The sequence below is a fragment of the Mesoplodon densirostris genome, chromosome 4 (assembly GCF_025265405.1).
Source record: "Mesoplodon densirostris isolate mMesDen1 chromosome 4, mMesDen1 primary haplotype, whole genome shotgun sequence".
NCBI lineage: Eukaryota > Metazoa > Chordata > Mammalia > Artiodactyla > Ziphiidae > Mesoplodon > Mesoplodon densirostris.
Window position 1 is genome coordinate 73014435 of NC_082664.1, and position 144179 is coordinate 73158613.

Genomic DNA, 144179 nt, shown 5'->3' on the forward strand with positions numbered 1-144179 from the left:
TGATATATTAATGGCTCTGGAAAGTCCCACAGAAAAAAAAACTAAGTGAAATTGTTTAAACCAGCAATTTCCATACTTATTGACCCGAGAAAACTTTTTTTTTTTCCCCTTAGTACCTATGAACAAAGCCCAGGACTCCTATGTTATACAGAATGTAGTTCTGAAAACAGTATCTAGCAGTTGACAAATACCTCTACTATACCATTTCCTATACTTTGTTGTAGTTACTAGACAATAGCCTGTGTATATATAGAACCTTGTTTTATTCTTACTTTTCTACAGTCTTTGATAGGTTCTGATATACAGTGTGTTTACTAGTGTTAAGTTATATATGGTTAAGAAAGATATAATTTTATTATTAATTAATAAACCCATTACTTTATGACTCCTATTTAAAATCATGCTTTGATCAAATCTGAATATATTCCCCATATGGGCTCACGGTGCTCTTTGCTGACTGGTGTGATTTTTCATGCTATATTGGCTTGTTAAAATCATATCCATCCTTCAAGGCCTAGATCCAGTTTCATTTCCTCTGTGAAGTTTTCCTTAATCCTCCATTGATAATTCTGTCTCTTCTCTCCCTCTTGATTTCTCATGGCACTCCCCATTTCTTTTGGTTCTCAGTAGACATTCTACTTTGTGCAAGATCTTATATTCCATATGCTTGCACCTTGCTCTGTGCCTTGTACAAAGAAGTACCACAAAAATTACTCACCAAGAATATGAAGAAAAGACTATCCTAATAAGACAAGATACAACTGCATAAGATTTACCATTTGATTCTGTGAGCAGGACTTCAAAAAATATTTAATCACATAACAGAGTACAGAGGGAAAATGTTTAAAAGGATTTAGTCCACTTGTTTTCAAACCTGGCTAATTATCAGAATCTTTCTGAGCCCTTTTAAGACCCCTTTACAGACCTGAATTCTAATCTCCAAGGATGGATTTAGAACCCAGGTTATATAGTTTGTTTGTAACCTCTCTGTCTTCTTCCCACCAAAGAAGCTACATTCTATAACCCCTTCTCTTTCATCACATCATCACCTGAGAAGCTGACCCTGATAACCCAGAGCCTGAAAGCAAAGAGAAGTAATAGCCCCTGTTGGTTGCCATCTTTCCTGCAAACACAGTGACTTGCCTACAAGTGTCACTTGCAGATTCTTTGCCAGGGGTGAGAACTAAGAGGCAGTTGGCAATAGCATGGTATCACTTACAGTACCTACTGACAAACAGCACCAGAGCCACAGGAAGAGTTGATACAGTGCAGGTAATTTGGGCCCAGTAAACGAGAATCTCTGGAGCAAGGTCAGAAATCTACACTTCTGACATATTTTAATGCCCACTAAAGTATGAAACTAAATGGAATAGTGCTAAGGATATATGACCTTGGGATCAAGAAGACCTGTTTTCAAATCCCAGATCTGCCACTTTAATTGGTTGCACAATTTTTGGTGACCGTAAAATGGGAATTTTTTAACAATTAAATGCGGCGTGTCACACAAAATCTAACAAATAGTCAGGACTTAGTAAATTAAAGCTACTCTTGCGTTGCTGTTGCTGTTGGTAGTGGTGGTGGTGGGGTGGTGGATACACAAGCAGAGAATCTGTCCCAGCCCTGAGTGTACTGTGCCCCATTGCATGCTATGTAACACTCATATTTACCCTACTTTCTACTCAGTGACCCATTCCCTGTGGATCTGTAATAATCTCTGTGTATGTATGTAGCAGTTCACGTAGCATAACTCTTTTGGACTCCTTATCCACAAAGCAAAATCTAGTAATTTCTGTTACTGTGAATATTTATGCTTTGAAACAAAATTTTTTTAAAGTTTACAAAAATTTGATATGCCAAAATTTTATTAATATTTTTGATTTATAAGAAGTGTTTTAAACTATTATTCCAGTTTTGCAGGTGAGAAAAATATAGGTTTAGAGATGTTAAATGACTTTCTGAAGAGCACACAGGAGGTACCTATGTGGCAGAGCTGAGACTCCAAATCCTTATTTCTGCCACGGTACCAAGGCAGGCTGCTTGAAATATCTTCTGAAAAGTTAAAGAAATACTTACTAAACTTATTTTATTTTATTTTAACCCATTAAATATTGGTAACACCTATAAAGTAACTCTGTACATCAGAATATTTTATTAACCATGCTATGAGAAATACATGAATAAAGAAAAATCACCTGGCCCACAGGAATGATGAAGAAACTCCTTGTTTTATACAGAATATATTGGATATATTTAATTTGCATATAAGTAAAACATCCATGGAGTTCAAATGTTAAAACATACTAGAACATATATAGTGCAAATTCCCTCACACACACACACCTCTAGGCATGATACACACAGCTGCTCTCCCCCAAGAGGGCCATATATTTCTCAGTTGCATGCATATCTCACTCACTGCCATATGTAGAAGCTCTGACCCACCTCCTCGCAAAAGCTAACCACTATTATAAATTTTAAGGTTTTATATGCTTATGCACTTAAATATAATATTTACTCAATTTCCTTCAATTTTATACAAAATACAATATATGGTACATATTGATAAAATAGCTTTTTTTTTCCCCACTGCATAACAACATATATTGGCAATCTTTCCCTAGTTGTATGAGATTAGCTCAATTATTTTCATGCTATTACTTTAACTTAATGCAACATAATTTATTGAACCATTTCCTATCAATGAATATTTTTTTCAGTCATTTGCTATTAAAGGCATACTGCCAACATTCAAATTTTGAGTCACATAAAATGTCGATTTCATATAGTTCAAACTGATATAAACAATCCTGGAACAAATTCCCTTGTATGTTTGCAATTTTGTACAGAGGTAAGTAGAACTCTAGCATAGATTCCCAGAAGTAGAAGTACTCAAAGAATATATAATTTTAATACATTTTCTGTAATTTTCATATATTTTGTCAACTTACCTTAGAACTATACAAATTTAAACTGTCAATGCTGTATGCAAGTGCCTATTCTCCCACAGTTTAACCATCAGAGTATCGTTAAATTTTGGGAAATTTCTCAGTGCTATGATTTCAATTTTCTTTTCTCTTATTCTATCTCGCTCTCTGTCTCTGTCTCTGTTTCTCTGTCTCTGCCTGTCTCTCTGTCTCTTCTGTTTAACAATCATTTCCTTTATGCCCTTCAGATTTTTAATGAAGTCCAAAAGTTCTTTCCACACCCGACTTATAAATGAATCACCTCATGTTTTCTCCTAGCACTTTTATAGTTTATTTCTTATATTTAAATATTTTATCTATTTGAAATATATCCTAATAAACATTGTGATATTGGTCCAAATTTATTGTTTTCAGATGTCTTCCTAGTTGTTCTAATGCCACTTACTAAATAGTCTATCTTTTCCACAGCTGATTTTAGATACTAACTTTAACATATACATAATCCTCATTATGTATTTGTGTCTATCCTGGAATATCTAATCTTTTTCTTTGATATGTCTTTCTATTGTTGTACTACTATCACACTATTTTAATTTTCAATACTTTGTATTTTAATATCTGTGAGATTAATTCTTTCTCATATTTCTACTTTTCAGAATTTTCCTAGTTATTGTTTTAATTTTCTACATATTTTTCATTCTCTGCATACTTTTAATTTTCTTTTTTAAATTTAATATACAGTTTAAGACTAATACATGCTTCAAATATAAAAATCAAAATACATTCATTGCTGTCTCCCCTCTGCCCAGTTACTCCCCCTACCTTCACAGTAATTATTGCTGGCAGGGTTTTTTGTATCATTTCAGAATTTATTTATACAGCAAAGTGAATGTAATTTATTTCCTCCATTTTATATACAGTAATATACTATACACCTTGCTCTGCATTTTTGTAAACAATCTTTATCCAAAGAGAATATCAAAGAAGTCAAAATATGTATTATTTTAATCCTCATAACAATCCTCTTAATTAGGTAATAATGAAGAAACTAAAGTAAGAAAAGGTTAAGTAAATGACCCAAAGTCACACAATTTTAAGTGATGAAATGGATTCGAATCAAGTCAGTTGGATAATTTTCATAATTGATCATCTTAACTGTTTCTGATCATTATTGTTTCTTTTGTGTCTTCTCCATTTCCTCATGGAATTTTTCTCCCATGTAAATCTTGTACTTAGAATAGTATAATTCTCATTTGGACTGAAATTCTATTCAGTAACCTCTTGTTTCTGAGCATTGATTTAACTTTTTTTTTTTTTTTTTTTTTTGGCCACACCACGTGGCATACAGGATCTTAGTTCCCGGACCAGGGAATGAACCCTCACCCCCTGCAGTGGAAGCACAGTCTTAAGCACTGGACCACCACAGAAGTCCCCTGAATTAACTCTTTAAAGAAAACAAGTTCTACATGCATCTGTCAAGTGTTTGCAACCTGAAAAACGTTTGAGTCATGTTGATGGTGGTGGTTGGAGAGTGGGGTGAAGAAGGGAAGTAGGGAATGATGAGTAGCTGGATAATCGCTGTGCAATGTGGAGAAGTGCAAATGAACTGGTAGAGAAAGACTCAATTTATTCAGCGTTAGCTACAGAAACAGGGACTGGGGCTGATGCATGACAACAACTTGTATACATAAACCTTCTAAATCCATCTCCAGGAGATACTTGAAGTAGACTTTTTTTTCTTTTTTTTCTCCTTTTTGGCTGCTCTTATTCTCAATCTTCTTTCTATGTTTGGGTACTTGGGTACTCTCCCATTTTAGGATCCTGGGTGGGAGGCACAGCTCTCCTCTCACCCAAAAATCTCAAAGTGGTAGATTTTTATATTCACAGACTCTCTTCTGCCTAGGGAGTGTGCCTTTGGCTCCCAATCACATGAATCTGCTCCAAACTTGAGATGTGAGCTAAGGAATCTGCTCTGCCCCCATGCTCTTTGCACATATCTCTGGGCAACAGGAACAGATGGTGGTAAAAGTGGCATCCAGTTTCTTTTATCAAACGTGTGGAAGGGTAAGCTGTAATGAATAATGCTCAACACTGGTGGCATATTGTTCTCATAGGGACAGTCCTACTTTGTTATTTTTGTTTTTGTTCCTGATCCTGTCGTCTCAGAATCATAATCACTGTCCTATGCTCAAGGAACTCACATCACATCTGGCACAATGTATAACATCCCATAAACCCCACTCATCAGATTTCCCTGATACCTGAAATTTTCACCACTCTAACAAATGATTCTGGGTTAAAATGTTTTATATGTAAGTGATTGTAGTCACTAGTATTGCTCTGAAAATTATCATAATTATCCATTGCATTTAATCCCCGCTGATGGCAGTTAGTTTGGTGGATCAATCATTGTTACCTTGGAAACTAAAACTGAGGAAAACTGAGTATATTTCAATTGGAGAGAGATTATTCAGAACACCTACCCTCCAAAACTACTCAAATTTCTTCCCCATGTTTGTCTTGTCTACATCCAACCCAGGCAGAGGATCCTGTTGCAATATTTCCATAAATTCCATGGAATGGCCTCCGGACTAGTCTGTTTGTTTTTTGCGGTACGCGGGCCTCTCACTGCTGCGGCCTCTCCCGTTGTGGAGCACAGGCTCCGGATGCACAGGCTCAGCGGCCATGGCTCACGGGCCCAGCCGCTCCGCGGCATGTGGGATCTTCCCAGACCGGGGCACGAACCCGTGTCCCCTGCATCGGCAGGCAGACTCTCAACCACTGCGCCACCAGGGAAGCCCAGACTAATCTGTTTTTTACCACCATTCCTTCCCTCATTCTTGTAAATTTATCTGTCACTCTTATAAACTGTACTTTGGTTGAGTAGTTACACCTTTATTGAACAAGTTGGATTCACAATGATTTTACTGAGATCCTATTCCTACCTCTTTTAAAACTACTGACTGAATGCTTTCGCATAACCACTTTGCCCCCTGTTCTTTTTGAAAAATGTTATAGGTTGGAAGTTATAGTACCTTGGTGAAAGTATTTTCAAATGACAAAAAATGTAGAAAGTTTTCAAGAAGAGACATCACATTATCATAAAACACGTTTGGGTGTTTTTTGTTGTTGTTTGTTTTTGTCCTTTCAGGCAGCCCAATCAACAACTGCTAAAGAATCCTTTTTGTGTTATATCTGTGTTACACAGAAGTCTTTCATTTGGGAGTAATAGAAAACATATTGAGCTATGGTGTGTGTATTATAAGAATATTTAGGGCCTTATAAAACTCAAGGGCACGGATGCTGCTGAACCTTAAAAATGGACTGAAATCATGTATGAGAGTGCTCTAGAGAACACAGAAAGGACCTTCTCTCCATTGCTGATCTCTGATTCTCTCCACGGATGTTCTGTATTCTTCTACTGGCTTCTGAGATGGTTTTTTCTATTCCCAAGCTACATGGAATAAAATGTTCAGTGACAACAGGTCCCAAGTCCCTACTTCTCTGAATTATTCTGTATCATGCATTCTCAAGGAAGAAGTCTATTTTAGCTCAATATGAGCATACAGACTTTACTGCTGGAAAAACAGTGCAGGTTCATGCTGACCACTATCACCTCCATGACTCTTTTCTACCTGGTGTTCTACATTGATCATTTCTTCTGAGAAGCTTTCCCAAGCCTGCCACCCACTGGGCTCAGTGAAGTGCAACTGTTTCCCTTAGTACCCTGCGCATCTTTGTTTTATTATATCATATTGATGAAGAAAATCAGAGGAAGTTCTTAGAACAGGGATGTGGAAGCAGCACAGAACGAGTGGCCAGACAGGCAAATAAATCTGGTGAGTACCATATTGTATGATGGCATATTTGGACAATGTTTTTTTGTGTGTATTTGTTTGTTTTGTCTTATTTTTTCTCTTCAAAGGGAACTAAGTACAAGAATGTAAATGAATCAAAATGCTCCCATCACTTGAATAAGAAAAAAATATTTTAATGTATTTATATTAAAACATATGAAGTTAAATTTTATATGTATATACACACACATAAACATATAGGTTCTCACCGTAAAAATTCAGCAATTGTCTTTAGAATGTAACCTTAGAAAATTAGGGATTTCATTAGGTTGTATGTAAGGTACATGCTGTAAATATAAATTCTATTGCTGAAATAAAAATACCTCTCTTGGGCTTCCCTGGTGGCGTAGTGGTTGAGAGTCCGCCTGCCGATGCAGGGGACACAGGTTCGTGCCCTGGTCTGGGTAAGATCCCATATGCCGCGGAGCGGCTGGGCCCATGAGCCATGGCTGCTGAGCCTGCGCGTCTGGAGCCTGTGCTCCGCAATGGGAGAGGCCACAACAGTGAGAGGCCCAGGTACCACAAAAAAAAACAAAAACAAACAAACAAAAACCTCTCTTAATGGTTACACTTTTTACTAGCTGCTAAAAGATACTTATCTGTCACAACAATTTTAGGATTTTGAGACTAAAACAAAATTATATGTTTTGTTATATTCTTATATTCTCTCCTACTCATCCACCTTCACATTGGCAAATACAGATGTAGAGAGACTATTCAATTAGCAAATTTCATTATGTTTTACCATTCAAATCTCTCAGTTCTTTGTACCCCAGAAAAATGTTGGTAATATTTTTATTACTAACATTTTATTTTATTTTTGGTAATACCAAAAGCGTTGGTAATTATACTTATGAAATTATAGAGAGTAAACATATAAGAAACAGAAAATCATGTTAGAGCAAAGTATCACATATTTTGGTGATTAATATTCTCTCCCTGACTTAAGCTCATACTCAATAATTTACCATATCTACCTAAATACCTTTCTACTTATGTCATAAATCATATCATCTTAATATTTCTACAAAATGCTCCCTCCCCACTTTCACTTGTTCTCATCTAGATTTCCATAAACTTTTAAAGCTTCTCCAACTCCCTGACCATTGCCCAACAATCTGTTCTCCACACAAATACCAAGAGATCTCAGGTATGACTAAACCATTTCCTCATTAAATCTAGAGATGACTCCCCACTACACTTCCAATAAAACATGAATTTCTCAACATAATGTAGAGATCCTACATGATATGCCTCCTACCTGCCTCTCCAATTTCATTCTTACCATGTTCCAACACTGAACTGTATGTTGAACTAGGTGTTTTTTTGTTTGTTTGTTTTCTGAACAGTCTCTGTTCTTAGATGCCTTTGAATATCAAATCTTTTCTGGTCCAAAATGCTAAAAACACCCTTCTCCCATAGACCATCATGATCATTTCAACTCTTCATTACCTGGTGATCTCCTACCTTGACAATTAAGGGATTATAGTTCCTCTTCTGGGAACCCTCCCCAAGCTTTCCATGCCCCTAAGCTGAGTGAGGGCCTTTCCACAATTTCTCATAGTATCCTGTGTTTCCTTTCTTCATTGCATTTATTGTATTTAATATGCTCCACTGTCATGGGTTCCTAAAAAGCCTGTCTTTTTCACTAGGTTAATATTATCATATGACATAATGCTTTGCTTTATCATTTTTAGGTCTTTTCAGAATTTACAAATGTATAAATATATAAAAGGAACTGTCCTATTATTTTCCCATGTTCTTACCTCAGACTGTAAAAATAGGAGTTCCTAAGAAATATTGGGAGACAGCTGCTGTTTTCTCTTCCACTCTCCAACCTCCCAAACCCATCACTTACTCAATCCTCCCCTACCACCTCAAAGAGAGGAGCAATGAGCTGATCTAATGTGAGGCTATAGGAAAAGGGTCTCTGAGCATACATAGCTCAGCTTCTCTTGGAATTTACTTACCTGAAAGTAGTGTGCCATCTCCTCTTCCCCCCAGTTTATGCCATGCGGACAGACCCCACCCTTCCAAGAGATGGGATTGAGTTGCTGAGTTCCTATGCAATGACTAGGTGAGTAAAATCAATTCAGAGCTGAACCATATTTAGCTTTAAATCTAAGCCATATGTCACATTCTGATTTTACTGGTAATAATGATAGTAGTTTGGTCTCTGTTTGACTCTTATGTTCATTTTTCAATTGGTTTTAATTTGGAGGGAACAGAGATATGAATAATTAGTCCCTTCAGAGACACTCAAAGTAATGTGAAGGTAATATGAAGTAATATGAGGGGGTCAAAAGTACAAACTTCAAGTTATAAAATAAATAAGTCATGAGGATATAATGTACAGCATGGTGACTATAGTTTTTTAAAAAATTATATGAAATTTAACACTTAAACCTGCACTTAAACTAAACCTTAAGGGAGCCTTTCCAGTAGGAAAATGTGACTAGAATAACATTGATAATAATAAAATCATTTAAAAATTTGTCTTCAATAGCTAGTTATAGATTTATAATTTATGTTTAGAAATAGCTGAACTCCCCATAAACAGAAGCAGAGGTCTGAAAATTTACAACTCTTTAGATGCTGCTAGGAGAAACTAAAGAGGCTTTATTATTCACTACAGTCAATACTCAACTTCTACAGCTTTGACTTAAAGAGTTAATTTATCTTTGCTGAGGAAAATTATCAATACAAAATCTAAAATTAATTGTATGTTGAGTTAGAGGAGACTTGAGTAAAGTATTTTAAAATAACCATTTCCTTGAACAGTGAATTCTGTGTGACCTTTACTAGAGTCACATGATGTTAAAAAATTAAGTGAGTAGAAAATTAAAAGGAAAATGTTGTACCATTTTTCTTCAGTCTCACTGACACCATTGCCCTCTATTTATCTGCAACCAAGAGGCACTTAGTACTTCCAATAAATATGAAGTAAAATCATTTTAGGGTTAATTTAGAGAAGCAGAATCAAAGGGATGCTAACTGCAAGAAAAATTTGAGGCAGCTCTCTGAAGTGGAAAGAGAAATAAATTGAGAGAGAAGGGACCTGAATTCTAGATAACTTTACTATGCTAAGTTACTTATGTCTCTAAGCCTCAGTTTATTCCTTTATATAATGGGGATGATGGTGATAATATAAAAATTTCATACGGTAATGTAACAATGTGAATGAGAATTATAAAAAGTTCATATATAAAATGCTTACAACATCATCTAGCATGTAATTAGTAAATAGTAATAATAGCAAACACTTACAAAGTACTTGACACATCCAGGCACTATCCAAGTGTTCTACATATACTAGCTCATTTAATTCTCACAATTCTATGCTATAGGTATTAAATATTAGTTAATATTATTGCTTACATTACTAGAATCTCTAAACTGTTTGTACATCTCTTGTGTCCCATACACACATTACCCTTTTGCACTCCCACCCCTATTTATTTTGACTGCAGCTCAAGGACAGGAATCATGTTTTTCATTATATTCCACAGCTCCCAGGATCTCACAGTTTAATTACAGAGCAGTAAAAATAGCCAACGAAGGAAAGAATGTGGTAGGGCAAAGGCATACCTTAGAAATCTAAAGACAAACCATGGGGAAACTGTTAGTTCTGCATAAACAATGACAGTTCTTTGTGGCCCCAATGTGTATCATTGTGCCTGGTACCTGGTAGTTATGACAGAGATGGGGACTACATGAATGAATCAGGGACACTATCAAGTGTCACATATGGATTCTTTCACTTACAGACTCGAGGCATAAACAAAACAAACAAACAAACAAAACTAAGGACTCCCTATATAACACAGAGCATGCTTATTACCCAAGGCTAGATTATAGCCAACAACAGGAAAGTCATTGGGTTCTGGCATACATATGCTCTCCAATATGTAGAGAAAGAATATATTTGCACATGCACAATATATTCTTGGAAGGAATCAAAGGGAGCCCAAAAAGGGCCATATGTAGGGCCACCTACATACATAACAGCACATCTGAACATATTGTTTTTAAAGGCACAAGCAAACTAATTTCCTTCCTTCATTTCTGTCCTCAAGGAGTTCACAGCTGAAGGAACAATTGGAACATTAAAGCACAGCAATGCAGCTCACAGAAAAAGGGAACCTCATTCAGATACGGCAGAGGTCAAGGATGGCTTCTTAGGGAGAACAAGTATGAGCTAAGCCCTGACAGTAGAGAAGACAACTAGCCAAGTAAAATCAGAAGGAAAGATATTCTAAGCAGAAAGAACAGCCTGTTTACTTCAGCTGGTTCAACATGAATAGAGAAGTTGTGGGTAAGAGAATGCTGGAATAAGAAGCTGGAAAGCAAGGCAGGAGCAGATAATGGAAGAACTGTTGTGCCACACTTAAAATTTTAGCTTTAGTTCCAGAAGTAACAGAGCTAGATGAGGCATTTTAAATAGGCCATAACCTAACAAGATGTTCTACGTATAAGAAAATCTGTGTTAACTATTTGAGAGTTTAGGACATAGTATATAAAATAAGATGATAGGAGCTTTTAAATTTTTATCTTCACCATGCGTGAATATGAGCCTCATTAGTCTTTAAATAATACACCTAAAAAAAATGCAACTCTGTGTTTGTGAATGTGGAAAAATATGCTCCAGCAGTGGTCATTCCATTCTCGGCATAGGTGTTATTCCAAAAATCAAGATATAAATGGAGACTAATTACACAAATGAATGAGGGACACTCATTATAGTAGCCTCCAATCTTTTGAGAGGACAGGATGACTGGAAAGGAGCAACTGGTGAACAGAGGAATAGCCATTTTCAATTCTTTTCTGGAAAATGATATGAATTCGTTTAAATGCTTTGTTCAAAAAGATACATGTTCATGTGGTGATCCTCTCTAAAGGTATACATGAGAGAGAGCATCCAAGAGAGCTGCTTTCAAAAAGGTGATAATTAGATAATCAAGATGTTATAGAATATTTAGAAGACATGAAAAAGTAGTTAATATATATATTTTTAGTGGAAAAAATCTACATGATATTTTAAACAAATTAAGTATGATAATGAAAAACAAATCTAGACGGACTATTAACAGTGCTTTAGATGATAGGATTATAGGTATTTTTTGTTGTTTTTGCTTACTTATATTTTTTATAGTATTCTACAATAGACATATAATTCCTGGATAAATAAAACATTAAACATTTATTCAAACTAAGGAATTTGCAACAAAGAGCCAGCCAATGAAATCAAGAGTTATAAAAAAGAAGGTATGTTTCTAACAACATAAAAGTAAAAGCACAGTGTCTGTATGATTCAATAAATTTTGTAAATTTTAAAATATTTCTTTTTTTAAAAATGTACCAGTGTTGTATATTCACAGATAATTTATGCTTAGGTCAATATTGGTTTTTTAAAATTATTTTTACTGCTTACTGTTTTACTGTTTTGGAGTAAATGCTCTCATAATCCCTGTTTATAGAAACTTGCAGTGATCCCCAACTCACAATGTTGAATAACTTTAAAAACAAATATAATAACTGCAAAGAAAAACCAAGAAGATAGCCAGAGAAATGTGAATTAAAGAATGTACAATAGGGCCTCCCTGGTGGCGCAGTGGTTGAGAGTCCGCCTGCCGATGCAGGGGATACGGGTTCGTGCCCCGGTCTGGGAGGATCCCATATGCCGCGGAGCGGCTGGGCCCGTGAGCCATGGCCGCTGGGCCTGCGCATCCGGAGCCTGTGCTCCGCAACGGGAGAGGCCACAACAGTGAGAGGCCCGCATACCGCAAAAAAAAAAAAAAAAAAAAAAAAAAAAAGAATGTACAATAAGAAAATCTAGAAGTATTTTTAATTTAAATTTTAAAAAGCTCATTTTACGGATAATATGGATTAATTTGAATTCTTTAAATGTACAGAAGTAAAGCTGCAAAATGTTATCTCATTCTAAACTACATCTTTTGATATGAGAACTATGTGAGCATGAGCTAAGTGTATTTTGCATATATTCAGGTAATGTTTCTGAGCATATTATACCTACATATGCTATGCAAAATGTTGCAGAAGATTAAATTATCCTAGCCACATTTGGGAAGTGGCAGTATGTCTGTCATTGCATGTAAACATATGCAGATTTATGCAAAAGATTCTTAAATATGTGTACCTAAAGTCCCAAACTCCCCACAGACATGCAAAGCCAGAAGGTTTTGTTTATTTTCAATTTATTGGAAAACCTATAAATGGGACTAAAGAAATAGATATGCTTATGCTCTATGTTAAATTTGGGACATCTGTGTGTGTGTGTGTGTGTTTTCCTTTATTTCTTTGTTACTTGGCCAAGATTTTAAATTCATCTGCAGTGATGTGTACTGTAGACTTAACGCAAGCAAAATTTCCATTTGCTTCCAAAAGTCCTCCCAAAGTTAAGAAAAGAGAGTTCATGCACCATTTTACATAATGAATTCGATTCTTTCAGCACTTAAGTCCCTTTCTGTTGGTACTTTTTGTTAGCCTTTCAGGGGGAGCACTAACTCTTTCAGGTTATTGCAACAGAACATGAAATATTGTTAAAGTGGTTTGCCAGGGTGAAGTCACTTTCCAGATTGGGCGATTTATCATAGTATAATGAATTAACCTTTGTTTTGGTAGATAAGGTAGAAATCACAAGAATGGATGTTTTTAAGGAATAATGCAGTATCAGTAATGAGAAATAAACAATAATACAAATATTTCCTAAAGGCGTGATACTAAATTTTAAACAGTAGATAGTTTCTGAAAAACTGCTGTACATCGATTCCTCTTGTATATCAAGTAGTAGATTTTACCAAGGGAGTTTTTAAAAGAATTCTGTAATATTTTAATGGGCATTCCCTGGTGGTCTATTGGTTAGGAATCAGTGCTTTCACTGCTGTGGCTGGGGTTCAGTTCCTGGTTGGGGAACTGAGAATGCACAAGTTGCATGGCATGGCCAAAATTAAAAAAAAACAAAAAAGAAAAGGGAGTTCCCTAGCCTACCAGTGGTTAGGACTTGGCACCTTCACTGCCATGGCCCTGGCTTCAGTCCCTGGTTGGGGAACTAAGATCCTGTAAGCCCTGCAGCATGGCCAAAAGAAAACAAAAAAAGAAACAAAAAACTATGTAACATTTAAAATATTGACCCCAAATTCTTAACCCCATTCCCATCAGGCGGTAGAGTTTATGTTTCTTCTTTTCGAATCTGTCGCCGCTTGACCAATTACTTCAAAACATGAAGTAATGCTATCAGATTCTGAATTTGGGCTTCAGTAAGCCAGCAGCATTTAATTCCTGTCTCATGGAATGCTCACTTTTGGGACCCAGCCACCATGCCAAGAGTAAGCCAGGGAGCCCATAGAGAGAATCAGGTGAAGATGAACTGAGGACCTTGATCCTTAGGCCCAGCTGAGCTCCCAGCGAAAAGCGCCACTTTGACAACCATAAGTGAGCTCTATTGAAAGTGGATTGCCTAACCATATGGAACACAGAGAAGCATTCCCCCACTAAGCCCTGACCAAATTGCAGAATCAAGAGCTAAAAACATGATCACAGATATAAGTCGCAGGTTTTGAGATTCTTTGTCATGCAGCCATAGTTAACCAGAACAGGACACTTTTGTACAGTGACCTTCCCTTTGTGTGTGTATGTGTGTGTGTGTGTATGTGTGCACCTGCATGTTTGTATGTTTTAAATACATTTATATTTGCTCAAATTGTGACTTTGGGGAATAATGTATACTTCCAGAGAGTTGGTTCCAAATTAAGGAATCTGAGACTTAATTGTTGTCATGGTCTAGTGATGGTTCTCAACTACACAGAAGCATATAAACAGGTTCTGGTATAAAAGATACAAGGGCCAAGAAAGGAAGAACGTGTGTTCAAGAGCCTATGTTTTAGAGTTACTGTAATGTTTATCTGAGTTGAAGGCACTTCTCTTGATTAATCAAACCATATTTACTTTAGCAAGTTGTTCCTATTTCCCTCCTTTCTAATTATGTAATAAAATAAGAAACTGTGGTTCTGTTCACAATATTTAACCAACTTCTGTTTCATTATATAGATTTAGTCAATGTATTTATTACTGGCCCACTTTGGAGGAGTAGTACCTCAAGACTGTCTTTCATTCTGTGTCGAACTTTCTTTTCCTTTAAGGACACATAATCAAATCCAAATTTGAGTTCTTCTCCTCTAAAGTACCTCCCAACCAGTCTCAATAGGATGTTGCTCTGGCAAGTGATTCAAGTTTGCAACCACCTGACAAGATTTTGGGTGGATACTTGTGCAGAGTGGTTCAGGGCTACCTTCAAAAATATTTTCACAGGAGCCTATCACTGATGTCTGAAATTTCCCTTTAGGAAAGAAGGGGCAAATTAGACAGTTTGTCATTAAATCCTTAATGTGAATTTTTTATCAGCTCCCATTATATGTAACAGCTAGCTCCAAGTTTGTTTGGATAGCAAGGAAGGAAGCTATTGTCCTCAGAGAATCAGGTGTTGAGCTGGGGATGGGACAAAGTTATTGAAGTCAAATTTCACAATTTTGTCTGTCTGACCTTGTTACTGTAAAGCTGAGTCAAAGAAAACATATACATGTGTTCAATGGGATTTTTATCTTCCCAGTGCTACAGTCTTTGTTGGTAGCATCTTACACTCAGGGAAGCACATTTAGGTTTTCATCCCACTGAGGGACACTTAGCACAATACTACTTCAGTGTCCTCCTAGCCTCCAAGAGTGAATGAGTCTCTCAGTGCTGACTTACTACCAGAGAGTAACTTAGGTAAGGGGAAGAATCAGGTTAGGACTCTTAAGGTTTCTTAAAACTTTCATTACCATTTAAAAGTGAAGTGTGCATGGTTATATGATCAAATTCTTAAGACAAAGACTGTTTCTGTTCCAACAGTAGCTTTATCAGCCATTGGCCAGTGCTGTCTTGAAAATGCACACCATTGGTGGCTATTGTCCTGCTCCAATTTGAGTTGGTGTCAGGTTAATTCTGCAATCCCTTGTGATCAATGTTCTACAGTTTTTATAGGCATCCCTCTGCTGCATAAATATTTCCTGACCTACCTCCCTGTTCTGCCCTGGAGATCTATAACCATTTTCTAAAATGGTTTTAAAAAAGAAAAGTATTTCTTTCACTTCTATTAAGATGTCTCTGCAGCAGTAGATAGGACATAGGAGCTGTTCCTGTCATCATTATCTCCTTCAATCTGTTTTGCATATATATGTGTCCCTGACCCAAAGAGCCTGTCCTGTACATTAACAGCCTCTTGATAATCCAGAGTGAAACAGACTTATATTTGCCAAAGTAAGGAGGTATAAAAACAGTGCTTTCCAATTAGATGACTATGTACCAAGTACTTGCCTTTTATTGTGTCCTTTCATTTGGGACTTTGTTCTCTACTTTTCAGTGTATGTACATATATACATATGTTTTCATTTATTTATACCTTGACATAATAATAATCTCCTAGTACTCACTTTCCTTACAAATGCTTTATTTTACTAGTTGATGCTATTCCTGGGTAAAAAACCTTGTCAATTCAAGGCTTCTGAGGGAACTTTCAAAAAGATGACCAAAAATGAGCAGATCAATTGAAATTATGAGTCTACCATTATAAGTAAACTCATTTCACAGAATTTGAAAAGTTTTAGATTATTTCAAATATTGAGAACAACAACAAAAGTTCAGGCTGCACAGTCATATTCAATTGCATGTATGTTGCAGTAGCTGCTGAAAAACTGAAATCCAGTTTTAGTTGAGAAAAGGAAAGCAGTGTTGAAAGGAGAGGGGAATTGCATTTTTAGCCTTAATATTACCAGTCCTATCCTTAGTCCTTTATACACATTCTTTCACTTGCTACCCACAACAATATTATGAGATATTTACTGAATTTTCCATTTTACAGGTGGAAGAAACTGAAATTCAGCAAGGTTAAGAAAACTGTCCAAGTTCAAACAGCTGTTAAATTTCAGATCCAAAATTTTAACCCTGATCTCTCATTAAAATCTGTGGGTTTTCAATAATTCCATACAAACTAACCTGAAATAATAAAGAATGAATAAATATTGCAGAATTTTAAGTTAGGAATTTCAAGTTTAAAAGAATGGGGAAAAAATTCTAAGGTTTAGTAGAATGGCAAATAATTGAGTTAAGATCCTAGAACTGGGGGCTTCCCCAGTGACTCAGTGGTTGAGAGTCCGCCTGCCGATGCAGGGGACACGGGTTCGTGCCCCGGTCCGGGAAGATCCCACATGCCACGGAGCGGCTGGGCCCGTGAGCCATGGCCGCTGAGCCTGCGCGTCCAGAGCCTGTGCTCCACAATGGGAGAGGCCACAGCGGTGAGGGGCCCGTGTACCGCAAAAAAAAAAAAAGATCCTAGAACTGGGAAAAAAGTGACTTCTACTGAAAGTTATCAGCTGGGAGAAGGAACAAAGAAGGCAACAAACAAGTAGTATCAACAGCTAAAAGATCAGGTTGTAGACCATCCAGTGATAATGCTAAGCTTGTTGCAGAGTAAACCATAATCTTCGAATGGCTTCTTTCAAATGTTTTCAAACCCAGGAATTCCAGCATCTTTCTCTCATAGAGTATCATATCCTTTTTAAAAAATACTATAATTGAAGGGGAAAAATAGTTTTTTCTTGTAATTGGAAACAAAGTTCACCAAACAGATTACTGTAGGTTTCAAAAAGAAGAATTTTTAATATGTATAATTATTTGTGTCTTGAATCTTTCATAGTTTAGACTTGGAATAGATGAATAAAGGTAATTTAAAAATCAATTAAATTCCTAGGCTGATAATTTATTTTCTTAGTTTTTTTTTGAGGTATGGGGTAAAAGGCAAATAAAGAGATCATATTAAAAACAAACCAAAACAAAGTAAAACACTCTCTACTTAGAAAGAGAAGAGTATCATGCCAAGTAAATATTCACCAGGTTTTTAAAGGAGTATTATAATTGATATTGGTCCCCAATTTGAAATAGGCTTTGAAAAAGCTTGGACAGTTTTTAAGAGTTTTGGAAACTAGATGGACCAAAAAGGCTAGAAGAAATAACTTTATTAAGTCATTTTCTTTAAGAATGAGTTGATAATTGCTGTTAAGAAGAAAAGAACGATCTAAAGACACATGTTTTACAGTTGTTTCCTTATTCTGATGAAGAATAATAAAACAAAGGATGAGTTTGCAGAGGAGCAAAAAGATTTCCCTGATATAAATACAAACTTCCAGACCATTAGTGTATAAAATATTGTGGTTCCTTTAGAAACCTAGCAGTCTTTGGTCTACTGCATAATAAACATGAATAAGCATTAAACATTTAAACAATTCCCCCAAAAGATATATGGTTAATAAAATGAATAAAAATAACGTAATGCTCTGTCAGAATAAATGCTTTTACCAGACATGTTTGCCAGTGGCCCTCTAAAAAGATGGAACTTATCACTTCCTAAATAAATAGCTCTGTTTGAAACAACCTTAACCTCAAAAGGTCCCCAGAGGTGATGATTCTTCTTTTTCAATATTTCTAAGTAATCACTTATTTGCTACTTTAATTGTGATTAATGAGTTATATCTATCCCTTGATTGATTTTCTACTTATAAATTCCTTATAGTTTTTCATGCCTGTCAGAAGTTTGTCTTTTGAACTTTATCTCTCTCCTTCATATAATTATTCAGTCCTACATACCACTCTGAACTCTCTCTATAATAAAATTCCCCAGACTGGAAGATCCCTGAACCCAGGCTACTCCTACATTAAAGTGGCATCAATATTCCTATAGATTTAAGGCTGAAATTTTATTACATCAAAATGATTCTTGATCCTCCTAACCTCCAAAGAAGAAAGTGGGGCTGGAGACTGAGTTCCATCATGAATTGACAATGATTTTATTAGCCATGCCTATTTAATGAAGCCTCCCTAAAAATACAAAAGAATGGGGTTCGGAAAGCTTCCAGATTCCACTCTAAGAGAGCAGTTCCACAGACTAATGAAAACTGTGCTCAGCTTTTCACCTTTTCATTCAGTGCTTTTTGTGGAATCCACACTCACCAGCAGCAGGGGGGCTGACAGAGTCTTGGTGCTCCAGCTAGGTATCTAGCCTGAGCCTCTGAAGTGGGAAAGCCAAGTTCAGTCCACCAGAGACCTCCTAGCCCCACGTAATATCAAATGGCGAAAGCTATCTCAGAGATCTCCATCTCAACACTAAGACCTAGCTCCACGCAAGGACCAGCAAGCTACAGTGCTGGACACCCTATACCAAACAATTAGCAAGATAGGAACACAACCCCACCCATTAGCAGAGAGGCTGCCTAAAAACATAATAAGGTAACAGACACCCAAAAACATACCACTGGATGCAGTCCTGCCCACCAGAAAGACAAGATCCAGCCTCATCCACCAGAAAACAGGCACCAGTCCCCTCCACCAGGAAACCTACACAACCCACTAAACCAACCTAACCCACTGGGGGCAGACACCAAAAACAATGGGAACTACGAACCTGCAGCCTGCAGAAAGGAGACCCCAAACACAGTAAGTTAAGCAAAATGAGAAGACAGAGAAATACACAGCAGATGAAGGAGCAAGGTAAAACCCACCAGACCAAACAAATGAAGAGGAAATAGGCAGTCTACCTGAAAAAGAATTCAGAGTAATGATAGGAAAGATGATCCAAAATCTTGGAAATAAAATGGAGAAAATACAAGAAACGTTGAACAGGGACGTAGAAGAACTAAAGAGCATACAAACAATGATGAACAACACAATAAACGCAATTAAAAATTCTCTAGAAGGAATCAATAGCAGAATAACTGAGGCAGAAGAACGGATAAGTGACATGGAAGATAAAATACTGGAAATAACTACCACAGAGCAGAATAAAGAAAAAAGAATGAAAAGAATTGCGGACACTCTCAGAGACCTCTGGGACAATATTAAACGCAGCAACATTCGAATTACAGGGGTCCCAAAAGAAGAAGAGAAAAAGAAAGGGACTGAGAAAATATTTGAAAAAATTATAGTCAAAAACTTCCCTACCATGGGAAAGGAAATAGTCACCTAAGTCCAGAAAGTACAAGAGAGTCCCACACAGAATAAATCCAAGGAGAAACATGCCAAAACACATATTAATCAAAAATTAAATTCAAAGAAAAAATATTGAAAGCAGCAAGGGAAAAGCAACAAATAACATACAGGGGAATCCCCATAATGTTAACAGCTGATCTTTCAGCAGAAACTCTGAAAGCCATAAGGGAGTGGAAGGACATAATTAAAGTGATGAAAGAGAAGAACCTACAACCAAGATTACTCTACCCAGCAAGGATCTCATTCAGATTTGGCAGAGAAATTAAAAACTTTACAAACAAGCAAAAGCTGAGACTTCAGCACCATCAAACCAGCTTTACAACAAATCCTAAAGGAACTTCTCTAGACAGGAAACATAAGAGAAGGAAAAGACATACGATAACAAACCCAAAACAATTAAGAAAATGGTAATAGGAACACAAATATTGATAACTACCTTAAATGTAAATGGATTAAATGCTCCAACCAAAAGACATAGACTGGCTGAATGGATACAAAATCATGACCCATATATATGTTGTCTACAAGAGACCCACTTCAGACCTAGGAACACATACAGAGTGAAAGTGAGGGGATGGAAAAAGATATTCCATGCAAATGGAAATCTAAAGAAACATGGAGTAGCAATTCTCATATCACACAAAATAGACTTTAAAATAAAGACTACTACAAGAGACAAAGAAGGACACTACAAAATGATCAAGGGATAAATCCAAAAGATATAACAATTGTAAATATTTATGTACCCAACGTAGGAGCACCTCAATACTTAAGGTAAATGTTAACAGCCATAAAAGGGGAAATCGACAGTAACACAGTCATAGTAGGGAGCTTTAACACCCCACTTTCACCAATGGACAGATCATCCGAAATGAAAATAAATAAGGAAACACAAGCTTTAAATGATACATTAAACAAGATGGACTTCATTGATATTTATAGAACATTTCATCCAAAAACAACAGAATACACTTTCATCTCAAGTGCACATGGAATATTCTCCAGGATAGATCATATCTTGGGTCACAAATCAAGGCTTGGTAAATTTAAGAAAATTGAAGTCGTATCAAGTATCTTTTCCAACCACAATGCTACGAGACTAGGTATCAGTTACAGGAAATAATCTGTAAAAAATACAAACACATGAAGGCTAAACAATACACTACTAAATAACCAAGAGATGACTGAAGAAATAAAAGAGGAAATAAAAAAATACCTAGAAACAAATGTCAATGAAAACACGACGACCCAAAACCTATGGGATGCAGCAAAAGCAGTTCTAATAGGGAAGTTTATAGCAATACAATCATAACTCAAGAAACAAAAAACATCAAAAATAAACAACCTAACCTTACACCTAAAGCAATCAGAGGAAGAAGAACAAAAAAAACCCCACAGTTAGCAGAAGGAAAGAAATCATAAAGATCAGATCAGAAATAAATGAAAAAGAAGGAAACAATAGCTAAGATCAATAAAGCTATAAGCTGGTTCTTAGAGAAGATAAACAAAATTGATAAGCCACTAGGCAGACTCATCAAGAAAAAAAAGGAGAAGACTCAAATCAATAGAATTAGAAATGAAAAAGGAGAAGTAACAGCTGACACTGCAGAAATACAAAGGATCATGATAGATTACTACAAGCAACTGTATGCCAATAAAATGGACAACCTGGAAGAAATGGACAAATTCTGAGAAAAGCACAACCTCCCAACACTGAACCACGAAGAAATAGAAAATATAAACAAACCAATCACAAGCACTGAAATTGAAACTGTGATTTAAAATCTTCCAACAAACAAAAGCTCAGGACAAGACAGCTTCACAGGCGAATTCTATCAAACATTTAGAGAAGAGCTACCACCTATCCTTCTCAAACTCTTCCAAAATATAGCAGAGGGAGGAAAACTCCCAAACTCATTCTATGAGACCACCATCACCCTGATACCAAAACCAAACAAAGTTGTCACGAAAAAAGAAAACTACAGACCAATATCACTGATGAACATAGCTGCAAAAATCCTCAACAAAATACTATCCAACAGAATCCAACAGCACATTAAATTGATCATACACCATACTCAAGGGGGGTTTGTCCCAGGAATGCAAGGATTTTTCAATATACACAAATCAATCAATGTGATAAACCATATTAACAAATTGAAGGAGAAAAACCATATGATGGTCTCAATAGATGCAGAAAAAGCTTTTGATAAAATTCAACACTGATTTATGATAAAAACCCTTACCTCATTCTAACAAAGGTTATATATGACAAACCCACAGCCAACATTGTTCTCAATGGTGAACAACTGAAACCATTTCCACTAAGATCAGGAACAAGACAAGGTTGCCCACTCTCACCACTATTATATAACATAGTTTTGGAAGTTCTAGCCACAGCAATCAGAGAGGGAAAAAAATTAAAGGCATCCAAATTGGAAAAGGAAAAGTAAAGGCGTCACTGTTTGCAGAATACATGATACTAGACTTAGAGAATCGTAAAGATGCTGCCAGAAAACTGATAGAGCTAATCAATGGATTTGGTAAAGTAGCAGGATATAAAATTAATGCACAGATATCTCTTCCATACCTATACACTAATGATGAAAAATCTGAAAGAGAAATTAAGGAAACACTCCCATTTACCATTGCAACAAAAAGAATAAAATACCTAGGAATAAACCTACCTAAGGAAACAAAAGACCTGTATGCAGAAAACTATAAGACACTGATGAAAGAAATTAAAGATGATACAAACAGATGGAGAGATTTACCATGTTCTTGGATTGGAAGAATCAACATTGTGAAAATGACTATACTACCCAAAGCAATCTACAGATTCAATGCAATCCTTATCAAACTACCAATGTCATTTTTCACAGAACTAGAATAAAAAATTTCACAACTTGTATGGAAACACAAAAGACCCCAAATAGCCAAAGCAACCTTGAGAAAGAAAAACAGAGCTGGAGGAATCAGGCTCCCTGACTTCAGACTACACTACTAAGCTACAGTAATCAAGAGAGCATGGTACTGGAACAAAATCAGAAATATAGATCAATGGAATAGGATAGAAAGCCCAAAGATAAACCCACACACATATGGTCACCTTACCTTTGATAAAGGATGCAAGAATATACAATGGAGAAAAGACAACCTCTTCGATACGTGGTGCTGGGAAAACTGGACAGCTGCATATAAAAGAATGAAATTAGAACACTCCCTAACACCATAAACAAAAATAAACTCAAAATGGATTACAGACCTAAATGTAAGGCCAGATACTATAAAACTCTTAGAGGAAAACACAGGCAGACACTCTGTGACATACATCACAGCAAGATCCTTTTTGACCCACCTCCTAGAGTAATGGAAATAAAAACAAAAATAAACAAATGGGACCTAATGAAACTTCAAAGCTTTTGCAGAGCAAAGGAAAATATAAACAAGATGAAAAGACAGCCTTCAGAATGAGAGAAAATATTTGCCAAAGAAGCAACTGACAAAGGATTAATCTCCAAAATATACAGGCAGCTCATGCAGCTCAATATCAAAAAAGCAAACGACCCAATCAAATAATGGGCAGAAAATCTAAATAGACATTTCTCCAAAGATATACAGATTGCCAACAAACACATGAAAGGATGCTCAACATCACTAATCATTAGAGAAATGCAAATGAAAACTATAATGAGGTACCTCCTCACACCAGCCAGAATGGCCATCATCAAAAATTCTACAAACAATAAATGCTGGAGAGGGTGTGGAGAAAAGGGAACCCTCTTGCACTGTTGGTGCGAATGTAAATTGATACAGCCACTATGGAGAATAGTATGGAGGTCCCTTAAAAAACTAAAAATAGAACTACCATACGACCCAGCAATCCCACTACTGGGCATATACCATGAGAAGACCATAATTCAAATAGAGTCATGTACCGCAATGTTCATTGCAGCTCTATTTACAATAGCCAGGACATGGAAGCAACCTAAGTGTCCACTGACAGATGAATGGATAAAGAAGACGTGGCACATATATACAATGGAATATTACTTAGCCATAAAAAGAAATGAAACTGAGTTATTTATAGTGAGGTGGATGGACCTAGAGACTGTCATACAGAGTGAAGTAAGTCAGAAAGAGAAAAGCAAATACTGTATGCTAACACATATATATGGAATCTAAAAAAAAAAAAAAAGGTTCTGAAGAACCTAGGGACAGGACAGGAATAAAGACACAGACATATACAATGGACTTGAGGACATGGGGAGGGGGAAAGGTAAGCTGGGACAAAGTGAGAGAGTGGCATGGACATATATACACTATCAAATGTAAAATAGATAGCTAGTGGGAAGCAGCCACATAGCACAGGGAGATCAGCTCGGTGCTTTGTGACCACCTAGAGGGGTGGGATAGGGAGGGTGGGAGGGAGACCCAAGAGGGAGGAGATATGGGGATATATGTTTATGTATACCTGATTCACTTTGTTATACAGCAGAAAGTAATACACCATTGTAAAGCAATTATACTCCAATAAAGATGTTAAAAAAAAGAGATTCTTGAGCCTCTGTGTTTTGGGTCCTGGTGATAACCAAAATATAATAATGCCACAACCTCCTTCTGCCACCCATTTAGTTCAATCTCAGGACTCCTTTTTATATTCTGTCTTGGTAATGATCCATTCTACTCTATTGTCCCTCATGACACTTTTTCTGCAGAAGCCCTATATACATCACATTGCAAATGTTACAGTTTTCAAAGAGCTAATGCACTCAGAGCTGAAATGACCTTCACGAGCTCATGCAGCTTCCTGCTGGACAAATACATAATATGATACCTTTCTGAATCAACTCAACATCTTTTTGATAGTTGCTCACGTCTACCTGTTTCAACTCCTTATGCAGGGTTAATGTCCATGGTGGCAGCAGGAAGCTAAGAAAATAGCTGCTACAATTGCTTTTAGCCCAAACTATTTTACAAAAGCATCAGAAATGTGAGAAAAAAAAATATTAATGTCCTCCAGTCAAGGGGTTTCCTTCCATGAAAAAAAAAACAATGGAACCAAGGAAAAGTGATTAAGTTATATGCTTTCTTTACACTGATTACAAGAGCATCCACAGGAGTTACAGTGAGTCTAAGGGACCAAGAACCTCTCTGGATTTCAAGATCTGCACAATATCTTATTTATAATCAAGATCATTTTCTTATGCTCTGCAAAAACTGCTCATAATTTCTTCCTCAAAGGTTATTCCAAAGTGAAGCTAGCATGACCTCTTGGTACTGCATACTTTAATACAATTTACTTCATTTGAAGGAAGCATTTTCCTCCTAATACTATTATTATGAGGATGGGGTCTCCTAGCCAGGCCAACTCTTGAGTTGGACCTACACAGTTCAACAATTTACCTACACAGTAAACAACAATTGAATTCTTGCTTCACATCTTTATTGAGGGGTTAAGAATCTAAGCACTCTGGCTTTCTGCTTTTTTTACATTTTCTGATTCTTTATAATCTATAAAACCTATGACCAGTATAGGTTTTCCTATACCCACTGATTTAGTATATTCAATTTCTACTAATATAACATTCATTTTATATGATTATTATGTCCTCTAACACATTCTTTCCTACTCTGTAACATTTTAATTTCCTTCTCATCACCACTAACCAATAATTGATTATGTACCAAGCATTATACATGGCCAAGAATATATAGTAATTAATAAAAGATAGTTTTACCATCAAAAACAGCCTAGCAGGGCTTCCCTGGTGGTGCAGTGGTTGAGAGTCTGCCTGCCGATGCAGGGGACACGCGTTCGTGCCCCGGTCCGGGAAGATTCCACATGCTGCAGAGCGGCTGGGCTGGTGAGCCATGGCTGCTGGGCCTGCGCATCCAGAGCCTGTGCTCCGAAATGGGAGAGGCTGCAACAGTGAGAGGCCCGCGTATGGCAAAAAAAAAAAAAAAAAAAGCCTAGCAGAGATAAAGAGATAATAAACAAGTAAAAAATGAACAAGAAATTACAAATTCTAATATAAATTGTTATAAAGGGAACTGAGGAGGTGTCTTTTAAAATATGGTTTGAAGTATGAAAAGAATGAGTTGTAAAAAAACCTGATGCCAGCTTATGCAGAGCCTTGTCAGGCCATGGTAAGAGAAGAGAAAAAGTTAAATGTTAAATTAATAAAATAATAATACTAAAATAAAGTACAATTAGATAACATGAGATATATGCTGAAAATTAAAAATATAACACTGAAATTTTTTAAAATGTGGGGATGGAAAGTAAAGTCAAGGATAAGTCCCAGATTTTAGAACAGAAAGATGGATATTAAAAATCAAAGAGAATACATCTTTAAAAATTTTAAAAGACTATTCAAGATTTTCATTATATTAGTAATAGAAATTAAATAAAATGAGACTAATAAAAACAGATGAAAGAAAATTATCAAAGAAATAATGCAACAATATTTCCTATAAATGATAGACATGTGTCTATAAATATAAAGAGCTGACGGAGTGTCTTGCACAATGAAATAAAGAAATTCTATAATAAAGCATACCATCTTGAATTTTGCACATGTAAAGGATAAAGAAAAGTTTCTAAAACCATCACAGAGTGAAACAAGTTTCCACACAAAGGAACAGGAATCACATATCACAGAAATTCTCTACAATAGAAGCCAGAAAACCATTGACTAATACCATCAAAATTCTGAAAAAAAAATGACTTTCAATTTAGGATATTGCATTCAGCTCATTTATGAACTATTTGGAAGGGTAAAATAAATTCATGTTTAGACATGATAAGTTCAAGAAATGTTCAAGAAATAGTCTATTTTTCCTTTCTATGAAACTACTGGAAGATGTGTTCCAGATAAACAAGGGAATAAACTGAGAAAGAGAAAATAAGATTTAAAAGAAGAAAGAAGGGCCTCCCTGGTGGCGCAAGTGGTTGAGAGTCCGCCTGCCGATGCAGGGGATACGGGTTCGTGCCCCGGTCTGGGAGGATCCCATATGCCGCGGAGCGGCTGGGCCCGTGAGCCATGGCCGCTGAGCCTGCGCGTCCGGAGCCTGCGCGTCCGGAGCCTGTGCTCCGCAACGGGGGAGGCCACAACAGTGAGAGGCCCGCATACCGCAAAAAAAAAAAAAAAAAAAAGAAGAAAGAAAGTAAAAAAAGTCTCCAAAGGACAGAAGGCTCCGAAGGCAGAGCACTCTTAGAAAGCAAATGGCTTAGGCTGGCACAATAGGATAAAATATGGTCTTTAAGGGAAAATGGAAATGATATAGCCTCTAGTGTAATACGGCTTTTGGAAAATAATGTTGTTAATAGATTGATAATGCATAAAATAGGTACACAGAAAAATAAGGAAATAAAAAATGAGGCAAATATTAATTTCAAGAAAAACAAAGACTGGTGATAAAACATACATTTTATACAAATTTGCTTAGCAGTGAATAATATTTGCATTGTCAAATAATATAAAGACTCACAATTAATTTGACCAGAAATTTTTATTGAAATCAATTTTTTAAAGGATGTGGTGGGATGCTGAGATGCTCTATGAAAGAAAGTGAAACCTGATCTTCCTAAGAGGAAATCAATAAACTGTGATTAAAACGAATACATCAAGAAATATCAATATATGCATATTATTTAGTACAACAGAGATAAATAACCAAAAAAAGCCTAAAAGAATAAGTCAGGAGGGGGATCTAGATAGGAGAGTAGGAGGATGTGGAGCTCAACTCCCACACAAAACCATCAAATATGCATCTACATGTGGAACAATTCTTATAGAAGAATAACTGGAAACTGATCTCCTATACAACCAAAGCTACAAGAAAGATCTCCATGCAACTGGGTAGGAAGGAAAAAAAGAAAAAAGGTTTCAAGTTGGGACCAGCACCCCTGGGAGGGATCTGTAAAGAGAAAATCTACACCATGAACCTAGCCTTGAGAAGCCCCTTACCTGCTGGGAAACATGCTGGGACAGATAAAAAGGTGGGAGAAGTCTAAACTCTACTTGTGAGGAGTGCACACATGCTGGCTTGCTAATAATTGGGGTGGAGAGAGACTTGTGATGGTGGGTGCCACCTTGCTCACTTCCCAATCTAAAGGGATGAATGTCCTGGTATCACTAGCGCTACACCACAGACTGGCATGAGATCAGGGCAGAGATTCAGTTTAGCTGCACAGAGACAGACTGAGGGGCCTGGGGTGTGATCCAAGCAGAACTACAAAGACCATTGTCAGTGCAAACATGGGGGTGGCAGAATGAACTAGGAAGATATCATCAGTGTGCGCACAGGGTGGCACAAGAATCTGCAGCATCTAAGTGCTGAATCTAAGGCAGAAGAGCCCTGAGAGAGGACTTGATCTAGCTGCTCAAAGGCACCCTGGAGTGCCTGGGGTGGGGTTGAGGAGCGGGGAGAGCCACAGAGCCCATTGTCAGCACACACACACAGCAGCTCTGGCCATGGAGCCCACCATCAGTATGCACAAGGTGAGGGCGGGTTCGGCCATGGCAGACATTGTTGTGCAGGCACTGAGCAGCACCACAGGAACATACAGGGGCTTGGGTGGACAGGCCCTGGGCAGGAGTACACAGTTGTTCATTTCTGGCTCCACCCACACCACTCCCCAGCAGCTTGGCAACAGATCTAGGGTGGACAGGTTATGGGAGAGCTCTACTACAAAGGCAGCTCAGATTCCAAGTGGCAGCACACCCACCTTGATTCCTGAAGCCACGGTGCCCTGGCCATGAGCCCCATCCTACTCCACATCAGAGCCTTGCATTAAACCTGGGATGAACACAAGGGGGAAAGGGACATCACGTTCGGCTGCTTCTGGGTGGAACCACAGACACTTCCATGGGTGGTGCATAGGTTCACTGTAACTGCATGGCCCTCACTTGCTTCAGTAGTCACCTTCTTTGGGGCAGGGCACGCACTCAAGGGCAACAGAGCCTGATCAAATACAACCCTGTCTACTCCAACAACTGGGGAGCAAACCCTGCTCTCAACTGGCTGGTGACAGCCACAGAGCAAAAAGGAGGCCTCACATCCAGTGCAGGGTCTGGACACCACAATAATCACACCACATATCAAGGAGGTAAAGGCCAGCATGCTCTGAGGAAAGATGTGGCTGGCATCCATACCAAAACCAGCCCTCACACCAAAAATACTGGACACACACAGTCTACACAGAGGTGTTCCCACGTAAAAACACTCCTTCAAGACCACAATATATAACAGTTTCTCCTAAATTCATAGAGACAGAGAAAGTGAAATAAAATGAAAAAGCAGAGAAACTACCCCAAATTAAAATAACAAGAGAAAAATCCTCTAAAGAACAAATAATGAAACAAACTTCACCAGTCTACTACACCCTGGGTTCAAAAAAGGCGGTAATAAAAATGCTAAAGGAATTAAGAAAGATTATCGATACAAGTGCAGATAACTGTAACAAGGAACTGGAAACCATAAAGATGAACCAATCAAAATTAGACAATTCAACTGATGAGATAAAAACAAATCTAGAGGCAATGACTAGCAGAATAAATGACACAGAAGAATCAGTAAGTGATCTGGAAGATGGAATAAGAGAAATCACCCAATCGGAACAGCAAAACAGAAAAACAAATGTACAGAAAAGCAAAAGCAACACACGAGATCTGTGGCATAACATAAAGCATGTCGACAAACACATAATAGGGGTTCCAGAAGGAGAAGAGAGAGAAAAGGGAATCAAAAATGTTTTTGAAGAAATTATGGCTGAAAATTTCCCAAAACTAAAGAAGGAAACAGATATCAAGGTACAAAAAGCACAGAGTGTCCCAAACAAGATGAACCCAAACAGACCTACACCAAGACACATCATGATTAAAATGGAAAAAATGAAAGATTAAAAAAAAGATTCTAAAGCCAGGAAGAGAAAAACAAGAAGTTAGTTATAAGTGAGTAACTTAAGGCTATCAGCTGATTTCTCTCTAGACACTCTGCAGCCAGCAGGGAGTGACATGATATATTCAAAGTCCCAAAAGGGAAAAACCTGCAACCTAAGATACTCTACCCAGTAAGATAATCATTTAGAATAGAAGGAGAAAGAATTTCTCAGAGAAGCAAAACTAAAAGAATTCAGCAATACTAAACCTACCCTAAAAGAAATATGAAAGGGTCTTCGATAAATAGAAAAGTAACATGAATCTATAGGAAAGGGAATATCACAGTATGAAAAGCAAATATATAAGAGGATTAAAAATCACTTAAAATAAGCCAGTACACAGATTTTTTAAACATCAAAAAAATTGGTAAAAGTATTTATAACTAAAATTAACAGCGAAGGATAAACATGCAGATGTAAAACAAGACATCAAAATCACAAAATATGGGGGAGTGGAGTACAAAAATGTAAATATTTTAGAATGTGTTGGAACTTGTATGACTATCAGTTTAAAGTAAGTAGATATAGTTATACGTCAATATACTTAAACTCCATGGTAACCACAAATCAAAAACTTACAATAGAGTCACAAAAATTCAAAGAAAGGAACCCAAGCACACTACAAAAGAAAATCGTCAAACCACAAAAGGAAAACAGAAAGAAAAAGAAATGAGCAAATGAACTACAAAAATGACTGGAAAACAAGGTCTAAAATGGCAATAAGTACATACTCATCAATTAGTAGTTGAAATGTTAATGGACTAAATGCTCTAATCAAAAGACATAGAGTGGCAGATTGCATTAGAAAACAAGAACCTATAACCTACAATATGTTGCCTACAAGAGACTCGCTTCAGGGCAAAAGACACAGCCTGAAAGTGAGGGATGAAAAAAGATACTGTGTGCAAATGGAAACAACAAAAAAGCAGGGGTAGCAATATTCATATCAGAAAAAATAGACTTTATTTTTATTTATTTATTTATTTATTTTTTCGGTATGCGGGCCTCTCACTGTTGTGGCCTCCCCCGTTGCGGAGAACAGGCTCCAGACGCGCAGGCTCCGGACGCGCAGGCTCAGCGGCCATGGCTCACGGGCCCAGCCGCTCCGCAGCATATGGGATCCTCCCAGACCGGGGCACGAACCCGTATCCCCTGCATCGGCAGGCGGACTCTCAACCACTTGCGCCACCAGGGAGGCCCCTAGACTTTAAAACAAAGTCAATAAAGAAAGACAAAGAAGGACATTACACAATGATTAACAGGATCAATACAATAAGAGGATATTATACTTATTAACGTAAATCCACTCAATATTGGAGCACCTATATATATAAAACAAACACTAACAGACACAAGGGGAGAAATTGACAGGAGTGCAATAATAGTAGGAGACTTTAACACCCCACTGACATCAATGGATAGATCATCCAAATAGAAAATCAATAAGGCAAGGGAGGTCCTAAATGACACAATAGACCAGTCGGACTTAATTGCTATCTACACAACACTACATCCAAAAACAAAACAGAATACACATTTATTTTAAATGCACACAGTCACCCTGTAGGGTACTAGGTCACAAAGCAAGCCAGATAGAAATCATTTTAACCATCTTTTCTGACCACAACAGTATGAAATTAAAAATCAATGAAACAATGAAATTAAAGAAGAAATCAGAAAATACTTCGCAACAAACAACAATGAAAATACAACCTTACAAAATCTATGGGATGCAGCAAAAGCAATTCTAAAAGGGAAGTTTATAGTGATACAGGCCTTCTTCAAGAAACAAGAAAAATCTCCGATAAGCTACCTAACATACCACCCAAAAGAATTAGAAAAAAAAAAAAAAAGCCAAAGTCAGTAGAAGGAAGGAAATAATAAAGCTCAGAGAGAAAATAAATAAAATAGAGATTAAAAAATAGAAAAAATGCTTTTATTATGTCGAGATATGTTCCCTTTATACTCAATTTGGTGAGATTTCTAATGAAAAAAATAAACAAAATTGACAAACCTCCAACAAGACTCACCAAGAAGAAAAAAGGACCCCAAAAAAACAAAATTAGAAGTGAAAGAAGAAAAACAACAACTGCTACCATAGAAATACAGAAAATCATAAGAGAATAGTATGAACAATAACATGCCAAGAAATCGGACAACCTAGAAGAAATGGATGAGTTTCTGGAAAACTACAGCCTGCCAAAATTGAGTCAACAAGAAATAGATAATTTAAATAGACTGATCACTGGAAGTGAAATAGAATATGCAATAAAAAAAGACTACCTGCCAACAAAAGTTCAGGACCAGATGGCTTCACTGGGGAATTCTACCAAACATACAAAGAAGAAACTATCCTTCTCAAACTATTCCAGAAAATTGAAGAGGAGGGAATATTCCCAAATTCATTCTATGAATCCACTATCACAGTGGTACCAAAACCAGACAAAGACACTACCAAAAAGAAAATCACAGGCCAACATCTTTAATTAATATAGATGCAAAAATCCTCAACAAAATATTAGCAAACCAAATCCAACAATACATAAAAAGGATCATACAACATGATCAAGTTGGATTGATTCCAGGGTCTCAAGGATGGTTCAACATACACAAATCAATCAATGTGATACAGCATATTAACAAAAAGAGTGACAAAAACCACATGATCATCTCAATAGGCACAGAAAAAGCATTTGACAAAATTCAACATCAATTCATGATTAAAAGCCTCACCAAATTGAGTATAAAGGGAACATATCTCAACATAATAAAAGCCATTTACAACAAACCCACAGCCAACATAATACTCAATGGTGAAAAGCTGAAAGTCTTCTTGCTAAATTCAGGAAGAAGACAAGGATACCCACTCTCACCACTCCTATTCAACATATTATTGGAAGTCCTAGCCATAGTAATCAGACAAGAAAAAGAAATAAAAGGTATCCAACTTGGAAGGGAAGAAGTAAAACTGTCACTACTTGCCAATGACATGACATTCTATATAGAGCACCCTAAAGTCTCCAAACAAAAGCTATTAGAATACATTAATTCAGGAAGGGAGCAGAATACAAAATTAATATACAAAAATCTGTTGCACTGCTTTACATTAACAATGAAATATTAGAAAGAGAAATTTTTTAAAATCCCATTTAAAATAAAATGCTTAGGAATAAAGTTAACCAAGGATGTGGCAGACCTAAACACTGAAAACTGTAGAACTCTTATAAATGAAGTTGAAGATGATTCAAAGCAATGAAAAGATATCCCATGCTCTTGGATTAGAAGAATAAATATTGTTAAATGGCAATACTACACAAAGCAGTGTACAGATTTAATGCAATCCCTATCAAAATCCCAGACATTTTTAACAGAACTAGAACAAATAATACTAAAATTTATATAGAACCACAAAAGACCCAGAAATGCCAAAGTAATGCTGAGGAAAAAGAACAAAGCTGGAAGCATAGCCCTTCCAACTTCAGACCATAATACAAAGCAACAGTAATCAAAACAGCATGGTATTGGCAGAAAAACAGATATATATAGAACACTGGAATGGAATAGAGGGCCCAGAAGTATACCCACACATTTATGATTAATCTATGACAAAGGATGCAAGACACATAATAGAGAAAAAGCCTCTTTAACAGTTGGTGTTGGGAAAGCTGAACAGCTACATGTAAATAAATGAAATTAGAACACTCCTTCATACCATATACAAAAATAAATTTTAAACGGTTTTAAGACCTAAATGTAAGACCTGAAACCATAAAACTCCTAGAAGAGAACATAGGTAGGACATTCTCTGACATAAATCATAGCAATATTTTCTTAAATCAGTCTCCCAAGGCAAAAGAAATAAAGGGAAAAATAAACAAATGGAACCTAAGCAAACTTAAAACCCTCTGCACAGCAAAGGAAACCATTAACAAGACAAAAAGACAACCTATGGAATGGGAGAAAATATTCGCAAATGATGCTACCATTAAGGGGTTAACATCAAAAATATAAAAACTGTTCATACAACTCAATATTAAAAGTACAAACATTCCAATCAAAAAGTGGGCAGAAGACCTAAATAGACACTTCTCCAAAGAAGATATACAAATGGCCAACAGATATGTGAAAAGATGTTCAACATCACTAATTATTACAGAAATGAAAATCAAAATGACAATGAGGTATCACCTCACACCAGTCAGAATGCCTATCATCAAAATGTCTAACAATAATAAACGCTCAAGAGGTTGTGGAGAAAAGGAACTCTCCTTCACTGTTGGTGGGAATGCATATTGGTGCAACCACTTTGGAAAACAGTATGGAAGTTCCTTAAAAAAACAAAAATGGAGCTACTATATGATCCAGCAATCCCAGTCCTGGGTATATATCCAGAAAAGACAAAAACTCTAATTCAAAAAATAAATGCACCCCACTGTTCATAACAGCACTATTTACAATAGCCAAGACACAGAAACAACCCAAGTGCCCATCAAGAGATGACTGGCTTAAGAAGATGTGAGATAGATATATAGATAGATAGGTAGACAGATACACAGACACACACACAATAGAATATTACTCAGCCATAAATAAATGAAATATTGCCATTTGCAGCATCACAGATGGACCTAGAGAATATTACAGTAAGTCACCTACATACAAATGAGTTCTGTTCTGAGAGTACATTCATAAGTCCAATTTGTTCATAAGTCCAACAAAGTTAGCCTAGGTACCCAACTAACACAATCGGCTATATAGTACTGTACTGTAATAGGTTTATAATACTTTTCACACATATAATACATAAAAAACAAACAGAAAAAATAAAGAAAATATTTTTAGTCTTACAGTACAGAACCTTGAAAAGTACAGTAGTTCACGCCAGACACATGAACTTACGTGATCAGACATGCGAACACAGGTTTGCATCTTTAAAAGTTCACAACTTGAAGGTTCATATGTAGGGGACTTACTGTATAGTTAGTGAAGTAAGTCAGACAGAGGAAGACAAATATTTTATGATATCACTTAAACACAGAATCTAAAAATTAATGCAAATGAATCTGTATACAAAACAGAAACAAACTCACAGACATGGAAAACAAATTTGTGGCTACCAAAGGGGAAAGGGGTGTGGGGAAGGGATAAACTAGGAATATGGGATAACAAATACAAACTTCCATACATAAAATAGATAAGTGATGAGGATTTACTATATAGCACAGGGAACTATATTCAATATAATGAAAAGTAATCTGAAAAAATATATATATATATATATTTAAAACTGAATCACTTGTCTTCACCTGAAACTAACAAAATATTGTAAATCAACCATAGTTTAATAAATGAAAAAAGTAAGTCAGGACTCCTAGGGAGCAACCTTAAGTTAGGGGTAGAGTAGAACAGGGGATTGCTATTTATTTTTATATAAACTTTTAGTACAATTTGACTTTTAAAATGTGACAATTTTATTGATTAAAGTAAAAACTAATAAATTGTTAGTGACAAAAGTAAACAAAATATATGTGTTTATTATAACATAAACCTTTAAAACTCAGAAAGATGTAGAGGAAAAGTCACTCTAAACACCACAACCCAGAAATAAAAACTAAAATATTTCTTCCTATGAAATATTTTTATTTATGTTTGAACATAATATCATACTTAATATGGAAAAATTATATATACTAATTATCTCCCACCCAATTTACTGATTATAAAGATGACAGTAATTCTATGATATTTAATATTGTTAATATAATTTATCTACTTCAATTTTAATACTATGAACTCAAGGTCCTTAAAATTTTTTTGAAAATGTAATTGTGCATATACCCATATACACAAAATAGATAGGGATCACAAGTGAAGGGAAGATGCCCCTGTTCTGAATTGAATGAGTCCACACCATTGAAGGTATCTGAGAGAAAAGTGTTCCAGGAGAAGGCTGAGCAAGGTTGAAAATCTCTGAGGTAGAGCAAGTTGAAACATTTGAGAAACAATCAGGAGGCCAAAGAAGCTGGAGCAGAGACTAAGGGGAAGTAGAATAGGCATCAGACAAGCAATGCCTTCTTTCTGCAGACTGAAAGGACTTTGGCATTTTTCTGATGGACTTGCAGCACCATCGCAGTTTCTCTTTTCTTTTTCTTTTTTCTTTTTTTAAGTATAATTGACATACAATGTTATATTAGTTTCAGGTATACAACAGTGATTTGACATTTATAAGCATTACGAATGATCACCACAATCTAGTTACCTTCTGTCCCCATTTAAACTTATTACAATATTATTGACTATATTCTGTATTCTGTATAGTACATCACCATGACTTTTTTTTTTTTTTTTTTTTGCGGTATGCGGGCCTCTCACTGTTGTGGCCTCTCCCGTTGCGGAGCACAGGCTCTGGACGCGCAGGCTCAGTGGCCATGGCTCACGGGTCCAGCTGCTCGGCGGCATGTGGGATCGTCCCGGACCGGGGCACGAACCCGTGTCCCCTGCATCGGCAGGCGGACTCTCAACCACTGCACCGCCAGGGAAGCCTACCATGACTTATTTTTAACTGGAAGTTTGTGCCTCTTAATCCCCTTCACCTATTTTGACCATCCCCCGACTCTCCTCCTTTCTGGCAACCCCCAGTTCATTTTCTGTATCTACAAATCTGCTTCTGTTTTATTTGTTCACTTGCTTTGTTTATTTGCTTTTTTTTGATTCTACATATTACTGAGATCATACAGTATTTGTCTTTCTCTGACATATTTCATTTAGTATAATACTCTCTAGGTCCATCCTTGAGGTTGCAAAAGGCAAGTTTCATTCTTTTTTAAGATTGAGTGATATTCCATTACATACACACACACCCTCCACATCCTCTTTAACCATTCATCTATCAATGGACACTTCAGTTGACTCCATATCTTGGCTGTTGTAAATAATGCTGCAATGAACCTAGGGGTGCATATACCAGTTTGAATTAGCGTTTATTGCAGGTTTGAGGAGGGAATTGTCCGGGTCAAATTTACACTTCATCAGACTCAATCTGGTTGCTTTATGGGGTTCAGTATTTCAAGTCAGAGGTAATAAGAGCTTCATCCAGGGTCTTAAAAATAGGAAGGTAAGAAGGAGTCTGATTTATATAAATGAAAGGGAGAGTGGTCAGGATTTTCAATGTAGTAAAGGTCAGTACTTTTTACCTTCCTCTTGCCTCCAGTTTACTGAAGAGATCATCAGATTTTAAAAAAATAATTAAGTTGCATTTAATGACAATTCAAAGCCAAAATTCAGGATTCCACATATTTTCCATACTTTGCCCTAGTCATTGAGGCTTCATGTGACAAGTCTTAAGGCTTACTTCTTGCTTCCACCTGCTCCCTCCCTCCCCCGCACATATACAGTATAACAGTGAAAAAAGCTTCTTGGTAGCACAGAACTATGATGACATCAACTCTCACACCTAATAGCCATGGAAGCCTAAGGACACAGAAAAGATCTGGCAGAGATCCTCAGAGGACTGCAGTTGATATGAACACAAGTTTCCCACTAGAACATGATGCTGCCTAGTTTTATACACCATTATCTGCATTTCCTAGTGTTAAAGACTTTGAAAATATAAATTATGGCTAAAACTCATAGGCCTGTATTGAGTCTCAAAGGATAGAAAACTTCTACTTTAAAATATGGGAAGAAATATTTCCCTGTATCTATATCTTCCCACCCTTCCACCCCCTGAACTGCAGTAAGCAATCGGATCTGCCAGGGGTAAGTAATAAAAGCATCAGTGCTTGAAGGGTCCTGGTTAGGTTGTGTTAAGTCACATAAGACAAACAAGACATGAGAAGGCTTTCCATTGTGCTTTTCTGTGGTTTCCCCTGCCAACTGGTGAAGTGAACTAACATGGAAATCAGTGTCCTGAAAATTGGTTGAATTAGAATAAAGATAAAGCTCTTTAGATTTCAAAACAACTATATATGCCTGCTCTGTGCATCTGAATCCTCAAACCCTGTCCTCTCACCTTGCAAATGAGCATTCTTTTCACAATGAGAGAATGTCTAGCCTTAACCAGAGCATCCTATTTCAATAATACATAGGCTCAGGTGTTTAATAGAGTCTACTGCACTTTTTGACAAGGCTTTGGTGTGTCACCGCACCTTACTTTTCCACAAAAGACTGAAATTAAATTAAATATTGGTAAGCTAAACAGGCAATATAGCAGTGGCATTCACATTTAAATCCCAAAAGCATACTTACTACATGGATGATATTGGTCTAGTTATTTCAACTCTGTACATTTTAATTTTTTTCTTCTATAAAAAAATAAATGGCATTTACCTCAGAGTTTAGTGTGAGGATGAAATGAGTAAAAACATGTAAATCACTTAATATGGTCCCTGTGCACAGAGTCACTGAGTTAATGTTAACACTCTTATTAAGATGTTCATTGTTCTGAACTGACAATAAGAAACCCTCTTTGTTATGTTCATTTTAGTTTGATTCTGTACATAGTCTCCTTCTGTTGAAGAAAAGCAATGTTTTAAAGTCAAGAAATCAAGCAATACATGCCAAAGTGCTTGGTGGCTGATGTGTGCCCTAGAGGTGTAGAGGTTTGTTGTATTATAAATAATACTATTCACATTATTCCTCCTGAGTTTCTGCAGCATGGTAAAGGTAATAATGTGTAACTGATGGAATTTCAAATAGACATTATTAAAATACTTGTTCAGTGACCTTTTTGCTCTTTACCTTTTGTCTTCTTCTGTCTGTTAACATTCTGGTGTAATCTCTATTCTATTCATCTTATACATTTCTTTCAGTTCTACACATGATATTCCCTTGATTGGTTCAGGACATCTGTTTTATTTAATTTTGGGAATAGAGAAAATATATGTAATAGTACTTATTAAGAAGTTTATATCCTAAGTTAGGAGATCCAGGCCTAGAGAAAGACACAGCAGTGAGTAGATCTCTTATTAAAAAGAGAATAAAACATCAGTTAATTTCTCATGGTATATGAATTATAATAAGTACTTTGGAGGACCTTTTGAGATCCACAACCTAGCAGGGTGCCATATGGTAAAATCCTTCCTTGGTGCTAAAAGATGCTTTTGCCTGTGTGGGGTGCTAAATCTGTCAGTGCTATTTTATTCCTGACAACCAAGAATGCTGAGATAGTCTATAAACCTATTTACATATTTACGATATTCTCAGAATATAATTCATAGATTAGAAAATTTTAGATGAAAACAGCAGAGGAGGGCAGAAACAAGAAGGCATATTTTTTCAGGAAAAATTGCTTAAGAGAGCAAGAAATAGTATCTTCTCGTGATCCATGGATTAGGGATGACTCAGAACATTCTCACAATAACGGTCTGTTTCTACAAGGAATAAAATTTAAGGTAGCTCAGAGAACTGAAATCTTGCTTTGCCAGGATCTGTCAGAGAATATTGGTAGGGAAGAGTGGGTACCTGTTAAGTTTACCAGACACATGAATATTCCAGAATCTAGGCTTGTGAGGTAGTAGATCAGATTCATTAAGAGTCTTCTAGGCAAATAATACTTGCTTTAGAATCACATTAGATTTAAAAAATTAAGAATAACAGTTATAGAACTTTTAGTTTCCCAGAGTCAAGATTTATAGAAAAAACAAAATATTCTGAGTTGATATCACCTGTTAATTTATCTTTTTTTCTGAGCAAAGGGATAAACAGCACATAAGGGTTAGTACTTCATGACCAGAGGAAGTCAATGGAAAAGCAAACATATTTCAAAAGAAACAGACCTAAAAGAAGGCAAGGGACTCATGAAACTGTATGCTTAAAAAATGTCTAAGTGGATGAAAATCCACAAAACCTCAAATTCAGTAAAGAAATTGTATGCGTTATAAAAGGAGGAAAGCTCCCCTAGATCCAACAATATGAGAGACTAAGTTAATATTTCAGCCCCTTCTCTATAGCATAAAATAAAACAACAATAATAAATTGATGCTAACCAAGTTTAAAAGGAAGAAGAAAAATCAGCAGGTGCTGGAATGAAGAAGAATCACAAATCCAGAGCAATAGGGTACAAGTTAACAATGTGGTTTATGTGAATGCTTGTATTAGAAAAGGACACACCATCCTACCAGGGTTAAGAGTTCTCATCTGAATTGCTCAATTTTGAAAACTTAGACAAACAATAAAAGTGAATCGCCTCCTTTCTGTGTTAATCAACAAACAATTGTAGGCAGAGAACTGCAAAACCACATAGGTGACTGGGTCACTGATATGAGACCACCTGACTTCATCAACTGGTGGATGAATTACTACTAGGTACAGAGTTGCCTGATATTCCACCAATGCATTCAATGACATGTGACTGATGGTGGGTCTAATAAAAATCATACTTTTGGCTAAAGATGGAAGTAAAAAATATATTGAGATATTTGCAAAAACTTTAATGTGGTACAAACAAATCTGTGATTTCTAATAGTGATGATGCAACTCCTGCTAATACTACTGTGATTTATTGCCTTCTTTCATGATTAAATAGTACAATTTAGTTATAGCTTGATCAAAATAAAGATATAATTTTTCCATCAAATTCCAGGCCCTTAAATCTATACATGGACCTCATGGGTACGAACCTCTGCTTTACATGAATTACCTCATTTAGTCTTTATATGAACAATGTGAAGAAAGAACTAATATTTTTTTAACTGGAGATAAAACTGAGGGACAGACAGTTTGATTTTATCAGTTCATGTCACATAAAAGTTAAATCCTGGAGCTGGGATTCTAACAGAGGCAAACTGACTCTGGCACATGTGCTTTTATTCTTTTATTTTGAACTAAATTCTTATGCATTGTTACATATTTATGCATTAGATAGTTCTGTTATCTATCTAGCCATTTGCTTTTTCTATTGATTCATGCACCACATCTATAATGCTTCCATTGAAGTTTTGTAATATGTTTAATATTTGGTAGGATAATTTCTCTCTCAATATTTTACACATATTTTTCAATATCCAAATTAATTATCTGAACTTAAGAGGCATTATTAGAATTCAGGTTTATTGAGGTAAAATCTTGCATACAATAAAATTCATTCTTTTTTAAGGTACAGTTGATGCGTTTTACAAATGCATAATGCCACCACAGTGGAGTCACAGAACATTTCCACCCCACCCCAAAATTCCCTCATTTCCGTTTGTAGTCAATCCCTTCCCTTCTAAGCTTTAAAAAAGTTTAAGAGTAAACATTAAACCAGAGAAGCTAAGAAGGTTTTTTTCTGGTTTCTTTTTACAAGACAAAAAATAAATAAAGAAGTAAATAAAGGACAAGCTATAAAATGAAATGGTGACAATATTCATTACATTGTTAGTTTATGTATTAAAAAGCTTCCTTTTAAAAAATTTTAAAATACAGGTTAGGTAATCAGAAACAATGTTATATAACAATAATAAGAGACAACTCCAGTTAAAGCAGATTGGAAAATGTTAAGATTAAACTTAATGTTTGGAAGGAATTAGGTAAGGCTTAGGAATAGAATTGTGCAAGAAAAAAGTAAAGTAGGTGGAGGTATCATACAGTACTTGATAAACTGTAGACTTGGTGAGTCTACAAAACGTTTCATCTTTTAAAAGCTAGAGTAAGTAAGAAGGAAACCTATTACTTTGGACTTAACTATGGCTACTAAGAGTATACTTGTTTAAATGAAAATAACAAGAAATTTTAAAGAAATCGAACACACTGGCTTTGTGTTAACCAACAGAGATGTCGGATATATAAACTGAATTAAAACCCAGCAAGGGTAGGTTTGGTCCACAGCCTGGAATTTTTAAAAAGATGACTCAAAGTATTTCAAAAACTCGAAGTCAAGATTCTGTAAAATCCTTTTCAATCCCTTCTATCAGAAATATCAAAACCAACTTTCACAAAAGGGTAAAATAAAATACATACTATGGCACTTAACGATTTATACTCATTGTATTTCCCACTCTTAGTTTAAGGGGATTTCATTTTATGGAAAAACTCTTGCACCAAATAACAGAACTCAAATTATAAAACTTTGGACATTAGGTAGCAGAAAAATGAGGTAATTTATAAATGGATTACATTTCCTTTGCATCAGTGACAATACATCATACATCCTTCTTATGCTAAATATCTGACAATATGTTCTGATTTTACAACTCCCTCCTCATGCCATTTCCTTCTCAATCCATTGTAATCTCCTTTACACCACCATTAAAGCTACTCCTAATCCAGACACACTGACTCCTTAATTCAACAGACATTTTCAGTCTTAATTTTTGTTAACTGATTCCTCTGCTGTTTTTAATTTTGTAGATCACTTGCTATTGCTTAAAACTTTCTATTCCCATCATTTTCATAACATCAAATTGTCGCTTACTTCTAAATAATGTTGGTCTTCACTATTTCTTTCATTGCCTAAATGCTGGCACACTCAACTCCTCTCCAGTAAATGAGTTTTCTTATACTAAATTTCTCCTTGAATTATCTCTACCACTTTTATGACCTTAACTCTTATCTATATGCTCTTATGACTTCAAAAATTATAGCATCAACCATGATCTCTCTTAAGAATATTAAACATGTACATATACCTAACTTCTGGACCTCTCCACTTTGATAAGTCAGGTGCCTAAAATGAAATTCATATTCCTTCCAAAACTGTTTTCTTTCCTAAATTCCATATGCCAGCTTACAGTTCCACCAATAATCCTAACACCTAGCTAGAAAACCTGGGTCCTTTATTTATTTATTTTACCCCTACACCTAATTTACAAGCCCTACTGGACAAGTTTACCTAGTAATTATGTACTGCATCTGAATGACCACTTTTATTTTTGCATCCACTCTGCCAGTTTCTACCTTCATCCTCTTTGGCCTAGAATGTTCGAGTATACTATTGATTTTATATCCCAGACCCTTCAAATCTACCCTCATACTTCCAACACATTGATTTTTATAAAGCATAGAGTTAATACCACTTACCTCCCTAAAATCTTTCAGTCTCCCATTTATCTAAAAATCTAAAGTTTTTAACATGTGTACAACAATCTACATGGTCTTACCACTCCAAATCTGCTTCTCTAGCTTTATCTTCTTCTGTGTGTCTTGCACTTTAGCAACAATTACTTAAAAAGCACTGAACACACTGTGCTAAGCCATGATTACATCTTTTGCCCAAACTCTTCCCTCTACCTAAAATAGACAAACCCATGACATTCTTTCTTCCCCTGGTAATCAACAATACTCAACTCACATGTCACCTCCCCAGAGAATCTTCTAACACTTCTCCCTTATTAACTTAACTATAATTCATCTATTTTCACAATACCCTATACAATACATTGATGACATTTAGATCATTGCCATAAAATATTACTTTATGTTTCTCTTTTTACTCCTTTCTCTCAATAATTGAGAGACAGACCATAGAAATAGTTTTATTCTTTTTATCAACACAGCCTGATAATTACCTGATGTGTAATAGGGCTCAATAAATGATGGTTTAAATGAAATGGGGAAAAAAAGCAGCTGACATGGGTTGTCTTGTTAAGGGGGCAGAAATATGTCTTCATGAGAAATATGTAAATATATTTAGATATTCCAATTCCTGTTACATCTCTTCAACTACCTATCATAGATATTACAGGGGAGCTTCATACATCAGAGGCCCCAGCCAAAGTAGAGGTGCCCCTAACTCTAAGAGCCCATGATTCCAATTATACTCTGCCTCCCTTAGAGCAGAATTTTCAGCCTCTAAGATTTGGGCTCTAATAGAATTCCAGCTACTAAATAATAATCTGTGAAAATACAGAAAAAAATTGTATACGTTAATTTGAGTTTAGCATTTTATTTCTTGGAATCTCTGATATTTGATTTCTTCAACAAAACTATTGCCTATTTAATGTTCCTCATACACATTTTACTATTGTTAAAAATGGTGCACAAGTCACACAAAGAGGGATAGAATTCAATTTATACAATTAATGAACTGACATAATTCAATACACACAACAGGGGATATAATTGATTTTTCAAATCTATAAATATATTTGAAAGTAAAATTATGAGATATATAGTTTGTTGATTTTATATTATCTAAGATTTCAAAACTCAGCTATCATAGTTCTTGACCTTTCACTGAATTCTTTACTGAAAAGTGCTGTGTATTTTCTCTTTAGTGCTCTTCTTTCCTGATTAGACTTTTTAAAACACTTACCAAAGAAACTTGTGATTAATGACAGTTATAACTTATTGGACTTGAAGGACAAATGCTTGCTTCACCAGTTAAGGGAACGAGCTAATCAAAATGAAGAAGTGCAGGGCAAGGGAGAATAGGGAGAGAAACGAATGCAGTGAATCTATATGGATTCGCTTGAAGTGATGAGCTGAACTGTTAACTTTTCATTTACTGCATCATAAACTTGACTCAACCTTTGTCTGTATTAAGAATAATGGAGCAGTTCTTATAAAAAATATAAAACTTCTCAAATTAAGCCTCCTCCCTCTTATTTTTATACCTACTGGTTGGTATTATTCCAGCTTCTTCACAGTAAATGTTTCACAATATCTTTCACAGATTGGAAAAACTTTTCCACTTCCACAGTTACAAATCCTACAAACCAAACTGTCTGTCTCTTCAGAGACTATACTTCATACTTCATCAAGAAACTGAGACCGAACTTTTTATTTGCTGAGAAGGTGACACAATTTTCTTTTATATGGTGTGGTCTCATTCTTTGCTTTCCCATTGACCTCAAAGGAGTGGGTGCCTAAAATATTTCAATGCTAGATTGTTTGTGAACTAGAAATGAATCAGTCTTGAAAAGAAGGCAGAAATCCGTTTTGGTGGAAGGGTGCCAGGTAACAATTCAGAGTTTGCCATGTCGATATTTGCTATGTGTTTCATCAAAAACTTGCACTATTGCTAGAAACTCAGCATCTAACAATGTAATCTAGCTGGTTATGTGTTTCTTTCCAACTAATCTCTGCAAAATAAAAGAGGAAAGGGTTAGAAAAATGGTGATAAAGTTGTCTGAAGATTTCTGTCATGTACAATGGTGCTAGTTGAAGGAGGAAAACAACTCTGTGCTTCCTACATGATATAGGAAAAAAATTACTAATCAAAAAACTATACCTACACTGGATTTAAGGACAATTTGTGTGAAGATGTGATATATTAGGATAGAATATAAACAGGGGCTTTACTAAACCTGAAAATTTAAAGTACCTAGGAACTTACTTCTTTTATTACTTTTGGTTCTCTAGAGAAGATTCATTTGCATATTTCTTTAAAATATTTCTTCTCTAGATGTGATCATCTATCTAGTAAACTTGTCTCATGAAGCAAGTAGAATGACAGCTAGAAGGTGAAACACCAAAGAAAATATGAAGTAACTTAGTCATTTTAATTCTGTGCTTTTTATTGTCTTAAAACACCCTTCTCTTCCATTAATAATCTCCTCGAAAGAAAGCAGTTGTTGTTCCATATAGAGGTCTCCATATAAGGGGGCGATGATGAGAAACATCATATGCCCTCTGCAAGTTACTCAAGGGCTCCAATGTAGTAATGGGAGCAATGTTTCCAAAGCTGTTCTTGGACATCATATACCTGTTTGATTTGGCAGAATCAATGGTTAGTACTTTTCTTTCAGCCAATTTACTGGAAGCTCCTCTCTTTCTTACGCATAAGCTCCCTATGGGCTCATAGTACTTTTACACATTTATAGAACATTTATTTTGTTCTGTTATTAACAATTTTTTAATTCTAACATTGAAGTGTTTCATAATTTTCCTTTTTTAAAACAATTCTTTCACTTTTCAGGAAACTGCTCTGTAGTGTATCTCAGAGGGTAAATGCTAACATATAAGTGCAATATTTAAAAGTCACTTTGACATATTATTATTAATATGCCTTAACTTACATCTCATTAGTAAAAAAGCAAATTTCCTATCTCTTTGTTGAAATTGTGTGATGTGTTTTTAGCTCATTTGTTTCTGTAGTCAATTCACTTAATGTAGAACCTAAAAATTTACGAAGGAAAAAAAGTTAGACTAGATACTCAAAGGAAATTCATCTGTGAAGCTAACTCTAAAATTTCCTTGAAAAGATACAAGAAATAAATAGCAAAAACTACTGAAAAAAAAAAGAATGAAGTGAGAGGAATGACACTATCTGACTTCAGGATTTAATGTAATACCACAAGAATCAAGACACTGTGGTATTGGAAAAAGGATAGACTCATAGATCAATGAAACAAAAAGAGAGTCAAGAAACAGATCTACACAAATATGGTCAATTGACTTCTACAAAGGTGCAAAGGCAATTCAATGGAGAATTTTCCCAATAAACGTTGTTGGGACAACTGGACACGATATGCAAACAAATAATGAACTTCAACTGAAAGGTCTCTCAATATGTGAAAAGCAGCTCAAAATGGATCAGAGATCTAAATATAAAATGTAATAAAATTTTTAGAAGAAAAAATAGGAGAAATTCATCATGATCTCTGGTTAGACAAAGAGCTCTTAGACCTGACACAAAAAATATTCAATAAAAGAATAAAAGAAAAATAAATTAGAATTCATCAAAATTAAAAATGTTTTTTAAGTAAGGCACTATCAAGAGAAATAAAAGAAAAGCTACAGAGTTGGAGAATATATTTGCAAAACACATATCCGACCAAGAACTTTTACCCAGAAAGTATTAAGAACTCTCTACAAATAACCCAATTTTAAAATGGGCAAAGACTTGAAGAGACACATCACTAAGAGGATGTACTAATGGAAAAGAAACACATGAAAGATGTTCAACATCAGAACAGCCTCTCAAAATTATTGGTGAAATGAAAATTAAAACTGAAAGGAGATTCCACTACACATCTATAAGAATGGTTAAAATAAAAAAATACTGACAGTACCAAATGATGATGAGGATGAGGAGGACTGGAACTCTAATAAATTGCTGCTGGAAATGCAAAATGGTGTGAGTACTTTCAAAACTAGTTCATCAGTTTCTCATAAAGTTCAACATACATCATATGACCCAGATATCATACACGCACGTACTTACCCTAGAGAAACGAAATTATGTTCACCCCCAAACCTATACATAAATGTTTTTACCAACTGTATTCATAGTTACCAATACCTGTAAACAACCTAAATATCCTTCAATGAGTGAATGCATAAACAAATGGCAGTACATCCCTACTAAGAATGTTACTTAGAAATAAAAAAGAATGAACTATTGATACAACCAACAATTTAGATAAACCTCTAAGGCATTATGCTCAGTGAAAGTCAATCTCAAAAGGTTATACACTGTACCATTACATTTACTATACGATATTTCTTAAAAGTCAAAATAGGTGATGGAGAATACATCAGTGATTGTCAATGATCAGGAGAGGGCAAGTGTGTGGCTACAAAGGAATAGTACAAAGGAATTTTTGACAGTAATGGAAATATATATCTTGAAAGCAGAGGTTGTTAGACAAATATATACATGAGTTAAAATTCATACAGTTTTACACAAAAATTCCACTTTTATTTTATGTTAATTTCTAGTAATAAAATTTTTAAATGAATCTGTGCAAAATTAAAAATAAATTTGTGTTATTTTACTGTTTTCTTTTATTAATACAAAGAAGAGGGGAAGAGACAGAATGGTTAATTCAATAAGGCTCAAAAATATGATATATTTTGAGGATTACAACTAACTTCTGATTTTTTCTTAGAGTTAAGATGAAGATTAAACATGATTAATTTTTTGCCAAAAATATTTTGAACACTATTAGAAAAAAATAACTAGAGTTAATAGCAGATATGTTAGAAAGTCTTCTCTTCATATCTAAAATATATGATTAATTTTCATTAGCCTCAGCATATTCAATTGGTCGAGAACTATGAGGCTATTCATTATCTCACGGTAAGCAAGAAATGACATCAGGGTTGAGATAAAAGACAAATTAGGCAATAGCAGTGGTTGTAGTTATAAATAAAATTAGTGTTTTTCTTCTGTGAGTTTTGTTTATATTTTTTTAGAAATCCATAGCTTAATAAAACTTTTTGACTTTGTTTATAAATATAGTTACTTCACTCTGTTCAGTAATGAAGGAAAAAGATGAGAAGACATAGTTATCCTTAGGTAAGGATTCATTAATAGATAAAAATTTCATAAAGTAAATATTGTATGTGATGGCTGCGTTACCCTTAAAATTCACTTTAAAGCATGGACAGATGACCTTTAAGACCCTACTATTATAAAACCACCAGTGAAACATGACCAGCACTCAAGCTGGGTAAAACTAGTTGCCAAATTCCCTTTCTTCTTTTTTTTTCAAAATTAAGGCAAAGTACTAAAAGTGACAGCCAGAAGAGTTCAAAAATCATTTCCCTTCCTATTTATACCAATATACTTGATTCCAGTTTATATGGAATACACAAAATGTCATTAACAAAAGAAAATATGGTTAACTAAGCAATAAATTACTGAATAAAGCAATGTGAATATGTAGATATTCATGAATGACTTATGAAATCACCATGATTCTATATATAACTTACCAGTTTTCAATGACCCTGAGTATTAAAAAATGGATTAAAATATATTGGATTTGATTTCATCTACCTCTGACAATTTCTCAGTATCATTTGTGAAGTAATTGATCAGCACAGTCTTGTGCTTTGTTTTTCCTAGTTTGAACTGACATTTTAAAATGTTCTTTTGGTATGAGAGCAGCAACTATTGCCTTTATACAGCCTTCAGGACCTAGGCAGGATGAAATTCTTTACCTCCTTTAATGCTTTTAAAATTTTTTCACATGATTAATAAAAAACAATAATTTTAACATGTAAGAGCTATCACTGTAAACATGTTTTTATTGCATTAAAATACAAAACTCTCCTGTGTGGTTTAAGTTTATAGTTATTGGATTCTGAAAAAAGACGAGTTTGGTTTTTTTTGATGATTTTATGCTTTCATATAACAGGTGCAGTATAAGACTAAATTAATTGGCTTATAACATTGAAGAATAAGGTTTTAAATTAACAATTGTGGGATATAGATAATTTTTAACTTTATGGGCAACTCTATATGACCATGCCCTCCCAAGGAGTCTGAAAACAAAAAAATACAGGTTTCATAGGCCACATTGCTATAACTGTTAACTATATCAAGGTTGGTATACCCTTTCATTTCTTTGTAATAATATCTCTTGTTCATACTGTAAAGGACAGAATGGCACCAACCTTATGAGGGTTAATATGAAAAGTTATTGCCTAGAGGTGTTCTCTCTCAAATGTCACCCAGAACAGTATTACCCCTTTAATTCATCAGACTCCAGACTCAGGGTCATAAAATAAGCACAATAAAGTGCCTTCTGTGCCCTCCAATTGTCAACAGCCTCCTTCAAACCATTCATTCCCATAGGTCATAGATTTCTTGTCTTTTTCCTGTTTCCTTTGGTTTTTGACTCTATAAATAATTTCCTGTTAACAATTTTGTCTCACAGTTTGGAAATGATGCTTCCTATGCCTTCTGTGGCCTTGACTTCTGGCTTCCCTCCTTGACCACAGAATGATATACACCCCCTTAATTACACTGCCTCTAGCTTCTCTGAGTAGATACTACAAATGCTGTAGTTGGATCAGTAAGTCCAGTCTCTTAGCAAAACTGTGTAATCACCTTTATCACTTGGTTTACAGTGAATATACTATAGTACTTTAGAATGTACAAAATGTTTTCATTTGTATTATTGTTATTCATAATAACCAGTTTAGATACTCAGAGTAGATATAATCATTCTTATGAGGCTTAGAGAAGTATAGTATCTTAACTAAGGACTTGCCGTAGTTCACTGGAAGGTTGAGAACGCCTTCTGATTCCTGTTTCAATATTCTTTCCATAGGTCCACAGTACATCTAATTTATCTCCTGGGAGACTGAAACCATAAACAAAAACTCTTGCTTCTTAAAGTTTCTTTTTTTATTTTTTTAACTTCCAATTTCTAAAATTTCTAACAGTGGTTCTATGAAGTACTTTCTCTTTTTTAAATATAAATATTTAATAGCTATAAATACATGTCCTTATGCCCTGCTCTATTCCCAAGAGATATATGACTAGGCCTACAAAAAATCAGGTAGTCTTAATAGGAAAATTTAATACACTCAGCTTCTTACTTCTCTTCTATTCTTATTAATTTTGTATGAAATGTGCCAATAAATTAACTCTTAGAATCCACCAGTTGTAGGATATGCTGATGCACATGTTTTCTTAGTTTTATGGAGAATAAAAGAATAGTTTAGTACAGAAAAAATCAGTAAAAGAAGAAAATGATGAAGTGAGAAGTAAAGTTAAGATAAATGCCTAGTTTTTAGGAGAATTTACACATAAATCCCTTTATACATACATATACTAGGCATGTATTTTGTTTATTCCATCTTATTCACTTTAATTTAATTGAACTTGTGCTTATTAGTCATCTATGATGCTGTAATGTACAGTATATCATCCATTAATGTTCCAAAGCTTCTGATCTTTAGTTAAGAAACACAAATTTAACCATATAATTGCCAAGATGGCTTTGCCATTTGAATATCTGGCATGCTATTCATAAAAGAACTCACACACACACACACACACACACACACATATATAAAGTACTTCATAAATGCTTGCTATTGTAATAATTGCTAATATTATGGAATGAGGTCAATGATATTAAGACAGAAGAATAATTTAGCTCACATTATGCATAGCAGTTATAACAATGTGTATAGGCTGCTCATTAAACAGCCCAAAGTTTTCTAATTTCTCTGTATAATTTTAACAATTTGAAATCCTATTAAAGCATTCTTAGGTGTTATTTCTTTCTTGAATATTATTTTTGTTTTTAGTTTTTGTCCCCCAAGTAATTTTTATTTTAATTCTTTATTTTTAAAAATATAAAATAAATATTTCTCTCACAAAATGTGAGTCATTGTTTTGGCTTCTTTGCTGAATGAATATAATGAACAATGTTCCTTTTTATGGTTTGTTTTGCTTTGCTTTCTTAAAAAATTTTAATCAAGTTCCTTGTTAATCTGTTCAAAATATTTTATAAAATTTACTTTTTACTCCAAATTTTTGTTCAGTGTCCTAAGAGACCTGCCTGTGTTCTAAAGTAAACTCTTCCCTTGTCTTCAGTAGTTCTTACATAAAGAGATATAAAGAATTATTCTTGAGGCATAGTTCATTGTCTTTGTCTTGCCTTTTCTTTCGTAGAGATATCGTGGGATCTTCAGATATTATTCTTAAATATTGTCAAAATGCCAGATAACTTTCTACTCTTGGTCAGGCCTAGTTCTGATTCGTTCTTATTAAGCTTGATGTTTTAAAACACCACAAGACACAGACCAAACTCTTTCTTAAGGAAACTATCTCCTTTATTTTCTACTCTAAAATAATGCCAACCTATATTCAGATAGTACCCATATACTTTCTAACTCTTTGCTAGTGAGATTTCTCCTTTCAAACGGTCCAGCATCTCTACTTTCTTGGGGGAAAGCCCTTCGGTCCCATCCCTAAGCTCCCATTTTATTTTTTACATAGAAAAAGACTGATCTAAGAACTTTGCAAAGCATTTCATGTTATTTTCTCTTGTTGCAAAATTATTATCTTTTAAGAATAGACACTCAAAGCCTTGTTAAAAGTGTCACATCAAGAGAATAACAAGTACATGGCAAGAGTGCTGATACATGTTTCCAAAGACCTCAGTGGCCAGTAAAAAACAGGGAACAAGTACCCAGAACAGGACTAGTTACATCACAGACATCCTACAAATGCCTCTGAATAAGTGAAAGCATAAGGAGATGAGGAAATGAATGACTTTTTAAGGTGGACTTAAAGCAGACCATATTCTAATATCAGTGCAAGGTGTTCTCGATTGCCTTTGGTTTCATTTAGATCTTAAAAGTGATTTTAAAAAAAACTAAAATGAGTCAATCTCCATATTCAGTTAAGTGACAATAATTATATTAACTACCCTCTGCTCTAACTCCTAATCCTCGACAGCCTCATCCTTAGGAAAAAGTAATAGCGGAAATCCTGGAAGTAGTAGAGTTATAACAGTATTCTTTCAAGATCACTACGATCCCAACTTACTAACCAGGACCGTCAGAGAATAAACTCTCAGGTATCGCATCTAAAAACCAGTCTTTGCAGTGACATTGATAGTTGAGGGGTCAAAACATCAATCGGCTCTCTACAGTGATTTCATAATTAGACTGATAGAGATAGGTCATTGAGAAAAAAAAATCCATGTACAGAAAACCAGATGTTCTCAAACAAGCACGCTTACATTTGCATCCTTACACAAAACCCAAGCCAAACGTTTCTTAGTCCCCCTTTAACCTGGGACGAAGTGAGAGAGTGGCCCTGACATAGATGTAAAATAGATCGCTAGTGGGAAGCAGCCACATAGCACAGGGAGATCACCTCCGTGCTTTGTGACTACCGAGAGGGGTGAGATAGGGAGGGGATATGGGGATATATGTATATGTATAGCTGATTCACTTTGTTATACAGCAGGAATTAATACGCCATTGTAAAGCAATTATACTCCAATAAAGATGTTAAAAACAACAACAACAACAACTAAAAGATTTGGAAAGAATAAGCTTAAAATAAATGATAGGTGGCAAAACATCAGATTTCCTAATATTTCTGTCTCCAAGTCAAGTAAAATATGTGACTACGGTTGATTTAAAAAATTAAAAATAAAAAAAATAAAATTTCACAAGTAAATAAATAAATAACTCCTGACTCGGTAGCCCTACATTGCCACCTATTCTTCGGGCTTCTCACTGCTGTGGCCTCTCCCGTTGCGGAGCACAGCCTCCGGACGCGCAGGCTCAGCGGCCATGGCTCACAGGCCCAGCCGCTCCATGGCATGTGGGATCTTCCTGGACCGGGGCATGAACCCGTGTCCCCTGCATCAGCAGGCGGACTCTCAACCACTCTGCCACCAGGGAAGCCCACCACCTATTCTTAAATGAGAGATATGCAACCAACTCCTTATGATAATATTTCATTTTAATGTGGAGAGCTGATTGGTGTCCTAAACTGTATTGTCTAGCGTATATGCAGTCCTTTCTTGGTGATAATCTTGAGGCTAGTTGCTCTTCTTCTAAGAATGTGCAAACTATATGACGTGGCTGTTGCCCAAATTATGCAAAAAAACCACAGGCTTTTCCTCCTTTCATCTTAGAGATGATTTTAAATTGAACTGTGTTTTTCTTTACTTGGCTTTGAGCTTTTAATTTTTTTATACTTTACAGTTTGTCTATTTTTTCCTAATTACTATTTAAATATTTTAGTTAATTTTATCCCTTATAATTTTACTTACCAATTAATATTAATAATAAATTAACGTTTATTAAATACTTACTGCTTTTTGGACACTTCTATTTTTATTTTCTTTTGACCAATATTTATTACATGATATGGTCATCTGATTAAAAAATTTGGCTCTCTAGACTTGAAGTTCAAAAACTGACTTTATTCCCATTCACGCATTTAACCTATGTGTGTGTGTGTGTGTGTGTGTGTGTGTATACACTGATTGATCCTTTATACCAGATGCTATTCTAAGTTCTAGGTTCACAGTTATGAACAGGACAGAAGAAGTGCTTGCTTTTATGAAGCTTAACTTCTAAAATAGGAATACAGATAATAAAAATAATTTTAAAAATAAGCGAATGAGAAAACATTAGATTACAAATAAGTACAAGGTAGGGAACTAAATTAGAGTGCTATAATAAAAAATGACACATAGACACTTTACACTCAATGGTCAGGGAAATCTTTCTGAGGAGAGAACATTTAAGCTGAGATCTAAATTTCCAACAGATAATCTGCACTATGCCACAAATTACTTCCCTCCTTTGTGTCACTCATTTTTTGCATTGTTTCTCATCTAGATTTTTATTATTGTTGTTATTGTTACTATTTTATTCATTTTAAATTTACAAGAATAAACTTCACTCTTTTTGATGTACAATTGTATGAATTTTGATCAAGATATAAAATAATTTTGTCACACTGAAACAACTCCTCTTAATGTCTGTTACAGTCAACCCCTCCTACTACCCTAGCTCATGCCAACCCTGATGTGTTTTCTGTTCCTATCATTTACTTTTCCAGAATGCCTATAGATACAATCACACTGTAATTTTTTTCTGTCTGGCTTCTGTCAGAAAAAAAGTTTGTTCCTTTTTTACTTCTGAGTAATATTCCATTATGTATAGATATGTCATAATTTATTTATCCATTTACCAGTTAAGGGACATTTAGGTTTTCCCAAATTTTAACAATAATAAATAAGACCATTATAACCATTTACATACAGGCTTTTGTGTGACCCTAAGTTTTCATTTATCTTGAGTAAATACAGCATAGTAGAATTACTGAATCATGTGATAAGTTGATGTTTAACTTTATGAGAAACATCCAAACTGTTTGCTAAAATGGTTATATCATTTGTATTCTTATCAGCAGTATATGAAACTTCCAGTAGCTTTGCATCCTTCCAAGCCCTTGGTATTATGTTAGTCATCTTAATAGGGGTATAACTATATCTCATGGTTTCAGTTTGTACTTTCCCAATGACTACTTATTTTGAGCATCTTATTAATATGCTTATTTGTCATCCATGCATTCTTTGGTGAAATGCCTGTCAAATCCTTTGGTTGTTTATTTTTTTTACAAATATTCTTATTAAGTATTCCTCATTAAGTATTTTGGATTTTTTATATATTATGGATACCAGTCTATTGCCATTTATATGTTTTGCACATGTTTTCCCTCAGACTGTCACTTCTCTTTTCATTTTCTTATGTGTGTTCACAGAGCAGAATATTTTTTGATGAAATAAAATCTATCAAACTTTTCTTTTGTATTGTCTTGTTGTATTTATGCCATCCTTTAAATACATTTCAAACAGGACCATACAGTGAGAAAAGGGGCTTCTCATACATGCAAATAATCTCCTAATTACTTCTACAAAATGTCATGAAAAAAGTTCAAATGTCTACTTGAGAAGAGAATTTTCATCTTTTAGATAATTGCCAGAAAAATAATATAACCATATTTTTATGTCTCAAGTCAAGTTAACAGAACCTACCCCTTGTCAGAAATGAGATTTAGTGTAAGGAAGAAAGAATTGTAAACTGGGTATATTCTTTGAAAAGTAAAGTACACCAATCTGCTCATTCAAATCCAATAAATCTATCTAAGTAAACATTATTTAAAAACTTTTGGTACACAGATATGTGTGTCTATGCTACATAAAACACTATTTTAATAGGCTAACACAGGAAAACATTAAGCTTCCTGCACTGCAATTCTTCAAGATTTGTTTTCTGCAAAAATAGTATTTTTTTCATCCATTTAAATATAATAGATTTTAGGAGTAAAGAGAATATTGCTTCCCATTTTCCAAGAAATTAAAAATTTTAGAGCTGTTAGAGAATTGGGTCATCTAATCAGTTGACTTTATTTTTTTACCAACTTGTAGAATTCACTTTTTTTTAATGGAAGTATAGTTGATTTACAATATTATATTAGTTTCAGGTATACAACATAGTGATTCACTGTTTTTATGGATTATACTGCATTAAAAGTTATTACTAAGTAATGGCCATAATTCCCTGTGCTGTAGAATATATCCTTGTTGCTTATCTATTTTATACATAGTAGTTTGTATCTCTTAATCCCATAACTCTATAATGCCCCTCCCTTTTCCTTCTCCCCACTGTTAACCACTAGTTTGTTTTCCATTTCTGTGTGTGTTTCTCTTTTGCTATATTTGTTTGTTTTATATTTTAGATTCCATAAATAAGTGATAATATACATATTTGTCTTTATCTGACTTATTTCACTCAGTATAATATTCTCTAGGTTCATTCATGTCACCGCAAATGGCAGAATTTTATTATTTTTTATGGCTGAGTTCCATATATATATATATCACATCTTTATTCATCTGTTGATGGAAACGTGGGTTGCTGCCATAACTTGGCTATTTTAAATAGTGCTGCTATAAACTTTGGGGTGCATGTATCTTTTAAAATTAGGATTTTTGTTTTTTCCAGATATACAGATATATATATATATATATATATATACACATACACATGTATATATGCATATATACACATATATATGTATATGTGCACATATGCATATATATACACACACATCCAGGAGCAGAATTGCTGGATCATATAGTAGTTCTATTTTCAGAATTCTTGAGGAACCTCCACACTGTTTTCCACAGTGGCTGCCCCAGTGTACATCCCACCAATAATGAACAAGGGTTCCCTTTTCTCTACATCCTCTCTAACATTTGTTACTTGTAGACATTTAGATGACAGCCATTCTGAAAGGTTTGAGGGGATATCTCACTGTGGTTTTGATTTGAATTTCTCTAATAGTGATGTTCAGCAGTTTTTCATGTGCCTGTTAGCCATTGTATGTCTCCTCTGGAAAAATGTCTATTCAGGTTTTCTGCCCATTTTTTTGATTGGGTTGTTTGTTTTTTTTATATTGAGTCATATGCACTGTTTTTATATTTTTTATTAACCCCTTATCAGTCATATCATTTGCAAATATTTTCTCCCATTCTGTATGTTGCCTTTTCATTTTAGTGTTTTCTTTGCTGTGCAAAAGCTTTTAATTTTAATTAGGTCCAGTTTGTTTATTTTTGCTTTTATTTCTTTTGCTTTAGGAGGCAGATCCAAAAATATTGCTACAACTCATATCAAAGTGTGTTCTGCCTATGTTCTCTTCTAGGAGTTTCATGGTTCCAGGTCTTACATTTAGGTCTTTAATCCATTTTGATTTTATTTTTTATATGGTGAAAGGAAATGTTCAAATGTCATTGTTTTACATACAGCTGTCCAGTTTTCCTAGCATCAATTGTTAAAAAGACTGTCTTTTCTCCATTGTATATTCTTGCCTTCTTTGTCATAGATTAATTGACCATAGGTGTGTGGGTTTATTTCTGGGCTCTCTATTCTGTTCCATTTATCTATGTGTCTGTTTTTGTGTCAGTACTGTACTGTTTGATTGCTGTAGTTTTGTAGGATAGTCTGAAGTCAGGGAGTGTGATATCTCCAGCTTTATTCTTTTTTCTCAAGATTACTTTGGCAATTTGGGGTCTTTTGTGGTGCTATGTAAATTTTAGTGTTTTTTATTCTAGTTCTATTAAAAATGTCATGGGTATTTTCATAGGGATTGCATTAAATCTATAGATTGTTTTCGGTGGTATGCCAGTGTTAACAATATTCATTCTTCAATCCAAGAGCATGGTATAACTTTCCATTTCTTTGGGTCATCTTCAATTTCTGTCATCAATGTTTTCTACTTTTCAGAGTATAGCTCTTTTAACTCATTGCTTAAGTTTATTTCTAGGTATTTTATTTAGTTGCATTTAGTTTAAACACAAGCTCTCAGGGATCCAGGAATGTAAGTGACCTATTGAAGTTTCAAAAATCTAATCAATTAGTGACAAATTTAAAAGGAGAACCAGATCTCTTCCCTCCTTTTCCATCAATTCTCAATATTCTATATGTTCTATCCCTATGTAGTGGACTAAAAAAGAGTGAAGGTACAGTGCGATAAGAGGAAATAATAATTATTTACTTAGCTTAGAGTAAATAATGTTTTCTTAGCAACTGATTTTTGCAACAGCAGTGTGGAACCAGAGGGCTCCAGGCCAGTGAAGAAGACAAGAGGAGGTAGCCATTAACCATTGAACAACATGGAAAGGATTTAGACATGCCAACCCTGCAGTCAAAAATCTGAGTATAATTTATAGTTGGCCCTCTGTATCCAAGATTTCACATTCACAAATTCAACCAACATGCTGATTGTATAGTACTGTATTATTTACTACAAAGAAAATCCAAGTTTAAGTAGACCCTAGCAGTTCAAACCCATGCTGTTCAAGGGTCAACTGTGATTAAGAAACTATGTGAAATAAGAGAGAGACAATTAATTTCCTTGTCATGTACTGAAGAATTAATTGTTGATCTCTGATATTCATTCATTTATTTGTATATTCACACCTATCCTAGCTTAACTTACTAAAGCCATGATATATGCTCATGTGAAGAAAAATATTAAACAGTACAGAAAAAAATCAAACGTAGAGGAAAATATCCTTTTCTCTAATTCGTCCTCTTTCTAGAAAAAAATATGGGGAAGGTTTGTATTTTAATAGTTCTATTTGTCTTCATTATTGATACATAAATTAAAATTATTTCTTAATTTATGATAATTAGGCGATGGTATACTGATTTTGTGCTGTAACCAATGACATGATACAGTTACAATAACTTCTGCTTCTCATTCCTCCTTTCTGGGTTGATAGATAAATTTATATCATAAAGTACAGTGTTCTGAACAAGGGCAATTTTGACCTCCAGGGAACATTTGGCAATCTGGGACATTTTTGGTTGTGACAATTGGAGGGTGCTACTGCATCTAATTGGTAGAGACCAGGGATGCTGTTAAACATCTTGCAATGCATAGGATAGCCCCTCATAACAGAGAATCATCCCATCCAAAAATAAACAGTTCTGCTATTGAGAAATCTTGCTGTAGAATCTGCCTATATGATTTCAGATAATGTACTTAAAATAATTTTGACAGCAATGTTTGATATAATTGACTCTTTTCTATGAAGACTGAGGTCATTAGAATTGTATTCTTTCTCCACTTACTGACCTCAAATTTGTGTTATGTGTATTAACTTTATATTGTTATGATTTATAAAATTTTCATTCTTGATTATTATTATAATTGTCACTTGTTTTATTTGTCAAATAATTCTCATAACTCGGAAACATTAAACAGAATTTAATATATAATTGTATAGGTAATCACAATAATATTGACTCAGACAAAGAGCATAAATAGATGTTAAAACTACTGGGTTAAAGTTTATAGGAACAAGATATTTAGACAGTCTCAAAATATTACTCCACATATTTATTCTTTTGGGAGAAAAGAGCACTTTACAGTGAATGGCACTGTGGTTACCTCCTTAACCAAATTAAATTTAACATATAATGGAACAAACTCATACAATACAATGCAGTGTGAAACAGACCATATTATCTAATCATGAGGAAACAATCAAACAAATTCAGATAATGTGAAATTCAACATAATGACTAGCCTAAGCCCTTTAAAAAGGTCAATATCATGAAAGACCAAATAAAGAAATATAAAGAGGTAGGGGTAGAGATCTAGATTAAAGAAGATCAAAGAGACATGATTACTAGATGTAGCAGGTGACCCTTGGTTGGATCTATATCAGAGCTATAAAAAAAATTTTAGACATCTTTTGAGCAGAAGTATAGAATGAATATGAGATAATGTTATTACAAAGATTTTATTTCTTGGGTATGAGATGGGTTAAATTACTTAATTTTTATGGTTATATAGGAGAATTCCCATGATACATCAGTAATTTTTTTTCAAATGGTTCAGAGGGGTGGGGGTGGAGGTATGTATGGGATGCATGCAGAAAGAGCAACCTTGAGCAACTCTGACAAAATATTAATAGTCAGTGAAATGAGATAAAGAGTATACAGCTTACTTATTCTATCATTCTCTCTACTTTGCTATAGGTATGAAATCTGTCAAAATAAAAATTGTTAGGTACATTATATTTATCCTCTGATGAAAGCCTGAGGACAAATCTCAAATTTTTTTAAAAAGTGGACTTTATGGGGCTTCCCTGGTGGTGCAGTGGTTGAGAGTCCTCCTGCCGATGCAGGGGACACGGGTTCTTGCCCCGGTCCGGGAAGATCCCATATGCGGCGGAGCGGCTAGGCCCGTGAGCCATGGCCACTGAGCCTGCGCGTCTGGAACCTGTGCTCTGCAACAGGAGAGGCCACAACAGTGAGAGGCCCGCGTACCGCAAAAACAAACAAACAAACAAACAAAAAGTGGACTTTATGTAGTGGTATAATGGTAAATACTTAAAAATTAGGTCTCCTGGTGTGGGGTGGAGGGGCCTTATTTGAAGCTTTTTTTTTTTTTTATTCTACAGTGTACATAGTCTTACCATGGTCAGTTTCAAGCACTGAACACAGAATTGGGAAGAGATGCCCAGAACCACACAATTATGTAGCTTTTCCTCCATACAGATAGATGTAAATAATCTCAAAAGCATAAATTATAGTAAAATGTAGTAAGATAATTAGGGAGTAATAAATTTTGAGTATTTATTTCCCTGTTTTTAATATAATTTATTTAAGTGAAGTTTATATATAGAATTTTAAATAATGGTTGTATTAAAAACCGCCTGGCAAAATTCCTAAAAATTTAACAATTTGTTCTTATGAGGCCCTAGAAGCCAACTCTAGATGGGCCTATGCCTTGGGAAGATTCCTAGAGGGGAATATGGAGCCTGAGAGTGTAATAAGGTTGAGATTGTAGTACTCTCCATCTTGGTCAGGCATCAAGAGAAAAAAATAATCACAAAAGGAACATGGCTCTCCTTTCCCTACCAGAATTAAAATTCTGTATGCTGAATTAAGTGATTTATGTATCAAGCACAATTCTAGATTCAGGAGTTACAGAAGTGAACAAGACAAATGAAACCCCTTTTTCTCATGGACTCCATTATTGTTGTCTTATGACCCACTTGTTTTAATTTGTTGACTCAGAACTTGGAGTTTCTCTTTGGTTCCCTTGGACAAAATCATGTTTATTCTTGGAATATAACTTAGTATATGGAATCAGAATAGTCTGATTTCTTAAAAACAAGACAAAACTGTGTTCATTCTCCTTTCCCAAGAATTCTCAAATTTCCCAATCTGCTCATTACTTTCTGGCTTCTCATTATTAATTTGCTTTTGTAATTCTGTTTTTATCATTCAAAAGAGACTTTGGAAGTAAAAAGTGGCAAATGAATTTTCATTCTAATATCTTAAACCAGAAGATATTATCTGATAATTTTCAAAGAGATTGCCTAAGTAGATTACCTAAGTAATCTTAGAAAAGTTCTATCCCTTTATGAAAGTACAGTAGCAGCCTGCAAGATGTCTTTAGTGGCCTTATAGATCAATATATCTCTTCTTTAAATCAGTAAGGGTAAAAGAAATAAAACATCAGAGTGAAAGGATAATTGAGACCTAATTGAGTATAATTATTCTACAGCTTTTATCTAATTGTCCAAAATACTCACATATTTTTATAACATACTTGGTTCCAAGGTATTAAAATTTCTGCTCACATATTAAAAATTCTGATATAAAAATATAGAAAACAGGGCTTCCCTCGTGGCGCAGTGGTTGAGAGTCCGCCTGCCAATGCAGGGGACACAGGTTCATGCCCCGGTCCGGGAAGATCCCACATGCCATGGAGCGGCTACGCCCGTGAGCCATGGCCGCTGAGCCTGCACGTCCGGAGCCTGTGCTCCGCAATGGGAGAGGCCACCAACAGTGAGAGGCCCGCGTACGGCAAAAAAAAAAAAAAAAAAAAAAAAAAAATATATATATATATATATATATATATATATATGTATAAAACTTTGTCTCTGATATCAATCCAGTCAGAAAGTTTACCTATTTTAACCTTTTTATGGAATTAATATATTTTATACTTATGTTTTTATCATGATATATATTTATTATTTTCATACATTTTTTAACTGTGAATTTTTACTTGCTGGGCAATAGAAACTACATGCTAAAATTTAAGTTTAGTTTAAAAACTATTTAGTTAATAATATTTGAAATTTTAAATATGTATTGATATCGTTAGTTATTCATCTCAGAATGTTGTGGTGCATTAAATCTGCTATTACAATAAAAAGGTAGGATAGTGCTTAATTCATTTTATATGTAAAGTAAAATTTCTTTATTCTATCTAGATTAGAATAGAAATTTAACTGAGATCCATCAAAGTACAGATTTTGTTTGGTGAAAAAAGCTTAAATATTGATAATTAAGCATTAAAAATGTTCATTCTTTCACATCTCATTCTAAGTAGAACAAAGTAACTTTTGTAATCCATTGATTAAGGAAAACTAGAAAAATTACATCTTTGTATAATATTACATTACATCTTTCCACTTTTTAATCTCTATACTGCCCACTATCAATTTTAAATAACTGTTTATGATCATAGCAAAGATTTCAGCATACTTCTTTTATGTTTCATCCACAATGATGAAGAAGTTATCAGATCAAGATGCCAAAATGCCAATTAATACCCTGATAGAGTATGTCTGTATTTGTATTTAGGTTGTACATAATATAAACTGCTTTAATGGCTTTCTCTAGGTTTCTTTTGAAAAAGTTGCTTAAACAAAATCAAGGAATAAACCAAAATATTCTATGTAACTACTGATGGATAGCACATATCTTTAAAGTATTTTCACTTTATATTGTTGTCATACTCTATAATCAGTTCATTTCTCTACTTGCTTCATTATTTTCCTTTTTGTACAATTAGTTTTGTCTTCTTGTTCTTTCTGAGTAAAGCTGCTATATAGAGACACCTGCTGGGAAGTAAATGAACAGAATCAAATTCAAACCTGAGCTTTGGAAACAAAAAAAGTTTCCCTCTTGTATAAGTTAAAGTACACTTTCTTCATACAGCATATTTCATTTCAAGGCACACTTGCCTCTTAAATATATCAAAATCCATCTACATCTTGATTTTTGCTATTGATCTAAAAATCTCTACCTTGGCATGAAGTTTCCAGAACCTACATACAGTCTTATCTGCTATGTACAATATATGTACAAATGTATTTATTGCAACAGGAATGTTGCAATAAATATATTTCAATCAAGTCATTTATTAGATGTTCATATATGTTTTTAAAGAAATGTTAAAAGAAATTATTTTTCAGTGTAACTAGGACTTCTTTAATTTTTAAATTTTTACATCTTAATTTTATCTAAAACATCTAAAGCAAGGTAAACTTTTATCCTTTGTGAGCTTAATGTAAATATTCTGAATTAATGAAAATTGTCTCTTAAAAGTCTGTTTACATAAAACTCTGTAGTCAATTTCAGTGTGAGTTTCGGAACTCTAACGCAGATTAAAAACATCAGAAATTATATATAAAAAGTACAGTGTTTAACAACAAACCATCAAATAGGTACTTAACTGTGTTCCAATCTCAAATCATGCTTAACTTTTTCAGAACTATGTTGATGTATAAAGTATTATAAGATGATAAGACAGAGATAATACGAGCATATCTGATCTCTTGAGTGGTTTTAATAATTTCATCTAGGTGCTCTGCTGAATATCAAATCATAGGCAAGATTATAGTCACGTTTTGGAGTGTAGCCACTACAGCAGTTCTCAAGTGATATTCACCATAATTCAGCTGAACGTGGACCAGTCATGTGTGGAGAATGGATGACAGCAGGATTTCCAAGCACCTGCTCTATGCTCCCAACCAAATAGCGAGAATACATTATATGGTGACAAACTGATATCTGGCCTCCAACCATGTGGCAAAGATGCTGACAATTTCTAAGAGGCCAACCAAAGATGTCATGATTTGAGATGTGGTGAACACTGTATAATTTCAGAGGAGAACAAGAGAACACGCTTTGAGAAATAACAGCTTCACTTACTATTAAATGAACTTAAAAACCTACATTGTCTTAGTCAGATCTGATATGTAAACCCATTCCAGCACACTCAACAACTTGTTGAGAGAATAGTATACAGGATAAAAACATAAACTCTGAAATCAGACAAATTCAAATTCAGTCGCTAGTACTAAGTAGCTGATACATTATCTTTGGGCAAGGTCTTTAACCACTTTAAATAGCATTTTCCTAATTAGTACAAAGGAATATTAATGGTACTATTGGGATTACTGACATTAAATGAGATAATGAATATAAAGTGCTTCCTAGAATATTTGGCACATGATAAGCATTCAACTAACATTAATATTTCAATATTGATCACCAGTTACAGGGGAGATTTCAATAAATCATCATACATATCACTTCTACTATTTTTGTTGGATTATATGACAGTATTATTTAAGCTCTTGGATAAAGCTGTAGCCAGAATCATAAATTTTGGTTTTGAGAACATTATCAAATCAGTTGTAAAATCAGACTGAAAGATGTATCTCAAAAGACACAGGTTTTAGATAGATGGAATTCTAAACACTGCAGATTCTATGTGTTGCTTTCAATCATCTTTGATAAAATTCCAAACCATGTTGTACCAGTATTTATAAACATACTAGAAAAAAGAAAATCCTGTATTAATTATAAATTATTTACTTAGTTATAGCTTCTGTATTGCCATAAATAAATACGATAAATGGCTTCTCTTATGCCTACCTACTGGCCTAACCACTGGATATTTAGAATAATATGACATGAGTAGTCATGGAAGTCCAAGGCAAAATACTGAAGAAAATTTTAGTTGGGATTCTAAAACAACTAGAGACACATCACAGTGTGAATCACATCATTTGCTATGGGACCTGAGATGAGAAAATTAAATTATTAATCTAAGATGGTTGAGTTAAAAAAAAGTGACAGCTGAACAACTGCAAACTGGAGGTGCTATATGATCCCAACAGTATTCTTTGTCTCCTCTGTTGTAAGGCAACAAAGCCAGGTTTGCAGGGCTTCTTGTTTTTTGTTTGTTTGTTTGTTTTGCATGTGAGTGGAATAGGTGCTATTGGACATAAAGAGAAAATTGGGACTGTTTACTTTGTGTAATATTGAGTTTCTTGTTTTGCTTGATATTCTTCCTAGAAATAAGTGAAAAAATATATAAAATGTATATGATACATCCACCAAGAAACTAAACTTTTCACTATATAATGCCAATGAGCATGTTTGATATGCTTTTTTCTTTAAGCAGTGGTATTATGAAGATATAATCTTAAGGTAGATGGATGATAGATATAGATATAGATCAAATAAAAATGAATTGATACAGGTTTACCATTTGGTAATCTTTTGATTATGTGGGAAAGTAAAAGATGAGAGAAAGGATAATTATGAAGATAATCTGGAGGAAGCACAGACCAGAGTTAAAAAGTAAGAAAAGTTTAATAGGAAGATATCAGCTTGGGAAAACTCTATAAAAATATTACATTTGGCTAACTATTTTTCTTTAGAAGTAGAGAGCAAATTATAAAATAATAATTTAGTGTTCTGCTTATATTACTTTAACTAAGCAACTTTTCCTGCATGTGCCATACAACCTAAACCAAGATATAAGCAAGACTGAACTCATTATTGTCCCCTGAAGACAGCATGAATGTAAATCAGCTAAAATATAAGGCTCAGGATAACTTTGGGGTTGTTAATAAAATTCATGGTGCTTAAGTTGCTCACTTCTAATGCATATTTTACAAGTCTCAGAGGAAACCTCTGAAACTCACAGATTTCCCCCCTTTCCTTGTTACTGTCTTTGATGCACTTTCAGACTCTGTAAGATAAATTTAATATTTTGTGTAGCAATGAAAGTACCTATGTGAGAGAATCTGAAGGTGCTATAGGACATTTTCTATTTACAATATTCCATTTTGGATCACTGAATGTGAAAACTGAGGATAACTGTGTCCAAGGTCATATGGATTTAATATCAGAAAGAGCTTGGTCTTCTAAGGTGCTGGTTTTTTTCTGGTGCTGGTTTTTTCCACTTAGTCCCTTGATCTAATGAATTATGAATGATTCTTTACTGTCAGCACAATCATCCTTTTAAAGTAAATTTTTCCATGGTGGTTACATGTTCATTCTGATGTATTTATACTCTCATTCCTTTCTCTCTGTTTGACAACATGCTCTGGGTGTTATTGAGTGTCCATGGTCATAAAAGAACATTAAGTTTACTGGCCTATACAGAGATGAGTATATGATCTTTATTTCACTGTTATTCCTAAAATAGCTTATAGACCAACCAGAGGAATCACAGGAACATTCCATGGGGATATGCAGGTGTCAAGACAAGTAGCAAATCTCTAGAATCTTATTTCTCTTTAGAAGAATATTATTAACTAATTCAGCTTACAATGACTGTGATTGTATCCCACTAATTTCGATGATGATGAAAGACAGACTTCCACATCTTTGAATGATAGCAGAATTTAAATCAGGCATACTTTAAATACTTTTATAATAAAAATATGCCCCTATCAAAAGTGTAGATAAACATTAACTCGACAAGAAAATAGCTGGGGTTTTTTTGGGGGGGTGCTGATTGTTTATTTTACTTTCATCCTTTTAAGGTACTTTTGCTGGGTATAGAGAATTACACAGATAATTATTTTCTATCAGAAGATTATAGAAATCATTTTACTGTCTTCTAGCTTACATTATTGTTGGGAAAGCAGCTGCTTCTCCTTTAAAGCTCATCTGTATTTTTTTTTCCCCATCTTGATGTTTTGTACCTGTATTTTCACAACAGTATATCTAGGTATGAATTTCTTTATATTTCTTTGGCTTGAGATCCTCTGGACTTTTATATCTATCAGTGACTTCTATCAGTTTTTAGACATTTCCAGGGAATATGTGATCAAATATTTACTGCCACATTTTTACTGCTCTCTCATTCTACCTAATTGATTAAATCTTTCACTCTATCCTCCATGTTTCTTATCCTTTCTCATATTTCTTTCTGACCTTTACTTCTCTATACTTCTTTTGAAATGATTTCTCCTGATCTGTCTTCCAATTCATAAATCCTCTTTTTGTCTGTGTCCAATATGCCCTTAAATACGTATGCTGGGTTTTTTATTTCACTTATTGTATTTTCAGGTCACACTGTAAAATTTATTTTTCTATAAATATTTTCAAATGACCTTTTATCTTTCTAAATATAATAACTATTGCTCATTTATAATCCACATTGATAATTTCAAAATTTGAAGATTTATGATTCTGATTCTGCTATCTATTGTTTTTGCTGATTTCTAACTCACTGTGCCTTATTGACATGTGTATTTTTTTTGCCTGTGATTTTATAATTTCCCCCAGAAATTTTTTCATGGAAATTACTAAGGCCAAGCATGAACTTCATTCCTCTAGAGATGATTCATGTTGTTTCTGCCACAGACCTGAGAGTACTATTAGTCTGGGCTCATTTTAAACTGAATTTATGGTTCAAGAATTTTGAGTACATTTAGGTGATACTAATTTTGACTGCATATTTGTAAATTAATAGGTTTGTGGTTACAATTTCTATAATATTCTAATTCTCTGTGAAGAGGAGGCAGGTTTATTTTGCTTCATCCTTGCCCTGGAAAGTATAGTCTTTTAGAGCTCCAATTTCATGTATAAAGTGTTGCCTGATAGACTTTTCTTGCCCTTAAGCTTTGATCCCTTTCACTTTTGTCCTGAAAGGCAATCAAATGCTAATCTCAGTTTCATGGGTTCAGTAAATCTCCAGTGGTCCACTTACCTATCTAAACTCCAATTTCTTTTTAGACTATTGCCTGGTAACTTATGACATCTTCTCAGTACCTTGGTGTTAAAAATATATATATGTTTAAAATATTTTACCCAACATCTTTCCTTTTTTCATAAAAGAGTTGGTGCAAATCACCTGGCCTGTTAAGTATGGGCAGAAAGCCCTTCTATTCTTTCTGTTTTACTACTGTTTAGGGCCAAAACATTTCAATTAAGTGAGTTCCCCTTCACAAAAATTAAAACTGCAACAAGTCAAGTTTTGTGAAGGATACAGAAGTAGAATAATAAAAATTTGAATGTAAGGAGGAGTGATAACTTTTATATAGGAAGATGAGAAAATAAATATATATAAAAGTGGCTTTAATTTTGACATACAAAGGATATTGACCTAAACTATGTAAATATAATTTAAGCTAGACATCAAAAAGTATTTTTTTTTTTTTTTTTGCGATACGTGGGCCTCTCACTGTTGTGGTCTCTCCCGTTGCAGAGCACAGGCTCCGGACGTGCAACCTCAGTGGCCATGGCTCATGGGCCCAGCCGCTCTGCGGCATGTGGGGTCTTCCCGGACTGGGGCACGAACACATGTCCCCTGCATCGGCAGGTGGACTCTCAACCACTGTGCCACCAGGGAAGCCCAAAAAGTATTTTAGCTTGAGTAAATAAAGTAGGGATCCTACTTTCCTAAGGCATTTATATAAGATATGTTACCCCAACAAAAATAATAGCTATTATTTACTGAGTGTATTTGTAGGTCAGACAATTTAAATGGATTATTTTACATAATCTTCACAACTTCCCTAGAATTATGTCCTTTTCATAGATGGTGAGATAAGGTCCAAAAATATTAAATGGCTATTGAGACCCACAGCTGATGAGTGACAGACCTGAGATTCAAATCTCATTTCAGAGCCCACTGGTTCTGAATTATCCAAGACATTGTATGATAATTTAGGTGTGGTCATGTTCTCTATAACAATATATCAGGTATCCTTTCAAAATCCTCCCAGCCCTATGAAGCTACATACTGATATAGAAATATACTTCAAAAAAATTTTTTTTTTTTGCGGTATGCGGGCCTCTCACTGTTGTGGCCTCTCCCGTTGCGGAGCACAGGCTCCGGATGCGCAGGCTCAGTGGCCATGGCTCACGGGCCCAGCCGCTCCGCGGCATATGGGATCCTCCCAGACCGGGGCACGAACCCGTATCCCCTGCATCGGCAGGCGGACTCTCAACCACTGCGCCACCAGGGAGGCCCCAAAAATTATTAATCACTTGTGTTTGCAAAAAACATAAACATATACAAACACTCTAACTCGTCTTTATTATCTTCCAAGTGTCCATCATCGGATGAATGGATAAAGAAGATGTGGCACATATATACAATGGAATATTACTCAGCCATAAAAGGAAACGAAACTGAGCTATTTGTAATGAGGTGGATAGACCTAGAGTCTGTCATACAGAGCAAAGTAAGTCAGAAAGAGAAAGACAAATACCTATGCTAACACATATATATGGAATTTAAGAAAAAAAAATGTCATGAAGAACTTAGGGGTAAAACAGGAATAGAGACACAGACCTACTGGGGGTGGGCTTGGGGATATGGGGGGGGCTGTGACAGGGTGGGGGAGAGGCATGGACGTGTATACACTGCCGGGCATGGGGTGGATGGATGGTAGGGGGTGGCCGCGTGGCACGGGGGGATCAGCTCGGTGCTTTGTGGCCGCCTGGAGGGGTGGGATGGGGAGGGTGGGAGGGAGGGAGACACAGGAGGGAGGGGATGTGGGAACAGATGTATATGTATGACTGATTCACTTTGTTGTAAAGCAGAGACTAAAAAATATATATATATATATATCTTCCAGTATCAGATTCACATATTCTTACTTTTTCTTAGGTGAGATACTAATATGAAAGTTTTATTTATTACATCTCAGCCCTTCTTAACTCAGTTGTAATTGGACAAGAGTCTTACTCTTTTAGTTGCTGAATGTTAATTTGGTAGAAGAAAGAAAAGAAAAAAAGAATCAAATTCAAGACCAATGTATAAGATATTATGTATTCTGCCCATACAAATACAAATGAATTATCTCTAGTTAACTTTATGGGGAAGGAAATGAGGTGAGGTGTTGATATTAGTCATTGACCTATTTTGTTAAAAGGACATTTCAAATATATCTATAATCATCTTAAATAAAGCAAAATTCCACCTATTTATTTTCTACTGTAAGATTGTTTTTTAGAGTTCAGCTTGATCCAATAAGGTTATGGGCTAAATAATATCTGAGCATTCCTGGTGACAGTTAACCTGAAAATCTAATGGTGATCTCATGTATCCAGACTTTCACCTCCAGCCTGAATTTAAAGACCAACCTGAATATTTTCAAATAAAATTAGTTTGATTATTGTAAAGAAAAATACATTAAAAATACTAAATATAGCCTATGAGATGGTTTATGTATCACATTACCACTGCATGAAGCTTGATTGATATACTTAGGATTTCTCAGGCAAAGAATCTATATCATGAAAAAAATTATTTCAAAAATATGTAAAAAATAAGAAAAAAATGAAGAGCAGGCTGAGACAGGGAGGGAGGAGATGGCCTATTTATTATGCAGCAACCAAAACCATTGGAAGATAGGTTAGGTGAATATAATTTTCAACTTTCACTCTGGGGGCAATTTAACAGAAATAATTTCTCAAATTAATCAAAATATGAGAAACACAGTTTTTAAAAGTTGTAAAGAAATTTCTACCTGACCAGACTCTGTAGATTAAGAGTTAAATCACATATTCTAAGCATACACTAAAAACTGTTCAACCATTTGTGACCCAAACAAAAACTTGCCAGTCTCTGGTCTCGAGTTCAGCTGGGGTCACAATCTCTGTTTTATTTTAAAATGGCTTATATTGTCGATTATAAACAGGAAAAGCATAAGCCTTTTTTTGCATAAAATCACATATTGGTTTGCTACATGCCCTAGAAAGGAGAAAACAGTAGTGTATATCAATCTTCCACATCAACTATAGGTGAAACAACAATAGACCTGGGAGTTGTATTCCTAGTGTAACCACAGGTTTAAATGAATCAAATAAGCTGCTTTAAGACACTGTGACTGGTTGATTTAAAATTCAAATGACTGAAAGAGTTCACCAAACTTATATTCCTTGTTTTCAGAGTACCTGACACAAAGTTCTTCAAACCTATCCAAGCTATTATTAAATGACATAAAAGGTGTTTATTGCTTCAAAAGGCAGCCTACCAGAATATTGCTTTTTTCCCCCTCTGAGCTACACAGTCTTTTAAATGGCACTTTCTATAAATGCTAGATCTTTTCTAATAAGAAGAAATGCTGTGATCTCAGATCTTCTCAGAGAAGCCTCAGATATTGTGCCAAATCTCTGGGCCTCTGGGTTGTTTATCTAACGCTGAAGTTAGACTGTATGCTTCTTTATATCTATGTTTTCCTCTGCATAGTATAGCTCATCTTTGTTCACAAAATAAGTGAAATATATATATTCTGCTCATTTGTCAATAAAGGAAAAAATTTAAAAAGATATATAGTCAACTATATCAACACTATTAGAAAGATACAGTGGGGGTTACTTTGGGTAAATTCAACCCATGAGGTCTTATTGAACACCTATAAATGGAGATAAATCTGCCCTGTGCCACCATATCCCATAGCTCTTAGACAGAATTTCTTTCCTGTTTTCTTCCCGAAGAACTCACTAAGTTTAAATGAAAATATAAGAATAACAAGATAATTTAGGATGAATTACAGTATATTAATGCAGTAAGCATTTATAAGGACTCACTTAATAGAAGTCATTTTGGTTTGTAATGTGAAGGAAAGCAAGGAAGTACAATACTAGCACCACATCTGCTCTGAGAAAATCTCTAGTTTCTTAACCAGTAGTTATTTCTTCAGTCCATTAAGTCAGCTCTTGGTCTTTTTCTGAATTTAGGCATGAATAGTTTAGCCTTTCACTTTAACTCCACACTCATACAAACCCCCTCCATTCCTCTCCACAGTTGCTGTAATAAATCTTTAACTTCCAAGTTCACAATCACAGAGCAACGTTTTCTTAGTAACTTAGTATATCTCCAACTTATCAGGAAAGTAGAGGCTAGTCAAAGCAGTCTTTCTCCTCTTCTTTATGTTTCATTCAAAATCTTTTTTACAGTGACCCATTTTCAACTGTCTCATTTGTTGCCACATTGGCCAATGTGTTAGATCCATGCCCTTTAGTCCGTCCTCATCAAATATCCCCCATTTAATCTATTTCTCATCTCTTCATCAGACATTTCTTCTTTTATGAAAAATGAAAGGATATAAATGTCACACTGACAAGCATTTGTTCCTTTGTCCCATGCTTACACCCATTTTCAGTGCTACCTTTTCATTTCTTTCAACTCTCTTCACCACAAAGCCAACACTTGCCTCCAGCTGGATACTGAGAGCTCTCTCAAGGTGCAGAGGATGTTTCTCCACTTTTGGCATTCTCATGAAGTTTCCTCTGCTGCTACCTTCTAAATAAACACATTACTGATCCTTTGAAGCCAGTCCAAATATCATCCTCTTAGATAAATCATATGGGGCTTTCTTCCCATTCCCTCCCCAGAAGAATTAATCTTCTCCTCATGTGTAATTCTACAACATGGGTTGTTCATTATGCTGTGCTCATGTTTTAGTATTACTTTCAAAAATACCTTTCTCTCACTAAATTATGAAATCTTTGTGAGCAAGGACATTGACGCTATCATCCTTCCAATCTCAGTAAACTCTAGTACAATGCCTGACACATAAGGGGTGCTCAATGTATGTTTTTTGCAATTAACTGATTCCATCCCTCAAGAAGCTGGTTATCAAATATGTTTATGGAAAAGTCCATAGAATGATAGTATAGGAATCTGGAGAAAGATTACCCCAGAATGATCTAAGAAAGTTGAAACATACTTGAGGAGAAGAGAATTCCAAACAGTTAGAACAGGTAACGTCTGCTACTGTGCAGATAAAGTACATTGAACAAAAGGTCAAACCTGAAAAGGCATAATGCTTACTAAAGGAACACTGAACATCTAATTACCTGGACTTTTATAAAGAAAATAAGATAAGGTTTGAAAGATAGGATGAAAGGTGAAGAACTTAGCATCAGTCAGAAACAGGTTTGGATGCAAGTGACAGAAAACTGGAAACAATAAGAGAGAAGTTTATTTCTCTCACATATAAGTGAAGTCAAAGAGAAACATTCAAAAGTTAACCAGTCATTCATACTTTGTGCTCCATGACCATCAACACATGCCTTCTACTCCTGTTCCAGGTGGTACTTTGAACTCCAACCATTCTGCATTTCAATAAGGAAAAAGGAGCAAGGAAGAAATATGGTGTACTTTTTCTCTCTGAAGACATATTCTGGAAATTTCAACTAACTGGTCAGAATTTAGTGCCAGGGCCACAGCTGTCTGCAAATGAGACCAAAAAGTCTTATTTCTTATGAGTAGCCATGTTCTTTCTCCCTCTTTCCAAATAGGGTTTTCTCTCTTTGCCCAAGATATTAAAGATAAGCTGAGGCATTTGCTTTTTTTTTTTTTTTTTTTTTTTGAGGTATGAGGGCCTCTCACTGCTGTGGCCTCTCCCGTTGCGGAGCACAGGCTCTGGACACGCAGGCTCAGCAGCCATGGCTCACGGGCCTAGCCGCTCCACGGCATGTGGGATCTTCCCGGACCGGGGCACGAACCCGTGTCCCCTGCACTGGCAGGCGGACTTCCAACGACTGCGCCACCAGGGAAGCCCCGGCATTTGCATTTTTCATGGTGAGAACACACAGGTAAACTCAGTAAATATATATATATTTTTTCATAAACTGATGTTCTTAGGAATTGAATCAACACCAGTTGGTTTGTGTCTTTAATGTTCCAGAGAGAAATTAAGCACTCAATTTCTGTTTGCCTAGTAATTGTTCATCACAGCTATTTTTCCCTTTAAATATAGTAAGCATTCATTATAATATTCACCTAAAAGGAACAAAAGAAATCTGCCAAATACAGTTCTTGTCTCTGTGATTATGTAACAGTTTTTTGTTTGTTTGTTTTGCTTTGCTTGTCCAGTTCCACTTAAATGGTCATTTCAGCAAATAACACGGAAATACAGACATTTAAACACAGGGAAAGGCTGAGTCCCTTCTTCTGTTTGCTGACTGACTTGGTTTTATTCAATGTGAATAAGCAAAATGATTTCTTTCAAAATAGCTGCCAAGGATCATCCCTCATTAATCTCTGCAAGGCTTTTCTTGCCTATATCATAAACTCAGCAGCAGAAAGTACTAACGCAAAGCTCACATATCTCCTAAGTTAGCCCTGGAGTGAATCCCATTCCTCCTCATGCTCAGACCCAAAGTTAGGAAATATTCTGGTCATGATACTTTTTCTTTAATTTTCAAATTAATTCTAAATGTGAGAATAAAAAACAGTGCTCTAAATATTATGTATTTATACACTTTATATAACTGAAGATTTCAAATAATTATAGAAAAATGATAACACGAATTAATTACAACAGGGCATAAAATTGTACTTTTGATAGATACATTCTCTTTATATACAGTTCTAAACTGAGTATACTATGTTTAGAACTTAGAACAGGTATACTATGACTAAAGATGAAATAAGAAGCCATATTGAGAACATAAAAATATTTTTTCTAAAAAAAGGGCTAACTAGTTAGTTTCAGACACGTGTGTCTTAACATTCTAAACTACTTATGAAGTATTAGCAATCAATAAATGTATAACAAACTAATTAACCAAATAAACAAGTAAATAAATAAAATCATGCACTACCAAAACTATGATGACAAAAAAGTTTTCAAAATTTGAAAGTTCTACGAACTCTAAGGACTTGTTCTGAGAAAAGCGAAGTGTCCAGCACACTTATAAAATTCAGTAACTTCAGCAAGAGAAAAGAAGGTAGGAGTATTCATTTTCTTTTGCATCTTATGTATTCCCTCAACTTGTTCTTGGTAGTTTTACATAGAAAACCACTCATCTATTCCTCCTTCTACCATGAGAGAGAAATTTTATGAAGTGACCAAATCATCATTCTCAATCACCTTGGCTTCATGTTTTTTTCATCCAGTTAAAGACTAAAACTTCAAGAACAGAACAAGAAGAAAGTATGGTGGATGTGGACACATTAATACTCATATGCATCATCCATAGGCATAAAGCACTTCAGGTGGCAGCAAGGAATAAGAAGACTCCTAGATGCATTTGGGAGCTTATGTTTTTTCATGGACCACAGTCCAGAATATCAAAGGACAAATCAGTTCATGAGAAGATATCAGACTAGGAGAAAAGTTGTCAAGTAGAGCCTGCTGGGTCCTAGAAACTGGTCAAGAAACAGTGCTCATCACTATGCCTTCCAACTCTAGAGCAGAGAAAGAAATTCAAGCATCTCCCAAGTGTTAGTGAACAGAACCGAGAAAAGAGCCACATGCCCTGCCTGTGGACAGACTGAATTTAAAAAGCTCCCCTCTCAATCAAGGATGAGTAAGCAGCTAGGAATATATAAAAAATACTGCAGAACAAAAGAAAGAAAACATTGGAAAAACCTGAGGAAGAACACAGTACAGTACTTATTCAACTGTAGGAATCAAAAGAAAAAATATCCGTGTTATAGTAAAAATATATATATATATGACAATTCAGTAGTCTACATGGACAAATCCGGCTACCTCAATATCTACAGGGACCAGTATAGCTACATCAAGATTTCAAAGGGCAATAAAGTGTGGTTAAATATTGGAAAACTGGCAAATACAGACTAGTTTCAAAGACATAGACACTAATCAGCACCATCTAAATATTGTCAAGCATGAGTTCATTGTTACCAGGTTTCAGATTTGGGAAATTTAGCGATTTTTCAGAATTCTCTCTTTCTTTCAACCTCCTTCCCTCCCTCCCTCCATTCCTTCTTTTCTTCCTTCTTTTCTTCTTTTCCTCACACATTGGCCAACAACAAAACAAAAGAAAGACCACCACAACAAGAAAACACTATGCCCCAAACAAACCACATCTGTATATTGCATACAGAACACAGAGTGTCTTTTTAGGATCTCTTCTTAATAGAATATAATAAAAAAGGTGCAGAAACAAGAGAGTAAGTCAAGAAGAGAACAGGAAATGATGAAAAAAACAACACACTGTGCTGAACCTCAGTGAACACACTGAGCTGAAACCTCAATATTCAATAATAAAATTAGAGTTAACAACAGAAGCATTAAAAGCCATAACTTACATTTTAGAAAGGTAAATCAGAGATGTCAATGATGATTTGAGAAATTCTTAGATACCCAAAGAAAGAATGGAAATAAGAAAGAAGAGTAAGAGAGAAGAAAATAGAGGGAGAGACAATAGGGAATAGAACACACAGAGCTAGCCCAAGAATTATTGGTGTACCATCACAGTATGCAGTAGGATAAAGGAAAAAAATTCCTTGACCTAAAAATACCCTGAAAATGAAGACAGACAATACTGACTATAAACTTCAGATAAAACAACTGGCAATTAAAGTTAGGCATATTTTGGAAACATTTTTAAAGTTAATATCAAGAGAAAGTTTGAAGGAAAAAGTTCATTAGAGAAGCACTGAACTCATTTACTTCAGCACTTCTCCAAATCCCAATAAAATGAGAGCCAAATACTTTTAAAAACAAAACATCAGGGCTTCTCTGGTGGCACGGTGGTTGGGAGTACGCCTGCTGATGCGGGGGACACGGGTTCGTGCCCTGGTCCTGGAGGATCCCGCGTGCCGTGGAGCGGCTGGGCCCATGAGCCATGGCCGCTGAGCCTGCACCTCTGGAGCCTGTGCTCCGCGGCAGGAGGGGCCCCGGCAGTGAGAGGCCCGCGTACCGCAAAGGAAAGGAAAAAAAAAAAAAGAAAACATCAGTGTGCAAGGTCAAAGAATGCGAGAGATTATAAAGAGCAACAGAATTTCATGAGCTAGAATGTAGAAAAACAAGAGGTAGCTAACTTACTGGTCCTGAGAAACCTGGTCTTAAGACATCAGTGGGGAAAGCCCTGGTATTCAGCAACAGATGTTTATGGAAGTGGGAATGACAATGGGTCTGAAATACAAGATTTATGAGAAAGTCTGTTTAAAAAGAAGTTGAACCCCCAGACATGCTCAACCAATGTGTGCAGTTTTATGATTGCCTTTATCCATCAGGGAGAAGGCAGGTTTATTCTATAAAGACAGTAAAGTAGAGGCTCTTTGCACCAGCAGATATCCAGCAGAGTTAAAGGCAATGTTAACCATGCAGAAAACAAGGAATTTAAAGTCTTCACCCAGAATTCTGATATTTCTATCACTTGTCCTCCTTTTGGTTTCTAGAATGCAACAAGAAGGCTTATATTTTTCCATGAAGGATACTAAAATGTTCTCTGAGAAATGTGACCGAAGAAGAGATAAGAATTAAAATAATGGTTGTGAAGACTTCTCAGGAAATGAGCCTGACTAGGTTACCCTACACTGAAAACAAGCACTGGTAAATGTGTCCATGTACACAGATATTTCAATTAGGTATCCAGTAAAAATTCCTGAAGACAGAAACCACACAAACATATAAATAAAAAACACAATAAGAGAAAACAGACTATGCAGTAAAATTACCCCATAATTAAAAACATTCTTGTCAACATTTTTCAGAAAGGTAAGAAAACATATTTCATCATTAAATAGGATTCTATTTAAAAGAACATTAATGTAGGAAATACGTATTAGAATTTAGAAAAATGATAGTAGAAATGAAAAGCTTAGATAGATTGTATTATGTAGTTGAAGGAATTTTGTAAAAAAGAGAGCAAAAAGACACAAAGATGAAAAATACAAAAAAAAAAAAAATCAGAAGATCAGTTCAGGAGGTCCAAGATAAAAAACAATGAATATCCAAATGATAGAATAATAAAAAAGGAGAAGAGGAAATCATCAAGGAAGCACTTTTTAAAATGCCTCAAAATAGAAGAATATGAGTTTGTAGACAGAAAAGATTCACTGAATGAATGCCCAATACTATGGATGAAAATAGATTCATGATAAGGATATGCCCATGATATTTTAGAACTTAAGAGCAAAGAGCTAATCCAAAAATATTTAAACAGAAAAAGAAAATAAAAATAGGTTTCATGCAGAAGATTCAGACAATGATACTCTCAGACTTAGTGACAGCAACTCTACCTTCTAGCTTAGTTGAACAATTGATTTCCAACCTAGATTTCTTGACATAAACAAATTATCAATGAGTAGCTGAATACACTATGAGAAATGATCTTAAAAATATTATAAAATATATTTTATAATATATTTTATACTTATGCATCATAAAAATGCACAATTACTTAGGAAACGGCTGGAGAATGTTCTCCACAAAAATAAAGGAATAAACAAAAGAGGTAGATATATTGATAGAATGCAGGAAACAAAGCATTTATCAAAAGAGGACTCTGGGATCACAACCATGCAGCACGTCTTAAACCTAGACCAACCATATCGGAGCACGTCAAAAGTTTCCAGGAAAATTTCTAAGTGGTTAAAATGGATAGAATTCCTGATATTTTTTAATGCATTAAGCAACTATTTAAGCAACTTGAGGAGAGATCAAAAAGTCTTTCAAGGAAAGAAAGTTAATTACAGTAATTTATATGGCTCAGCTCTAAATGGAGTTTATAAAGTCCAATAAACACTTAAGAGTGAAATAACTAGAATTAGACTATTACAATATCTGGAAGGTAGAACTTGAGAATTGTATGTGTTTTGGTTATACTGAGGAATGAAAAATAAACACATCAACATCTTCCATAGTAAATAGATAACCTCTAAACCTAAAGTATCAAGAATATCAGCAAATTATTTAGAAATATAAATGCTTTATAGCAAAAGAAGGAGTTAGTTAAAAGAATGAAATTGAAATTGGTTGCCTACTAAAAGTTAAATTGAGGTATGGAATTTGGAATAAAATACAAAAAGAAAACATCTAGAGATGAACAGTACAATATCTGGAATTAAAAACAAAATACAATACATGTATTAACATTACACAAGAAAAGATTGTTGAACTTGAATCATAGCAATAGACACCATCTAAAATGAAAAAGAGAACATAAAGAAATTTTTTTTTAAAAAAAAGAACATTAGTGAGCTGTGTGATAAGTTCAAAGTGTCATTGAATTCCTCAAAGGAGGGGAGAATGATGGGGACAGAAAAAAAAAAGTTATTAGAATGAAAGATAGCCAAAATCCTTACAAATTAAAATGAAACAAAAATGAAAACACAACATATCAAAGCTAATATTATTCAACCTTAAAAACAAGGGAAATTTTGAAACATGAATGAACCTTGAAGACATTATGCTAAATGAAGTAAATGAGTCATTAAAGAACAAATATTCTATGACTCCACTTACACAGGGCTCCTAGGGTAGTCAAATTCCTAGAGACAGAAAGTAGAATGGTAGTTTTCAGGAGCTGGAGGGAGGGAGAAATGGAGAGTCAGTGTTTAATGGGTACAGAATTTTAGTTGGAGAAGATGGAAATATTCTAGAGATGGATTGTGATGATGGTTGCACAGCAATGGAAATATACTAAATGTTAAAGAACTGTACATTTAAAAATGGTTAAGGGGGTGGAGATGAAGAAGGTGGAGTAGAAGGACATGGAGCTCACCTCCTCCCACAGATACATCAAAAATACATCTACATGTGGAACAATTCTCAAAGAATACCTACTAAATGCTGGCAGGAGATCTCATACAACCAAAATTGCAAGAAAGATCATCATAAACTGGGTAGGATGAAAGAAAAAAAAGAAAGGAATTGGGATGGGGCCTGTGCTCATGGGAAGGAACTGTGAAAGAGGAAAGGTTCCTTCACCCTGGGAACTCCCTTCACCAGCTGAGAGATCAGCTGAGATAGAAAGAGAGCTTCACAGGCTCAGAGGAGAGTGCAGCAGCTGGATTGCGGCAGGCAGAACAGAGAAAACAGAGAAAGACCAGCACAGAGGGACCTGGCCACTTCCCTGCACTCCTCAGCCCAAGACTCATGTCTGCTGGTTTGCGCGGGGAGTGGGTGCTGGAAATTGGGCTTCAGTGGGCAGACCTGGAGAAAGAACTGGAGTTGCCTACGCAGAAACAACCTAAAGGGGCTGAAGTACGGTCCCACAACTAGGGGTGTACACAGGCCGAGCCCTGGTCCATCATAAAAGCCCCACTGTAAATGCATGCACAAAGGGGGAGTGGGGCCCTGCCATAGCAGATTCATTTACATCTGAGGGGATTATTGGTGCTTTGGTGTCTGGGGCTGGTCTTAGATTAGCAAGTGCTGGCTTTGCAGGGGTATGCATTTGGAGACAGGGCCAGGGTCTGGGTTGATTCCATAGTTCCCACAGAAGGTCGAGGTGCAAGACTATAGTGGTCCTGGTGCCTGACTTCAGCAGATCGTGCCAACAAATCTGCGCTGGTGGCTTTGTGAGCACATTGGCTGAGGGACACCCTGGCTGATTTCCTGCATTCCCACAGCTGAGGTGGGGCTGAGGGCAGTGCCAACAACAGTGGACCCTGTGAGCATACACAATGGGTGGAAGGCAACACCACAAAGCACACCTCCAGGTGGACATCTCCTGCAGAGGAATATTCAGTGCCTCCTCTCCCAGCAAAAGTGCCCAAGTCCTGCCTACCTCACATCACAGCTCAGAAACGGATCTGGGGGCTTCTACTCCAACAGCTTGGGAGCAGACCATGCCTCAGACAGGGCTGCAACAACTGCAGAGCAAAGAGGAGGCCCCTGCTCAACATTCAGTGTAGGCTCTCTCTGGTCACCACAACACCAATGACACCCCCTATCAATGGGATAACAGCCAGCACACAACAAGAGAAGATGTGGCAGGCATCCATACTAAAAACAGACCTCACACAAAAAATATAACTCATGCAGGTTATACAGGGATGCTCTCACATAAAAACAGCCCTTCAAGGTAGATTACAGCACATAGCAGTTTCTCCTAAACCCACAGAGTCAGGGGAATATAAGTAAAACGAAGAAGGAGAGGAACCACTCCCAACTAAAAAATCAAGAGAATTCCTTTGAAAGAACAAACAAAGAAACAGACTTCTCCAGCCTGACAGATCCCAAGTTCAAAAAGGAGATAATAAAAATACTGAAGGAATTAAGACAGGCTATTGATAGAAACGCAGATTACTGTAAAAGGGAACTAGAAACTATGAAGAAGAGCCAATTAAAATTAGAAAGCACATTTGCCTAGATGAAAGCTGAGGTAAAGGCAATAAATAGCAAACTGAATAATGCAGAAGAACAATAAGTTTCCTAGAAGATAGAATAAGGGAAATCACTCAATCAAAAGAGCAGACAGAAAGACAAAAGAAAAAAAATGAAAGCAATATAAGAGACATATGAGATCATATAAAGCATGCCAATCTACACATAATAGGGATCCCAAGGAGGAGGAGAAAAAGAAAAGCAAAGAAAAAAAATGTTTTTGAAGAATTTATGGCTGAAAATTTCCCAATCCTAAAGAAGAAATAGATATCTAGGTACAGGAAGCACAGAGGATCCCAAACAACCTGAACCCAAAGAGACCCACTATAAAACACAGTATATTTAAAATGGTAAAAGTTAATTATAAAGAGAGGATTCTAAAGGCAGCAAGAGAAAAACAAAGAGTTATTTACAAGGGAACCCCCATAGGTTATCAGCTGATTTCTCTATAGAAACACTACAGGTCAGAAGGAAGTGATAGGATATATTCAAAGTCCTGAAAGGGAAAAACCTGTAAGCTAGGATACCCTAACCCAGCAAGATTAACATTTAGAACAGAAGAAGAGACAAAGAATTTTTCAGACAAGCAAAAACTAAAGGAATACAGAAATACTAAACCTATCCTAAAAGAAACACTGAAAGGTCTTCTCTAAATAGAAAAGAAGCAAGAATCTATAGGATGGAGAAAATCACAATTGGAAATTACTTAAATAAACCAGTACATGGATAATAATAATAATAATAATTCTTATGAAAGCAATGATAACTACAACAAAGAGCAAAAGGATAAATATGGAGATATAAAAGAGGACATCAAAATCATAAAATGTGGGGAAGGGGAGGAAGAAAATGTAGATTTTGTGGGGGGTGGAATGTGTTTGAGCCTATATGACTACCAGTCTAAAACTAGTAGATATAGTAATGGGTTAACATACTTGAAAAACAGGGCAACAACAAATCAAAAACATGCAACAGATTCACAAAAACCAAAAAGAACATAAGCACAAAACAAAAGAAACCCATCAAACCACAAAAGGAAAAACAAAAACTTTTTTAAATGAACAAAGAAGAAACACAAAATCACCTGGAAAACAAGGTTTAAAATGGCAATAAATACATTTCTATCAATAATTACCTTAAATGTCAATGGAGTAAATGCTCCAATCGAAAGATATAGAGTGGCAGATTGTATAAGAAAACAAGACCTTCTAATATGGTGCCTACAAATGGCCCACTTTAGGGCAAAGAACACACATAAATTGAAAGTGAGGGGATGGAAAAAGATATTTCATGCAAATGAAAATGACAAGAAATTGGGGGTAGCAATATTCATATCAGGCAAAATAGATTTTAAAACAAAGATCATAAAGATAGATAAAGAAGGGCACTATATGATGATAAAAGGATCCATTCAAAAAGAGGATATTACATATATGTACCCAATGTAGGATCACTTAAATATGTAAAATAAAAACTAAGAGACATAAAGGAAGAAATTGATGGGAATAATAATAGTAGAAGACAGATACATATCATATATATCCACTGATGTCAATGGACAGGTCTTCCAGACAGAAAATCAATGAGGCAATAGAAATCTTAAATGACACAATGGAACAGTTAGAATTAATTGATATTTTCAGAAAATTACATCCATAAAAAGAAAAGAAAACACATTCTTTTCAAGTGCATATGGAACATTCTGCAGGATAGACCACAAACCAGGGCACAAAACAAGCCTCAACAAATTTGAGGTTAGAAATTATTTTATGCATCTTTTCTGACAACAACTAGTTTCTGGCATGAAACTAGAATCAACCACAAAAAGAAAAACAAGGGGAAAAAAAAACTATTACATGGAGACTAAACAACATACTACTAAAAAACCAACAGGTCAACAATGACATCAAAACAGAAATTTAAAAATACAAAATCTTTGGGATGCAGCAAAAGTAATCCTTAAGAGGGAAGTTCACAGGCCTTCCTCAAAAAATAAGAACCCCCCCAAAAAACAACCTAACCTACCCCCTAAAAATATTAGACAAAGAAGAACAAACAACACCTAAAGTCAGCAGAAGAAAATAATAAAGATCAGAGAGAAAATTAATGAAACAGAGATTAAAGAAAAGAATTTTAAAAATCAATAAAACCAAGAGCTGTTCTTTGAAAAGGAAAGAAAACTGACAGACCTCTGGCTAGGCTCACCAAGAAGAAAAGAGAGAGGACCCAAATAAACAAAATTAGAAGTGAAAGAGGGGAAATAACAATCAATACCACAGAAATGCAAAAAAACCACAAGAGAATACTATGAACAATTACATGCCAATAAATTGGACAACCTAGAAGAAATCAACGAGTTTCTAGAAACACACAGCCCACCAAAACTGAATCAAGAAGAAATAGATAATTTGAACAGACCAATCACTAGAAGTGAAACAGAATCTGTAATAAAACAAACTCCCTGCCAACAAAAGTCCAGGACCACATGCCTTCACTGGCGAATTCTACCAAACATACAAAGAAGAGCTTATACCAATTCTTCTCAAACTCTTCCAAAAGACTGAAGAGTAGGGAACACTCCCAAATTCATTCCATGAAACCACCATCACCCTGATACCAAAACCAGACAATGACACTCCCAAAAAAGAGAATTACAATCTTTGACGAATATGGATGCAAAAATTCTCAACAAAATATTAGCAAACCAAATCCAATAACACATAAAAAAGATCATACACCATGACCAAGTTGTCTTCATCCCAGGGTCACAAGGATGGTTCAACATCTCCAATCAGTCAATGTGATAAACCACATCAACCAAAGAAAAGACAACATCCACATGATCATCTCAATAGATGCCGAGAAAGCATTTGATAAAATTCAACATCCATTCATCATAAAAACTCTTACCAAAGTGGGTACAGAGGGAACATATCTCAACATAATAAAAGCTATATATGACAAACCCACAGCCAAAATTATACTCAGTGGTGAAAAGCTGAAAGACTTTGCACTAAAATCTGGAACAAGACAAGGATGCCCACTCACCACTTTTATTCAACATAGTTTTGGAAGTCCTAGGCAGAGGAGACAATACTATATATAGAAACCCTAAAGACTCCATACAAAAACTACTAGAGCTGATAAAGAAATTCAACAAGGTAGCAGGCAGGATACAAGATTAATAACCAGAAATATGTTGCATTTTATTACACTAACAGTGAAATATCAGAAAGGGAATGTAAAAAAAATCCCTTTTAAAATTGCATCAAAAGAATAAATTACTTAAGAATAAACTTTACTAAGGAGGTGAAAGACTTCTATGCTGAGAACTATAAAACACTGATACAGGAACTTGAAGATGATACAAAGAAATGGAAGAATATCCCATGCTCTTGGATTGGAAGAATTAATATTGTTAAAATGGCCATATGACCCAAAGCAACCTGCAGATTTAATGTAATCCCTATCAAATTACCCATGACATTTTTCACAGAACTAGAACAAGTAATCTTAAAATTTATATGGAACCATAAAAGACCCAGAATTGCCAAAGCAATCCTGAGGAAAAAGAACAAAACAGGAAGCATAACCCTCCCAGACTTTAGACAATACTACAAAGATACAGTAATAAAAACAGTGCAGTATTGGCACAAAAACAGACATAGAGATCAATGGAGCAGAACAGACAGCCCAGAAATAAACCCACACACTTACAGTCAAGTAATCTTAACAAAGGAGGCAAGAATATATAATGGAGAAAAGACAGTCTCCTCAGCAAGTTGTGCTGAGGAAGCTGGATGACCACATGTAAATCAATGAAGTTAAACACTCCCTCACACCATACACAAAAATAAACTCAAAATGGCTTGAAGACTTAAATATAAGACAGGACACCATAAAAATCCTAGAAGAGAACACAGGCAAAACATTCTCTGACATAAATTGTAGCAATATTGTCTTAAATCAATCTCCCCAGGCAATAGAAATAAAAGCAAAAATATAAAAATGGGACCTAATCAGACCCATAAGCTTTTGCACAGCAAAGGAAACCATAAACAAAATGAAAAGACAACCCATGGACTGGGAGAAAATATTTGCAAATGATGCGACAAACAAGGGCTTAATTTCCAAAATATACAAACGCCTCATACAATCCAATAACAAAAAAACAAACAACCCAATCAAAAAGTGGGCAGAAGACATAAACAGACATTTCTCCAAAGAAGACATACAGATGGCCAACAAACACATGAAAAGATTCTCAGCATCACTAATTATTAGAGAAATGCAACTCAAAACTACAAAGAGGTATCAATTCACAGTGGTCAAAATGGTCATCATTAAAAAGTCTACAAATAACAAATGCTGGAGAGGGTGTGGAGAAAAAGGAATCCTTTATACTCCCACATTGCTGGTGAGAATGTAAATTGGTACAGCCACTATGGAAAACAGTATGGATTTTCCTTAAAAAGCTAAAAATAGAGTCACCATGTCATCTAGCAATCCCACTCCAGGGCGTATGTCCAGAGAAACTAGAATTTTAAAAGATACATGCACCCTAATGTTTATAGCAGCACTATTTACAATAGCCAAGACATGGAAGCAAACTAAATGTCCATTAACAGATGAATGAATAAAGAAGATGTTGTGTGTGTGTGTGTGTGTGTGTGTGTGTGTGTGTGTGTGTGTGTGTGTATATATATATATATACATACAATGGAATATTACTCAGCCATAAAAAGGAATGAAATAATGCCATTTGCAGCAACATGGATTGATCTAGAGATTATCATACTAAGTGAAGTAAGTCAGAAAGAGAGAGACAAGTACCGTATAATATCACTTATATGTGGAATTTAAAATATGATACAAATTAACTTATTTATAAAAGAGAAATAGACTCACAGACATAGAAAACAAATTTATGGTTACTAAAGGGGAAAAGGGGCAGGGGAGGGTTAAATTAGGAGTTTGGGATTAGCAGAAACAAAATACTGCATATAAAATAAGTATACAACAAGGTCCTACTGTATAGCACAGGGAATTATATTCAGTATCCTATAAAAAGTCATAATGGAAAAAATAAATAAAAATAAAAGTGGACTTAAGGGGAAGATTGCGGAAGAGTAAGACGTGGAGATCACCTTCCTCCCCACAGATACACCAGAAATACAGCTACACGTGGAACAACTCCTACAGAACACCTACTGAACGCTGGCAGAAGACCTCAGACCTCCCAAAAGGCAAGAAACTCCCCACGTACCTGGGAAGGGCAAAGCGGAGAGATTCCCGCACAGAGGATTGGTGCCGAGTGGCACTCACCAGCCCGAGAGGCTTGTCTGCTCGCCCGCCGAGGCGGGCGGAGCTGGAAGCTGAGGCTCGGGCTTCGGTCAGAGCGCAGGGAGAGGACTGGGGCTGGCGACGAGAACTCAGCCTGAAGGGGGCTAATGCACCACAGCTAGCCGAGAGGGAGTCCGGGAAAACTCTGGAGCTGCCGAAGAGGCAAGAGACTATTTCTTCCCTCTTGGTTTCCTGGTGCACGAGGAGAGGGGATCAAGAGCGCTGCTTAAAGGAGCCTCACAGACGGGCGCAAGCCGCAGCTGAAAGCGCGGAGCCCAGAGACGGGCGAGGGACACTGGGGCTGCTGCTGCCGCTGCCAAGAAGCCTGTGTGCGAGCGCAGGTCACTATCCACGCCGCCCTTCCGGGAGCCTGTACAGCCCGTCACTGCCGGGGTCCCGGGATCCAGAGACGGCTTCCCTGGGAGAACGCACGGCGCGCCTCGGGCTGGTGCAACGTCATGCCGGCCTCTGCCGCTGCAGGCTCGCCCTGTACTCCGTGCCCCTCCCTCCCCCCTGGCCTGAGTGAGCCAGAGTCCCTGAAGCTGCTGCTCCTTTAACCCTGTCCTGCCTGAGCGAAGAACAGATGCCCTCCGGCGACCTACACGCAGAGGCGGGGCCAAATCCAAAGCTGAGACCCGGGAGCTGTGGGAACAAAGAAGGGAAAGGGAAATCTCTCCCAGCAGCCTCAGAAGCAGCGGATTAAAGCTCCACAATCAACTTGATGTACCCTGCATCTGTGGAATACATGAATAGACAACAAATCATCCCAAATTGAGGAGCCAGGAGTCAGTGCTGTGCCTCCGAGGTGGGAGAGCCAACTTCAGGACACTGGTCCATAAGAGACCTCCCAGCTCCACATAATATCAAGCGGCAAAAATCTGCCAGAGATCTCCATCTCAACACCAGCACCCAGCTTCACTCAACGACCAGCAAGCTACAGTGCTGGACACCCTATGCCAAACAACTAGCAAGACAGGAACACAATGCCACCCATTAGCAGAGAGGCTGCCTAAAATCATAAAAAGTCCACAAACACCCCAAAACACACCACCAGACGTGGACCTGCCCACCAGAAAGACAAGATCCAGCCTCATCCACCAGAACACAGGCATTAGTCCCCTCCACCAGGAAGCCTACACAACCCACTAAAACAACCTTAGCCACTGGGGACAGACACCAAAAACAACGGGAACTACGAACCTGCAGCCTGCAAAAAGGAGACCCCAAACACAGTAACATAAGCAAAATGAGAAGACAGAAAAACACACAGCAGGAGAAGGAGCAAGATAAAAACCCACCAGACCTAACAAATGAAGAGGTAATAGGCAGTCTACCTGAAAAAGAATTCAGAATAACGATACTAAAGATGATCCAAGATTCTATTTCCGAGATCCAAAATCTTGGAAATAGAATAGACAAAATGCAAGAAACAGTTAACAAGGACCTAGAAGAACTAAAGATGAATCAAGCATCGATTAAAAACACAATAAATGAAATGAAAAATACTCTAGGTGGGATCAATAGCAGAATAACTGAGGCAGAAGAACGGATAAGTGAGGTGGAAGATAAAATAGTGGAAATAACTGCTGCAGAGCAAGATAAAGAAAAAAGAATGAAAAGAACAGAGGACAGTCTCAGAGACCTCTGGGACAACATTAAACGCACCAACATTCGAATTATAGGGGTAACAGAAGAAGAAGAGAAAAAGAAAGGGACTGAGAAAATATTTGAAGACATTATAGTTGAAAACTTCCCTAATATAGGAAAGGACATAGTTAATCAAGTCCAGGAGGCACAGAGAGTCCCATATAGAATAAATCCAAGGAGAAATACCCCAAGACACATATTAATCAAACTGTCAAAAATTAAACACAAAGAAATCATATTAAAAGCAGCAAGGGAAAAACAACAAATAACACACAAGGGAATCCCCATCAGGATAACAGCTGATCTCTCAGCAGAAACTCTACAAGCCAGAAGGGAGTGGCAGAACATAATTAAAGTGATGAAGGAGAAAAACCTGCAACCAAGATTACTCTACCCAGCAAGGATCTCATTCAGATTTGATGGAGAAATTAAAACCTTTACAGACAAGCAGAAGCTGAGAGAGTTCAGCACCACCAAACCAGCTTTACAACAAATGCTAAAGGAACTTCTCTAGGCAAGAAACACAACAGAAGGAAAAGACTTATAATAACGAACCCAAAACAATTAAGAAAATGGGAATAGGAACATACATATCGATAATTACCTTAAATGTAAATGGACTAAATGCTCCCACCAAAAGACACAGATTGGCTGAATGGATACAAAAACAAGACCCATATATATGCTGTCTACAAGAGACCCACTTCAGACCTAGGGACACATACAGACTGAAAGTAAGGGGATGGAAAAAGATATTCCATGCAAATGCAAACCAAAAGAAAGCTGGAGTAGCAATTCTCATATCAGACAAAATAGACTTTAAAATAAAGACTATTAGAAGAGACAAAGAAGGACACTACATAATGATCAAAGGATCGATCCAAGAAGAAGATATAACAATTGTAAATATTTATGCACCCAACATAGGAGCACGTCAATACATAAGGCAAATACTAACAGCCACAAAAGGAGAAATCGACAGTAACACGATCATAGTAGGGGACTTTAACACCCCACTTTCACCAATGGACAGATCATCCAAAATGAAAATAAATAAGGAAACACAAGCTTTAAATGATACATTAAACAAGATGGACTTAATTGATATTTATAGGACATTCCATCCAAAAACAACAGAATACACATTTTTCTCAAGTGCTCATGGAACATTCTCCAGGATAGATCATATCTTGGGTCACAAATCAAGCCTTGGTAAATTTAAGAAAATTGAAATTGTATCAAGTATCTTTTCTGACCGCAATGCTATGAGACTAGATATCAATTACAGGAAAAGAGCTGTAAAAAATACAAACACATGGAGGCTAAATAATACACTACTTAATAACGAAGTGATCACTGAAGAAATCAGAGGAAATTAAAAAGTACCTAGAAACAAATGACAATGGAGACACGACGACCCAAAACCTATGGGACGCAGCAAAAGCAGTTCTAAGAGGGAAGTTTATAGCAATACCATCCTACCTTAAGAAACAGGAAACATCTCGAATAAACAACCTAACCTTGTACCTAAAGCAATTAGAGAAAGAAGAACAAAAACATCCTAAAGTTAGCAGAAGGAAAGAAATCATAAAAATCAGATCGGAAATAAATGAAAAAGAAATGAAGGAAACGATAGCAAAGATCAATAAAACTAAAAGCTGGTTCTTTGAGAAGATAAACAAAATTGATAAACCATTAGCCAGACTCATCAAGAAAAAAAGGGAAAAGACTCAAATCAATAGAATTAGAAATGAAAAAGGAGAAGTAACAACTGACACTGCAGAAATACAAAAGATCATGAGAGATTATTACAAGCAACGCTATGCCAATAAAATGGACAACCTGGAAGAAATGGACAAATTCTTAGAAATGCACAACCTGCCAAGACTGAATCACGAAGAAATAGAAAATATGAACAGACCAATCACAAGCACTGAAATTGAAACTGTGATAAAAAATCTTCCAACAAACAAAAGCCCAGGACCAGATGGCTTCACAGGCGAATTCTATCAAGCATTTAGAGAAGAGCTAACACCTATCCTTCTCAAACTCTTCCAAAATATAGCAGAGAGAGGAACATTCCCAAACACATTCTACGAGGCCACCAACACCTTGATACCAAAACCAGACAAGGATGTCACAAAGAAAGAAAACTACAGGCCAATATCACTGATGAACATAGATGCAAAAATCCTCAACAAAATACTAGCAAACAGAATCCAACAGCACATTAAAAGGATCATACACCATGATCAAGTGGGGTTTATTCCAGGAATGCAAGGATTCTTCAATATACGCAAATCAATCAACGTGATACACCATATTAACAAATTGAAGGAGAAAAACCATATGATAATCTCAATAGATGCAGAGAAAGCTTTCTACAAAATTCAACACCCATTTATGATAAAAACCCTGCAGAAAGTAGGCATAGAGGGAATTTCCTCAACATAATAAAGGCCATATATGACAAACCCACAGCCAACATCGTTCTCAATGGTGAAAAACTGAAACCATTTCCACTAAGGTCAGGAACAAGACAAGGTTGCCCACTCTCACCACTGTTATTCAACATAGTTTTGGAAGTTTTAGCCATAGCAATCAGAGAAGAAAAGGAAATAAAAGGAATCCAAATCAGAAAAGAAGAAGTAAAGCTGCCACTGTTTGCAGATGACATACTATACATAGAGAATCCTAAAGATGCTACCAGAAAACTACTAGAGCTAATCAATGAATTTGGTAAAGTAGCAGGATACAAAATTAATGCACAGAAATCTCTGGCATTCCTATATACTAATGATGAAAAATCTGAAAGTGAAATGAAGGAAACAATCCCATTTACCATTGCAACAAAAAGAATAAAATATCTAGGAATAAACCTACCTAAGGAGACAAAAGACCTATATGCAGAAAATTATAAGACACTGATGAAAGAAATTAAAGATGATACAAATAGATGGAGAGATATACCATGCTCCTGGATTGGAAGAATCAATATTGTGAAAATGACTCTACTACCCAAAGCAATCTACAGATTCAATGCAATCCCTATCAAACTACCACTGGCATTTTTCACAGAACTAGAACAAAATATTTCACAATTTGTATGGAAACACAAAAGACCCCGAATAGCCAAAGCAATCTTGAGAACGAAAAATGGAGCTGGAGGAATCAGGCTCCCTGACTTCAGACTATACTACAAAGCTACAGTAATCAAGACAGTGTGGTACTGACACAAAAACAGAAAGATAGATCAATGGAACAGGATAGAAAACCCAGAGATAAACCCACGCACATATGGTCAACTTATCTTTGATAAAGGAGGCAGGAATGTACAGTGGAGAAAGGACAGCCTCTTCAATAAGTGGTGCTGGGAAAACTGGACAGGGACATGTAAATGTATGAGATTAGATCACTCCCTAACACCATACACAAAAATAAGCTCAAAATGGATTAAAGACCTAAATGTAAGGCCAGACACTATCAAACTCTTAGAGGAAAACATAGGCAGAACACTCTATGACATAAATCACAGCAAGATCCTTTTTGACCCACCTCCTAGAGTAATGGAAATAAAGACAAAAATAAACACATGGGACCTAATGAAACTTAAAAGCTTTTGCACAGCAAAGGAAACCATAAACAAGACCAAAAGACAACCCTCAGAATGGGAGAAAATATTTGCAAATGAAGCAACTGACAAAGGATTAATCTCCAAAATTTATAAGCAGCTCATGCAGCTCAATAACAAAAATCAAACAACCCAATCCAAAAATGGGCAGAAGACCTAAATAGACATTTCTCCACAGAAGATATACAGACTGCCAACAAACACATGAAAGGATGCTCAACATCTTTACTCATTAGAGAAATGGAAATCAAAACTACAATGAGATATCATCTCACACCAGTCAGAATGGCCATCATCAAAAAATCTAGAAACAATAAATGCTGGAGAGGGTGTGGAAAAAAGGGAACACTCTTGCACTGCTGGTGGGAATGTAAATTGGTACAGCCACTATGGAGAACGGTATGGAGGTTCCTTAAAAAACTACAAATAGAACTAGCGTATGACCCAGCAATCCCACTACTGGGCATATACCCTGAGAAAACCATAATTCAAAAAGAGTCATGTACCAAAATGTTCATAGCAGCCCTATTTACAATAGCCCGGAGATGGAAACAACCTAAGTGTCCATCATCGGATGAATGGATAAAGAAGATGTGGCACATATATACAATGGAATATTACTCAGCAATAAAAAGAAACGAAATTGAGCTATTTGTAATGAGGTTGATGGACCTAGAGTCTGTCATACAGAGTGAAGTAAGTCAGAAAGAGAAAGACAAATACTGTATGCTGACACATATATATGGAATTTAAGAAAAAAAAATGTCATGAAGAACATAGGGGTAAGACAGGAATAAAGACACAGATCTACTAGAGAATGGACTTGAGGATATGGGGAGGGGGAAGGGTAAGCTGTGACAAAGCAAAAGAGCGGCATGGACATATATACACTACCAAACGTAAGGTAGATAGCTAGTGGGAAGCAGCCGCATAGCACAGGGAGATCAGCTCGGTGCTTTGTGACCGCCTGGAGGGGTGGGATAGGGAGGGCGGGAGGGAGACGCAAAAGGGAGGGGATATGGGAACATATGTATATGTATAACTGATTAAATTTGTTAAATAAAAAATAATAATAATAAAAAAATTTGAGTATCTTAAGGTAAAAAAATAAATAAATAAAAGTGGTCAAAATGGTTAATTTTATACTATGTATATTTTACCACAATAAAAAAGGAGAAAATCTTAAAAGCAGCCAGAGAAACATACAGAGGGACAAAGTTAAGAATGGCAGCAGACTTCTTGCCAAAAACAATGCAATCAAGAAGACAGCAACTCCTCAAAATGTTGAAAGAAATCTATACTCAACAAGAAAAAATCTTTCAAAAATGAAAATGAAAAACTACTTCCTTTTTTCAGGATATAAAAGGTGAAATAATTCAGCCCATAACACCTAGCTACCACTAATCAAAAGAAACCAGGGTCATCATATTAATAGCAGACTAAGTAAATTTCAAGGCAAAAAATGTTACCATGTATAAGGAAGATCATTTAATAATGATAAAGGAGAATTGTTAAGAGGACATAAGAATCATAAACCTTTATGCATCTAATAACAAAGTTTCAAAACACACGAAGCAAAAACTCATAGAACTGTAAGGAGGAATGGACAAATCCACATTATCACTAGACATTTCTATACTACTCCCTTAGTAATTGACAGTACAAGAAGACATAGAATCAATAAGAATATAGAAGACCTGAATAGCACTATGAACCAACTTGAACTAACAGACATTTATAAAACACCACCTAACAACAGCAAAACACGTATTTTTTCAAGTGTACACCAAATAAGTACAAAAACAAACCATATTCTAGGGCAAAAGCAAGTCTCAGCTTCAATGGATTCAAGTAAAAAAAAAAAAACCTCCTGCAAATTACAAATCCATTTCTATAAATAACCCACTTTTATATAACCCACGTGTCAAAGAGGAACTCTAAACTAAATAATGTGTATTAAAATGAGTAAAAATGAAAACAGAGCATATAAAAATCTGTGCAATGCCACTAAATCAATATTGAGGAAGAAATTTATAGCACTAAAAGCCTATATTAGAAAAGGAGGGATGTTTTAAATAAATGACATCAACTAGAAAAATTTTAAAAATTAAACCAAAAAATTTTTAAATATTCTGCATATTTAAAACATATATAATGTATAATACATGAACTAAGTTATTGTTAAAAACTAATATACCACTCAGTGGAAGAAATTATTTCTTCCCAGGATTTTTTCCACATCACTGTGCATCTAGGACCTGGAAATATTATGCTTTAAATACTTTATACAGAATTATCATCTTCATATTAAAATGTATAGATGAAATGTATAAAGAAATACACTAAGATATGAATGCTATCTCTGGGCATTGGATTCTAAGTGATTAATATTTTACTTTACATATTTCTTTGTTTTCCAAACTTTTTCAAATAAACATATGTTGTTTTATAATAAGAAATCTGTTTTTTTTAATTAAAAAAATTTATTTAATTTTTGGCTGTGCCACATGGCTTGTGGGATATTAGTTCCCTGACCAGGGATTGAACCGGCCCCTGGCAGTGAAAGCACCAAGTCATAACCACTGGATCACCAGGGAATTCCCAGAAATCTGTTTTTAATAGCATCATATAATCTTATAAATGCCATAAAGTCACCATTATGTAACACTTCTAGGAAAATTGCCAAAGCATTAACTAATATCAGCTGTCCCTAGATATTGAAAATATGGGAGATGATTTTCTTCTTCAAACTTTTCTGAATTTTCCACATTTTCTGTAATGACATATAAATATTTTATAGACAATTTTGTTTTGAAAACTTTAAATATATGATCAAATAAGAATAAAATTGTGCTAAACAAATTAACCTGTAGAATCAATTTTAGAATAATACATTTTAAGTTTTCTTTTATGAAGGTGAAATATTAGTTTAACAAAAACTTATGCCTTTATTTTAAGCATCCAATTATTGATGGTACCTAACTCCCTGCTTCCAAAAACAAGACGAGTGAAAAAGTAGCAGATAACAATTCACATAATAATTCTCTAATGGTATCTAAGGGCTGAACTAAAGTCCAAAAAGTTCAGTCAAACACATTGTTATAGCTTCAGAATAAGGGTATTAATGCAGTTTCAATTTTTAAAAAATAACTGCCTTTTCTTTCACTTTTAACTTTGACTTAAATATCCTGATACTGTAAATACATTTATCAATTTATACATTTATGTAATTAACATAATCAGTTAATATTTTATACATAAAGCTTAAAAACAACTTCAGATTATTAAAGGGATGGAAATACTACTTATTTGGAAAGAGTTTAGAATCCAGGATTATTCAGCATGGTGATAGAGTTGCATAAAGTTGACTAAAACTTCCCAAACACGTATGTTGCTATACATATACATATATCAATATATATACATGCATATATACATACACACACACACTATACACACACACACACACATACGCACACACACACACATATATATATAAAGTATGTTACTATTAATGACTAGTTCTTTCTTACACCGGTGGAAAATTGAGCCAGAGACATTTGGCTTAACCACAAGCAATTTGAGTTCTTAACAGTGAACAGTACTGTCAACACCGTCCGTGTTTAACTGAGAGTGTGATTTAGTTCTCTCTCCATGTAACAAACCACTCAAGAATCCAATGGATTAAAACAATAACATACTGTCTCCCAAGGTTCTATGGGTTTCCTTGGTTCACCTGGGAAGTTCTCACCTAGGTGTTTCATGCCTTTGCAGCAAGATTATGGCTGGGGCTGGAGTCATCTGAAGATCTAACTTGGCTGTTTGTCCAAGATGGCTTCTTCACTCACATGTGTGATGCTGCTGTTGGGATGTTGTATATTGATTGGCTATCTCCCCAAACACCACATAGCTATCTAATTTGCTCAGCTTAGGCTACCTCACACGTATATTCAGATAGAATCTTACTAGTTGGCTTCCTTCCTCCAGAAAGAGCATTTCAAGAAAGGGAAAAACAGAAACCTTGTTGATTAAGCACTAAGCCCAAACTGACAGAGGGTCATTTCTGTCATAGTCTATTGATGAAGCAGTCTGAGAACTAATTCAAAGTCAATGGGCAGAAAAATTAGCCTCATCTCTTTTTTTTTTTTTTTTTTTTTTTCTTTTTGCGGTATGCGGGCCTCTCCCGTTGCGGAGCACAGGCTCCGGATGCGCAGGCCCAGCGGCCATGGCTCACGGGCCCAGCCGCTCCGCGGCATGTGGGATCCTCCCAGACGGGGGCACGAACCCGTATCCCCTGCATCGGCAGGCGGACTCTCAACCACTGCGCCACCAGGGAGGCCCCTAGCCTCATCTCTTGATTGGAGGCGTTGCATGTTCATGAAAGAGGGAAGAACTTACAGGAAGCATTTTTGAAAATTCACTATTGCAGATCTTCTTGAATTGACTATAAAATAAGGTCACTTAGAATCATAATATTGAAAATAATGAAAATTACAAGAGAAGCAGTCTGCCTTGATTTCCAAGTCTCCAATGTGAATTTCTAAAACAATCAAGAAGGAACCATATATAAAAATATATTCTCCCTGGTTTGGTCTTTCATAATGCTGGAAACAAATGTTCAATGTGTTTTTATTTTTAATAAATATATTTCATACTCCTTTTCTTTGGATGACTCCTCTATCATATAAACTTATCTTTGTCTTACAGAATAGTTTTACATCCCTTTAGTTTGCCTATATAACTTTTCCTTTTCAAATTTATCTTTTATGTTGATGTAACTGTAGGTTCGATTGCAGTCATAAGATATAATACAGGGAGAATGTTGTATCACTTACCCTATTTTCTCCCATAGCAACATCTTGCAAACTATAGTACCAATACCACAACCAGGATATGACATTGATAATATAGTCAAATATATAACATCATCACCACAGGAATTCATGTTGTCTTTTTTTTTTTTTTTTTTGCGGTACACGGGCCTCTCACTGTTGTGGCCTCTCCCGTTGAGGAGCACAGGTTCCGGACGCGCAGGCTCAGCGGCCGTGGCTCACGGCCCTAGCCGCTCCGTGGCATGTTGGATCTTCTTGGACCGGGGCACGAACCCCTGTCCCCTGCATCGGCAGGCGGACTCTCAACCACTGCGCCACCAGGAAAGTCCCCATGTTGTCTTTTTACAGCCACATCTACTTCCCTCCTGCCCCTGCACCTTCCTGAACCCTTGATATGTTCACCATTTTTAAAACTATGTAGGTTCAAAAGTGTTACAGAAATGGAATCATATTCTTGGAACTGACTTTTTTTCACTCAGCAAAATTCCCAGGAGATTCAGTCAAGTTCTGTGTATCAATAGTTTGTTTCTTGTTACTGCTGACTAGATCTCATTCGTAGATGGTGGTTCCAAGTTTTTTAATTCCTTTCTGATTTTCTATCTAGTTATCCTATCAATAGTTGAGAGAGGAGTACTGAAGTCTCTGACTGTAACTGTGGATTCGTCTGTTTCTCCTTTCAGTTTTATCATTTATTGTTTCACATATTTTGCAGTTCTGTTATTTGGTACATACACACTTGGGATTCCTATGTCCTCTTGGTGGACTGACATTTTTTATCATCGTATGTCTCTGTTAATTTTCTTTGCTCTGAAGTCTACTTTATCTGACATTAATAAAGCCACTGTTGCTTTCCTTGATTAATATTTGCCTATATATCTTTTCCAAACTTCTATTTTAAACCTACCTGTATCATCATATTTGAAGTGAGTTTTTTTAGACAGCATAGTTATGTCATATTTTTTAATTCACTCTTCTGATTTGTCTTTAAATTGGTATATTTAGAAATTTTGAATTTAATTTATTAGTATGTTAGGGCTTAAATTAACCATTTTATTCATTTTATTTCTGTTATTTTTACTATGTTTTAATTTCCCTGTTTTCTTTTTCCTGTCTTCCTCTAGATTACTTGGACATTTTTAAGAATTCTATTTTGTTTGATGAACAGTGTTTATGAGGGCATCAGCTTGTATAGCTTTCTTAGTGATTGCTCTAGGTATTACTTTACATATACATAATGTATCACAATTTACAGATGTCATCATTTCACCAGTTCATATAAAGTAGAGAAAACCTACCTCCTTTTACATTCCCTTCATCCTCCTCCAATTGTCAATCTAATTGATTTTCTCCTGTAGGTAAGGTCTTGCTTTTCTCTGCCTGCTTTCAGATTTTTCTTTGTGTTTAGCTTTCAGAAGTTTGTGATATGTCTTAGCATGGATTTATTTGAGACTTCCTTGTTTGGGGTTTGCTCAGCTCTTTGAATCTGTAGGTTCCTGTCTCTGGCCCAGTGTGGAAACTTTTCAGCCATTATTTCTTTAAGTACTTTTAAACCATGTCCACTTCTCTCTTTCTGGGATCCAGATAGCATGATTTCTTCTTCTTTTTTTTTATGGTTCCTAATGTTCCTCATGCTCTGTTCAAGTGTTGTTCAGTCAATTTTCTCTCTGTCTTTCAAAACTGGATCATTTTTATTTTTCTATTATCCAATTCGCTGGTTCTTTCCTCTGCCCCTCCAGTCTTCCACTGAGCCCATACATTGAGCTTTTCATTCATTATTTTATTTTTCAATTCTAAAATTTCCATTTGGTTCTTCTTCTTTATATTTTATCTTTCAGTGTTGAAACTTTCTATTTCCTTGTGGAGGCTTTTTATTTTTTCATTTGTTTCTAGTGTGTTTTCAATTGCTCATTGATGCATCTTTATCATGGCTGCTTTAAACTCTTCGTCAGATAATTCTAACATCTCTGTCTTCTCATGATTGGCATCTACTGATTATCCTTTTTTTTTTTTTTCATTCAGTTTGAGATATTCCTGGTTCATGCTATGAGGAAAGACTTTTTTATTGAAGCCTAGGCATTTTGGTATTATTTTATGAGACTCTGTATCTTATATCAACCTTATAAAATTGACTTTCTTGTATATTGTTCTCAAATAAGGAAGGCAAGGAGACACCTGACTAGTATAGCACGAGGTGAAGGTAGAAGTCCAACTTTCCCACTCAGCATTCACTGACACCTGAAAAAGGGGTGTTCCTCTTTACTCTTGGGTGAGGGTTGGACTTTCAGCCCCTCAAGTTATCTCCACTGACATCTGGGTAGGGATGGCTCTGTTAGAACTGGGTGATAGTATAAGACTGACACACCATTAGGCCTATTCTGATCCCACCCCAGGGAGGGTCATTCTCATTATTGCTGGGTGGTGTGGATGTCCAAACTTACCACCTGAACTCTTCACTGATACCATGGGGGATGGGAAGACTCATTACTAAGCAGCAGGGATTAACATCCCATCTCCCTCTTGACCTTCTCTGACACCACCCTGGTGTGCTTTTGGGTGCCTTTTCACAGGTTCATGAGACTGGAAGTCTAGGCTCTCACTTGGTCTTTGTTAGCATAGGATTGAGGGGGATGAGGCCACAGTTTTTCTGTGGGTTTGGCTGGAGTAGAGCAGATACTGCCTAAAACTTCTGTCTTTCTAGGTTGTCCCTTTCATGATCTTTTGGCTAGAGAGAATACACTTTTGTTGGGGCACTTCTGTCTACACTCATTGGTGTTTCCAATTTGCTAGCTCCTTCTGCCCCAAGTCTGGGGTATAGGAGGCAAAAGAAAACAGAGAACTTATCCTGGATCCCATGTTCCCTAGCCAGTCTTCCTTCTTATCTCCACCTTTCAGAGGTGGAAATAAGGGGTTTTAGTTGTACTCAGAGAAAGTAATAGGAAAAACTATGTCTACTCCATCTTCCCAGAAGCAAAATTCTTTTATATTTCTCTATATTCTTTTTCATTCTCTAAGCTCTATTTAAGAAACCTTCAGTTGTTGTATCTTTTACTCATCCTCTTGCGTTGACTAGTGAGGAAATGAGTGATGATAATAAATATTAACAATTAATAATAGATAGCAGTTCTCAGTACCTTTCAGTGCAACCTATGTCCTGTAACATGAGAATACTCTAGGATAAAAATATTTACTGATGCTTGTATTGGCCTGGCTTCATTGGTTGATTTTATTTAGGTACAATTTAAAATCTGAATTCGCACTGAGTTTCTGGAATAAAGAATTATATCAAAATGCCTTCATGTTTTAACAAATCCATATTCTATTACACTGTATATATGAAGGCTCATTAAGCTATTCTCTCTACTTTTGTATGATTGAAAGTTTCCCTAATAAGAAGAATAAGATTCCATCAATAGAAGATGAACAGAGATGTTCCTTTGACTAATAACCCTGTAAATCCAATACTGCAGAAGCTTAATACCTAGAAGAAGTTTCAGTAAACTCTGTCACAATGTCAGGCAACTATCGAATATTGTTGTTGTTATAATTTCTCTTCCCTGCTTCTCAAATTTTATGTAGTTAAAATGTATTCTACTCTTGCTTTAGTCTTATTGTGTTTGCTCTTGGGAAAAAGCAGAAATTGTCCTATTTTTGAAAAATGATATAACGCTCTCTACAACATAGATTTAAGTGAGGGTACATTAGAATAGTTTTTTTGCCTCCTATTTTCCCACCAAATTATTTTCCATTCATTCCAGTATAGTGTTGGAACTTTTTTCCCAGAACAGAGAACACTGATTTAAAAGTATATATAGCTGCCATTGTCTAAAAATTTTCTTCTATATTACTCTTGCTAATCTATTGTTTATAATTCCTGTAGTGTTGATAGGCCTTAGGATCCTTTGTTTCCATTTTAGCTTTTTGGTCTCACAAGATTGTTTCATTCTTATTAAATACAATTGTCTTGGGGACAGTTGACTCAATTTACAAAAAGATATTGTTTTGAAATAAAAAAGAGTTCGGGGGATAAGATAATGTTAATTTTTCATTCTAAAGTTAAGCCCAGAGATGTGAATTAATTTGTCTTGAGTAATAACATGATGAAATAAGCTAAAACTATAAAGAATTAGTACCCCATCTTGAATTTGGACCTCCTGCAAATTTGATAAACATTTCTTACCCAAAGTCAAACATCTTCAAAACAAGACAGATTCCAACAATACTGATTTTACTTGTTAGTGCATTAATAGTATTGATATTGATGTTATTGTATAAAGATATCCTACCCTTGAATGTGAAGCAAGAGTCATAGTAACCTATTTAGAAAATGAATAATAATAATAATAACATGTTAAAATGAATGAGGAATATCACTTATCTTTTTATGTTAATCATATACTCACAGTTACAGGAACCACCGAGAGGTATGTCTTTTAAAGCACAATATTTTATATATAATTTGAGGAGACTGAGAACTATACTAATGTAAATTTTTTTGTAATGAAATGTTTTACTATCTATATCACATTCTGGTGACAATGTATGACCTAGAAAATGTACAAATATTTTGTACATTTATCAAATTTTATGAAAGTTGCCTTTCCAAAGATAAGTTACCCTTAAGCCCTTGGCCTATGATATAATTTTATATGCATATGATTGAGTTATAGCAATAAGAGCTAGCAAGTCTAACATTTATTCAATGCTTACTATCTTCTAGGCTCAAAGTTATATATATATATATATATATATATATATATATATATATATATATATATAAAATCTTATTTAATCTTCAGAATACCATCTTTATTTCAAAAATGGGGAAATAGAGTGAAAGAAATTAAATGATTTGCCTGACATGAGAAAGATAATCAGTGAACAAGCTGGAGAATGCCAGGAAGTTTCCATTAAGGAACTCAATAAACACACTTTGATTAAATGAATAAATGAATCAAGGCTGCTAACTTAAAAGTTACATACTGCCCTTCAATCTTCTGTAAGAGCTCAACTGCAAGGTATGTTGATAACATCAACAGAGCAGTAGCACAATAAATAGAAATTGAAAACAGACAATGAACTACACAAACTCCTAGACTGGATATTTTACCTAGTACTCTCCAACAACTCCAATTCTGCTCCAAGATACGTTTGCACCAAGGTATCTATCTTCCCCAACTTGTTCAAGGAAAATGATATTTTCCTTAATCTATCTATGGGAGAAGTGGACAGTAGGAAGACACTTTAGAATTACATTTTCCATCTCCAGCAGATCATTTCAGTTGTCACTAAACACATTAAAGAATTTTAAAAGTGACCTTAAAAATCATCTTTAACCCAACGTCTTTATTGTATAGTTATAAACCTGAGGCTTAAAGAGATTTGGTTATGAGCTTAATGTTAGTATGGAGCCAAAACCATAAGAAGTCTTTTCAATCTCAGGTAGGTGATCTTTGCACAATATCTTAATACCTTTATAATTAAAATAATCTGGGAAAGTGAACTTTTAGAGGTTAAAAATTCTATACATGTAAGGCTTTCTTCCCTTTGGTGTCTGAGTAAGATAGGCAAAGTCTGCACCTATATAATCATCTTCTTTCTTATTAATACAGATCCCATTCAGCTTGGAGCTAGGTAACTTAAATAATAATGGCCTACATAAACTGAGAACTTACTCTGATCCAGGGAGTGTTTATGTATATTCCCATTAAATGTGAAGACCTAGAATACAATTGTTTTCAAAATAAAATATTCTCCTTAGTACTACTTAGAATTACAATGTTTTAAGTAGTTAGGAAATTAGATCTGTACTGTCTTTCATTTTACACTAGCACACATACAGAATACCACAGGATTGTAAGGAAACTGCTGATTTTTGAAGAAATTTTCAGAGAAGTCTGAGTTTGAATGAAGTTAAGAATGGTTATCTAATTTAGAACTTTTTCAATGAAACTTAATCTGACATAGATGACACTAAAAGTTCCCAGAAACTATGTCGTAGCTCCAACTGATGAAGTTTAAATTGTGTTTTGTGTGGAGAGGGTGGCAGAAGAAATAACAAATATATGTATTTTATTATTCATAACAGGATTTCAACTTCCTCCATCAAACTCCTGAATCTGTGTAATGAAGACTCTCAAGATTTATTATGGCATGGCATATTTAACTTATAGCTGTTATACAGTAAGTTTTATTTTATGTAAAGAATAATAGTTTTATTTATACATAATGACTCACCAGGCAACAACTACTTAAAATAGCAATTGATGTAGATATATGAGTACTGATAAAAAATATAAAATTTCAATATACAATTTAAGAGTAAATAGGTATTATAAAAAACATGACAGTAATCAGAGAAAGTAAGGAATTTTATCGATTACTTTCTCTATGGCCCAATTATTCCTACTCTATGAACTTAAAGGAATTGTATTTTAAATACTTTTTATAATGCAGAATTAACAAAATCCTTCTACATATCTAGCTATATGATATACTAGTCTGTATTTTAAAAAGTATCAACACCTCAATCAATATGTGTGTTTACATTCTGGTGCGCTTGCTTCCCTGATCAAAGAAGCAGAGTAAGATAATCAATCCTTCAGAAGCATACTATCTGCTTGAAGAGTTACACTAACAACACAAAATAACTACAGTTATTTGTGCTTCACAGTCCTGGTGCAAAAGGGATTCAAAGGAGGAGGAAAGACTAAAAGAGCTAGAATGGGAAAAGATGCCTTCTCTAAGGAAGAAGGCTTGAAAGCGCTTTTCAGATGATGAGATGACATGGCCAGAATGAGAGAATGGGCTTCAGCCCTGGGTCCAGATAACAACTGCAGTTTTCAGAGGTAACGACAGAGGCAACCTCAGTACAGAGCAATATTTTACATTTGGAGAGGAGGTACACATGAACCTAGATAGGTAGAGTTTTAGATATTAGGGTATTTAGATTTAATTTTGTAAAACTAAAACAAAACCAAAAGTCATGTATTAAATGTATAAAATAGTGTGTGAGAAAGCACAAACAAATGATACAAGAGGTAAAATAGACACAATGAAGCATATTCAAATGCATAACTTCATGTTTGCTAACATGAAATAAAAATGATAAATATTTATGCAGGCTGCCTCTTATTTTACTAAATCTCTCCACAGGAAAAGAGAAACATGAATTTAACTATGGAAAACAATCATTGAAAATAGTATGAGAACACTGCTGCATTATCTGGACAGCTAGGGAAAAGTAATACGAAACTATTTCTAAGCCAAAGAAAAATGAATATAGAATATTCCTTCATGAGAACTCAAATATCCAGTGAAAAATTACCGGGAGAAAGCTCTTCATTCGTACTCCCGTTTCCAGGAGAACAAAAAGTAAGAAGTCTAGTTAGACACTCTGCACATGATTACCTTTGGGCTATGACTTAAACAGGAAAACTAAATAAACATATTATTGTGACGAAAACTAACCTGCTTATTCAAAAGAAAATCTTAAAGTTTATATTTATTTCTCTACCATGTTAGAAACAGAGAGTTTCAACCCCCCCCCCACTGTTATTTTTAGGCAAGGAAAAGTGAGAATACATATATTCGTAGAAAATAAAATTTAGAACCACATCTTTCACAGATGTTTTTGAAAACTTGAATGAAAACAGGGTAGTCTTTGAGCATGAAGCTGCTCTTTTGTTAAATTAAAAGCTATGTTTGTGTTTTTATTTAATTGGGGAGGGGCGGTTAATAATCATGGAAATGTCCTTTCAATAATAACCTTGAGATTTTGATATTCAAAATTGAAGCAAATTTTGACTAATAAAGTCTCCCTCAAGATAATTAAATTAATTGTTAGTTAAGTATTTAACCTTTTAAGGAACTCAGAATTCAGAGGCTGGGAGGTATGGATAGAAAAGAGAAAGAGAGGGGGAGAGAGAGATGGAGGAAGAGAGAGAGAGAAATGGGAGGGACAGGTGGGGGTGATTTACAAGTCAATATTCAGAAATCTTTCAGTTTTTATGGAATAAAATAAATGCTACAGAGCCACAATTTTTTTTCTAAAGGCACACCAAATATACCACCTCTCAAATGTGGGTGACAGTAAATCAGCAAGAAAAAAATTGTTCAATGTTATATCTGGTGTTCTACATGAGAAATGAAAATAGTCACATGAAGTATCAATTAGTTCTGTTATAGCCAGCCACACCTTGATAAGATAGACTAGAAAACGGATTCATAGTAAAAATGAATGCTTTCCAGGACACAACTCTCCCTGAGGAAGGCTTATGAAGTAGAGAATATATTGTGGTGTTCTTGATTGGTTAAGAAGAAACATTTAACTACACACAAAATATTCCATTAAAATCTATGCAGAGTGTAAGTTCCATCAATCTTTGCAGAGCTGTGTTGCAAATTACTTTATAGTATGGGGGGGCGGGGGGAGAGGGGTGTATGTATGGAGAGAGAGAAAGTATGTTTGTGTGCATATATGTGTGTGTCTGTATTTGACCATGGGGGAAAGTGGATATTCAAGTCATAATAAGTTTAATATCTCCGTTTTCAGGCAGACCTGTATGTGTGATTGTCTGTTGAGCTTCAGGAATGGGCATCATGAATCAGTTCAGCAGTACAATACCAAGGATGGAAAGGATGTCACTAAAGCTTTTCATTTCACCTCCTATTTGCAGGCAGGTATGCTCTTGAATGATCAAAAGAAGATTGCTCTGTTGCCCTTTTCTAAAAGTTTTCAGAAAGGAATATTCTTTGGCCATTCTTTACCATTGCAAATTATATTAAAACATATGTAGGCATCTACTCACTATGTGAAAAGTTAACGAGGTAGTAGAGAGGAGGTCATAGATCTAAAGATGTGTATATTTTATCCATATCATTCCTGGAAATCAAATAAGTGCTAAATGTTTCCAATATAACCAGATAGTAAGTATAGTAAAAGTTAAGGAAAGGTAGTTTGGGTTCATCTCTTTCTAAGGAAAAAGTAATATTACTGACTTCATTGTATAACATTACTTATTTTACACAGTAAGAACTTGAGAGATATTTTTAAATAATGAGAGGAATAAATGAGTGATTAAACTATATCAAAGATAAAATATCTCCCACCTTTATATAACTTCTCCTATTTCTTCATGAAATCACTACTTCATTTGTTAGGATAGGTACAATCATGGCTGGATCCTAAGTTGTCTTTTTTTTTTTTTCTATTTCTAATAAAATGCAAAGATGTGTGAAAGTAATTCTAGGTATTAAAAAGCTGACAAAAATTCAAGGAATCTAAAAGTAGATAATTGTCATAATTGTTAGTCCTATGACAAGATGATATATTATATCATTTTGCAACTCAGCCTTTGGAATTCCTGAGACCTGAGTTCAACTTCCAGAGGAGTAATTATCAGCTATGAGTCAATACACAAATAAAATTCTCTGATAATCAATTTGCCCAACTATAATATGGGTACTAAGTAATATTTTAAACATACTGTGAAATATAAAATAGAATTGTTTATTACTGTTATTAGTGTTATAATCCATAACCTCTATTTCATGTTTGAGGTACTCTGATGCATGCTGTACATTCATCATCTCATGAACTCATTCCTCCACTTACTAGCAAGATGCCTGATTGAGTACATGGCAGACAGTGAACATTTAAGTTAATGATAGCAGTTACTGTGTGGTATATGAGAAATGGGTGTTGGTTTACAATAAGATTTTGATTACCTAATGGACAACACAGAAATACTTTGGGAAAAGATAACCATAGTAAATAAGTATAAAGCAAATATGAAACGACTTAGATGAAGGTAATTTACTAACACTGCTCTAGCTGCTTGTGCTTTGACCTGCGTTAAAAATATACAAATAGCTCATACAGCTCAATATCAAAAAAAACCAAATAACCCATTCAAAAAACAGGCAGAAAATATAAATATATATTTCCTCAAAGAAGACATACAGATGGCCAACAGGCACATGAAAAGATGCTCAACATCACTAATTATCAGAGAAATGCAAATCAAAACTACAATGAGGTACCACCTCACACCGGTCAGAATGGCCATCATCAAAAAGTCTATGAATAATAAATCCTGGAGAGGATGTGGAAAAAAAGGAACCCTCTGACACTGTTGGTGAGAATGTTAACTGGTGTAGCCCACTATGGAGAACAGTATGGAGGTTACTTAAACAACTAAAAATAGAGCTACCATATGATCCAGCAATCCCACTCCTGGGTATTCATCCAGATAAAACTTCAATTAGAAAAGACACATGCACCACAATGTTCACTCCAGCACTATTTACAACAGGCAAAACATGGAAGCAACCTAAATGTCCATTGAAAGAGGAATGGATAAAGATATGGTACATATATACAGTGGAATATAACTCAGTCATAGAAAAGAATGAAATAATGCTATTTGCAGCAACCTGGATGGATCTAAAGATTATCACATTAACTGAAGTAAGCCAGACAAAGATAAATATTATATGATATCACTTATATATGGAATCCAAAAAAAAAAGATACAAATGAACTTATTTATAAAACAGAAATAGACCCTCAGACATAGAAAACTAACTTTTGGTTACCAAAGAGAAAGAGTGGGAGGGATAAATTAGGAGTTTGGGATTAACATATACACATTACTATATACAAAATAGATAACCAACAAAGACCTACTGTACAGCATAGGGAAAAATACTCAATATTTTGTAAGAACCTATAAGGGAAAAGAATCTGAAAAATATATATATGTGTATGTATAACTGGATCACTTTGCTGTACACCTGAAACTAATGCAACATTGTATATTAACTATACTTCAATAAAATTTTTAAAATAATAATAAAATTATAAATATACATACTGGATCTACTTATCAGCTATGAAGCTACAGAGAGGTCATGAAGAGAACTGAAAGATGATAAAAGGGCTGAGAAATAGCTCTGAGAAAGGTTAAATAGAGCTTTCATTTTTGGTAACAGAGCAACTGGAATATGGTAGAACTTGATTTATATAAAAAATGATATGTCTAACTGGTCACTCTTGGTACAGCTTAAGGAAATTTTATTCAGGAGGGCAGAAAATAAACTTTTCCAGAAGATGACAATAAACATGGTAAAAGAGATTATAACTTCTTTGATGGCAGGAGAGGGTCTTATTGGTCTTCACATAATGGTGGTACCTGGTGTACAATAAGTGTCTTAAAACATTTATATAGAGAAAGAGAGAGTGTGAGTTAGGATGCTGTCTTCCAACCTTGACTAGACTAGTGGTTGAAAATGTGGCTACTCACGAAATTACCTGAAATGCTTCTTAAAAATACAGAGTGCCAGGGGCTTCCCTGGTGGCGCAGTGGTTAAAAATCCGCCTGCCGATGCAGGGCACATGGGTTCGTGCCCCGGTCCGGGAAGATCCCACATGCCGCGGAGCGGCTAGGCCCGTGAGCCATGGCCGCTGAGCCTGCACGTCCGGAGCCTGTGCTCCGCAACGGGAGAGGCCACAACAGTGAGAGGCCCATGTACCGCAAAAAAAAAAAAAAAAAAAAAAAAAATACAGAGTGCCAGAATAAAACCCAAAGAATTAGGAATCCGATTAAGTTTTGAAAAGAAAGGTTCACAGGTGTTTCTGATGTCAGTCAGAATTGGCAGCCATTAACATAGGCAATGAAATCACTGGATCAGAACTCCAAATTCCATTTGGAAGATGAGGCTGGCCTTTAGCTCAGATCTTTGGCCATGGCATGGGGCACAAAGGGCAGAAGCTCTGACAAGGAAAGGGGCTAGGTTATTTCTATAGCATATTTTTGTTAAACTAGAGTTTAAGCAACTTTGAAATGCTAATGAAGGAAACATGTTCAGTAAAATGTGTAAGTTGACTGGCCTCATCCCATTGTTCTTAATGAAAGAAGAAAGCTATGAAAAGCAGAAATTAAGCTTTCCTTCTCTGTTTTCCAGAGACTCACACTGTTAAAGTAATTTAACAAGGAGACTGTTAGACTGGGGTGGTTCTAATACCTTAGTAGCCTATGTAAGCAAACTGAAATCTAAGCCAGAGTCAATGCACTTTTATGTGAGAAGACAAAACTGAAGAACAACCAGTCACAAATAGCCAACTAGCCTTCCCCAAATAAGGCAACTGCTTAAGCTATAGCCAATCAAATAATTTCCTTGCTTTGCTTCCCTGTCTGCTCTATAAAAACTCCTAGCTCCTGTCTTGGAGCGCTTCTAACCACTGCCTGACTTGAAGGGATGGCTGCTCAACTCACCTCTTCAAAATTTAAATGTAACTCAGTTTATCTTTTAATAACGCTGAGCCTTTAAGTTGGGACTCGACTGAATTTACCACTTGAGAGGTATCTTTATTTTGCAAGGAGAACAATCGAACTCATTTAAAAATTTTCAGCCACTTCCACATCTTGGGGAGCAACCTCTTGTTTCTCTATAGTGATGTAAGGTTATTCCTGTTCCATCAAATATAAATATGCTTTAGAGTCATGCTAATTTGCTAACACTGGATACACATTAGCAATTTCAATCCAGTGTATTATAACATAGATGTACATTAATGTTAGATAAGGCTAGACAGTTGGATTACACCCAGAGATGCTCCTAGAAATGGAGTGCTACATCATGAGAAGGGAGGAAAAAAGCAGAGTTGCCAGCATTGCTTTTCCTTAGCCAACATGTGATTAGTTGAGACTTCTGCAGAAACTTGTCAGGGATATAAAGTACACTGGAACTAGGAGGTGGGACAGCCTTTTAACATATCTCTCTCTCTAACAGACAAGAAGTTTAGATTAGTGAAGGTGCAGCCTTCTTAGATAAAATTCCTTCTAACTTAGTCCTAAGGCATTCATCATTCTGAATTTGACCTGTTCTCTAAAGTTATCCAAAGAAGCTGAACTTCAGGATAAACTAATGTCATTCACTTTATGAATCAGCACAAGACTAACCAATCTTATTACCATGTTTAGTCTGGTTGGTTTCAGTAATCCAAAATTATATTTAAACTAGTACACTCTGGTATACATCATTTTCTTCTAAAATATTTACGACCACCACCATCACTACCAACACCAACACCATCTTAATTTCCCAAGCCAGACTGATCTCAAAAAAGCTAGGAAAAGAGAACCACTTCCCTAAATTGATGGCATATTTATATTAGGTTCTAAGTAGCTTCTACCTGCAATCTTTCACATGTTCAGTAGGCTTCCCCCTAGAGCATTTAATAGAAAGGAAACTATAGATACTAATTTATGAAATACCAAATTTCTACATGTATACAGTATTTGATTCATTTATAAAATTCACATACTTTTCTCAAGTCTGTAATAGCCAAGTGAAATCTGTAAGACCTTAGTTTGAATCTAGACTCTGCTACATACTTACAAACAGAAGTGTCTTGGGCAACTTCCTTCAATCTCTCTGAACTTCACTTTGTTCCTGAATAAAATGTCAACAGTGTCAGTCTATACCATGAGGTTTTTTGTTTGTTTGTTTTTGTTTGTTTGTTTTTGCGGTACGCGGGCCTCTCACTGTTGTGGCCTCTCCCATTGTGGAGCACAGGCTCCGGACGCGCAGGCTCAACGGCCATGGCGCATGGGCCCAGCCGCTCCGTGGCAAGTGGTATCTTCCCGGACCAGGGCACGAACCCATGTCCCCTGCATCGGCAGGCGGACTCTCAACCACTGCACCACCAGGGAAGCCCCGTGAGGTTATTTTGAAAAGCAAATAAAATATGGTTTACAAAATGAGCTCAAACAACGCCTGGCACATAGTGCTCAATAAATTTTCTTTACTTTGTTTTATATCCCAATCGTTAATGAATGTACTTCACAAATAGTACTTGAACGTGTGTGTCCTGAGCTACCATAAACATGTGTTCCATTTCTAAACATTTATTTTACTGAATCACTTCTCTGAATCTCAGGTTTTAAAGAGACATAAAGTCTGCGTCTTGAGATAAAATGGCTGTAGCTGTCCTCTCATCAATTCACAATGCCAAATTAGTTGAAGAACTCTCAATTATCAGAATTCTAAAACAATATTCATGGAAGAAAAACTTAAGGGATGCCTACCAGAGTAAAACGAGCACTTGCAAAACAGATTATCAGCATTGTAGGTGACCACAGAAGGATACTGGAGATGACAGAAAAATGAAGATGGGAAATATATTTACCATTTTCAAAAATGAAAAATAGGCAGATACTGCTTGAAGTACTTCCTGGTAAATACTACAGGAAACTTAATAAGAGGAATACTTAGATGAAAAAATGAGGCAAGTCCTAATAATCTATGTTCACACAGAGCAAATAGTAACAGTATATCTTTACTTGTATGTCTTTTTTTATATAAGTTTCAGGTGTATGTAAAGATAGTTCAACATATGTATATATTACCTAGTGATCACCACCACAAGTCTAATTACCATCCATCACCATACATTTGACCCCCTTCATCCATTTCACCCACCCTCTGACCCCCTTACCCTCTGGTAACCACTAATCTATCTTCTGGATTTACGAGCTTTTATTATATATTTATGTATTTATTTATTTACTTATTTACCCATTGATTCATAGATTCCAATATGAGTGAAATCATATAGTATTTGTTTTTCCCTATCTGATTTCTTTCACTTAGCATAATACCCTCAAGGTCCATCCATGTTGTCACTAATGGCAGAATTTCATACTATTTTATGGCTAAGTAATAGTCCATTACATAAACATATATATATATATATATGTATATATATCTTTATTATCCATTCATCCATCAATGGACACTTAGATTGTTTCTATATCTTTTGTGAATAATACTGCAATGAACATAGAGGTGCATATATCTTTTTGAATTAGTGTTTTTGTGTTCCTTGAATAATTACCCAGAAGTGGAATAGCTGAGTAATATGGTAGTTCTCTTCTTATTTTTTTGAGATATCTACATACTGTTTTCCATGTATTGGAAATTGACTATTTACATTCCCACCAACAGTGCACAAGAATTCCCTTTTCTCCACATACTCTCCAACATTTGTTATTCCTTGTTTTTTTTCAGTAATAGTCATTCTAAGAGGAATAAGGTGATACCTCATTGTGGTTTTGATTTGTATTTTCCTGATGATTAGAGATGTTGAACATCTTTTCATGTGCCTGTTGGCCATCTGTGTGTCTTTTTGAAAAAATGTCTATTCAGATCCTGTGTCCATTTTTTTTTTTTTTTTTTTTTTTTTTTTGCGGTATGCGGGCCTCTCACTGTTGTGGCCTCCCCCGTTGCGGAGCACAGGCTCCGGACGCGCAGGCTCCGGACGCGCAGGCTCAGCAGCCATGGCTCACGGGCCCAGCCGCTCCGCCCTGTGTCCATTTTTAAATCTGTTTTTTTATGTTGTTAGTATTGTTGTTAAGTTGTATGAGTTCTCTATATATTTTGGATATTAACCTCTTTTTGGATATATGAATTGAAAATATTCCATTCAGTAGTTTGCCTCTTTTGTTGTTGTTGTTTTGGGGTTTTTTTGTTTTTTTGTTTTGTTTTTTTAGGTTGCCTTTTCGTATTAAAGATGGTTTCCTTTGCTGTGCAAAAGCTTTTTACTTTGATGTAGTCTTGTTTTCTTCTTCTTATTATTATTTTTTTGTTTTTTGGGTTTTTTTTTGTTTTTTTTGTTGTTTTCTTATTATTAATTAGTGACATTTCTTTTCAGCTTAAAGAAGTCCTTTTAACATTTTTTATAGGGCCAGTTTTGTGGTGGTGAACTTCTTTAGCTTTTGCTTATCTGGAAAAATCTTAATCTCTCCTTCCATTCTGAATGATAACCTTACTAGGTAGAGAATTCTAGGTTGAAAGTTTTTTTTTTCTTTCAGCCCTTTGAATATGTTGTGCTACTCCCTTCTGGTCTGTAAGGTTTCTGCTGAAAAATCTGCTGATAGTTTTATGGGGTTTCCCTTGTACATAACAAGTTACCTTTGCTCCTTTTAGGATTCTCTCTTTATCCTTAACTTTTACCATTTTAGAATGTGACTTGATTTGTGTCTCTTTGGGTTCATCTTACTCAGAACTCTCTGGGCTTCCTGGACCTGTATATCTGTTTCCTTCACTAGATTAGGAAAGTTTTCAGCCACTATTTCTTCAAATAATTTTTCTGGCTCTTTCTCTCTTCTCCTTCTGGGACCTTTATAATGCAATCGTTATTCTGCTTGATGTTGTCCCAAAGGTCCTTTGAGATATCTTCACTTTCTTAAAATTCTTTTTTCATTTGCTCTTCTGTCAGATGAGTTCCATTACTTTGTCTTCCAGTCTACTGATTCATTCTTCTACCTCATCCAATCTACTACTGAACCACTCTAGTGTATTTTTCACTTATAACTTGTTTGGTATTTTCTTATATTTTCTATCTCTTTGTTGAAGTTCTAACTGTATTAATCCATTCTTCTCCCTAGTTTGGGGATCATCTTTATTACCATCAAGCATATTTATCAGGTAGATTGCTTATCTCCATTTTGTTTAGTTCTTTTTCTAAGGTTTTGCCTTGCTTCAATTGGAACATATAGCTTTGTCTCCTTATTTTGTCTAATTTTCTGTGTTTGTTTCTATGTATTAGGTAAGTCAGCTACCTCTCCCAGTCTTGAAGAAGTGGCCTTATGTAGAAAATGTCCTGTGGGGCTCAGAAGTGCAATCCCACCTGACCACCAGAGCCAGGTGCTCAAGGGGTGTCAATTACATGAGCTACGTGTGCCCTCCTGTTGTGATGGGGCCACGGCTGCTGCTGCAATGTACTGGTGGGCATGGCTGACCCCTGGAACAACTATGGGGCCCACCACAGCAGCTTTGGAGTGCTGGGGTGGGACTTGCCCCCAAAACTGCTGTACAGCCCAGCTACTGTGGCTGTCAGATGCTGGTGGGCAGGGTTATCACCAGGTCTGCTGTGAGGTCAGGCAATAGCTCAGGGATTGGCAGGGCTCTTGGAAGAGTGTGCCCACTGGTGCTAATAGTTTTGATGGAGATTTCCAAAATGATGCCCACCGCAGCTGGTATTAGCAAGGTAGTGCGAGATTGAAAAAATCACTCCCACCAGTGTCTCAATCCCTTGTGAGAATCCCAACTGGTTCCTGCCTCTCTAAAAGATGCTTCAGGATTAGTAAGTGGGTCCTGCTCACCTATGGTCTATGTGTTTTTCAATTTTGTGTTTTGAACTGTGTTTCAGGTGAAGTGAGTCTGCATGCAAGCTCTTTAAGAGTGTTTTTTTCTGTTCCCTGTAGTTCTATGTTTTCCTGGAAGTATTTCCCACTGGTTTTCAATGGCAGGTGTTTTGGGGCTCATCTTTCCCAGGCAGGATTTAAGGATTGAGGTGCCTGATGTGGAGTTCAAATCCCTTACTCCACAGGGAAAATAATCATACCTTTGTGATCCTTCCCAGTTGTGGAATCTCTGCAGCTGGGCTGTGGTTTTTTCCCTTGGTGCTAACATCTCTCTCTTTCCCTACCTGTCCCGATGTTGCCTTTTAACCCTTTGTTGTGAAAGACTGTTCATCAAGTTTTCAGGTCCCTTTTAGAGGTAATTATTCCATATGTAGTTGTAGATCTGTTGTGTCCATGGGAGGAGGTAAGTTCAGGTTCTTCCTATACCACCATCTTGAACCTTCTACAATTTTCTCTACTTGTATATCTTTACTGCAGATTGAAAAACTCTCTCAGGGATAACCATGTGAAAAGGATGGAGAAACTTTACCTGGACGCTTGTGCAACTAGCTATGCTCCTAAATATTAAAAAATTATGCTCAGATATTTTACTAAACTGATGCACACCAACCTGAGAAATATCTAGACATATTTTAAAACAACATGGCCTTGCTTCACTCCTCATAAACATTGTGGCCCTCAATTTGAATATAGATTAGGAAGTAATAATGACATCTATTAAATCCCAGTTATGTGAAAGATGCTTTGCAAAGCATCTCTTCTATATTATTCCCTATACTCCTGAATACCACTCTATGAAACAGTACTAACATCATTTCCATTTATTTTATAGATAAAACACTTAGGCTATAAAAAATAATAATACTAACAACAATAATAAGGGGAATGGTAGGAAACTTTGGGAGGTGATTGATGTCTATGGCCTTGATGGTGGTGATGGTTTCACAGGTATATATATATATATATATATATATATATATATATATATATATATTTTTTTTTTTTTTTGCGGTATGTGGGCCTCTCACTGTTGTGGCCTCTCCCGTTGCGGAGCACAGGCTCCGGACACGCAGGCTCAACGGCCATGGCTCACGGGCCCAGCCGCTCCGCGGCATGTGGGATCTTCCCAGACCAGGGCACGAACCCATGTCCCCTGCATCGTCAGGCGGACTCTCAACCACTGCGCCACCAGGGAAGCCCTCACAGGTATATATTTATCCCCAAACTCATCAAGTTGTATACATTAAGTATGTACAGCTTTTCACAAGTCAATCCTACCTTAATACAATGTTTTTTTTAAATGAGTACTTGATTCTGATGTTGTAACAATTATATTTGGAAAATAATTCAAACTTTATCCTGTATATCTTTTTGTTAAAAATTAATACGTTACACTACGTTTGGAAGAAATAAACAGAAACTTTAGCATTAAAAAAAAAAGAAACTTAGAGCCAGAGAGGTCTGGGAACTACCTCCAAGACTCGACAACTGGTTATGCAGCAGCAGTGCTAGGCTAGGAACCCAGGCTCTTCTCACCTCCAATGCCATTTAAGCATTAGTCTATACTGCCTCTTGGTATACACATGCTAATTACACTTGCAGATGTCAAATCAGAAGGAGAGAATAAATACCTTGGATATCAGATTAGGATAAAAAATATCTTGATAGGTTAGAATGGGAAGCTGGAACTAGACTTTAGCAAGAATTAGTAAGTTCATTTTACATCTATGATCCAAATTACAACTATACAACTCAAGGAAAGGAGAAGGGTGATTTAGGGACAAAGGCTCAGTGTGTGTGTGTGTGTGTGTGTGTGTGTGTGTGTGTGTGCGCGCGCGCTCGTGTGTGTTGGAGTATGGTCACCCTATTTACAGCATTATCCAAAGATAGAATTGTATGCTTTTGAAGAATATGAGCCTCCTGACTCTGAAAGCATTCAAACCTATGCTAGATGACATTTAGGAAGGTACTATGGTTAGGATTTAAGCACCAGATGGATGTATGGACTGAACATTTAAGCATCTTTCCAACCCTGAATATTGTCCAAATATTCAGATGTCCAAATAAAAAAGAATTCAATGTGCTTAGGAGAGATGGAGCAGAATATGTATTTCTAGTCTCTTCAGTTTGTAGTAAATAGTTGAAAAATCCATCAAAAGAGAAAAATTATATCTCGACTGACAAGCCTCACCCAGTGCACACCCCAGGCAATGCTCTCATGTCACTGAGAAACAAACTGGCCCACCCAGAAGAGAGCCTCACTAATCTTGATGCTTAAAAGCTGGAAGCCTCACTAGAGAAGTGAGCAGTCAAACAGAGCTTGTCACTGTTGATTAGTTGAATATTGAAAGATGCTACTCTTTATACAAAGAAAAAAGAGAGAAAAAAAAATAAGGAGGATATTTCTCCACCACGATGGATGAGATCCACCAGCTGAACCCTATAGCTGGAGGGTAAAGGTAAATTGCCATCGCTGGCATTGGTCACTTTTAGCTGGGGTTTGAATACAGTGTATAACATAAAAGCAGGCACAAGGGAGACCTTTCTTCTCCCTGAAGGAATTAGTGGCTAAAGGAATACTGTCAGCCACCTTCCGGGGTCCCTCCCTCAACATATGTGGACTCTGATCACAGGCAGCCAAGCTGGGCTTCTCTCCAGTCAGGGGCATATGGTGAGGTCAGAGTGGCTGAAGGGGCTGAGACAGATTTGATTTCAGAGCTAGTGAGAGAAAGACCATCAAATGCAGTTGCACAGAAATTCGGAGATTAGAACGACTCCTGGCATTTTTGCTGCCAGTGTTTCCCCACTCCCTTGCTCAGTGACTTGTCAGCACACCTAAAAGTGGGTGTTTGATAAGAAAGAAGCAGAAATGTAAGATGGAAATATTTTTAAATAAAATTATGCACTTTGCAGAATGGAAGAATCATTTTACACAGAACAGCAGTTTATGATTATTGAGACACCAAGGAGTAGCACTGCCAAGAATTTAACATGCAATAGGGCTTCTCTGACAGGCACTGTGCAAACAGCGTTCTCCCAGCAGCCTGACATCATTTTGCTTGGTTAGGATGGGCATGGCTAGCGTGTGACTGAAGCTAACAGGAAAGAGATGGTACAGGTATGTAAAAGCAGGGGGGTACATAATTTACACACAGTTCCCCCATCCAGTGAGGAATTATAGTTCAGATGAATACTGCACTTTCTTGTTTTTTGTTTTTTTTTTTTTTTTTTGCGGTACGCGGGCCTCTCACTGTCGTGGCCTCTCCCGTTGTGGAGCACAGGCTCCAGACACGCAGGCTCAGCGGCCATGGCTCACGGGCCCAGCTGCTCCGCGGCACGTGGGATCTTCCCAGACCAGGGCACGAACCTGTGTCCCCTGCATCGGCAGGCGGACTCTCAACCACTGCGCCACCAGGGAAGCCCTACTGCACTTTCTTGTGGTACAGAATTCAGGATACAAAATACATTTTATACCAGGAAGTAATAATGCTACTACTCTGACCCAGTTCACCACCCAAGTAACTCCATTAGGAAACAAATGAAACTGTCTAAATAAAGTCAGTAGACTAATTGAGGTTAGGATTTCCAGAACAGACAGAAAGAGCCAAGACTCTAATTAAAGGAGCCTCCCAACCTCATACAAGGAGCAAAGGAGCTGAAATAGAACATGAATTCCTTCTGCTCTGCACTACAATAGCACCATCTGACTAGTTAAACCACTGTCCAAATGACCACACATACACACAGCCCAGTTTAAAGTGACAAAACATAAACATATAATTTAGAGATATTTGAAGTATTATGTGAGTTTAAGGGAGATACAGAGAAACTGGGAGAGAAGGAAAATGGGATTCTGCTTTGGGACTGACCTTGAATGCCAACCAAAAATCCCTTGGCATTTTGGATTCCTGAAGTAAAAAAAAAATAATAATAATATTAGAAAAACTACAGACATGAAAAGGTTCCCTGAAACACTTATCAGGAGACTTGGCCTCAATATTTCACTCCTCACCATCTAGTGTTAAAAAACCAGTACTGGTTGTTTTTTTACTTGTTTACCCTGCAACCTAATATATTAATTCAAATCCTAGCAGAAGCTACCTTTCCCTTTGTGTTGCAGTGGCTAAACAGCCATGTAAAGTAATTGTTCTCTGCTATTAAATTAAAAATTAGAGTAAGGAACAAAACCCAAAATAACATAGTTAATGAAAACCCACCAAAGTTTTAAGTCATTAGATGGCACAGAAGAGCCTCTGGTTTATTAGGAAATGTCACCTGCCAGCAGCTAACATTTGGAAGAAGTCTTATATCATTGTCCTGGCCAAACTATGACAAAGCGGAGAAACTGCTTAAGCAAAAACAAGGACAATAAAAACAAAGGTTTTCTAAATTACTGTTGCCCGTGTCATTAAATTTCATATTGTGCATGGAATATAAATACATCACTTTGTTCTGCATGACAAGCAGAAGTGAGCATTCATACATTACTCAGCCACTTAATTAAGTGCCTGGGATATTTGCAGTTAGCAGAAACTAATAAGGGAATCACATTTAAATTCAAAGCACTCCTCAGGGTAGCCGTCTGCAACATAAGCAAAGCTTACTGGGTAGATGTTCCACTAAATGCTCAGCTAAAAGCTTAGATTCACTGTATCTGTTAATAAAGAATAATTCTACTTGCGATTAAAGGTAAGAGTAAAATAAATAATTCTGTTACAGATTTTGAGTGATGTTTTATTTAAATACCCATTTTGTCTATCACTTTGTATAACAGAATAAGGGTATGATTTAGGGCTTTGCCAACATAGAGAGGCGGTTCCATAAAAAACAAATGACTGCACTGACCCTTTTCATTGCAGCCTTTCAACAGACCTGACAGTAACGGTCCCTGCATCAGAGACAGTAAACAATAAAATTATAAAGTGCTCATTCAGAAAAAGGAAGCTGGAAACAAAGTGATGGAGGGTCGCAGGAGGCCAAGAAAAGGGAAAAGAGGGGAGAAGGGAGAAGGTAGGTATTCACATTTTTTATAACAAGAAGCCAAGAACCCAGTATTCCGAACTTTGAGGAATTACTCTACCCCTAGCCACTGACCAAGAGTGGGTTTATTTTTAATCATTCATCTTTATAAATTTTAACTTCTCTGGACTAAAACAGTCCCATATGGTTTCAGATCTGCTTTTGATTCTAAACAGCCTCCACACCGAGCTTCTTCAAAATTTCAAAGCCATCTGGACGCCAGTGGTAAAATGACCTCTCACAATTTCTCCTCACACAAAGTGTGGTTTTTCAGCTTCAGAAACTAGATTCTCAGGGCCCTAAGTGGTTACCAAGGATAGAAGTAGAGGTGTACAAAAGACCCTATCACTTGAAGGGAAATATGCTCTAACCCAAGGTACTTAACAGAAAAGTGAGTGGAATAGCTTAGATTCAAATTGTACACCTTTGTTCTACTCACAGAAATTATATACTTTCACCTGCAATCACATATAATTTTGCTACAGAGAACATAAAATCCCTAAATTCCAGGCTGTATTCCCAAGTAGAAATAAATCAAAGTAACTCAAATATTTTAACACTGCAGTTAGAGTGAACATAATATTTTTGGTTAGATGGAAATTTGGCATTTTCTGCAAGTCATAAAATCTTTGAAGCATAAATTCTGATTGTCACAATAGGTACTGTCACACAGCATCACCTCAGATATTGTCAAGGTACCATCTGGCATTAGTTATACAGCAGTGGATGAAAAAGGTGTAGGTCCAGCATTCAATTCTTAAAAGTATAGGGACCAGTATTCATACCAGTATCGAAAATCATCACAAGACACATGCAAGGTATATACACAGAAAATATTTTCAGGATTTACATAGGAAATCATTAGCTTGGTTATATCTGGAAAGAAGACAAGGAGACGTAGCTTTTAGCTGTATATCCTTTTAGGCAATTTGAATTTTTTGCCATGTATATGTATTCATTTTGGTTGGGAGAGAAATTAGATTAAAAAATAAAGTTTACCTACAGCTCTTCAAAAATTTCACCAACCACTTATCTCAAATACCCCAGTGTGAAATAACACCTTTAATATTCATAAGCATCCAGTGAAATCTATCCTACCATTATGAATAACAGCCTCCTAAGTCTGTAACCACACTCTACCCTCAATCTGCCAAATGAAGTGCCTCTGGAGCCATGTCCTACTGGATCCACCTCATTCTTAGTAAAATTGTTAAGGATGATCACTTTCTGTTACTTGAGTCATGAGTACAATTATTTTAGATACTTGAATATTTAGGATAGATTTTAAGAAGTTGCAGAGTCAAATATGATAGGCTGGCTACTATCACAAATATTGCTGAAAATCTGAGAAGATTCACACAATAAAATTTTTTTTCTGGTTTTTTTGTTTGTTTTATATCCCTAATGTTATAGACCAATGTGACGTTATTTAGAGATTCTATTATATAAAATGAGAGTCCATATTCCTTCCATTGTATAACTCAGGCATATTATTCTAGGTCCTAAGTCTCCTCCACATTCAGCCACTAGGTGAGCAAAGAAAGACCATGGAGGATAGTATGAGATGTTTTATATGAGCCAAGCATGGAGACAGCATTTATCACTTCCAGGCACATTTCACTGGTATCATTCAGTCACACAGGAACACCTATCTGCAAGGGAAATATAAGTTAAGTGTTTGCTTAGGAAGAAAACTTTGGTGAATACCATAGTAGGTTGGATCAGTCTTCCCACATTTTCACTCTCTTTGTGTATCCATACCTTTTGTCATATGACTTTGCAGTACACTTCTCAGGAGAGTGAGCAGTATATATTTCCTGAACTTACTGATATTGTCTTTGGCCATATGATTTGCTTTGTTGAAAGGAATGCTAGCAGAAGTGATAAAAGCAGAAGTTTTAAATGTGCTTAGGGATTTCTGGCTCCCCCTGGTATTCCTTCCTTAACCTTGAGAACGTCATGCCCCAAGGAGGATGAGAGACATGTGAAGTAGAACAAAACCTGAGCAGATATGAGTCTGAAACCGAACCTAGCCAACCCACAGCCTGAAACAGAGCCACTCAGTTTAGCCCAGCCTAGATCAGCTGAACAGAAATTGGCCTGCAATTCTGTGTAAGAGTAAGCTTGTTGGTATAAGCTACTGAGTTGAAAGGGGCAGGGGGCTGTTATATATCATTATTACAGTAGTAACTAACTGATACAGATACACAGTAGTCTCTGCTTCAGTTACCTTCTGTGAGCAATTATAATTTTAAATGACCTCACTAACCATAATTTTCAAGAGTATTTTGCTGGTATTTTAACACTAGACATTGCTCTACTTTGATAAATATTGAGAGAATTGTGAAATCTAGTAAAATTTGGTACAATGAGTTAAAACTAGGTTCGATAATCTGGATAAGATATTGTTGTTTCATCATATTTTTCAAGGACTCTCAAATAATTATTTACTGGGCTTTTTAAGCTTTATTGAGGTATTATTTACATACCCAAACTGGCCATATTAAAAATATACAATTTGTTGAGTTTGGACATTTACATAAACCCTAGATGCCACAGAATGTTCATTTTAAAATTGAACATATTGGGCTTCCCTGGTGGCGCAGTGGTTGAGAGTCCGCCTGCTGATGCAGGGGACACGGGTTCGTGCCCCGGTCCGGGAAGATACCATATGCCGCAGAGCGGCTAGGCCCGTGAACCATGGCCGCTGAGCCTGAGCGTCCGGAGCCTGTGCTCCACAACAGGAGAGGCCACAACAGTGAGAGGCCTGCGTACCGCAAAAAAAAAAAAAAAAAAAAAAAAATTGAACATATTTATGAGCAGTTACTAATTCTCCCAAAGTCATTTGCAAAAGAGTGAGAAAGACAGTATCTATCTCAGCTACTACAATTGTAGTTGCTCATCCAGAGACTGATTTTATTTTTTTGGTCTTAGAATTTTTTGTCTAGGGTTTCTTCTTTTTGCGCCTGCTTTAGAACATTTATTTCATAGCTGTTTAGAACTTTAAACAAAGGATGATCAGAAGCAGAGGAGATTGTTTTATACCAACCATGAACTAAATATTATATCAGGCATTTAAAATATATTGCCTTATTAAATCCTCAAAGTGTTCCTATGCATTATTTTTATTTTTCCCCATTTATAGATGAAGAATCTGAACATTTTAGCTTTTCCTAAATTTTTTCAATGACATATGATATATGATTATATATCACATATATAATATGTGATACAGTTGGAGAGGTAGGCTTAAATCTAAGGGAGTCTTCCTCCAGAATCCAGATTTCCTCCATTACACTGGGTTGTTGCCACAGTCAATGTACATTTAGTAACTTTAGTAATAAAACAGAGGCTTAAATCAAGGTCTAAACTTAAGTTTAAGGATAAGCAGGGAAAATGCATTACATACACATACAAATAAAATAAGTCCCCTACATACGAACCTTCAAGTTATGAACTTTCAAAGATGTGAACCTGAGTTCCATCAACATCAGACGTGAGTGAAACTGCAGCCTGCCCTCAGTCTCCTATTGCTCATGTTCCTTCAGCTCTACCATCTCCCACCTCCTTTCCCTCCTCCAGTCAGGAACTCTTCTTGCCTGTTCACTCAATGCCAGCCCCTGTATGCCAACTGTTGTACTGTACTACTGTACTTTACAAGATACTGTACTGTAAGATGTTTTATTTTTTGTGTTTGTTTTTTATGTATTATTTGTGTGAAAAGTATTATAAACCTATTACAGTATAGTACTATATAGTCAATTGTGTTAGTTGGGTACCTAGGCTAACTTTGTTGGACCTATGAACAAATTGGACTTACGAACGCACGCTCAAAACGGAACTCGTTATATGTAGAGGACTTACTATATTTGTGATTTCATTTTTTTTTAATTTTTATTTTATATTGGAGCATAGTTGATTAACAATGTTGTGTTAGTTTCAGGTGTACAGCAAAGTGATTCAGTTATACGTATACATGTATCTATTCTTTGCAAATTCTTTTCCCATTTAGGTTATTACTGAATATTGAGCAGTGTTCCCTGTGCTATACAGTAGGTCTTTATTGATTATCTGTTTTAAATATAGCTGTGTGTACATGTCAATCCCAAACTCCCAATCTATCCCTCCCCCCTTGTTTTATTTTCTTAATTACACGATAAAGTTTCATAATAATGCTTAACTCACATAAGAGAAAATAATTCATTAGCATAGGAGACTAACTGAAGAAAGAGGATATTCATTTGTAGAATAAGAATCAATGGTTTTCAAACTTTGATTTCACCACAACTTGTTATAAACAAATAAAAGTAAATATCCAAAGACTTTTCCCCAATCCTTCTCTAGAAATTTACATGGGAAAGACTAACTTCATATATGATATAATTATAAAGAAAATACTTTCCAATTTCAGAATCTACTAAGCTTAATAAATGGAAAGTGTAGGTTTAGTCAATGTAACAAGAAAACAAATTGCAAGAGACTTTCTGTACCTGAACTTTGGTCAAAAAGTATCATCATTTCTCTTAATCTCTGAGTCATTTACCTTAACTATCAGAACAGGAAGAAATAAACAAACAGAAGATAAGTTTTGTTTAAATTCTTGTATAAGTCAACAAAATTTTAAGTCAACACAGAATGTTGAGTTTCCAAAGGAATTGAAGAACAAAAGCTCAGTAGTTACTCGCAATGGGAACAACATTCAAAATTTCATGGGCTCATTAGAATTCATGACACCTGCTCCACCTATTGAGTCAGCCTGTGGTGGGTGGGTATTGGAAAGACAAAAGTGGGTGACAAATGCAATTTCCATGGACCAAAATAGGTTCTGGTACACTTAGCTCATATGATTTCTTCTATTTAGCTCTTCTGAGGAAAATTTGGAATAAAAAATATTTACCACACAAAGTTTTTCTATTAAAAAGTACTTTCATAAAGATTGGGATGTAATCCTAGTTTCTATTGGAGTATAACTTCTAAATACAAAGGCACTCTGATTTCTCAACCCAATTTCAATTACAGACAATACATAAGATTAGCTTTTCTCCTAAGATAAGCTCCTACTATTTAGGAAAACCCATCAACCAGGTGACAAATCAGCTTTCAACAGGCCTTGAATCACCCCATAATTGGAAGTAAGCTCTCTCTTGTCAAAAGTTCAAAGACATCTCTTATCTCTTCCCTAATTTTTCTTGCTGAAATTTTAACAGCAGAGCAAATTCTATGCATCACCTCTCATTCAATTATTAATCTGTGAATAAAATTATGAAATTTAAATAATATCAGATATGCTCATTCCCAAAATGTTCATTACAGTACTTGTGTACTTTCCCAAGGGAAGACTTAAAACCAAATGAAATCTAATTTTGTCCTTGTTTTGAACATTTTCTTGAATATGACCTCTTAGAGATTTTAAGGTCTTTACCTCTTTAAGAGGTAAAATGTTGAGTGCATGCATTTACATTATAGTACTATTTTAAGACTCACCTTGGCTATCTCCATGATGCATTAACTACTCTCAATTCCCATTCTGAATTAACTTGGATGTATGATAAATACACAGGTAAATCCATCTTCAATAAATGTCATTTTCATTATATATTTAAAAAGTAACTGAGCTTAAGTAATTAAAAATAATCAGGTTTAGTCCTCAATGGTAAAAAACTGAAACCATTTCCACTAAGATCAGGAACAAGACAAGGTTGCCCACTCTCATCACTATGATTCAACATAGTTTTAGAAGTTTTAGCCACAGCAATCAGAGAAGAAAAAGAAATAAAAGGAATCCAAATCAGAAAAGAAGAAGTAAAGCTGTCACTGTTTGCAGATGACATAATACTATATATAGAGAATCCTAAAGATTCAACCAGAAAACTACTAGAGCTAATCAATGAGTCCAGAAAAGTAGCAGAATACAAAATTAATGCACAGAAATCTCTGGCATTCCTGTACACTAATGATGAAAGATCTGAAAGTGAAATTAAGAAAACACTCCCATTTACCATTGCAACAAAAAGAATAAAATATCTAGGAATAAACCTACCTAAGGAGACAAAAGACCTGTATGCAGAAAATTATAAGACACTGATGAAAGAAATTAAAGATGATACAAATAGATGGAGAGATATACCACGTTCTTGGATTAGAAGAATCAACATTGTGAAAATGACTCTACTACCCAAAGCAATCTACATATTCAGTGCAATCCCTATCAAACTACCACTGGCATTTTTCACAGAACTAGAACAAAAAATTTCATAATTTGTAATGGAAACACAAAAGACCCCGAATAGCAAAAGCAATCTTGAGAAAGAAAAATGGAGCTGGAGGAATCAGGCTCCCTGACTTCAGACTATACTACAAAGCTACAGTAATCAAGACAGTATGGTACTGACACAAAAACAGAAATACAGATCAATGGAACAGGATAGAAAGTCCAGAGATAAACCCACGCACATATGGTCACTTTATATTTCATAAAGGAGGCAAGAGTATACAGTGCAGACAAGACAGCCTCTTCAATAAGTGGAGCTAGGAAAACTGGACAGAAACATGTAAAAGAATGAAACTAGAACACTCCCTAACACCATACAGAAAAATAAACTCAAAATGGATTAAAGACCTAAATGTAAGGCCAGACACCATCAAACTCTTAGAGGAAAACATAGGCATAACACTCTATGACATAAATCACAGCAAGATCCTTTTGACCCACCTCCCAGAGAAATGGAAATAAAAGCAAAAATAAACAAACAGGACCTAATGAAACTTCAAAGCTTTTGCACAGCAAAGGAAACCATAAACAAGATGAAAAGACAACCCTCAGAATGGGAGAAAATATTTTCAAATGAAGCAACTGACAAAGGATTAATCTCCAAAACATACAAGTAACTCATGCAGCTCAATATCAAAAACACAAACAGCCCAATCCAAAAATGGACAGAAGACCTAAATAGACATTTCTCCAAAGAAGATATACAGATTGCCAACAAACACATGAAAGAATGCTCAATATCATTAATCATTAGAGAAATGCAAATCAAAACTACAATGAGATATCATCTCACACCAGTCAGAATAGCCATCATCAAAAATCTACAAACAATAATGCTGGAGAGGGTGTGGAGAAAAGGGAACCCTCTTGCACTGCTGGTGGGAATGTAAATTGATACAGCCACTATGGAGAACAGTATGGAGGTTCCTTAAAAAATGAAAAATAGAACTACCATATGACCCAGCAATCCCACTACTGGGCATATACCCTGAGAAAACCATAATTCAAAAGAGTCATGTACCAAAATGTTCATTGAAGCTCTATTTACAATAGCCAGGACATGGAAGGAACCTAAGTGTCCATCAACAGATGAATGGATAAAGAAGATGTGGCACATATATACAATGGAATATTACTCAGCCATAAAAAGGAATGAAACTGAGTTATTTGTAGTGAGGTGGATGGACCAAGGGTCTGTCATACAGAGTGAAGTAAGTCAGAAACAGAAAAAGAAATACCGTATGCTAACACATATATATGGAATTTAAAAACAAAAAAAAAGAAAAGAAAATGGTCAGAAGAACCTAGGGGCTAGACGGGAATAAAGATGCAGACCTACTAGAGAATGGACTTGAGGATATGGGGAGGGGGAAGGGTAAGCTGGGACAAAGTGAGAGAGTGGCATGGACATATATACACTACCAAACATAAAATAGATAGCTAGTGGGAAGCAGCTGCATAGCACAGGGAGATCAGCTCTGTGCTTTGTGACCACCTAGAGGTGTGGGATAGGGAGGGTGGGAGGGAGGGAGATGCAAGAGGGAAGAGATATGGGGACATATGTATATGTATAACTGATTCACTTTGTTATAAAGCAGAAACTGATGCACCATTGTAAAGCAATTATACTCTAATAAAGATGTTAAAAAATTTTTTTAAATCAAGTTTAATTTCTTTCTTCAAATTTGTCACTGAAAATACTCTATTAGCTGAAATTCTCTAGAAGTATTGACTAATGTCATTGTATGTATATAAAATTAGTTTAAATTTTATGATATTAGTAAAAACAAATCACTTTTTGTGTCATTATATAATTGATAGTCATTGTTGAAAATATGTAAAATATAAAATGATAAATCTATAATAATCTACCATCCAACACTTAAAGATAATTATCTTTCAGTGGAATAAGTTAATAAATGTTCATGTTTAATTTATATTTACATATGTATGCAATATTTCTGTAAATGTGGGATTATTCATTTGATTCTGTTTTATAACCTTTTCAATGTGTATTCTCTTTGCTTTGTTTCCTAATTATCTGAAAGACATATTTTATATTAATATATTCATGCTTATATTTAGTTTATATTATTTTATCTAGTTATCAGTGATTATAAAAAAATACTGTATTAACTTCCTAGCATAGAGCCCAATATTTAGTATGCCAAACCTCAGAGACCTCTCCCATTGACCCACTATCCTTTTCCCATGTTTTAAAAAAATTTGAAATGTTGATGTCTTATAATTACTGTTATGGTATCATCTGTTTCTACCTCAGAATTTCTTTTGAAAATTGCATTAATTTATAAGACAGATCTTTATTTAATTGGCTTCAATAACTTCTGCAAGAGCAACTTATTTCTTCATCAAGTCATGATTTTTATGCCTTTATTTGAATGCATTCTTTAGGAAGTTGATGTGAGAAATCTTAGAATACTCTTTTGTTCTCACACACAGATATAGAGTTATTAGACCTGAGGAAACTCTCTAAATGTTAATCCAATATCTGTTATATGAAAAATATAAAGTCAATGTGATTCTTTTTCCTTTTGTCTGAACCTATTTTGTATCCTAATTGGATCCTTATAGAATCTTTTAAATTTACTTTTAAGTGTAAAACAAAAATTCAGCACATGTGTAAATATAAATTTCTTAGGTGAATATTGACTTACATTCAGTAAACCTGTTCAATCTAAAAATTCAAGTCTTTCTAAGTTTAGGATAGTGTGCTATAATTATTTATTTAATTATGACCTCTCTTTCCATCAGTCATGTTTTTTCAATCTGTTGGGTCTGTCCTCCACATCACATCTTTTCTCTTTTGAGTTATGAGCCTCCTTCTCTAGCTTTTCATCTTCTTAACTGGTTTATTTTTTCAGCATTATCATGACTATTACTCATTGCTCACACTGTTTTAATTTAATAATTTTGATTCAGTTTCATGCAGTGTGTACTTCTTCTTATACTGTTATCTAAGTTTTTAACTTTTAAGGAACGAATTTTTTTAAGTTTTCTAAATGTTTATTCTGCTTTTTGAGTAAGTCTGTTTCATAGGGAAAAAAACCTGCTATGATTTTTCAGAGCTGTTTCCATTCCATTGGCAAACTGGGAGTGCAGAAAGTTAAAAATTTATGTTCACATGCCCACAGACCTCAGCGGGAGTTGTATTATTAAGGCTGACCACAGTCTTGATCAATGTACTATTATCCATCTTTCCTTGGGATGATATCTTTAATCACTTGTCTATCTTATTCAAGATTATGTACACTCTGGTTTCAGAGAGCACAGACATAGAGATAGATAGGTACATGATAGATAGATGATAGATAGATAAATAGATAGATAGATAAATAGCCTATAAATAAAAATGATTATGATGATGATGTGCACTTAATATGAACGATTATGATGATGACGTGCAGCAGAAATCATGATCTCAGAACACTATTAAACTATACTCAGTGCAGAGTAGAAACCTATAAATACTAAGTGATACTGACATTGCTACTGTTGCATATGTTTACTTTACTTGAAGAGACAACCAGCAATTTTCTTTTCAAATACCCACTAAAAGGAAATAATTGAGTTCATTTAATAGCTGCTTTAAAACACAATATAATGAAAAAATGTAATCTAAAACAGTGAATCTGAACTTTCAGGAGATAAGAATTATTTGATCCCCTGACAGAACAGAACATGTAGTCAATGCACATTTATAAAATTAATTTATAAAAGTGATTTCAAAATGTGTTCCTAGATCTTAAGCCCTCTTTCATGTAATTGGAATACTCATAATAAAAAATCCTTGGCAGAAAAACTTGTAACATTTCTTTCTGGATGGAGATTTAGTAATTTGTAAAAGCAATCGTTCGATAACCATTGCCTAAGTAAATAAATGCTACCACGGACACAGGCCCTCCATATAATTTTCAGTGCATTAACAGTTCCATTTTTTTAATCATTAACTCTTCACTAAGAACTCATTGTGAATATAGCAACTAGCATGACTCTGGTTTTTACAGATGTCATAAACAGTGTTTTCTCAGGAGTAGGTGGGAGTTGGCAAGTTGACCAAGGGCAAAAGCCAGCAAGTGGTGTGTCTCTGACCTCTCTTCCAGTTTCATTTAGAGCAGCTGAGAATATTGTGATTCCATTTACAGTTATTTGAAATTGCTGATTTGTCCAACCTTCCTTCCACTTAGAGGAAATCACACAAAATTTTTCCAGAATTATTAGTATCTATGAAAGTTCTAGTATAGAAATAGACATTTCTCTGTCAAGATATGTATACTATGGGTCTCTCATTATTGCCTAAATATTAGGAAATAAAACAGCCTAAATTTAGAAATCTTAAATCTATTTATGTATTTATTTTATTCACAGTGTTATTTTCTAAACCAATGATCATAATGCCTATGTTTCTTGCTTTACAAGTGTTCAATGTCACTTCATTTGTGAAACTTAGCAATGAGTTTAAAACCCAGAAGTCCTGTGAAATTCAAACACATGCTTCTCTAATGGGACTACAACCAAACTCTGGTCTGTTTCCACTGTATACTTTTTGATATGTCTCACTGCGATGCTTAATTTATTTTGCAATGCCATTGCTACATTATACAGTTAATGTTAACCCCCCCTTAATTTGCTTTTGGCCATCAAATAGCACATAGGTAAACAGTTAATAAATATTTTTGAAATTAAGCTTGAATAAGATAGTCCAATGTAAAAGCTGAAAAAGAGACCACTATGCTTGTAATGAAAAAGTTTTTAACCCTGGCCCCAGGTGCTTGAGTGATATCTTAAACTGAGAGACAAGAAATAACCACAGCACAATGTATATGAGAATAAATAGGAGAGTTTTAGAGCTACACAGCCTAGAAGGTCTTTTCTGTTATTAAAAGTCAAGAAAGTCTCTTAAAACTCTCCAGCTTCAGAAGACAGCCACAAGGATTGAATTCTTTTAGAAGGTCTGTTACAGTAAGCATTAGTCTGTTTCAGATAAGGAGAGATGATCCTCTAGACTTCTAAAATTTCTTGCATTGTGTTCATTTATGAAACAGTAAATAGAATTAGATAAACTATAACTATTCATTAGCATTGATGAAATCTGTGTTGGTGAGGCAAAAAGCCCATAATGGCTAAACTTAAAGGTATAAGGCTTTCTCCATGGCACAATTTAGCATTTATATTGAAGAAAAACAATGCATATCAGAGGCTAACAAAAGAAGAAACCAGATCCAAAAAGATTACTGTCCCAGCTACACTTGGTCAGGGATGCCAGCAATATCCCAGTAATGACAGCTCAGTGGTTAAGACTAGAATCACCAATATAGACTATTTCATATAAGGTGCTCAGCTATTTCCACTCCATTCTTTGTTTTATTTATAAATCTCATGCTTAATACAACCTTTTCAAGTACTCTTAGTTTAAACAGGATTTGGTTACCTAGATGCAGAGACTGAGCTTTTGGGGAGAATTCTTATTCTAAATGAAATTAGTGATGACTAGAGAGGTCCTGTCTCACCAATCCAACACAGATTTTTGGTATATACCTTTGTGATTCTGTCTGGGGGCTTAGCTTCACAAAGACTTGCTGAATGATGAAGAGTTTAAGGGTGTACGTAGAATATCCACTGAGAATTGCTCCAAGACCTAGATCTAGAATACTATATACCAAAATAAATTGAGTATTATTAGATTACTAAATGACCTAATTTTTTTCTATCTTCATTTCTCAATGGAATTTATTAATAAAATCATTGTAAGCAACCGTAACAAAGTAAAGGCCAGGTAACCACACATATCTGTCTATTTCTCTCTGTTATTTCCCTTTTTTATTTGTGATTCCCTTTGCTTCATTAAAGTTCTATGATTCATCATTCCCAAATATCTGTCAATATTGAATACAAAATTTGCCTTCATTTGCATCCATTGACAATCTGACGGTAAAATGACCCCCTTTTTGTCCCTTCTCCCACAAGAAAACCATTCACAAATCATCACCTTGACCCTTTGTGCCCCCATTCCTAAGTATACCACTTTTACACATCTGAAAGCTATAGAGACATTGAAGACACAGAGATATAGTTTTACAAAAACTGTTTACAATGGTCAATGATCTTCATTTCATTCAATAGGTAAAAATTATAAATAATCTGAAAAGCAAGATGTAGAATGAATTAATGCTCTCCCATAAAAGATATGCTTGCATATTCTAGTATGTGTCTTTCACAAATTTACTGTGCAACAGTTAGCTAACCTAAAAGCCTCAGTATATATTTAATGCACCTTTAATGGAATGGGATCAGCAATGGTAACGATAGTTTCTGCAGAGCAACTAAAGTCTCCAAAGGAATACTTGTACTTTGTAAACATAAAATGATCAATCTAAAAAATAGATTGGTGGGAATTCCCTGGAGGTCCAGTGGTTAGGACTCCACCCTTCCATTGCAGGGGGCACAGGTTCAATCCCTGATCAGGGAACTAAGATCCCACAAGCTTTGAGCCCAAAAAATAAAATAAAATAAAATAAAATAAAGTAAAATAAAAATAGATTGTCTATTTAGATAATAGCACAATTGTTTGAACTATCTTTTGGCCAGAATACAACTCTTTTAAAGTAAAAAGGATTTTGCTTGAAAATATACACATACTTTTACATACAAATTTTATTTCTATGCCATAATTTTAGTTAATCATGTTTGTTAAATAATTTCATTCAACGAAAATGGATGTCCTCAATTCATTTGTGAAAAATATAAGAGACACAGTCTCATATCAATAGCAATAATGGAATCTACATTATAGAATCTTTTAAAAATTGGCCATCAACAAATTAGTAGGAATATTCTGGTTATCATACTCCTAGAGTGATACAATTGCTATATTTTCTAGGGGAAGTCTGGATAGAAAACACTAATTCTATACCAAAGTTCATTTAACAAGAAAACTTTTAACAAGAATCTAACATTATCAGAAAAAAATAAATCAAAGAAAATAAAACTAAAACACCTGAAACTACACAGAAGCCCTCCACTGCATTACCGGGACACCAATTACAGAAATCTAAGAGAGTTTAAATCCCACCTCTGTAAATGTTATATATAATGTGTGTAAAATGTATTCTCAAGCCTTGAATTTAAAATATTCTTCTCTTCAGCTCTTCTCATGGGCTGAGAATACAAAAGCCTACAGAAAAATATATGATCTGGACAATAAATGTTCTAGATTCATTGGTATTTCAATCCCTACATTTTTCATTCCTAGGCTCCTTTGTAACCTTGTGTTTCCAAAGAGAATAGAATTTTCCCAAAGTAATACTGGTAGTTGAAGGCAATCAAATAAAGAAATTCATTTGAATTAGCAAGGAGCTATTTCCAGTTGGCAGTTCACTAAGCTCTATAGCTGTATTTGTACCCAGTTCAGCCATCAACTATCACACTTCTGTTCCCTAGAGATACAACACAGAGAACTCTCTGTTTCTGAGCAGAGACTTTCCAGAAAGCTGACAGAGGTCTTTCAGAGCTTTTTCAATAGGGTTTGAGTCAGGAAGTATAGACCAGGGTAAGGAACAGCAAGAGAGACTATGTGCTTCTAGCATAGTGCTGGGCTCTTAGTAAATATTCCCCAAAAATGCTAAATTAATTTTTAAAAACCATTCCCACGTCTCATACATCCTACAATAAGAGGCACTGTTTTAGAAGCTTTTCATTTTTTTTTTGTCCTTAACAATCCTCAAGAAGACTTTCAAAATGAATAACATGGAAAACTATATAAATACAAATCTTCACTTGAGTTCATTAACATTTGGGGAATGTTAATAATATTATTTATAATTACCAGATTCAATTTATAGGATAACTTATTATATTTCAAAGAGCTTTCATATAGGTGGTATGCACAATCACGGACTCTTTTTGAATATTGATCTTGTGTTTTGAAAGTCATGTTGGCATTTCTTCTTCTTCACACTCTAGAACCTACTCCAAAATTTTCAGGGAAGCCCCTGGAAGACAACAAAGCCACAAAACATAACCATCTTAGAACAGAGTCCTACTACTAGGAGAATGATCCTTTTAGTGGAAGGAGTGGAGAAGATGAAACTTGCAATTTCCCCTTTAATTACCCCCATAATTAGCTATGAGGGTAATTAAAGGGGAAAAAGAAGGAGAAAAAGTTTACAGCTGCATAATCCTCCACTTGAAATTTGTCTTGGGTTTGAAGAACCTAGAGAGATAAAAATAAGGTAACATTTACTGAGTATACACTATGAACAGAGAAAAACGTTTCATGGTTCATGTATTACAAATTTGATCATTACATTAGTCCTGTGAGGTAGGTGGTGTTTAACTCCATTTTACCAACGATGAAACTGATGCTCAAATAGGTTAGGCAACCTATTCAGGATCATATCCTTAATAAAAAGGAGGGCTCTGTCTGACTCAGTGGCAGCTCTTTCCAGGGAAGAAGACTGGCTCAGAAGCAGGAAGTAGCTGCTTGAGCTTACTCCGGCTTCTAGGAGTTATGGGAAGAGAAGCCTAGGTTCCTCTTCAGAACTCTGTCCAAGTAAAACTTTGAAGAAGAATTTTTTCTTATCCATTGCAAGACTGTCAAGTAAGAAGAGAGAACAGAGTGAGGACTTTTCATGAAAAGGAGAAGCCAGAGAAAGGGAAAAGGAAAAACACGGAGTCCCTAACCCTCAGGATGTCTGCTTTGGTAAATATAAAGAAAAGAGCATAAAGACTCCTTTCCTTTCTGAAGGACTCCATCAATCAAAGCAAAATTGTGGCCCGAAGTCCTAGGGCTTCAAAGGGGAATTCAAGATGAGCCACTTTCCTCACTGTTTATATTCATGAACTGATTGATAAATTAGTGATTTAAATATCTAGAACACTAAAATAGAAATTGTTTAAGTTGGTTTTAGAAATCAAAGCTATAGGTTGAACCATGTGAAATGCCATTTTTGTAGATCAAAAATAGTTGAATGAATGATAACAATTTCATATGATTAACTTAATATATTATTAAATTAACACCAATTCAAACATAGGAGGAGATCCAAACAATGAGTATTCAAACATACAAATAACCCTAAATCATTATAAGTTACGGGTTGGACCCCCAAAATCTTTCTAATAAGCCTATTTACAGGTGGATCACTTCCAAAGGACAGTCACCCAGAACTCTGAAAAATTATTCAGGAAACAGTCCTTTGCCATGACAGCAATTTGACATGCTGCAAAGCAAAACACATGTGAACAAAGTTCTGCTTCCCCCATGCCATGGGCAGTTTTTCAGGCTAAGCTAGCTAATCTGTGCTTAACTATTCTCACAGCTGTGGCAAAGCTTTAGTTAGGACCTCAGTATAATTTATATTCAGCCAATAATTGTGTGAAAGAACAGATTTAATTTTTAAAGGGCAGGCCTTCAAGGTTTTAGTATAACTAAGCCTGAATTAACATGTTTGCAATAAGGGCTGAAGCAAGCTGTTCACTGCACTGGCCAATTCCAGTGTATAAGCAACCCCCTTAGGTTTTCTACCACTTGCTTGATAGGCCTGTCCTCCATGGCAAGGCAGACAGAATATATCCTGTAGGTTCCCTGTGCAGCAGGAGGCTGAAACAGCATTTAAATCTGATCCTTGGAGCCAAGGAGGAAATACAAAGCTTCCAATTTCAGGAGAAGGGTTGGAGTGAAATTCAGCTGATATCACTGTCATGCTTAGAAGAAGGAAGAGGCAGTCAAGACCAAGAGGAGACAATCATAACAAACAAGAACTCTAGATCTCTAAAGTGGAAATCTACTGCCAAGTCCTCATCATCTAAAAGTATACAGTGTTGTGCACACCTGGGAAAATCCACAGATGGGCACTTTTAGAATGTTTTCCCTTCAGAGTACACTGAAAATGGAGACTTTCTTTTCTGCTTTCCTTCTGTCTTTGAAATTTAAGGAGCACACAGTGTTCTAGACACTGTCCTGGACATTAGGTCCAGATACCAGATATCGGAGGACTGAGAAGAGAAGAAATCTAAGAAATATTTAAGAGTCACATCATATAGGAATGTAAGCAGGTGTTTGGTGGAAAACAAGCCTAATATGGAAAAATTTTAGGTAACCAATGTCAAGTGTACAGAGTCCGGGCAATTAAGACACAATCCAACTGAATTTAAGAGGGTTGCCTTTAAGGGTTTTGCTTTCTTCTTGAAGGGGTATGCCCCTAGTATTTTCCAACACCTTACTTTTTCTCCTCCTCCTCACTTAAACTTTCAAATTTTTTCCTTAAACCTTAAAAACTGAACTCCTGAAAATACTTCCCTTAAGGAGTAGGAATTCACATATTACCTTAAATGCAACCTGCCATTTTTCCACAAGTAGTTTCTTTATAAAGGCCCTATGTTTTTTATATATACCATTATGAATTAGGAAAGTAAAGCATAGTGGAGAATTAGTGAATAAAGTTAGTGTGCGATGAGAATCCAAGATTGCACTACAAAGCTCTCCAAAATACATAACATTTCTTTTCCCATTATGATTGAAATCAGGTACATTTTAATCTGGTTTATTCAGGGTAAATGTTTTCAAAGGAAGGGAAAACACATGGGTAAAAAACAAAGGAGAAAGTATTCTGATGTCCTTTAAATTCAGACCTATCTTTGAAAATTTTATTGTCAGATTTCCCCACACCAAGCAACTAAACTGGAACATGGTTAAGTTATAAAATTAAATTATGCATGACTTAAAAGAAATAAACTTTTCCTTTTCTGAAATATAGTTAATGAAAATTACCTTTCCTAGTTTATTCCATATTGATTTCTTTATCTAGTGTGCTTTTAAAGTCATGTCTTAGACACTGTGTTGTACATGTGAAGTTTTTCCCAGTCAAGTGTCTTTCTGTTGATATTTTGATAAAGCACTCAAATTACCCTTCCGGAAACGGAAGCAGATTGGACTTTATTCTCAGTATTCCCCCCTCTCTGCATTCTTATCCTTGGTGTTTCTTCCAGTAGTGGGCAGAGTATATTCCCCACCTCACTGACATGGGATAAGCTGTTATTTGCTTTGGGCAACAGAATGTTAGCATACATGACACAGAGGCTTTGTATCAGTGCTCTCTGGTGCCCTTCAGCAAGAACCATGAGAAAAGATGTCCCCAGGTAGTGCACAGGCTCCAAAAAAATGAGAGACACATGAAGCAGAGCTAAAACAACACCTCTTCTGGAGCCAAGCCCAGGTAAGCCCTGCCAAGAACAGCCAAACCCCAGCTGAGACATGAATAAGAAATAATTGTTTATTGTTATTTAAAATGAGATTTTTATGGTTGTTTGTTATACAGTATGGTTGACACACCGTATCTAACTGATACAGAAACCAAGCCTTCTCCTTGTGAGAACTTGTTAGACTTTCCATAAAGATTCTTCGCTTCTACTAGATAAGAGGTGAGCACATGACCAAAGTTAGATCAATTTGATTTTCTCTCCAAAGAATTTCAATCAACCTGAGTGACAAAGATTGAAAAGAGTTGAAGCTGTTTCATCCTAGGAGTTCTGAAGGGACTGTACAATAATTCTTAAAACCAAAATGCCTAAAACTGCTATGGTTCTTGATTTTTCAAAGCCTGCTTCTTCAGATTTTTCCTTTATTCTAGTGAGTTACACCTATTCATTAAATTCATTCATTTATTCTTGTTAGAAATTAATTTTTTGCATTTCATAACTCAAAAACTTTAACTCTTTCAAGGACTCCATTTTTAATGTTTAAGTAAATTTGTTAATTAGTAACAAATCTGGCATTGTTTGTATTTTCCAGGACTGACAGAAATTCATGTTGAAGGAGTTGCCTACTACAATAAGAACTTCTCCAGAAGAGTTTTTTAAAAAAGCCTCAACATCAGATAACTTACATATAGTCTCAATTTGATATAAGAGAATGAATAAGGCCTGACAATGACTCTTATGTCCTACTCAAGAAACACTTTATAGATGATATTCTCTTTATTTCATTATTGTAGCTATACATTATGAAATCAAAGAATTCTGCTGAAATGGCAAGTAACATGCCAAATATGAGAAATTTATTTCAAATAACTTACAAAACGCAAATATTTATTTTAAATGGTGGAATGACTCCTGTTTCCAGAAATATGATAATCTAAGTAATCTGAAAATCCATCTGATCCCAAACAGCTGGAAATGTGTGATTAAATTTTAAACAGTACTTTTAACTGCATAGCCAATACTTAAATTATAATTATGAGAAAACTTCAGGGACCAAAATTGTAAAGGGAACTAAAAGTAAAGAAGGAAATACACAAGCTGATAATTTGGCTGGGGTGGAGTGGGGGAGCCATTCATTTCTTTCCTTAACAAATGAAGGATCTTGGATTTTAATGCTCAAATGAGGATAATGCTCTCTCTGTGTTTGAGAGAGAAAAGAGATTATCACCAATAGTCCCTCACAAAACTGAGAGCTCATCCTCAGTGAAACAGTGGAGATACACACACACACACACACACACACACACGGGAAAAGAGAGATCACAAGTAAACTTATGTTTCCCCTTGGACTTTGGATGAAGAAAGAGCTTTATCTAAAAATTCAAAATTCTTAGACACCTGAGCCTAACATGGATTTAAAGTTCTAAATCTAATATGAAAGACAGCACAATTCTGATTAACATACCTTTGGCATATGGTATAAGCCAATGCAAACACCAACAAATAGATAATATTAACAACAAATAGCAAACAGAGCTACAATTATAGCAGAGATTAAAAATAGTAAGAGAAAACTAAGAACAAAATTAGCCAATGAATATGAACATTTAATAAGAAGAGTTACATTTCTAGAAGAATATGACTTGTAAACGTAGCTAATTAAAACACTTATAACCATTAAGTTAATCAAATTAGTTTTATAACAGTATTTCTTATTCTTGGTACTATTGACATTTTGGACCAAATTATTTGTTGTCAGAGGCTGCCCTGTACATTGTTGGATATTTAGCAGCATAGTTGGTCTCCATACACTAGATGCCTGTAGCACCCTTAGAGTTGTGACAATTGTGTCCCCAGACACTACCTTAATGTACCCCTGGGGAAACAATGGCTCCCTGATTGAGAACCACCGGAACCACTATACGCACATGTGCACACACACACACACACACACTCCCTCTCTCTCGTTACTGCATAAAACAGCTTTATATACAAGCTCTCTAAACCCACAAATTAACAAATAATCTTTCCCTTAAAGTCTGTCCCTGAGACTCAAATAAGAGAGAATTCACTTTATGCAATTGGCATTAAATTATGTTATGTGGAAACCACATAAGGGAAGAATGAGAAAGAATATAGGTAGATATGATTTCTTAAGAAAGATGAAATAATTCAGATTAGAAAACTGATCTTTTTCAATGTACAAAAGTATATTAAACTGAATTAAGAGCATCCTAGGAATTCAAGGATAGGCACATATAAACTACTATAAAACAACATGGATGCACCTCATAGACATAATATTCAGTAAAAGAAGTCATAAACAAATAGATAAATATGGTATTATTTCTTTTATATAAATTTCAAAAACAGACTAAAATAGCATACAACGTTAGAAGTGAGATAGCAATGATCCTTGGTAGATGTGGGTAGTGGGTAGTGAAAGAAAAAGGGCATGAGGCGGGCTATGAGAACCCTGATAATGTTATGCTTTTTGATCAGGGGTTGATTACACATTTGTTTTACCTTTGTATAAATTATTTGAGCTGTATATCTATGATTAATGTGCTTTTCTATACGTACCTTATAGTACAATAAAATTGTTTAAAAAATTTAACCTACCCCCCCTAATTTAAACAACTGGGACTAGATTGGAATTTTTCAATCTGATAAAAGGTACCTATAACTAGCCTACAAGTAACATCAAAATTAATCTGAAACACTTATAAGGTGAACAAATTGATCAAGTGGAAATTTTTTGTGTGTGCGTATAGTCATAGTCCTTTCCTTACCATGTGTTCTATTGTGTCGTTTACTTACCAATTCTACTGTCAATGAGTACTTAAGTAGTTCACAGGTTTATTATGATTATGAGCGATGATATGAACATTTCAGTGCATATTTTGGAGGAATTATATGTATGTGTTTCTTTGGATATATACATAGGAAGAGTAGCTGAGCTATAATATATGGACATATTGAACTTTAGTAGATATAGCCAGTTTTCTAAAGTGGTTATACTAATTTACATTTTCATAAACAGGGTATGATAGTTCCAGTTGCCCCACTTCTCCAGTATTTGATAGTTTTTAATCCATTTTTTTTCCCATTGTAATGGGTGGGAATTTTATCTTGCATTCCCTTGATAAATTCTTATTCTGAAGTTCTAAATATAATCTTCATGTCGACATCTTCTTTTACAAAACATGTCTTCAAGTCTTTTACCCATTTTTCAAGTGAGTTGTTTGTTTTTCTTACTGCAGTTTTTAATAAATGTATTCTGAATAGATTTGTCATGTATCTTATTGCTAATAATTTCTCCCACTATGTAGGTTGGTTTTTAACTCTCCTAATGGTACTTTTAAATCAATGGAAGTTCTTAATTATAACATTTTACAATTTATCCATTTTTTATGGTTAATGCTTTTTGTGTCTTGCTGAAGAAACCTTGGCTTACAGTAAAACCACAAAAGTGTTCTATACTTTCCTCTAAAAGCTTTGTTTTACTGACTGCATTTATATCAGCAATCTATAGGGAATTAACTTTTGTGTCTGGTGTGAGATAGATAGAAATATATTGAGATGTATTATTTCCTATATATGTACCAACTGACATGGCACCACTTATTTAAAAGACTATCATATCATCAATGAACCTGAAAGTTAATTTTGTCATAAATCAGGTCACTGTATATGTACAAGCCTGATTCTAGGCACTCTGCTATTTCATCACACATTTTTCCTATCATTTTGCCCATAACATACTTTTTAAATGATTACAGATATAAAATATGTCTTTGTATCTCATAGTGTAAGTCCTATTTTTTTTATTATTCTTTTTTCAAGTTTCTGATGGTTACTTTTTCAACTTCCAATTGCATGTAAATTTTAGAATCAGCTTGTTAATTTCTCCAGAATAGGGATTGTGTTGGATCTGAAGGGATTTATGGTAGAATTAAAAATCATTACAAGTATGAGTCTTCCAATACATGAACATGGTCTATCTTTTATTTCCTTAGGTCTTAGTTTTTTCTCAATTAATGTTTCATAGTTTTCAATGTATAATTCTTGCATATTTTTGTTATATTCATTTTCAGGCACCTGATGTATTTATGTTATGGTAAATACTACTATTTTGAATTTTTAGTTTCTATTTGTTGCTAGAATATAGAAATAAACTGAATATTTTTACATTAACTTGTATTGAGCAAACTTGGTAACTTTACTTATCATTTGTAATAGTTTGATTACAGAGTACAGAGTATTTAGGAATTTCTCTATACACATACAGTCATCTCATCTTCAAACAGGTCTGCATAACTAAGTATATGAGAGATGACTGTCCTAAAATTTTCATCTCACAATCTATTTGTCACACTTTTGAATCAAGTTATTATGGTCCCAGTCTTGTTCTAATATCTTAGTTTGTGCAAAACAGATGCTATTTCTCTCCTTAAATAGATAAAAGAAAACCAGTAAGTCCTGAAAATGTTGAAAGATTTTTTTTTTTTTTTTTGCCATGCCACGCAAGATGTGGGATCTTATTTCCCCGACCAGGGATCGGACCCACACCCCTTGCAGTGGAAGTGCGGGATCTTAACCACTGGACTGCCAGAGAAGTCCCGAAAGGTTTTTTTTAATAACAGATACAATTCTTTCATAGATATCAGACTATACAGATGTTTTTACTTCTTCTTCTAGAATTTTAACAAGTAATTGTCAAATTTATTAGTGTACAGTTATTCATAATATTCTTTTATTGTCATTGATGTCAGTAAGATTTGGGGTTATGTCCTCTTTAATTCTTGATATTGGTAGTTTATGTTTTTACTCTTTTTCTAAGTCTTGTTAGATCAATTTTATTAATTTTTTCAAGGACCTAGCTTTTGTATATGTTGATATTCTGTATTATACATTTGTTTTTTCTTTATGCTTTTGTAATTATTGGAAAATATTTATAACTTTAAAAAGAGATACAAAATAAATGAGAATATGAATGAAAAGAAATTATAATGTTGTATTAGGCACTGCTACACTGGTTCAGTTTTCTCAAGGCACAACAGGGAAAAACTAGTCCATCCAAATCAACTGCAAAATAAACCCTTCAAATGAGGTATACTACCTAGAAGTACTGCTGATCTCTCGGCAATAAGTAAATAATATGTATTTAGTATCTGCTTTATGCAAAGTCTAGTACTAAAGGAAATGAGGAAATACCTATTAATAGGGTGTACATTGAAAAGATGCAGAAATTTCCTTCGAGAATTCAAAGAAAAAATAGATTACTTCTGATGGGGGAAGACTTGATGGAAGAAGTACTATTTTGGTATATGAACCAGATCTTTTCAGATGAGTAGAATTTAAGTAACCTGGTGGTGAAAGCAGTGTTGGGGGTGGGGAATGACGGTGCATAACACCAGCACTTACAAATCTTTCTCCCAACTCTCCAACAACTCAGAAGACAAGCTCAACTTCAGAGAAGAAAGAATTCCATATCACAGAAAAGTTAAAGTTTTTATAGTTAACTTAAGCAACTTTTATTCATCTCATTATATATTATATTATATTATTTTATAATATAATAAAATTATAAAATATACAATTTTGTATCTTTAAAATCTTGGTTAAGATATACAAAAAAATCTATTAAATGCTTCCCAGAAATTATCAATAATCCTATTATCTTGGCACTTAAGACTTCTAGTCAAGTTGCTTACCACCACAAGAACTCACATGCCACTCCTACTGATACTGGTCAAAAGCATATGTTCCTACATGAATGAGAACAAATTTGTGTCAAGAAAGATGCTCCAATTGAAGTATTGTTGGGCCTTCCTGTGTACTGTAAAACCTATACACAATTTATCGCATTGAAGGGTGTAGCATCTGAGTCGTTCAAGGAAGACACATGATAAAGATGAACAAATTCAACAAAATTTAAAGACAATGATTGTGTGTGACTCAGAGCTGTCTACCCTTTGAGACAAATGGTATATGTGTAAAAGGACGGAACTGCCAGTGCATAGAGTTGTGAGCATTTAGGTTAGTACTACCTAAATTCTTCACTTCATTATTTTAAAAAATAATAGTAGGCTTCAATTTACCCCAAACAAGTACCTGGATTACAGATTGATACTAACTTTGAAGCAATGCTAACCTCCACACATTTTGTCCATGCAGAATGATGTCTGAACATCTGGTTCTAGGTAGAACGCAGTTAAAGATCATAAACTTTGCAAGCAAGACTATCTGTAAGAGGGCCTTGGTGTACAGCAATTAAGAATCACATGGTACTTTGTTTGAAATGGATGGAGAAATTCAAATATGGAGTTATAAATGAAAACTGGAAATGAAAGTGGTATCTGCACATTAATCAAATGCCTACATTTATTCAGACTTGATAAAAGGAAATATTGATCACAGTATTTTCAAAAATATCTTTTGAAAGTGAGGACTGACACATAATAACATGTGCATATATACATACATGCAATAGAAACAAATTTGATGGTCAGTTCCACACTAACGGAGTGATAATAAAGAAATCCTTAACTCTCAGATAATTCAATTTCATTAATATACTATCAAGTTTGGATGTGCTTTTTGCACTCGATACACATTTTAATGATCTTTTAGCTATCATATGCCATGAACCCAAACACATCAAGCGATCATGTCATTCTCCTACTGAAAAGCCTTCAATAATTCCATGTCAACTTTCTACTAAATAAATTTCAAAGTCTGTAGCACATCATTCAAGGTTCCTAATGGTCTAGCCTAAACTAACTTTTAAATATGATCTCTCGTTGTCTTTTGGATGTTCTTTTGGCTACAGCAGTCAAATAAACTACTCAAATCGAAAAGGTCCCCAAATCTCCTATAGACTCCTAATGCTTGTCAATGTATTCCCTGCACTTAAAATGCCCTTTCCTTTCATCACCACCTAGACTTAGGCCTTTCAGCTGTCTTTCAAGTCTTCCATTCCAAAGTACTGCACACACTCTGCCAAATTAGACTGATAATACTGTTTGACCATGCCACTGTCTTATTCAAAAATCTGAAAATAGCCATCTCAAAATTAAACACCATCTTTATTTTTTTTAGATTGCACATATAGGTGAGATCATAGACCATTTACCTTTCACTGTTTATAACAGTTCTAATGATATCTAGTTCATATATCCTTGCTGTTCTGTGATTAGATTTGTTTTTCTACCTCAGAAATTACATGATCCAACTACAGTACCAGAACAATGATACTTAGTATAGATTTATTAAATAAATTCATTTTAAATAAAGCTCTATGGAAGTGAATTTGTAGCTCTTTATCAGCTGCGACTTGAATTAAATTTAAGTATGATTCTGCTGTTCTATTTTGTTAGAAAAATCCCTGGAAAACAGGAAGTTTTGTCTATATCAGTGTTCTCCCCAGGTATTTAATATAGTAAAACACTTATTGAAGACTTATTTTGAAATGAATTCAAAAAATTAAGATTTAAACAAAAAGAGTATAAGAAGTCAATATGAGATTTAATGATCTGCGCTAATGCTAAGAAACAAAAAAGGATAGATGTTATACAGAAAAAAATTACTATTTCTTACAGATATAATTCCCAGTAAATTTCTATTTAATAGCTCATGAAAGTATGAGTTTATGTTGTAATTTACTAGCTTTTCTATTGGATGCTCAGTGTCAAAAAATTCAACTCCATACATATTACAAAATACAGCATGAATTTCCTGAAATATTTTGGAAAATAATTTAGGTGTGTTTATGCTACAAAATATTGTAGTATAGTATTCCTATGTAAGTTAGTAGTAAAAAGTTATGAAAAGCTAAGTTAATTAACACTACTTGCTTTATTGTAAGTGGAAAAATATAAATCTTCTCACCAAAGCTATCCCATGAACAACCACATCTTCAAATCTAGATTGTTGATACTAATAATGTCTTTAGTTTCTTATTGTTTCAGTTATTACGGCTGTGTAAAAAATTGCCCCCAAACTTTGTGGCATAACTGTATTATGCTCATGAATTCCATAGGTCAGTAAACCAAAGAGAGAGCACCACAAGGATGGCTTCTCTCTGCACCTACACGTGGCTTCAGCTGGAAGCCTCAGGGATGGGAGAGGAAATCACCTGAAGGTTCATGTATGCACATGCTTCAAAGTTGATGCTGGCTGTGTGCTGAGACTTTAGCTAGTGCTATTGATCAGAACATCTACAATGGCCTCTCCATGTGGGTGGGGCTTTCTCATAACATGGTGACTGAACTGAAAGGGTAAATGTCTTGAGAAACAGAGAAAGAGAGAGAGAACTAGGTAGAAGCCATACCATTTTTTTATGACCTAGCATTGGACATCACAAAGC